The sequence below is a fragment of the Nipponia nippon genome, unplaced genomic scaffold (genome assembly GCF_047370975.1).
Source record: "Nipponia nippon isolate SJK-2023a ecotype South Korea unplaced genomic scaffold, ASM4737097v1 scaffold_8, whole genome shotgun sequence".
Classification (NCBI taxonomy): Eukaryota; Metazoa; Chordata; class Aves; order Pelecaniformes; family Threskiornithidae; genus Nipponia; species Nipponia nippon.
Window position 1 is genome coordinate 17122391 of NW_028262402.1, and position 144179 is coordinate 17266569.

Consider the following 144179-nt stretch of genomic DNA (forward strand, 5'->3'; position numbering starts at 1 on the left):
TCTACTATTTTTCCTAGCTCCTTGTGAATTTTTATTTTTTATTCCCTATGCTAAGAGAAAAATCTCTGCGTAATCTATCTTCCTTTCATAATGGTACTTTGGGGTTACCTATTTTTAGAATTTCTAAAGACTGTTTAAGCATATGCATCAATTAGGGCATACTCTGTTCAACAAGCCATTTAAGTATGTGCTTTCATCACACTCATTTCAACAAAACTCACGCACATGGTTAAAATTGGAATAAAGCTAGATCAAGAAGAAAATATAGAAACCGGTCTGTTAGATGTAAAAAAACCTACTTTTAAAGTCTTGACATTGGAAAATAATTTCTGATTCTCTGAGAGAATCTGTAACCCTGGATCATTTGGGCACTAGGAAAATTAGGTATCTCAGAATAGGATTAAACCAGGAACAAAAAAATCTCAGAGAATATTAGACTTACATGTCAGCTAAAGCTAGCCAATAAGAAATGTCTCTGAAACTTTGTTCCCTTCAGGAGCTTAGAGTCTTTATTCAGGACTCCTGGGTATCCTATCTGTTTGGCATCTAGGGACAAGAAGCTTTACTTTGGCATAGGGAGAGATCAATTCTTAGAAAGAGCTATGTAATTTTTTTTCCTTAAGACTTACTAAGACTTACTACTTCCTGCTTTTGCCTCCTCTCCTTCTTTATGGTACTATACTCTAGTGTATTATAGTATAGTATAGATCTATACAATTGCCTTCTCTGCCTCAAGTAGCTCAGATCCTCATTGTCAGCCTCCTCAAGCACCCTATCCACCAAACTGTATTTGAGGCACTTTGAGGTAAAATGTATTATTTCCTTCCATAAAAGGTGGTGCTATAATTTGTGTGTAACCTGACCTTTCCAGTGCTCTTTAGGAGTTTCCAGAACAAGGCCTCTGTTTCTCAAATGGATTTGGAGTTACTCTGCCAAGTACCCAGACCCCAAACAGGTTGAAAAATTATCAGGGCACTAAAGTGCTCAGAGGGGTAGCTGTGAGCAGAACTCTGACTGCCTTGAGTGCGCTGAGGTTGGATGTCTTTGATTTAGGCAGGAGATGAAAGGAAAAGTCTTAATAACAATTGTGGCTTTGAACATCCCTATTTTGTTTAAGTCCTGCTTTACTGGGCTGCGCTCATCATCCCTCACTCATTGCAACAGAGCTAGGTTACACACAGAGCACCTTACAACTCAAACATATGTATCGTATGGTAAGTGGATATGGACACTGTTCCAGAATCTTTCTTTAACAATGATTATACTCTCTGACTCTATAGTGATGTATTCACTGGTGCAGCACATTCCACAGAAAAATGTTTAAAGCTGTCCTTTAGTTTAGCAAAGAGAGATTAGATAATTACTTCCACAGATTAAATACCTGGTATTTACTCGTAAAAAAAAAAAAAAAAAAAAAGGTGGTAGTGGTTAAATATTGTTCTTTGTGACCAGAACATTATTACTGAAGGAAAACAACCAAAGATAAACAGGTTTGTTTTTTTTTTTTTTTTTTTCCTACAAGTCTTCTTGGGTGTATTAGCATTTACAGAAAAGCACCTTGTCCTACAAGCGTCATTATCATGTACTAAGTCCCCAACTGAGACAACTGGTCAAAAGTTGGTCAGAAAAAAATAAAAAGCAGCAAAACCAAAACTTTAAATTAATGACTGCTTAGGCAGGATTTAGCTAACATCCCTTCACCTGGCCCACTTTAACAGTCACATAATTCTTAACATAACAGCATTCCTGAATGAGGCCTGAATTAGTACTCGGTACATGTGTTCAATTAAGAGTCACAAGCAGTGTTTTTGTTCTCATATATGCTTGAAAAATTCATGCAGGAGGGCAATCATATGTTGTTTCATGAAGACTTATTCTTTCTCTGTGTCTTTCTTCAAGGTTCCCTCTTCCATAATCTGTTTTTTGTGCATGCACAAGCATAATTATTAACCTAAGAGTCACATTTTCCTAAGTGCTATATACCACAAGGATAAGAATTTTAGAATTCTTTTTTTACCTTTAATGTTTTGAAGTACTAAACAACTCATCACTAACATGTAAGTCTCTACATCCTTATTAAATAGATTTCAGTTTTCAGTGGTTCTTAATAAGGATTTATTGGAAGAATGAAAATTTCAGGAAGGAGATTTCAGAGATTTGTTTCTTTGTCAAAGCACTATCAAGGAATTTTCTTTTTAAAGTAGACAGTAGTAGTTACGACTGAAAGTTCAGGCGATAATGGAGAGCCATGAGGAGAGTGTTAAAAGCAGTTCCTGATGAACATTGCAAAACTGAAGTCTGGCATCTATCTCTTATTAATTTCCATTCTGAAAAAAGTCCATAGATTCCAAAGTAATTTAGGCCTTGCAGCATCTAAATACAGTTAAGCAGTAGATTCAGATGGGATAACCAAATTATTTAGGAGGTTAAGTTCAAGTATGTTCAACCATAAACCCAAAGGATAATTCTCAGAAACAAGACTTGGTAAGCTTGTTCTTATGTTGGTTGTTTTCTTTACATGTGTGATAATTGTTGGTTGAGTAAGAACTGTTTGAGGATGAAAAATCTGGATGTACAGGTGCCCAGCTGAGTATCTTCTAACTTGTGGAGCACTAAAGAATACCAATGCTCTTCTGAGCACTTTTTTGTACAAGATCAAGAAGTATTTGGTCAGTCCTTTTTTTGTTTGTTTTTTTGTTCTCAATTTTAAAATTGCTTTTTAAATTTTCTGATATCATTCAGCAGAAAAGATGTAAGATTAGAAGTTTTTCTTATGTTCTTCTGCAGTGGTTAGCACAGCTTTAACTCCTGTATAATTTGAATACTAAATTAAATAAAACTAATTCATGTTAAGAGTAATACTAATAATATTGTGAATGGAGTGCTAGATTTGTGTGGTCCTGTCCTGATACTGAAATATTCTAAGAGATGCTTAACTCATAAGAACCCTGATGTCTTTCATTCTTAACTGCTATGATCCAACTTTAAATACAAAACTTGAATAGTTTAGAGGATTTTCATATTTTTCTGGTATTTTATCAGCTCAAAGGTCTTTAAGGAGCTACAGCCTTTTCCACTGAAAATGTATCATTATTTGCATTGGAAATCCAATCATTTGACACTTTTAATGGAACATGCAGAAATTCAAACATCAGTTTAATTTCTTAGGGGTCTTCTCAACTAAACCATTCCTTTAGTATAAAGAGTTCTATACAAGTTCATCTGCTTTCAGGAACTGGTCCCAAGAGTAACTTTAAGTTCTTAATCTTTTATAGAAATCTACTTTTTGGAAAGATTTGCCAGTTTCCAAAAATATTTCTAGGAACCAAACCCAGAGAACAGGGGGGAAACTGAGGCTGGTTCCCTGATAAAATTTATCATTTTTATTAATTCATGAAAATAGCTTAATTTCCAGTTTCCACAGATGAGTAACATACTAATCCTTTTTTGTTCCCCTTTAGACTGAGAAATATTTATAATTTAAGCCTGATTCAAAAGTTAATTAAGGTTTAACTTCTCTGTGTTGCATTTTATATTGACCAGACACTGTGTAATGCCATAGTCCTGTGATTTGTGGACATCTGTGCTTACTTCAGTTCCCACATCTTTCCAATTGAACATGCCCTATCAGTTGTTTGAGCTGGAATTAAATGAATAAACTAGCTCTGACTGAGAATTACAAGGGGTATTTATACCATCAACTGGCTCATTAATCTAGCATATAGCACAGCTGTATATAGGTGAGACAAGCAATTCAAACAAGATTCATAAGGAAAACAACAGAGTGCAAGCTACACTATCATTATGCAGCTGTGTGAATCGTAGTTCACCTGCACTTTAATTATGGAAAGCAGTTTTGGTGTCTTCATTTCAAAAAGCATAGATAAAGTAGCCTGGAAAGGCTTCATTTTCTAGGCAATAAAATTGATAAAATATAGCACTACTGGTGTTTTGGTAAGTAAAACTTGCAAGTAAGCTAAGAGTCTTCCTTCTGGGGAAAAAAAAAAAAAAAGACTTGAGGAGGTCTAACAACACAGATTTACAAAAATATAAAGAGCACATATAGGTTCAGTGAAGATTCACAATCTTTTCCTCTGTGAGAACTAGCTACCATCAAACAGAACTAAAAAGAGACAAGTTTAAAATAGACAGAAAGGGAGTTATTCATTGAGAGGTACATGACTAGCCACACTCCTTACTAAAGGAAGACATACTATGTATACTTCACTGCTTTTATTTTGCCCTTGGCATGTACTTATGGCTGCTGTTGGAGGCAGTGTACTGGATTGGGTTGACATTTAATGTGACCCTTTATGTACTCATCCTTTCTTATCCATCCCATGATCTTTTTGCACTGAGACAGAGCAAATGAGCAAGGGAAGGAACTCTTAAAAGTTGCATGACCACTTACACTCTTATCTTACAGGAAATTTTGTCAAAATCTGTGTTTCTTCATTAGAATATCCCAACACCCAAATCATTATTTGAACGCTATCAAATGCCAGAAACTTGAACTACTACATGCACTTTCTGTATAAATTTGACTGTGACTACTTTAACAAGTAACAGTTCTGCTATCACTTTTTCTTTTCCTTTCCAGTCCCTTTTCTTTGCAGAGCACTAATGATGCCAACACATAAAATTGTAAATCTACAGTTGCCAGTCCACAAACTGGCACAGATGACTGAGCCACTTACAGAACCTATATAACCATGTCCATGTCATAATGATAAATTAGTCTCTGTGAAACTAAGAATGATAAAGGCATCATATTTGAAAAGTTGTGGCAGACTGATGAAGTTCCCAGTGACTTAAAAGGGGAAACATAACCCCCTATTTTTAAAAAGGGGAAAAAAGAAGACCTGGGGAATTAGGGGCCAGTCAGTCTCACCTCTGTGCCCAGCAGAATCATGGAGCAGATCCTCCTGGAACCTATGTTAAGGCATATGGAAAACAGAGAGGTGATTGCTGACAGTCAACATAGCTTCACTAGGGACAAATTGCCCCTGACTAATCTGGTGGCCTTCTACGACGGACTTACGGCATTGGTGGATAATGGAAGAGTGACTGACATCCTCTACCTGGACTTGTGCAAAGCATTTGATACTGTGCCACATAACATCCTTGTCTCTAAAATGAAGAGACATGGACTTGATGTGTGAACCATTCAATGGATAAAGAATAGGCTGGATGGTCACACTCAAAGAGTTGCAGTCAATGGCTTGAAGTCTGGGTGGAGACCAGTGACAAGTCATGTCCCTCAGGGGTCTGTAATGGGACCAGTATTATTTAACATCTTTGTCAGAGACATGGACAGTGAGATTGAGTGCACCCTCAGCAAGTCTGCGGATCACACCAAGCTTAGTAGTGTAGATGATACTCTAGAGGGAAGGGATGCCAATCAGCAGGACCTTGGCAGGCTAGAGAGGTGGGTCAGTGAAAACCTCATGAAGTTCAACAAGGCCAAGTGCAAGGTCCTGCACCCGGGTCAGGTCAATCCCAAACATGGATACAGGCTGGCCGATGGCTGGATTGAGAGCAGCCCTGCCAAGAAGGAGCTGGGGGTATTGGTGGATGAAAAACTGAATATGAGCTAGCAATGTGTGCTCGCAGCCCAGAAAGCCAGCTGTATCCTGGGCTACATCAAAAGAAACGTAGCCAACAGGTCAAGGGAGGTGATTCTTTTTCTCTATGCTGCTTTGGTGAGACCCCACCTGGAGTACTGTTTTCAACTCTGGGGCCCCCAGCATAAGAAACACATGGACCTGCTCAAGTGAATCCAGAGGAGGACCATAAAAATTATCAGGGGGGGCTGGAGCACCTCCTGTATGAAGAAAAGCTGAGAGAGCTGGGGTGGATCAACCCGGAGAAAAGAAGGCTCTGGGCAGACATTATAGCAGCCTTCTCCTACTTAAAGAGGGCCTACAGAAAGTTGAGGAGGCACTCTTTAGCAGCGGGTGTAATGATAGGACAAGGCCAAACTCAGTTTCACTGAAAGTTTATTGTTAACAAAGCAGTGCATTCAAATCTGTGTATTTATTGTACATATTGGATGTAATTTACACTTACCTCTGCCATTTTGAAGTGTTCCTTTTGTTCATTTAACTTACCTGGTGTATAGTGTAGTTGAACAAGCAGTCAAAGGGTTGTAAAACTATGGATTGGATTTGGAACATGCCGGAAGGCCGGAATTGGCCCATGACTGAGACCAGTATGTCATGGAATTATGCTGAAATACCTATTGATATCTGGGAGGTACAGTAGAGATTCCCAGCTCTCTTTACACATTGTGGAGGGAGCATACATGATGAACTTATATAGGACACAGAACCTAAAGCCTTATGAAGCGTATCCTAACTGCTGTTTGACCGGACCGCAAGCACAAAGTCAAACATAGCAGTATTTAAAGAGCAGGTCTAAGTGGCAGATGGCAGACATCATATCTGTGTTAAGCAAATCACTCAGGCCACCACCTCTAAATGGATATCAAATTCCATCAATATTTCTCAAAGGTATCTTAACTTTAAGCAGGTGACTGAGTCTCATTATTGTTAATTCTATGCCGATATAATGTTCTCTACTGAATCAGAATTTTATCTGTTGTAGAAGTCCTAGACTAATGAACATTTTAAGTAGCCTTTGACATGACCCCCCACAATATCCTTCTCTCTAAATTGGAAGGATATGAATTTGATGGGCGGACTGTTTGGTGGATAGCAAACTGACTGGATGGTCGCATCCAGAGGGTCGTGGTCAATGGCTCAAGGTCCAGATGGAGATCAGTGACGAGCGGTGTCCCTCAGGGGTCCATACTGGGGCCAGTGCAGTTTAATATCTTCATCAATGACATAGACAGCGGGATCAAGTGCGCCCTCAGCAAGTTTGCAGATGACACCAAGCTGAGTGGTGCAGTCGACATGCTTGAGGGACGGGATGCCATCCCGAGGGACCTGGACAAGCTTGAGAAGTGGGCCTGTGTGAACGTCATGAGGTTCAACAAGGCCAAATGCAAGGTCCTGCACCTGGGTCGGGGTAATCCCCAGCATCAATATAGGCTGGGGGATGAAGGGATTGAGAGCAGCCCTGCTGAGAAGGACCTGGGGGTACTGATAGATGAAAAGCTGGACAGGAGCTGGCAATGTGCTCTTGCAGCCCAGAAGGCCAACTGTATCCTGGACTGCATCCAAAGAAGCGTGGCCAGCAAGTCGAGGAAGGTGATTCTGCCCCTCTACTGTGCTCTGGCGAGACCCCACCTGGAGTCCTCAGCACAGGAAGGACATGGACCTGTTGGAGTGGGTCCAGAGGAGGGCCAGAAAAATGATCAGACGGATGGAACACCTCTCCTATGAGGAAAAGCTGAAAGAGCTGGGGTTGTTCAGCCTGGAGAAGAGAAGGCTGCGGGGAGACCTCATTGCAGCCTTTCAGTACTTAAAGGAGGCTTACGAGAAAGATGGGGATAGTCTTTTTAGCAAGGCCTGCTGCAACAGGACAATGGGTAATGGTTTTAAGCTAAAAGAGGGTAGATTTAGACTGAACAGAAAGAAAAAAAACATTCATGATGGAATGGGTTGCCCAGCGAGGTGGTAGGTGCCCCTTCTTTGGAAACATTCAAGGACAGGCTAGATGGGGCTCTGAGCAACCTGATCTGGTTGAAGATGTCCTTGCCCATTGCAGGGAGGTTGGACTATATGACCTTTAAAGGTCCCTTCCATCCCAAAGCATTCTAGGATTCTATGATTCTATGATTCATAACTGTATGTGATGTAATTATAAGAAGTTAATGAAATAAAATCAGATCAGATTAAAATACCGTCAGCAGTATCTCACTTCTAATTTTGGTAAACAAAAAAGTCACTTGAGAGTCATTATACCCTGTAAAGCAAAAGTTAGATTGTCATTTCTATATGATGACTCAGAGATTTTGGGCAGTTGATACTAGGCTTGTTCTTTTCATTTAAATGGAGAATCTGATGATAATACTGCTTATTACACTACAAAAAAAAATCATATATAACAGCACTTAAAAAAAAATCAGCAAATAATGTGATCACAGCATTCAGTGGTGACTTGGAATATATTCTTCTGATTGTCAAGGGGACAACTTGTGGAATATTGAGTCAGAATCTAGGTAAAGCCAATTCTCATGTCATGCAAGAGATCACACCCGCCTTGTTCAGCTGCTGTCCTATGGATCATGTTCTTAGCACTGACTCTGGACAGCCTAAAAGCTTTTAGCATGTGCTAGATTGTTGTTGGCAAAGTCCTAAAAGCAGAGCCAAGAAAAGATATAGAGCAACAATATTCAGCTTTTCTCCTGTTTTGCTAAGGGATTGTTATATTAATAGATAGTGATTTGGGCAATTCACTCTAAGCTGTTTAAAATTGTGTTTCTAGTCTGAAACACTTGTCTAGACAGTTTCTAAAGCAGTTCTTCTACAAGGTAATTCCTTCCCTTTATCTCAGGATGCATTGATGTCCTCTGCTAAACTGCCTCCACTCTAAATATTTAAGTATTAATTTGGGCTAAAGTGATTGCTAGCCTAGAACAAAATCTGCTGACGTCTCACACCTCTCACATAGGTGAGTCAGCAATCAGGCCTAGATACATAGGAGACAGGAGATAAAATTGAAGTGTCAGCAAATTAGTATCTGACAGCTATTCAGGTAGTACTGGAGCAGGAATGAAGGGCAGAAGCAGAAGTGCAAGATCATTCAGTTAATGTAGAAATCTACTTCCTTCAGGGCAGGCTGTCATTATCTGCTGGACACCGTTTTTCTGGCATGTCATGGAAAGGGAAGGAAGGGAACTCCAATTGCTTTCCAAAATCCAGCAGCTCCCATCAAGTGTGCAAGGCAAATCCTGGAACCAGCTGATTGGGGAAGTGGCCAGTAATTGCTTGACTAATCCATTAGCAGGCTTTCCAGGGAAAAGAACTGAATCAGACCTAGGTCTCATCCAGCAAACTTTGACCACCATGCTTCTGTGGGGCAGCAACACTTGCCTGAAAACACCGGTGAGGTAAAGCCCCAGCTTGGTTTTTAATGTAAACTTAAGTTAGCATGGTATTCTGCTTCTGGACATGTTTTCCTCGCCTCTAGGAACTGAAATGATTAGTTTAGACCAGACTCTGACATTTTGGGCAACTACATTTTGTTGAAAAGAATCAGCCCTAAGAGCTGGCAAAAGAGCTTATATATTGCTTCTTTTTACCAAGGGTTTCATTTCTACAGTGGTCTGAAAAAAGTGGCTTTATGATCAGATTGTATTGGCAGCCATTCTGTGACAGACCTGTTATACTCAATTTGTGTTTCTTTTCCTTGCATACTGGAAAACATACCCAAAAGTATCTTTAGAATAAGCTTCATTTTCTGGTATCGGAAGGCTACCTTACTAAACAGAACATTTTGTACAGCCTTCATAATGTCAACAAAGTGCTGCCTTAAGTCCAATAAGCAGTAGATTTATTGAAAGTGACTTGTGCAGTCAATATCTGGAATGAAACAGCTAGTTTCATCTTGTCCAATTTTTACATTACTCTTCATTTTCCCATGGAACTACAAAGCTGAAACACTTTCAGTAAAGCACTTCCTTGTAAAATGATCTGTTTTATCTGTCACTGAGAAGGAATAAATTTTCACTGCTTTAGTATCAGAATATGCATCCTTCATTTTATTTTTATTCATCCACTGGAACCCTAATGATCGAAGCCTTTCATCAGTTATAACAGCCATCTCATTCACAAGTGAAGGATAAGTCTTTTTCTCTACTACTTAGAGATCAGTGATAATTCCCAGACCTCTTGTCTATACACAAATAATGCTGTACCTTTCATGTGCCCCTTCCATTTTTATAACTGCTGCAGTTTTATGACTTTTTGCAGACCTTGGTTATAGTAACTTCATATTTTTGATGCCAGCAACCCCAGGACAGTCACAATCCAATCATTTTGCTTTCATCTACTTTGATTAATTTGATTGTACACAATCATGACTTCTAGGAGGAAATTCTGCAGAATATAGATTGGATCTAAAAGAGTTTATTTGCCTCTATGAAGTGGGTGCAGCACATTATAGATAGCAGCAAACTATGCTTGAAACAATATTTATTTTACATCTTATGAACTGTTTTGATACTGTTCATCAAAACAAGTGGAACTACCCTTGGATATTCTTCATGTGTTTATCTTCTGTGTACGGCATTTAGTCATTTGTAGTTAAATTTGTTGTGTGAAGGAGAAGCAAGTCATTAGCAAATTTAGAGAAAATTGCTGTCCTACATAAGGCAGGCATACTCACAACTAACTTTTGAAAGCTAGACATTTCTATTAAGTCTTGAGCTTCCTAATACTCATATAAGGAAACAGCTGCCTCAAAATGGCAGCCAAAGCTGAGCAAATGCTATGTTAAACAGCAAAGAGGTGAGGAAACACTGGAGACAGGATGTCTGAAATTCTACTCTTTGGGTTTAGAGTGGTAAAAGTGAACAGATAGCCATCTCCAACCCTTTGGGTTCTGCAACACCTTTTTTTTTTTTCCCCCCACGAAAAAATTGTAATCCATCTTTTAAACCTTTCTTTTTTTTAAATATAGCTGCCACAGAGGGAGGCTGTGCTACTACTCCCCCCTAGTGGTAATCTGAGCAATTCAATCCCTCCTTATGTTGCCCGGAACATGGTGAAATGCATATGGACTTTTCTTACTAAGATTATCTTCCGCCTTTCTTGAAATAGTTCTGGTATATTGAAAATATTTTCAAGATTTATAAGGCAGCTGGTTATATTCATCATGGAATATTTTTCTCTATTAATGCCAAGGGTCTCTAAGATCTTTGTGAATAAGTCTTTACAGGCCACAGATGGACATGTAGGGGAGAAGACAATCTAGTTTTCCTCAGCAGAGGTCATGGCCACATAGTATTGCAAGCCTTGTATTGCACCTCCCTAGTCTAAAAAATGTGCTTTATAACTTAACTTCCTTTTTGCACATTAAAGAAGCATGTGACTGTACTCTCGAAGGATGTGTAATGCCAGTACTACTTGATAGAATCATAGAATCATACAATCAGAGAATCGTCAAGGTTGCAAAAGACACTTACGATCATCGAGTCCAACCGTTAACCTATCACTGCCAAGTCCATCACTATACCATGTCCTCGAGCACAACATCTATCCATTCTTTAAATACCTCTAAGGATGGGGACTCAACCACTTCCCTGGGCAGCCTGTTCCAATGCTTGACCACCCTTTCGGTGAAGAAGTTTTTCCTAATATCTAACCCAAACCTCCCCTGGTACAGCTTGAGGCTATTTCCTCTCATCCTATCACTCGTTACTAGGAAGAAGAGACCAACACCCACCTCGCTACAACCTGCTTTCAGGTAGCTATAGAGAGCAATAAGGTCTCCCCTCAGCCTCTTCTTCTCCAGACTAAACAACCCCAGTTCCCTCAGATGTTCCTCATAAGGCTTGTGCCCTAGGCCTTCCTTTGTGCCCTCGTTGCCCTTCTTTGGACATGCTCTAGCACCTCGATGTCCTTCTTGGAGTGAGGGGCCCAAAACTGAACACAGTACTCAAGGTTCAGCCTCACCAACACTGAGTACAGGGGCACAATCACCTCCCTGATCCTTCTGGCCACATTATTCCTGATACAAGCCAGGATGCCATTGGCCTTCTTGGCCACCTGAGCACACTGCTGGCTCATGTTCAGGTGGCTGTCAACCAACACCCCAGGTCCTTTTCCACCGGGCAGCTCTCCAGCCACTCCTCCCCCAGACTCTAGCGTTGCATGGGGTTGTTGTGACCAAAGTGCAGGACCCAGCACAAAGCCTTGTTGAATCTCATGCAGTTGGCCTTGGCCCATTGATCCAGCCTGTCCAGGTCCCTCTGCCTGGCCTTCCTATCCTCCAGCAGGTCAACACTTCCACCCAACTCGGTGTCATCTGCAAACTTACTGAGGGTGCACTCGATCCCCTCATCCAGATCAGCAATGAAAATGTTGAACAGGACCAGCCCCAGTACTGAGCCCTGGGGAACACCACTCATGACCGGCCACCAGCTGGATTTGACTCCATTTACCACCACTCTCTGGGCTCGGCCGTCCAGCCAGTTTTTAACCCAGCACAGAGTGCACCCATCCAAGCTGTGCGCAGCCAGCTTCTCCAGGGGAATATTGTGGGAGACAGTGTCAAAGACCTTACTGAAGTCCAAGTAGGCAACATCCACAACCTTCCCCTCATCCACCAAGCGGGTCACCTTGTCATAGAAGGAGACCAGGTTAGTGAAACAGGATCTCTCTTTCATAAACCCATGCTGGCTGGGCCTGATCCCTTGGTTGTCCCGCACTTGCTGCATAATGGCACTACAAGATGATTTGTTCCATGACCTTCCTCGGCACCGAGGTCAGGCTGACAGGCCTGTAGTTCCCTGGATCCTCCTTCCGACCTTTCTTGTAGAGGGGCATCACATTTGCTAGCTTCCAGTCATCTGGGACCTGCCCAGTTGACCAGGACTGCTGATAAATAATGGAGAGTGGCTTGGCCAGCTCCTCTGCCAGCTCCCTCAGTATCCTTGGGTGGATCCCATCTGGCCCCATGGACTTGTGGGCATCCAGGTGGAGGAGCAGGTCAGTGACTGTCACCTCTTCAACAACTGGGACTTCACTCTGCATCCTATCTTCATCTTCCAGCTTAGGGGCCTGAAAAACCCGAATGTCCTTAAAGAAACTAGTGTCACTAAAAATGTTTCTGTAAGAATAGAATTGGTTGTGCAAATTTGTTGGCAGACAGAGGGATTTTAAATTCTTCGAAAATAAAGCCACTTTTTCCTCACTGTCTAAAGCCTCATATTCAAAACACATACTAACTAGTCCAGATCATTTACTAGCCACCTTGGCAGCCTGTTTCCTTCATAGAATCATAGAATCAGGGAATCGTTAAGATTAGAAAGGACGCTTAAGACCATCGAGTCCAACCATTAACCTATCACTGCCAAGTCCATCTATACCATGTCTTCAAGCATCGTATCTATCCGTTCTTTAAATACCTCCAGGGATGGGGACTCAACGACTTCCCTGGGCAGCCTGTTCCAATGCCTGACTACCCTTTCGGTGAAGAAGTTTTTTCTAATATTCAACTTAAACTTCCCCTGGTGCAGCTTGAGGGCATTTCCTCTCATCCTATCACTCGTTACTAGGGAGAAGAGACCAACACCCACCTCGCTACAACCTCCTTTCAGGCAGTTGTAGAGAGCAATAAGGTCTCCCCTCAGCCTCCTCTTCTCCAGGCTAAACAACCCCAGTTCCCTCAGACACTCCTCATAAGACTTGCTCTCCAGACCCTTCACCAGCTTCGTTGCCCTTCTTTGGACACACTCCAGCACCTCGATGTCCTTCTTGTAAGGACAAAGGGCCCAAAACTGAACACAGTACTGGAGGTGCGGCCTCACCAGTGCCGAATACAGGGGTGCTATCACCTCCCTGATCCTTCTGGCCACATTATTCTTGATACAAGCCAGGATGCCATTGGCCCTCTTTGCCACCTGAGCACACTGCTGGCTCATGTTCAGGTGGCTGTCAACCAGCACCCCCAGGTCCTTTTCTGCCAAGCCACTCTCCAGCCACTCGTCCTCCAGCCTGTAGCATTGCATGGGGTTGTTGTGACCGAAGTGCAGGACCTGGCACTTAACTTTGTTGAAACGCATACAGTTTCCCCCCGCCCAACAATCTCCTCTCCTATAATGAATTTACCTCACTGCAGGTTTAAAAGCTGCATGTGGCAGAACTGAAATAACGCAATTCAGAAATTAAGTCTATTATTGCTGTTTACATACATATTTAGATTGTTCTTATGATAATGACCAAGATGTCCTCTCTTTTCACCATGTTTTCTTATCAGTATGTGTGGCCAAAGACCAGGGAAGCACTGTAAGATTAAGGCTGTTTGTGTGAGCACATCTCTAACACTAATTTTGAATCTAGCTGTTTCCAGTATTTCATTATCTACTGCACCTTTTTGCAAAGCACTCTGCCACACAGCATTTTACATGGAAAAAAAGGTAAAACAGTAAAATTACCTCTATTCAGTCACTTAACTTTAGATAGAAACCTTTTTTTTCTCCTTACCAATTTTAATGAGGTTTTCTTTTATAAGAAATGACACTGGAACTGCTGTGGTCTAAGCTACAACTATGCATTATCTTCATTACCTTTAAAGTGTTTGGCACCAAGGATGATAACAAATCAGAATATTCATAAAACTAACATTTAGAAGCCTAGTAACACAGTTTGAAGTATTTGTTGCATCTAAAACCCCGTGTGTTGTATTTCACCTTTCTCCATTGTTTTTCCTAATCAAATTACATGAGGGAATTCAAGGATAGTTTTTTCCTACCTTCGACTTAGTAGAAGTGTAACAGCAAAAATATTTTCTTAATGATGCCGTAAGTTATTAACTAGTTATCACAATACTGAAAAACAACAGTCGTTTGACCAGTTCAGGTGCAACCTGTGGTAGTGTATTTAAATACAATGACAATATCTGTTTTGTCACTGTTTTTCAACTGAGACACTGTTGGATGAAAATATTATTTTTTTATCCAAGATAAGAGTTCACCACTTAATATTCTTGGTAGAGTGGCATTTTGTCCTTCAGGTAGCAATTATTATGTTGTAAACTACATAAAATCGCTATTGTCAAAGAGTTGCTCAAAGAATGTAGCCATGAATATTGTTAAATACATATTGAAAACAAGTAGTGTGTAGTCTACAAATTGTCTCCTAAGTTTGCCTGAACTGAATTTTGATGTACATCACAGAAGGTATATAATCTTTATTTTTAATTGATATGTACCCTTTCCTATTAAAGTCAGGAAGGAAATATAGCTAATCCAAATTATCACAGGTAAAAAATGTTCTGTTAGTAACCGAATGCTCTCCATAGCCTAGAAAAGGTGTCTAAGAATGTATCTGATGTATAAATGCATTATCATAGATGTATAAGATATATATCTTTCATATGCATATAAATAAGATATATTATATACATAATATGTAGAAAGTGATATATATATAAATACCTGAATACCTCCAAGTGTGCCCTTGGCTGTTTTTATTTTTTTCAGGGAATAAACTGAGTTATTCTCCTCTAGTAAGTTAGCGTCTATGCTGTGTTCACCTGGTGTTAAAGTCATTCCAGATGTCTGGCTTTGTTGCCTGGCAAGTAAGGAGGACAATATAGAGCCTCACTCCTCAAAAATTAAAACTTTCTAGCTCTAAATTGATTTTACCATTTCTCCACACCTCAGCCCTCCAAAAGCACAAGAAAAAAAAAACAAGGAAAAAAAAAAAAGAGCTTTTTCATGCATTTTAAACTGAAACAAACTGTTCCGGGGTGGGGGGGAGGGGGAAGACCTAAAAACCCACTGTTGCCTGGACTGACTGTTGCCAAACCATCAAAAACTTTTACATTTAAAATGTAAGACTAGAAACATGCTGACATGTATCTAAGAGGTTTCAAAGGAAGTAGGAATGGATTTGAAATGCCATATGGGTATATCTATATTTGGTAGTCTACATATGAAGGTAACCCAATCCAAATTTATAAATAAAGTTCATAACAAAAAGAAAGAAGTCACACAGGTTTATTTTTGTTTTCAGCTTCCTGACAGCTGTCTGACTGCTTAGAAACAACTGACAGTACAAGTAGCTTTCTAGGTATTGACCTTGAGAACCTAAAATTGAAAAATGTAGTAGGTCATTCAATTGTCCTGTGACCAACCAGCTTTGAAGATGTTTCCAAGTACGCACTATGGACGAAGGCTCTAAGGAAGTACTAACCAACTATTATGTCAAGAAACTATTATATCAGCCAGCAATTGGATGTTGCATTGTCAGTGTCACACCAGGGCACAGTTCATAGATTGATCTACTAATACTGAAAGTGATCGTAGACAGAGATTGAGATAATATTGCCAAACCTGTCTGCAGTCTTTGACACAGTAGATCACAGAGCAGGAGCATCACTCCTACGTGACCTACCTATCAGCAGCAGACAACCCAGTATCACAAATTCTCAACACAATGTAAAAACTAGAAAGGATACCTCACCCTTAAAGCTCTTCCATGATATTTAAAAAACTATACCACGCCACGCCATGCCACACCATGCCACACCATGCCACGCCATGCCACACCACACTCCCTTCAGCTACAAGAGAGAAGCAGAATATACAGGGGAGATGTCACTTCAACCCACAACTTTATGATGATATTGCTCAGCTGCACACCAGTTATTGGTAGCTTCTAACAAAAAAATCATTAGTAATCAGGTGCCTAAAGCAATTAAAAGTGGTGGCAAGAGAATCAGATTTCAGCCTGGGAAACAAGAAATTAATGGGATTTTAGGACAATTAGCATTTTTTTAGATTTTCTGAGACAAGTAAATTTATTCTATAATGCTTATGAGAGTTTACTAAAACACTGTGAGAACAGCAGTGGTTATCACTAAGGGCTTGTAGAAGATGAGTTGCCAGCTAGAGAAAGCAGAATATAATAATGCCTTTAATGAGGGGACTAGAGTAAGCTGTACATAGCACAACTTTGTACAGAAGAAAAAGTTACTAGGTAGTGAGGTGGGTTGACTGTGGCTGTGCCCACCAAGCTGCTGTTATCACTCCCCCTTCTCACCTGGACAGGGAGAGAAAATATGACAAAAAAACGCATGGGTCACAATAAGGACAGGGAGATCATTCACTAATTAGTCACAGGCAAAACAGACTCAACTTGAAGAAATTAATTTAATTTATTGCCAATCAAATCAGAGTAGGATAATGAGAAATAAAAACAAACCTAAACCCAACTTTCCCTCACCCCTGCCTTCTTCCTGGGCTCAACTTCACTCCCAACTTCTGTACCTCCTCCCCCCAAGCAGTGCAGGGGGACAGGGAATGGGGGTTGCGGTCAGTTCATAGCGTTTTGTCTCTGTTGCTCCTTCCTCTTCATGCTCTTCCCCTGCTCCAGCATGGGGTCCCTCCCATGGGATACAGTCCTGCATGAACTTCTCCAACATGGGTCCTTGCCACAGGCTGCAGTTCTTCACAAACTTCTCCAGCATGGGTCCTTTCCATGGGGTGCAGCCCTTCAGGAACAGACTGCTCCAGCATGGGGCCCTTGTGGTGCCACAGCTCCTGCCAGAAGACTGCTCCAGCATGGGCTCTCCGTGGGGCCACAAACTCCTTCAGGGCACATCCATCTGCTCCAGCGTGGGGTCCTCCATGGGCTGCAGGGTGGATGTCTGCTCCACTGTGGGCCTCCATGGGCTGCAGGGGGACAGCCTGCCTCACCATGATCTTCACCACGGGCTACAGGGGAAGATCTGCTTCAGCGCCTAGAGCACCTCCTCTGCCTCCTTCTTCACTGACCTTGGTGTCTGAAGAGTTGTTTCTCTCACATATTCTCACTCCTTGCTTCCATAAGATGCTGTTGCACAGCAGTTTTTACCCCTTCTTAAATATGTTATCACAGAGGCACTACCAACATCACGAGCTGACTCAGCTTTGGCCAGCAGCGGATCCATCTTGGAGATGTCTGGCACTGGCTCTGTCTAACATGGGGGCAGCTTCCAGCATCTTCTCACAGAAGCCACTCCTGTGGACCCCTGGTACCGAAATCCTTTCCATGTAAACCCAATACAGGCAGGTAGCTAAGAATGTAGATATAAGAATAAGCTTGTCAAGAATTTGAAATTTGAAGATATAATAGAGTAAATCATCAACATAGACCATGTTATTGGGGAATGAAAAAAAGAAAAACAAACAAACCAGCTACAATACTTTGTGTGTAGTAAGGTAAAACATGTCTGCAGCATGAATAACATAATCTTTTTCTATTCAGTGTATTCTTATTAAGTTAAAGTATCTTGCTTAAAAGGCTCTGCCCTTTAGAAAAGATGTGTTAGTGAAGACAATCCAGTGAAGAGAAACAAGAATGATCAGAGCTTCACTAAAAATTATACAAGAAAAAAAAAAAAAATTTGATCTTCAAGACTATATTGAAGATCATATTGTAGCTAAATAACTTCAGATTTCCAGACACTAACAACAAATGATCTTTTAAGATTTTCTTCAATGCAAATTGGTTTGATGTTAAGATATGCCTAATTTCCATTCACTGTTGCTGATAAAGTGTTGAGACCTTTAATAGAATCTAGCTATGAACAAAGAAAATCTGTTTGAAGAATGAAATAATTTTAATTAGAAAAGAAATTGCTTTGAAGAACTAACTATGACATTTCTTTCACTTTCCAGGGCAAGTAAATAGTCCTCACAACATCCAAGTGTCCCAAAGCATTGGATTCTTATTTCAATCCTCTTTAAGCTCAGTTCAATAAGGAGATTCATTTTCATCTAACTTCCAGTGTATTCTTCTGTTTTCAGTTTGCTGGGAAGATTTAATCTTTTTCCTATGCAGAGGATCCTGCCACCCCCAGGTTAGAAGACTGCAGGTCAGTGCCTCTGAATCTGTGTGTCAAAATTATGTACAAATTCCAGCTGGTACAAATGGTATCTGTCACCTTCTCCATATTCTAGCGATCATAAACACATCAGGCTCTATTCCCTTCAATTAAGATCAGGTGTCTTTGCGAATACAAGGCCTAATTTTTAAAGTAATTAATAGATGAATCTAGCTACTTTTAAGACTGACTTCTGACCTTTAAATGACTTCAACAGCTGCTTTTTTTTTTCCTGGGACAATGCAGGTCACTGAGTGAGAATGAAGCATATAACAGAAGAGGGTGAAAAATTTTCTGATGAGAAGTTTATACATGGAAGAGAAACAAAACTTCAAGGGGTGATCAGTAAAGTTCAACTAAGTCTTTTATAGGTAATAGCATGCGTGTCTTCTCTTCTATTTCTTCCTCAAATTCCCTACCATAACCTGGGATACAATTAGCAATAGAGGGAAAGAAGGGTCAGGTGTGACTCTGGAGAGACTTGGTTTCTTAAATGAAATTCTTGTGTAAAGGACTTTCAGCTGGGCAATAGACAGATAGACCTCCCTTTGGCTCTTGAGCATTGCAGCAAATGGAAGCACAGGAACTTTGATGAACTGGAGTATAATCTCCACACATTTGCTGTGCAGTAATTAATCCTCCATTTAGCAGCATGATCCACTGTCCAATGTACATAAGTAACAGGGATAAACAACAGGGACTTTGGTAAACTGAATTCATGCACAGTAAAAGGAAGGCAGGGATAAATAAATTGTGCATTTATGTAACTCACATATTCCATGAATGTCATATCAAATGTAAAGAAAAAAAATAATTAACTCTCAAAATTTCTTTTAACTGCTGACATGCATTGTTCAAAAATAATGCTCTTAGTTTTGTGATTGCAACCATTCATGCTACTTCCTACACCTCCTGCTACAAAGGAGGAACAGCAACTTAGACCTGCTGTGTATATTGTATTTTTTCTGTAGTATTGCCTATAATCTCTGTAAACAAAGTTTTCCTCAGGAATAAAATATGTCCTCACTGTTGTGAAGAAACTGAGTAAAGTTGGAGTTGCTCCACAGTAACTGGGAGCAGAATTTAGTTTGTTGTTTTTGCAGTCCTTAAAAATAGTATTCCAAGGGGGATCAAATTTCCGACAATAGAATGGCAGTCATGACAGTGTGGATGCTTTTCAGCTTGTTTATTGTTCTGAGTCATTGCTCTGTAGACTCCTCAAGTCCAGAGGGAGAAAAAGAATATGCTTTAATGGTTTGTTTCTCTCTGCACCCCAGCATTGTAAGAGAAAGCCTAAAACTAATTTGAAAAAGTTTTCAAGCTAGCTTGAACAGCTGGTCATTGTATTTAATCTTTGCATGTGTAAGCATGTTTGATGAAATGAACTAACCCATTTATTTATAAATATTTCTTGAAAAACATAAATATAAGAAATTGTTTATTGAAAGAAATTCTAGGAACTAGATGCTGTGACTGCTTCAGTGAAGATTGTGTGAGACTAAAGAAGTAGTATTCTGTTTCCACAGTTCACTCAGCATATAGCAGTTATTTTTATTAGGGAAAGGTTCATAGTGAATTTTGCTTAACAGTGCAAGCACTCATCTTAGTGGGACAATATTCAAGTTCCTGGAAATGTGTTAGGGTGATTGGCCTATTTTTCTTAGGTCCTTTTATGACATTTCAGGATAGATCTCGTAGGGGAGCTTTTATGCTGGTATACTACTGACTGAGATTAGATTAGGAATTTGTGTGAGAAGAGGTTTGGGTAGTAGCTTGATCAGAAGAGGACGAAAATGAACAGCTTTTGTAGGAAAAGCCTATGTTGTCCCTTCCTGATACTGAAATATAAGGAGAAGTGTAAATCACTTCTTTACAATTCATAATTTCTGTAGTCAATCCATAGGCAGATAACAGGTTACATTGCCAAGGACACTCATTTTGGGGTATAATGTGGCCCACTGGCAGGATGATACAAATTCACGTTTTTGCCCATAAAGATTAAACGTCTCCAGTGTGGCTGCATCTCTACCACATTCTGTTTGCTCTAAATTTCCTACTGTATTCATATGTTGTCTCCTCACTTTCCCACGTAAGAAACTATGGAGGCCCATCGCACATACTGAAGTGTTGCAATGACAATACTCCCTTGCTACCATTTTGGTCCATTCCAGGCAATACTGAGGACTGCTTTCGAGGACAGTATGGGTCAGATGCCATTCCCAGTACACAATATAGATGACAGCACACTGGTTTGGGTGGAGGAAGGCATTTAATGACCTTCTGACTGTAATACAGTGTGTGTAAGGGGCAGATCAAACCATCCCCATAACCGTTCCTCAGTTTAATCTCAGAGTTAATTATTTAGTTTCATCCAGATATAGCCCTGGGCAAACCAACATACAGGTCATGTAGATAAGTAGGAGACCTGAAAACAAAATGGGAAGCTACCAGGCAGAGTAGATGCACCCCAGAAGAATATTTGTGGTTAGAACAGTGTTCACTGCCCTCACTGGGCACGCTCAGACATAGTAAATGAAGTGGTGTAAGACTGATCTAATGAATGTATGCAAGACCAAACTCATAAGCTAATAGCATTTTTTTTAAGCACCTTAGCACCAAAGTTTATGTCAATGATGTATATTCAGCATATAGCTCTCTAGAACCATTAGGAAATCTGAGAGTTAGGCCAGAATGGAAATCCAACTGGGATTCAGGCAGTAGCCTCCACCCACAATAAAGAACATTCTGAGCACTTATGAATATAGTCATATAGACTATTTCCCTCAAGAAATTAAGTTGTCAGTCCTTTCCTTTAAATTATGACTGTTAAATGAGAAGCTGTTTCCTGCCACACCTCTTCTTTCATTTTAAGTCTACTTACCTGAGAACTGCCTGTAATCCAAAATATTTGTGCAATTTTCTGCATTATTGAAGGGAGTTGAAATTCTGCTTTAAGATAAAACTCCCTAACTACACTGCTATAGGCTATAAATGGGGTCCATACTAATCTTTTCTGTTGGATGCATGTCCCTGTGCAGGAAATCCAGATTGATCAGGACAAGAGAAGGTTTCCCTCTAGCCTAATGATAAACTACTTGTAAAAAAAGAATATTGACTCTTCTCTGTACTTTCAGACTTTTTCTGTATTTTACTCAATGATCATTTAACTTAAAATATGCTACGGTGAACAAAACCACTGTAGTGCATCTGCATGAAGACTGCTCAGAGAATTCTGATAGAAGACAGTCTCATTTCTACATTGTGGACTAGCTTACATGTGAGTGAACTACTGATGTTTACTCTAGCCAGGACAGTAGCAGATCTATAGATGAATGGAAATGCAGGTCTAGGCACCTGATGAACCACACCATGGCGAAAGTACAGCACCTGTGGAGTTAAGGAAATGTTAGGCTTAGATTCACACATCTCTATGACCTGCAGATGCTTTATGGATACATCTCTATTCAACAGATAATCCCATTACTTGTAGCAGATGTGTTAGTGTGATATAAGAAATTATCCTATATGAGAAAGTCCTGACTTGGTATTTACCTTTTCTCATAGATAGTCTTATGTTTTATGTAATATATAATTTATTTGTATTGTCACATCACTTAATAGTACTACTGTATTGTAGAGTAGTTGTTCCTGTTTATATATCTCACAGCTGGAGAAACTCTAATTAAGAATACACCGTACATTCTGGAAAAAAATGTGAGAATTTGTGTGATATACAGACATTTAAATTCTCCACTGAATTTTCTCAATGAACTAATGATATCATCACATACAGAAAAACAGTAACAGAAAGTGAAAGAATGAAGTGAATTATCTGGAGAAGAGAGATTCTACCTAGACAGAAAATTGGAATTCAAACCATGCTTTTCTCCAAATTCATAAGCAACAGTTAGAGACAGCAATTTGTTTTCCTATTTGGAACAATGTCATATCTGCACATACTACCAAAAGCAGAAACAAGAGTATTTTCTGATGACTCTGTTAAGCTGACAACACAGTACCTACTCTCTATTTCATTACTGAATGTGGCTGTGTTCCAAGTAGGTGTTGCACACACATTATTTCAGTCTAAAAATGTGTAAAGCTCAATTATGATTTATTACCAAAAAAAAAAAAAAAAGAGCTAAGTAATGCTTAATACACAAATTTTTAGAATAGAATGGAAAGTTGAATAAGCACATAATATAAATGACATTTTGGAAACAAAACCTGATTGGTTGATAATGGCATAATAATCTGTGGAAATGTTTGTTGGGGAAATGTTTTTGTTAGCCCTTTTTAATTACATTGTTAACACAATTGGTTTCATTTTATAGCAGCTAACTAAAGTCTACTAGATAAAATATTGGAAGCTTTCATAATGCAGATTTCCAGTCGAATGATCTATTGATAATTAACTGTTTCTGATCAGAGGGCCATATTTAAATTCTATGTTTTCTATTACTTATTCTTTAGAGACTTTTCATGTGTCTATATCCTTTTTTATCTTTTTTTTTTTTGTTTTTGTTTTCTCTTTTTTATTATCTCTTTTCTCTTTCTTCAAGAATTTATGTGGTATGTACCAGCTAGACCTGTCAGTAAAATTTGAGGACTATCCCCTAATTTTGTGAATTTCTGCTGTAATAGAATGATCTATTTTCCTTTAAAAAGGTGGGGAGTGATGGCAGGAGTGTTTCAATTTAAGCCTCATGCCATCAATAAATATACAGATTATTCTACTGTTCTTACTGTTATGCTGACAATGCGTGGGTAAGTTGAAATCCACATATCCTGTGAAAAGCCTAGTTTTCTAATTATGCATGTCTGCTTTATACAATGCAGCAGCTAAGATGAAATCTGCAGTGATGACAAACTCTCAGAACTCTCAGATACACCCCAAATTACAGCTGAGAGGGTTCAACCCCTGAGGACTGGGCTGTAAATGAAGGAATAGTTTTTATTCTTCAATACCAGAAATATATAGGACTTGAGGGTATACCTTAGCACCAATGATAAAAATGTTACTCATGCATTTCCAGAATCGCTAGGCTTCCATGTAACTCAGGAATGAAAATAAGAAACACTCAATACAGACATACAGACGTGCAAACTTGAAGGAAGAAAGAACATTTTTGTTTATTTTTACAAGAGCCTTGTATCTGCTACAGAAAATAAAGTACATACTGTTCTTCACTAGCCTTTTTTTTTTTTTTTTTTTTTTTTTTTTTTAATCAAGCTATGATGTACTGGTGAAGAAGTGCTTCATTAGTAGCCCCCATTCTGGTCTTTCAGGCAAAAGGTTTTCAATTCACCTATCTTCAAGTTAAGTAATTTGAACTTTACATAAATTGTAGAAAATTACTCAGAGATGTCCTTGTCTACCATATCAGTGGTATAGTAACAAGTTTAAGATATGTCAATGAGATAGAAAACAGTTGGCATTTTCTATAAATAATTCTGTCCTTCACAGTACTGATTACTCTTGTGCTTCTTTTCTTACTGTCCTTGTTCAGCTGCTGCATTTTTCACCTCTGTACTACATTCATTTTGAGCAACTGCTACATCATTTCTTTTGTGCCAGAATTGTGTTGTATGAAAACTCTCAGGCATGCAAAAATGTTTACAGAAAATCTAAAAAAGATGTAAGAGAAAATGTTTTGCAAGAATGTTCTTTCATTTCACTCTTAATTTTTTATAAATACAACTTTTATAAGTATGTTGATGACTTGCTGCTGTCAGTGGAAGCTGCAGGGTGTGATTTGCTTAGCAACACTGAAAATCAAATTACTCATGTATATATAAAAATGGGACACTAGATGTCAAATTTCAATCTGATGGATCTGTGAATAGATTATCACCTGTATCTGTATAGGAATCCAGGCCAGCCTTCAACCATACCCACCCAAAACCCAAATAAATCTCTTACTTGTATTTTCACAATACTAACCAAATCACCTATTTCTTCATTTAGTCATGCATCAAAAAAAAGAGTTTTGTTCATTTATTTGTGGTGTTGTGTAAAATGTGGAGCTTTTTCTTCCAGGAATCCAACATAAGGCTGAGAATTGTTGTTCAGCAAGTGACAGGCAGTGTGATAGTTTTTCCCTTATTAGCGGCTTTATGGGATTCAGGCTACACTACACCAACTTTAGACACCTCAGAAGAGCTCCACTTGCAGAAGGTGAATGCTAAGCAGAGTTAGAAAATGAAACATTTTGTTTTAGTCAAGTCACCCAAAACTCAGATTCCCCAGCCATTTTAGAAAATACAAGCGTGTTTTGTTTCCATCAGCCTTTCCTCAGTGTTTCTCTTCTGCCTGTGTTATTGTTACCATAGAGACTGAAGGAGCAACAACACATAAGGCTTTAACATACAAGAATCACTGCTTTTATGCCAGGTAAACTTCTGTAATTTTTTATCCCTTCTTAACCCCTAGAGTTGCAGCCCTTCAAGCTTCTGCTTCATTCTTCCAGCCTCTTTACTCATGTGTTTTCAATAGGAAGAACACAAACTTTCTCACAGCAGTTTCTTTTCCTCTTTGTACTGCATTCACCCTCAGCTCTTTCAGCCCAAACCACCATTTTCGGTGGGAACATCCTGAGCCACTTGGCTAAGCAATAACAATAAGGAAAGACAAAAGGGAGAGTGAGGGAGAAGAGGAAGGAAGAAAAACAAAAAGAGAGAGGGTAAAGGATACTGAAAGAGAGAAAAAGAGAAAGGAGAAAAGGAGAGAAAGAGAGAAAAGTCTTGTAATTTTAAGGACATTTTCCCAGCATGAAAATCTCCCATTGAGACAAACAAAAATGCAATCTCCTCGCATACTAGTTAAATTGTTTTGCTTACAGAAAAGTTTCACTTCTTCACTGAGTTGTTGATATAGTTGTTAGTTGCAATTCAGTTATTCAAATTCAGAAGTTTCATTTGGCTTCCAAGACCAATGTTTGTTAACTGCCAAGACTATCTGTTTTTCAAGTAGAGAAGATGGCTTTCTCCAGCCAATTGTTCTTGCAGTAAAAGAACAAATAAAATTATAATATTGTGTTTCTCTTGGTATGAATATATGTTACAAAGTAAAAAATAGAGGAAGATGACTTTGCAGAAGAGAAACTGGTTTGTGAAATAACTACTTGCAAAAAGCCCAACCCATAAGTAGCTTTAATAGTAAAATAAATCCACAAAAATACTGAAAGATTAAGTTTGTAATTATATCTATGTTCCTCTTTCAAATCACTTGTAAATAGAAATATTTTTCTTTTAATTGTCTTTTATCTCATAGTGTGTCTCAGATGTAACAATACACTATACCTCTGCTTCCATTGCTTCCATTTACATAACTCTAAAGTAGCAACAAAACAGAATAATTACCATACTACAGTCTTCGGTGTCCCTGAAAAGTTTTTCTCATCACATTTTTCTGCAGGCCAACGGTGACAGCATGTTCTCACGTAGCCTCTTTCAACGAAGACTGACACAGCTGAGAGTTTCACCCTCCCTATTTCTTGATGCGTTGGGACATTTCAATAACTTTCAGGTCTAACATTTTTCTTTTGTTTCATTCTGCAGAGAAATTCTTATCTATGATTTTGTTCTTTGATCCTATGGATATGCTGATATCAATACTTATAGAGATGATGTTTGAGCTGTTCACATCAAAGATTAACACCAATACCAACCACCTTACCATTAGTGAAGGTAACAGCAGGGAGTCTATTAAGGCTCTATGTCCTGTGTCAAAACTCAATTCTGCAACCAGTTTTGGATGATCAAGTGCATATGATAAATTCCTAATGTTAATATAGGATGTGCTTTCAACAATACCTCTATATGTGTCTATGTGAACTTCAGCATGTACTTTCTCAGCATGACATCTGCATTTATAGTTCACAGAATCTTATGCATGCCAGTGATTTTCATAAGAACAATTCATCTGTGCAAAGTGCACCAGCTTCAAACAATACCTGTTACAGCAAGCAATATATTTTGTATTCACAAAACTCATCATATTGACAGCTGCACGTGATTCTCCAGATTGCTATTTCACTTGAGCCTCTGTTCTCCTCACACACCATTAAAACAGAAACAATTTATTGCCCTCTATTACCCCCTGACTGCCTCTTCTGTCCTACCTTTCTCCTCTCACCCAATCAATCCTGCTCATATCCCTAAGTGCACATACAGCTTCCACATCCTAATGATTTTTCCCATTTTCTCAAGTCACTGCTCTATCACCCCATCTCACCTCCTGATCCATTCAGCTCTCCCTGCTTTGTCAACAAACTTTGCTGTTCTTTTCACCCACAACCATCTTGGTCAAATTGATCAGGTCTGATAGGGACAGATAGAACTAAAATATGGTAATGACAAAATTGGTTTTCTGTCCTTTTTGAATTTTATTGAGTGTAAAACAAAATGTACGGTTTCAGCTTCCAGCTGTGGTTTAAAAGCAATAAACTAGTGAAGTAACTCTCTTGTTAATGAATTCACATTCTGGACCAAATACTCAAATATCCCTACAGAGCTGAAATGTTAATTAAATCCCTTCCACTAAACTATAATCATACAGTAAAAGAAAAGGTGGTTTACATAAGTTGTCTGCTTTACATTATATAGTCTAGCCAGCCTGATCTTAGCTGAACACTTTGGTTTACAGGGTAAACAGATAAGCCAAAAAGTGTTTCTGGGCAGAATGGGATACTTAGTCTCAGAAGTATTGTATTTTTTATCATTCCCCTATGTACTGGACTGTGCTGTTTAAACCAGCACAAAGCCTTATTTGCTATACTTCACTACAACAATAATGGATAGAATTACATAGCATATGTCTTGAGGATGAATTGCTTCAATTATTTTATTCTGAGGAACAATGAGAATCACACTGATGATGCTCAAGCAATGAGAACAACAGCATTGTTTTACTCTTTAGACAATATCAGCTATGATTCAGAAGTCTTTATACATGTAGAGTTTACCTATCCACTTCAGGGATTTAATTTATGCCCTTACACACCAGATTACTATTTGCCTTCTTCACGAAATACATAGCCTTAAAAACCAACATACACAACCCACTTAAATAGATAGCTGTATGTATTGGCACTTTTTGTCAATGCTAGCTTAAGAAAGGCCAGTGAAGACATATTACACTGTCTTTATTCCTCATAAAGTGAAATATCAGAATCAAAGTTTTTACTTTATATATATGTAAAGAGAAAACTTATAAACAAAACAGACATGAAACACAAGAGAATTATCTAGCAGAGTTTACACAGACACACAGAACAGTAAATATGAGTGACACATTGAAACTAAACATTCCTTTCAGTACCCTGGGAACTCGCAAAAGCCTGTGAATATCACAGTGGCCTAGCAAAAGCAAGCCTACCCATCTAACTGGGGAATACATTCCTACAAGTGAAATATAATTCAGAGAGATAAGAAGGCTCTTTGACAATCTCAATGTCCTCAACAGGGAGGAGGGACGTGACAGAATTCCATCTTGGAAAATCTTCTCCGTCTGTGGTTGGAGAGGACCAAATCTTGTTACTGTCAGAAGATGGATCATAAACTGGAGTTACAGTAGCGTATGTGTGTACAGTTGTACTGTGACTAGACCCCTGGATTGCATTATCTGGTCTAACTTCTAGGTTTACCTTTGTTGTACCTCAAGATCAAGAGATTTGAAATTCCTCAGAATGATAGGTATTGGCACATAAAAGGCCCAAGTCAATAGAAGCAGTGGGGACCAGCAAATAAAGCCGAACCTTTGAAATGGAGGCCAAAGGTAAAAAAGAAAGTTGCTAAAAAATACAGTGTAGGTCTACTTTGGTACAAGGTTAGGCACAGATCTTGATCATTCTCATGAAAAAAACCTCAGAAAGCTATATTTATTATTTGACATAGCTATAACTAATGGCAGTTATTTTGCTTACATAATGCTTTCTCAATTACTATTGGAGGCTGATCTATTTCTAAAGCTCTTAGATCAAAGACCCACTTCATGGTCAGTATGTTAGCTTAGCTACAAAAGATATATGGAAACAATATCTTAAGGTGTTTCAGGAATAGGTACGATCTCAAGACAGAAAATGGTTTGACAGCTATAATGTCTCTCTGTGATGAAGACTGGCAAAAAATTCATTCATGACTTCTTTTATTTTTATTTTTATTTATCTAATTTGTGCGGTTATAGAAGCAGAAAGGACAAAGTGAGGATATTATTAGGCTGAAAAACAGAGCAAAATATCATAAAAAAATTAAGAGATAACAGAGAAGTAATGAATACGGGAAAGAAAGAAACATATGTGGCTGAATCTACTTTTGTTGCCCAAAGGGCTCAGATGAAGAAGACGAGACTGAGAAGATTTATGGCTGTCTGTCTGCTCCATCAACTGAGTCTGGCAGTGCAGGACTTTGCATTTATTTCTCCAAAGTTGGCCAGTGGAAGCCCTTTTGATTAAATATCTCTAGCATGAGTCTGGTGTTAAAAAAGTAAAATGAATAGCCTGCCTTTTTTCTCTGTTTTGGCTGCTTGTTCTGCAGTTAGGCAGGAGCAGTAGATAACAGTAATAGACAAATAAATGCATTTGTAAGAGTTTGTCTCCGTTAGTCCTAGCAAGGGAAAGATACATTTTGTCCTGTTGAGATGGCTTCTTGCAAAAGATTAATCTGCTTTAGAAGAATGATATTTAAGGTTCAAATGTTCAGTATTTTTCAGGGTGAGAAAGATTGGGATTTTTTTTCTGTTACCTGTTAGACTAATAAAAAATACTTTTTGCTGCTTTACTAGCTTAGAATTTAAGCAAACTTTTTAGATGTTTTAAGAAGGTACTAATGATCTCCATTTACAATCCCTGAAAAAATGGTAATACAGTTGTAATGTAGATTATACATTTAGTAGAAATTGCAAGAGATATATACATCACAAGGTTAATTTTGCACTTGGAGAATCAGGAGACAGAGGCAGGTGCCTCTGAAGTACATCCAGCACTTTCTCTTTTACATGCTCTTTTGCAACTGCACACTTCACACATCCATATTCTGTGCCAGTGGCTTTTTCTCCTGCATAGGCATAGCTCACCTCACACAGAAATATACAAGAAATAATTAGGAAGTGGATGATCTAAACTGTCACCAGTTTTAAGTAGGATTCATATGATTTCTAGTTGATGTCTGACTATAGTAAAGTATATCTAAGGAAGTGGAAAGTATAAAAATGACCAAGACCTGAGTACTATATATTTGATGAAATTTTTTAAACAACTAAAAAAAAAAATCCCTACTTAGTAATGTCGACCTTATATAAAACCTATATTTAATAAACAGGCAGAGTTTGATTTTTCTTTTCAAGCATGGAAAAATAGTTCACCTCAGAAATTAGGACACATGAAGGACAAGGACAGAATGACCTGTTAATTTTTTTTTTTTTTTAGCATTGTGCAGTATTGACAGTTTTTGGGATTTATTGATTCATTCTTATGTGTCCAACAACCAGAAATGTAATCTTTGTGTCTAATCATGTGATGGGTTATTTCACTCACATAAAGCAAATGGACCGTATGTTTGACTTTACAATTAATTCATTATCATATGAATTAATGCTAGGTTTAGGTTTTGGACATAATATTCAGCAAAAGAGAAAAACATTGACATTGGGTATGTATTCTGTTAGAAAGGAATCATTGCCCAAGTGGTAGGTTATTTTGATTCAATTCCAAAAGAAATTAGTGGTCTGAATTTACTTTACTAAATTCAAGCAACTGTCCAAGAAGATAAATCAGAATCAGACTCGGCTACCTTCAACCATGCTGCTTATGCATAACTCGATACATGAACAGTATCAGTGCTCTTAATGAAACTGTTTCTATAATCAAATACTATTGAATCTGAATTAAGCAATGGCACAGATCTCCTTAACACATTTAAAGTGCAGATCAGCATCTAGCTTCCACTGTTTCTGAAGCAAAACCACTAAACTTCTTGCATACTTGCAATCATTTGTGCATGCTAGTAATTGGTATTACAATCAAAATTATAATAACTGTAATAAACTCTAAAATCTTGAAAACTTAAATTTACTGTTGGAATATTTTATTATATCTTGTGAGAATAAAGTTGTCTCAGGCCAGCAAAGTTGTGAAATCTTCAATGAGTAAGATCATTATTTAACCCGGCTTGAGATCTGGACTCACAGTAGGGTTGCCTCAGATTTTAAGGACTGTATTTTATTTTCAAATTTGGTATATGAAAAGAGAACAGGATTTGCTCAAAGGCGAGTGGATCAAAGCTGAGGAAATGGCTGAGAAACAGTGAGTGACCGGAGCAAGAAAGTGGTGGAAATAAGAAGCAATCATTGGATTTCGAAGACAAACATAATCCTGGTAAAATTTTAGTATTGATTAAAAAAGAATGATGACCTGAAGCTTTCATGACACCTGTCTGTTAGTATAAGTCACCACTCAGTGAATTATTGCCTCAGAAAATACAAACCTTCTGGAACAAATTGCCAGGCATGTCTCCCCTCTCTGCTGAACCTCTATGCCTGAACAAGTTCATAGATCCAAATCATACTCAGCTGAACCAGCTCAATGGAGTAGCTGCTGAAGAAACTTAGAAGAGATGGTGAGATGTAAAGCTGACCAGGAAAGAGACACATTTATTTATTTATTTATTTATTTATTTATTTATTTATTAGTAGAAAATAAGCAAGAAAATTCTCAAGGGAAGAAATCAGTATATTACCAGTGAATATGCCGAAATTCATCAGCTGAGAATCCAGCTGAGACAGACGACATTCGCGTACTGCTCTATTTATATACATTGCTTGAACCGTAAGAATTGACTGTAATTTTTTACTTTCCTTGTGGATCTGCCTCACCTCATTTGCAGCCTTTTAGGAGATCACACAAACTACTTACATTCTTAGTGTTTTAAGAAATTACTGTCACTGAGCTGTGAGTTGCTGCCCTCTCAGCAGAAGTATTGTAATCAACAGCGTGAGCTGGTTACAGTCAGGCAAATGGTTGTGACTGATTTGCTCTACCGCTGTTAGTTTCTGTCCCCTCCACTGGAAGTGACTGCTGATGTGATTTAAACTGACCTGTGTCATGCTGACACAGACCAGTTGTGCTCACGCTGTCATTGCTACACTTCAGGATAGGTGTGGAAAGTAACTTGTGAACAGCTCTGGAGAGGAACCAAATGTACTGGGTAGTGCCTTCCTAGGTATTTTCAAGTATATCACAAAAAAAACTATCAGGCACTGACATCTCACCAGGGGAGGAACCTCAACACTTTTGAAGTCATCAAGAGTTTTGCTTCTGAGTGCAGCAAAGATTTGTCTAGGTATGCTATTTTGCAGCATACTGCAAAACTGAAGTTATTAAACTGAAAAGGTCTCTTCAGAGAGGTGTAATCCAACCATGAGCAAATTTTACTCAAAACTACTCAGTGAGAGAAGGAAGAAAAATTCTAAATCATCAAGTTATAATTTAAAGTTGGAATCCCACTCTAATTATGCATTAATACCTGTAGATTAAAAATATGAAAAAAAATATTGATGTATTATTCTTGGTTAGCTGTTGAAAAAATAGAATTGTTTCACAAAGCCTGCTGAAATGAAATAAGCCTCATAAAATTATGCATAAATAAGACTTTGGATTCCTTCTTCCTATCTTTTCTCTTCTCCCTTCCTTCACTCCCTAATATTTTGTGGTCTTTTCAGATGTTACAGGATAATGTAACATTTCATTATATATTCAACAGAGTGTAATATAATAGAAAAAAAAATCACATTTCAGCATAGTTTTTCTTTCTCTTTTTGAAAAAATCGCAGAACAGTTTGCAAATATTATTGAGACCAATTTGAATTCTAAATCCCCATTTCATTCAAGGAAAGCTGAGCAGACCCCTAACTGTTCATGTGTCCACGAACAGTAAGAACAGTTTTCTTCAGGAAAATTTCTTTCACTTCATGACTGACTTTGTGGTACATATCTACAATGATAATACGTGCAGTCTGATATCATATTTATGTACTAGAAATAAGCTTGAGCTCTCACCTAAATTAAAGAAGCTCTTTTCTGGCTATAACTGGAAGTAGACTGGTGTTGCTAGTAAGAGTTTTCCTACCATTCATCTGGATAGAAAATTGTATTTTTTCTGTCAGCTTCATAACTCTAAGCAGGATAGACCAACTGACAGGAGGTTAAAGAACTTCTGAAATGCTCAAAAGGCTGTATTACATAAAATAAATGTATCTTTTAATGATGCAAAGTCTTCAACAAGCAAAACTCACCACACAGATATGATTTTAATGCAGAAAGACATTTCAAGTCATTGTGACTCATATTTTCTTTCTGTTGTTCCAGTAGAAACAGCTGTTCCATTGTTTTGGCTTTAGCTAAATTTGAAAGCCAATTCTTGGCTTTCAGAATTGAAGTTTATCCAGTCAGTGCCCTTGACATTAGCATTGAATTTTTTCAGAGATCACACCAACAGCAACTAGGGGATGTGAGTGATTAACTGATCACCCTTTAAGTAAGCAAATGTGATCAAAGTCACTTAATGGAAGAGATAATTTGTGGATGTCTGCAATGCAGCTCTAATAACACTACCATTAGTCTTGTGAGACAAAGCACCACTGAATGAGTGGCTGTTGAGAAGCAGTGATTAGCAGGGAGAAAGGAAGATGAGATATTTTCAGCTACAGCTGCATTTCCCACCCCTTAGTCTACCTCGCTGCTCCTGTATCTGCCATAATCCAAAGTTCATACCAATGATGTAGTCCAAATTCCCCACTACTTACACCAGTGCTCCTGAGTTAGCTCCAGTTGACTTCCATCATGGTAACTGAAGCTGTGTAACTAAGAGGAGAATATGGCCCAGTAGTTGGTTAGATCAGATTTTGACTTCCCCCTGCTGCCAGCTGAACAGAGGGGAAAAACAAAGGGAAAAAACTCAAGGATCATTGCTATCAATGTTGCTTTTCCATTGTAGAATGGTATCAACAGAAGCTGCCTTGGTGCTTCAGTTACCTTTTTGAAATGAACAAAGCTATTGTGTGGTTTTATGCTATTATAGAGGGGACATTTTTCTCTGTATCAATTTTCTCTGATGCTACCCCTCTTACTTTTCTCCATTGTTGCTGCTCTTGACTCAGTCACTCAGAGGCCTCCAAGTCTTCTATCTTCTGCTAAACTAAATGGGTAGAAACAACGTTTCCAGTGGACAGGAAAAGTAGACAGCAAAAAAAGCAAGATAGGACCCTGGAGTAGCAGAGGGCATTAAATGGTCCTGTAGTGCTGGAGACAGTGAAACAAAACTGAAATGAACATTTGACAGAAGTATGTTAACTGAGTGGGAAGAAGTGAAAATGTGGGGAGGATCAGAAGGGAGGAAAGAGGGTTACTCAGTAGGTCTGTGACAGTAGACTTCACATCTTATTTTTATACACACGCCATTAAAAACTCTTGTATTGAAAGGCGAATAAAAGTTTGCATATAAATAATGATTAAATAATGAACCAAGGATGCTGGTGGGAAAATAAGAAAACTAACCTGTAATCCAATTAGATATTTTTTAAGTAGATGAAGAAAATTTATAGTTGTTGACTGCTCACAGCCCACAAAAGCTGCTTACATACACATAAGGTGGTGAAAATACAGCAGTCATGAAACCTGAGAATCTATTCATCAGTTCAGTGCATACAACGAATTGTGACTGAAACACATAGAAAATGAAGACTGCCTTTTTTTCTTCTTTTTTTTTTTTTTTTCTTTTGCTATCAACTTTACCTGTGATATAGCAATACTTCACTTACCCAGTTCAGCTGTGGTAAAAGTTAAACGAAATTTCTTTCAAAAAGAACAGCTTTGTAACAAAGAAATGTATTAATTTAGTTCCTGATAAACAATAATCCAGCTGCCCTACACAGTATGACTGAGGATTTTACAGTACCTGGGTAGTCTGTGGTTCTAGTGCTATGAATGTTTTATATCAGCAAAACATTAATCTGAAAAAAAGAGAAAAGGAAAGCATGCAGAGTTTATTTTGGTTTTGCTTTTTTTCCTTCATGCTCTAGGTTTATGGCTTGTGTATACGTACTGTAGTGCAGGGACAATGGTTTAGTGCTATTTTGCAACTGCCTGTTGCCAGCTTCCCTGAAGTGAGAATTTCTAGCTGGTTTGAAAGACAATCATTGCCTCTATGTCTATACATAAATTCTTTTTTTTTCTTCTAAGTTCTTTAGGTATCTCAACATCTCATCAGTCACTGAAATTCCAATACATTTTTGGCAAATTTAATTTTCTGCTATCTTGTTATTCTTACCCAAATGGTTTAATAGTTTTATCACTTCTTAGATGCAAGCAGAAGATTATCTTATTTTGGGATACATCTGGCAAATTAGCTGCTCCATGGATAGCTAAGCCTTTATTATCTCTCACTGAGTCTTTATTTGATTTTGGATATCTATGTAGATTTGTAATTACTTGTCAGAGGCATCAGTTGACTCCTTGAAACTATACCTGAACTAGATGTATTTGTTTTTAAGCCCCTACCTGGCTTTTCCTGATATCTACTGTAATAGAGCTATGATTGAAACCCATCGTAGCTTATGTTTTCCTTACACACAGATAAGCTTTAGAAAGTGTGGCCAAGATTTGTTTGATTTTCAGACCATCTACTACTGTACATAAAAATTATTTCTAGAGTTTGTCTGTTCTTCTGTGAGAAAAGTAAGCTTGGTACACCAAGCACTGCCATCTGGAACCTACCAAAAAGTAATATTTCACTTACTGTTGTTACTTTTTGTGTACTAGATTGGGCTAACAATGTGAAACAACTATTTGTTCCCATCACCAGTGACATGTAATCTTTGAATTTGCATTTTATAGCTTAGACTGAGTGGAGATTTTTGTTCCTTTTGTTTCTTTGTTTTTCTTTTTTTTTCCAGGGATTTCTGCTGCTGTTTCTTGTGCAAGAATGTTGACACTGAACATGAAGAAAAGCTTTTTATGTAGACAACTCCATAAAATCAGTAAAATAAATGGAGTTAATCGATGCTGATTTTGCCAGGTTTATAGTTCTCAAAATGCTTTTATAACTAATAAAAATTTTCACTTTGTGAGCCCTTTTGTGGTTAAATTAACAAAATATATCTTTATTATTAAGAATAATAATGTCTATTCCTATAGTACAAGATTAGCAACATGTTCAGGGCTTGTGCTCTGATTGCAGTGTTTCTGCAGAATATCCCATTACAGCTATCGTCCTGCCAAAGTAAAGATCATTTGAGGTACCCACCTGAAGCTGCAATATTATACAGGAGGAAAGAATCTGTAAACCATTCTCAGATAAGTCTCCATGCTTACTGAAAGAAGAACCAGGTGGCCAGGCTAAAAAGAAATACGGATTTCTGGCTCCCATGCTAAAATCCAGAGCTTTGCATTACATCATTTCTGGGGAGGCTTACACACTTTATAATAGATAAGTACCAGCAAAAATGGAGGAAAGTGTTTTCCATTAAGAGCATAGCTGGAATTGATTGTTGGGAATTTGCTCCTGGGAAGAAGATCAAAGATTTAGTTCCCAGCCAGGACACTAATTTGTCCGACCTAAATGAATGTCCAAACCTCCCACCTCTTTTGAGAGGGAACTTCAAGAGCTATGCTATGTTTTCATTCATATTCATAGATAGATAAATATATACAGATATAGCTGGTATAGATAATAGATAAATATTAAAGCTCTTTTTTTGGTGAATGAGCTGTTTCAATTGGTTAGAGGAAGTTGCTTTCATGGTAGTATAGTCTATAGGCTGACAGTGTAGCTGACACCACAGCTACTGGAGTATTATAAAGGAGTACTATAGTACATTACCTACAACAGGGATGCATCCCTATTATTTTATTATGAACATAAACTAAAACTTTTGGCTCTGAATCTCAAATCCTTACCTAAACTTAATCCTGACGCAGACATCTTTCTTGCATTCTGGTGAATCTTGAACGTACTGCTTAAATCTGCAATTTAAAAAAAAAGGACTTAAACTGAGATCTGAAAATTGGTTTTCCTGAATAATAACTGCATTACTCAAAGGTAATGCTGATTTTGCACTTCACTAAATAGCAAGTTATATTAAGGCAATTATCACTTGAACAGGTGTTACCAGGGATATCAGTGTGCCTTTGTATTTCAAATGTACAACTGCATTTTAATCCAAATAAAATCATATATGCTAATATTTTTGTAAATAATGTTTATAATTTTTTTCCATATATGTTTCTAAATATACTCAAATCTTTCAATTAAAAACCTTAGGATTTTATGGGCTACTTTGCATGCATACATGAGGGAGATGGCATTCCAAAACTGTTCTGAGAATTACAGATTCCTGCACTTACCAAGCAAACAAGGTATCATAGCTTTTCTCTATAATTTTAATTAGAGGATTGTGATGTACAATTTTCTTTTTCGAGGCCCTTGGTTAGGAAATGCACTGTGCAGCACCTCTTAGGCAATGAAGGATTTAATGTATACCCTGGTGCCTCAGCAACTTTAATAATGTTTGGTGATGCAGTACATCTACTATTCAGTAAAACAGAAAGAAGCTGCCCAGTCTAATAAATGTGCAGGCTTTTTTTTTTTTTTTTTCCTTCACTTAGGGCTGAAACAGAGTGAATTGGAATGATTATTTTAATTATACTCAGCCTAGTAAAATGACAGCTAAAGAACCTGAAAAAACTGTTGATGTAGAAAATATCTTTAGGGAACTATTTCCATCTTTGATGTATGTATCTCGAGAATTTCAGAGAAGAAAAAAAATATAAAGCATTTTGTTGAAATAGAAGTGTTATATTGAACCCTTAAACCACTACTGTAAACTGCATTAACAATAACAGTTTAGATTTATTTCTGTATATAGCTAAACTATTTGTAATTTTCAGTTTGCTTCCCATCCACAGTATATTCAATCCTATTATATGCATCCTTCTTTCTGACACACCACTTATAATATACTTGACCTCCTAAAACATGTATATATGTGTGTTGCCATCTATTCTCTAAGCAGTTATAGATATTTTTACCATGAGAATCAATTTGTAGCTTTCTTCCTCCTAGTAGGCAAAATGCATACAAAGGTTAACTTATTATAGAGTAAATGAATGCAGTTAACAGCTTATAAGAATACCTTACATCAGCAAATATGTTTATTGCAAAGTTATTTCTTATCAGAAGTTTAAAGAAATTATATCTTAGGTATAACAGTACTAGGTTTTAATTTTCTGAAGTAAATCTAGAGTTACTAAAGATCAACCAATTATATTGTTACTGTGAATTCCACCTCATGTAAAAGAAATGATACTTATATAGATTATGTATCTGTGCTATATTTTCTTTATTTGAAAAATAAAATTATGCCAAAAAAGATCAATGAAAAACAATATCATTTTATTAGTTACTGGAAAAATCATAACAAAATAAACTAAGCAATTTAAAAGATGTTTTTAAACAATTGCACAAGTAAACATATGTGGGAAATGTAAGCCCAATAGTCTTTTTCTTGAATGTGCTCTTGCCAGTCTGTTTGCAAATTCAAAAAAGGCACTAGATCAATTCAGTGAGAGTGTTTGCTCCATACCCTGTTGTAAATTCACTCCTTGACTGTTGAGACTGATAAGGCAGTGTTAGTGAAAAATGAGTTATTCTATATGAATTTTTTATAGAAGAAAGTAAAACTGAATACAATTACTGGTTAGCATTGGAATTGTGCACTATTCCTGTATAGAAAGACATAAAAAAGAACTTAACCAAACAAAATTCTTAATCTAACTTCTCTTCCTAATGACAGAACAGGTAAATGATACTCTATAAAGTTTCTCTAAGACAGGGAAAACAAAATCAAGAACACTGGCTCATGCAACATCTTTCTTTCCACCCTATGTAGAATTGAAAAGACAATTCATAGCAGATCAAGGTCAGTGGGTCCTATGATATATATGCAAACAGTCTTTGAAATGTAAAGTAATTGTCACACAGTGAATGTTATACTGATAAATAAATACTGAATAAAAACTTTTCTGAATGGTAAAATATTCATGGGGTGACTGCAGTATCTTTTTTATAGCTGAATTAATTAAAGCAGGAGAGGAAGAACACATATATAATACCTAATGTGTAATTCACTCATATACAGAAAAATGCAAGGTGAAAAATGTATTCATCAGGGTCAGTACTTCTTGCCTATATTAGCCCATATAAGTACCAACTGAGTACAAGTGTTTTAAGCATTTCTTATTCCATGGGAACAAATAGATATTTCCTTTCATGGCTACATTTTTTATTACGATCACAGTGTAAAAACATTATGTTTACTTCATTTTTATCCATTTCTTCAGAGCAAAAACAATTATTTTCATTTTTGTTTAGAAAGTTTTCTTGTAAAGTAATAATATTACTCTATCAGCACTCAGTGGGCAGACATATTTTTCAACATTCCTCTTTTAATTAACTTATCTTACAAACAAAGGCTACCAGATGAACACAATATGTCCATAACGTGTATTTTCAGCTAGGAGGCAGATAATTATTGCTTACTGAAGAAATAGTTATTCTACTTGCTCATGTAAAACAAACTTTAAATGTCATTTTACAGCAATAAAGATTATACAGCACAATGGCATCTTAAGATATAGCAATTACACAGAGGAACTTCTCATTAACCTAAAGGTCAGAGGTGAGAGATGATCACCAATTGTTGCTAATACAAACTTAAATTGGTTTAAGCTAAATGTAATGATCTAATAATCATGAAAACAGGGAATGTAAAAACCTAATAGTTATTGTGGTACATTTCCAAACAGGATCATGCAATCTGTAAACATAATGAGAACAATGTCACTTCTAGCTCCTGTTTTCTCTTGCTATTGGGTGTTTCTCTTTGTATATTCCAGGAAGAATCATAGAGCACAAAGGAGCTGCTCCCTGTTACAGGCTAAAATTACCTTTTTTCATAAACTAGTGGCAGCTTTGTAACATTAAAATGTATTGTTTCAATTAAAAGAAACAACCACAAAGTAATCTTTAAACATTAAGAGAAAATTGCATTTTCAAACACAAGTGCTGTAATAGCTCTAAACATATTTACTTCATAACATTTAGCAGTTTATAGAAAAAGAAAGACAGCAGTTTAGTCTTTTTAAACTATAAGCTAAAATATGCTATGCTTGAAGTTCTGAATATCCCTTTCAGTGCAATACAGATAGTTAGATTTCTTAAATCACTAGCTGGTTTCTCTCTTTTTCTATTCCTTTTTTTCTTTTCCAATCAAGGGTTTGACTGATGGGCCTACATTCATTGACAAACAGCTCAGATATGAATGGACATACTGTAAAACAAATATTGACCTATGGCAAAGGCAAAAATAATTGTACTACATTAGACAAAATAGTGTACAAGTTTCCCTTTAATACACTAGACTTCAAAGCATCAGACAAAAGCTTTTGGATCTTTGTGTGTGCTCTGTAACTACTCAAAAGCTAAATACGGAGAAGGAAGTTCCGAGGTAATATTTGTCTCTTAATACAGCTAGAGAGAAAGTAGCCATGCTATGTAGCATGCCCTTTTCTGCATAATTTCAGCGGTGCTATAGCAGTCTTGATAATCAGAAGAGATGAGAAAAGGCTAAAGTAGAGCTTAGAACAAAACTGCTTTCTCAGGTGGTTTTATCCCATTCCAAAAACTATGCCAGCGAGACAACCACTGAGACAAAGAAAGCTAAGCTTTGGTAAAACCTGTTCTGCCAACTCAACCGCTAGTCTGGAATTCCAGGAGCTCTAGACTTTTTCCAGCTTAAGGCACAGGGTAGTGTAGCAAAATTAATAGGCGGCTTCCTTATGAACCCTGAGAAAAGCAATTGCTAGCAATATATTTCTTGAGCAACCATGGAATATGTCCACTGCAAAGCACATTGGACTTTAAGGCCCAACACTTAAAAGGGCATCAAACGGTATGCTAGGGAGACACTTACCACTTGTATTTGAGAGCAGGGTGATACCATTTAAATTTGATATACACCCTGGAGATTGTTTGCACGATCACCCTTTAACAAATGGAAATATGATGGCCCTAGCTCTGAAAGGCTTGCTTCAAAAATCAACAGAAGACATTTGAGCAAAATATTCATGCATAAAATGTTTGCAAGGTTTCTATTGTTTCTAAGAATTATGATCTCTGACAAAAAGAAATAGTACTACTGAGCTTAAGTTGCATCTTTTCTATAAATCCTATGCATGGGCTTGAAAATTATTTCAGTGATAAATTAGACAGTGAATTAAGGAGGCACAATCTACCTAACAAATCTATCCAAAACTACACATCACTGTCCCTCTCTGTAGTACAGCATCCATGTCACAGCAGACGGTACAGGAGGGGCAGGAAAGCAAAACTTAACTTTACCTGGGCATTTTCTATCTTCACAGGTAGTGAGAAAATATGCCCTTATCCCATAGTAAACTATTTCACTATGAATAGCTCAGGATCCTTTGATTAGCTCTAAATCGACTTACACCTAGTAAATCAAATATGCTTGGGATCATCCCCAGGGAACTAGGTCACCAGTCATGCAATGGCTTGCATGTGTATCGACAAACAGCTCTTCCCACATCAGGTGGCAGCCCAGAAAAAGTCACTGCCTTGTTTCCAGGTACAGGCATAGCCTTTGTGTGCTTTGTCGCACATTCATAGCCAGAGTGACAAATTACTTCATACCATGGATCATAATGATAAACACTTGCATTTCAAAGTTTCCTGTGTTGTATTCCCAAATAAAATACAGTACAATGTAACTTGGTTACCTAGTTCCAGGTAAGTGAATTACTCTCACTTGGATTCAGTCATATGATAAAATGATTTTTTGTGTTGAAGAGAAGTTTTAATTTGATGCACTGTATAAGCCCTTTCAAAACTCATAAATAAGTTTGAAAAAGGGGAACCTGACTGTCCTTCTGTTTGTTTAGCCTTGACGAGACATGTTTCTAAGAGCTGAGGTTTTCCTTAATCTTCTATCCTTTATTTCCAGGGATTCCTAGGGGGCCTTTTTTCTCATGGAACTTACTTATTTATTTCAGAATCACGCCTAAGGTTGAAGAAAATTGTACTTTATAATAAACATAGCAAAAATATCATCTTCAAACTCACAGAAGTGATTCTGTTGATATGTGGGTTGTATCTATGCTTCAGAAGTGCTTTTTCTATTTTTTTTCCCCTGCTTCTGTAGGTATCAGTTCTTTGCAGTTATATGCATGAAAAAAATTAGTAAGATGTATCAGTAAATGAAAATCCATAATATTACATAAAGTTGTCAGGTTCATGAGCTGCAGGGGAGGATGACTAACTAATACATTCAAGTCATACTGCCCAAGACTGTACAGATACATATGGTACCTGTACATACTATTATGATTTCACACCAAGACATAAGATTTTGCACAGGCCTTTGTTCACCATTACTTTCTAGAAAAAAATAAAAAGTTCCTTTTTGATCACAATCAGAAAAAAAGCTCTTTGTCCCATGCTTCTGCTAGTACTGTGTACATTACCGTAATTTCTGAAAACATGTTGTAGACATAGCTTACTTTCTGTGTAACTCTTACTACAGTTTTCTACTGTACAGTTGAGGTTCTTCTATTTGAAGTCAAGTCATTCATGTCACAAATGGGACATTATTTTAGGATAGGATCTCCTGTCTCTTTTTTAATATACTTTTAAGTGAGCATCCAAAGTAGTATTACTTCCTTAGAGATATAAGGAGTGTGAATAATATGAATTAGGCCATAGGGGATGAGAAGTGTATGCATTTAGAGAACATGCTCAGAGTTGGAGAGGTTCATTTCTCTTATTGGATATAATGCTGATATGTATGTGTTACAAAGTCAGTAGAAAAACATGTTCTACTTAGCAGCATTCCAATATCTGTATACTTGAAGACTCAGTGTTCACAGTTTGCCCTGATTTATCCTGGAGCCACACATTGTCCTTTTTCTTTGCAGGCTTTGATGTCTAAAGCAGCAAGAGAATGTGTAAACTTCTGTTCTTTCATAGGTCCTTTAATTTAGTGGATGTCCAACATATTCAGGAAAAAAACAGTAAGCAATTAATAAAGAGGTCTGAATTAAAACCCAGAAATTTTAGCAAATATGAAAGTTACTACTCTGAAAGGAGATGAAGAACAGTATTCAAAGTGAACATGAAACCATGGCTATGTATGCACAACTATGGGAGGATATTTTAGATTACAAATGTGTTGCAGGTTTGAAGAGGCATCAGAGTTTCTTCTCCAAAGTGGGAATGCAAACCTAAATGGACATGTGAAACATGTTTAGGAATATTCAAGCCTCTGAGCTGGTTGCATCTTTGGAAAATTTTTTTTTTTTTAAAGAACTGGAGAAGATCCAAGAAAATTATTCAAGTAACCAAGCAATTAATAAAAAATGTTTGAAAAAAACACAGTGAAAAAACCCTTCAATCTCTCAGCAAAGACAATGAGGAAAAGATTTAAAGACCTTAACCTTTTGACAATGAACAAGCTTTTCCCAGAGGTGTTACATCCACAAGTCCAGAACTTATGTAGGAAAACAGCAGAGGCTCTAAATCTGCTGCAGTGAAAAATAAGATTTCTGCTAATTCTGGTAGGTCAGACTCTAAATGCCTGTCTTAAGGGCCTGTCTTAATGTAACAAGTGACAAGTGTAGTCTTGCATTTTTTCTTGGATGATTCTGGTATTCTTTTTAAGATTAAACACGCAGTAATGCGGATCTTGTGTTATTTGTAATTCAGGTTAACCTTCCCTCAAAAAAAGTTGTAAATCTGTCTTTAATATTTTATTTTGTCTTTTTTTATTTTAACAGGAAAAGAAAGAAACCCTTTGTGCTTTGTTTTGACAAAGGCAAGATGATATATATCATTTAATGCTCTGCTCTAGCAGTTATCATGAATTAACAGATTTATATGTAGAATAATAATCCCCTCAGAACACATGGCTTAATTGAATGGGAGACTGCTGCTTAAATTAAGAACTCAGTAGGAACTGCTCATTTGTTAGAAAGTATCTCCTGTGCACTATGAATGGAAGCAATTCATGGGTAATAGTTACTGTTTTATGTTAGGTTATTTTGACGTTTGTAATGTAAAATGTTTTCTCCCTAAAAATCTACATCTATAACACTAACTCATACCAATGCACTAAAAGGCACATAAAAAAAAAAAGGTAAATATGAAACAAAATCAGAATCAGAACTGTAACAGACCTTTAATATATGACTAGATGTCACAGAATCTCGACTATGTGTATACATACCTTTCACTTGAACTATGGTGATAGATTTTCTAAGGGAGAGCACAAATCATACACTCTCAAGTATGTGTGGCTTTTCTTTTAGATGGAGGAAATCAGCAAAAAAAAAGGGACAAATAGTAGTTCTAGAAAAAAAGGGAAAATGTGTTGCTTCCTATTGACTCACACATATAACCCAAAAGACATGTAGATAAGATAACATTTAAATTATGCAGTTCTACTTATAATCAGTAGCCTGTCCAGTGCTTTGTAGTTCAGTGGCATTACCACCACTCAGGGAAATACTCATCACACTCAGGAAAGCAGAGGTACAACCAGCTTTAATTGGTTTGGTGTCCAGTATCTTCTGTGTGGTGAACATGGACCTAAGTCTATCTCTCTAGAGTCCCAAAGATGTTGTACAGAGGACATCAATTATCCAGCTCACTACATTTGCAGTACTATGTACTACAATGTCATCAACAGTCATGATGAGGTTTCCGGAAGAATGCTGGGTTTTATCTCATGGGATGAATGACATGGTTTTGTGTTTGTTTGTTTGTTTTAATATATTGTATATCTATCTGAATTGCTTAAAGATCTAGTGGAATAAGAATAGTGTTTATCAGAAAATTAGTTTATTCAGTACCTACTCTTGTTAAACCTGAGAAGTAACTTCTACTGTTTGCAAGCCTGTTTGTATAGTGATTGTGCAATTATAAAAATTAGACTATAACAATTGCAATGTTTTCTAGTCAAGCTGTGATTATAAAATCCAGAAGAGACAAAAAGAGAAGAAAGAATATTTGTTCAATATATAAACAGGGAAAACAGTATTGTTTAAAGCAAGAATAAAACACGACGAGGTAACACCATCCAGTGGTCAGCCCCTGCAGCTCATACACACAGCATTCTTAAGGAATTACGTATAAGATTTCTCTTCTGTTGATAGCTTTCCCTTTCTGCAGTCAAAAACACATGACAAGAGGATTAAAAATTATTTTTCTTTTTCCATTTTTATAAAGCAGTCAGGTTTTTAGTTACAGAACAGTCTGACATCACTACAGCAAAACATGAAAAGAAATAGGCAGACACATAGACAGCTTAGACAGATGTTTGTAATTACTACAATGAGCTGTGTTTCAACAGTATGTGACTTATGCTGTGGTTTAGTGTATGCTTCTCTCTTCCTTTCAATGGATTAAGTTCATCTTGTTCAAAGGGAACAGCATCCTGAAGTAAACTCCAATTTGAGTTAAAGCTGTCAGCTTCAGTAGTCTTTCTCATGAAGTACTTGTTGGGAGTACGGATGTTTGGGGTAACTTTTTTTCCAAATACTTAAATCATGGAACTGATCAAATATCAGGCACTTATAAGAAAGTGAAGGGCATGTCCTGGTTTCAGCTGAGATAGAGTTAGTTTTCTTCTTAGTAGCTGGTAGAGTGCTGTGTTTTGGATTTAGGATGAGAATAATGTTGATAACGCACTGATGTTTTGGTTCTTGCTGAACAGAGTTTACACTAGTCAAGGACTTTTCAGCTTCTTGTGCTCTGCCAGGTGCATAAGAAGCTGGGAGGGAGCAGAGCCAGGACAGCTGACCCAGACTGGCCAAAGTGTTATTCCATACCATATGATGTCACGCTCAGTATATAAGCTGGGGGAAGAAGAAGGAAGGGGGAGGACATTTGGAGTGATGGCGTTTGTCTTCCCAAGTAACCGTTACGTGTGATGGAGCCCTACTTTCCTGGAGGTGGCTGAACACCTGCCTGCCAATGGGAAGTAGTGAATGAATTCCTTGCTTTTGCTTTGCTTGCACGCGCAGCTTTTGCTTTACCCATTAAACTGTCTTTATCTCAACCCATGAGTTTTCTCACTTTTACTCTTCTGATTCTCTCCCCCATCCCACCAGGGGGGAGTGAGTGAGCGGCTGTGTGGTGCTTAGTTGCTGGCTGGGGTTAAACCACGACAGGGCACCATTCCTGCTCTAACTACTCTTTTCTTAATTCTCTTGACATAAAATATGTATAGCACCTGTCCTGACAAACTTCTTTCATAAAGTCCAGCATATTGTAGATGTACAGACTTAGATATATGCCCTTGGTGCTGCCAAATAGCCTAAATGTACTAAATACTAATTTTCTGTTCTCACAAATATTAACAAAAATTTGTCTTTCCCATTTGTCACATGGTTTATTCACAGTCATCAAGTGTTATATTATCTGACAATAGAAACATGGGTGCTGTATGACATTTTGTAAGTGGTTTTTGTTTTCCTTTAACAATGGCAAAATTATCTACAGTGCATTTAAAATATATCAGTTGCTGTTTAGGACTTCTAAGCTGTAGTCTAAATGTTTTTCAGCAGATATTCTTTAACCATTCCTAGAATATAGTAGCCTGGTTCTGTACTTACTTTGCAGAGTTGTCAGAAGGTGAGTTCATGATACTAACACCTTGAAGTTCAGACCTATACTTTCTGGGCACAAATGGAAATGGATTTCATTTTACTACATGACAAGCTACCAACACAATTGTCTCTTTTCAATTTGTCACACATTTTATTTTTCTATATCTCAGTGAATGTGAGTATCAATTCTTTAACCCAATGCCATAGACTACAGGTCTAGGAAAAAACCAACCAACCAACCAACCAAAACAGGATCAAATAAATTAAAAATGGTTAAAATCACAGAAGACTATGGTAATAGCCACATCTACTAATAAGGGTTCCATATGCTTAAGCTCAATAAACTCTGCTAGTTCTTCTGGCTAAAATTCAGTTTTAACCGCCTGCTACTGGTACAGCTATTTGTTTGTTTATTTTTTCTTTCTCTATTATGGAGAGAGAAGAAAAGAAACAGCCTTTCTATTTACTCTTTTTCAATTTCTGATGATCAGAAGTCATCTGAACAAAGATACCCCTGCTTAGTTACTTGATACAACAGCTCACTAATTATATAAAAATTTCTTCTTTAGCATATAAGAAATAATTTTTTTTCTATTTACCCTTACTTTTCCGCTTGCTAGTGTAATTTAATCATATTTGAAACCTTTTAGTTCACAGATATTATCACAGGCTGTTAAAAAATAGTATTTAAAGCAATACCAGTCCACCAGACAAAAAAAAAAATCTATCCAAATTCTGACCCTCAGACAACACACTCAAACACATATTTATTCAGCAAAGCATTCAGTTTGTCTTCATGACCTGCTCTGCCTTACTCAAGATGAGAAATGGCTAGTCTTCCTTTTACTTACTCAGCATGTATGTAGAGATTGCATTAAGAAAAAAAAAATTAGAAAAATAATAACAATCTATCAATTGCATAAGCAATTTTGGAGGAGTAAGAGTTTCCAGCTTTTACCTGAGTTAATAGAAGGCAGCAAATTTTACAACATATGTGCCTCTGCTTGTCGTTATCTAGTTTGATGGACTTCTAATCAAGCTTTCTTTTCTAATATGTATTATTTATTTTCATGTCTTTATGATGTCTATTAACAGAGATGAAAAAATTGCAGGAAACCACATTCATAAAAATTAAATTACACTTACCCATCCTTGTCATCTTGAAAACTAATATTTAAAGGCTAGCCATCATAAATGTATACTCCCCCACACTTGTATATTTCATCCAGTCTTTCATTGTCTCCTAAGGATACGTCATATTCAGCAGGAAACTCATCCATAGAGAATGTATCAGGACTAACATTAAACTTTAAGTAATCACTTTGTTGATTGTGTACTCCCAAAGCTATAATCATATTTTATGAGCTCGTCACAACAAATATTGTGCTTATACATGTGTGTGTATCTTTTGGTGAATGCTCAGAGAAACACTGCTATCTAATTTCGTCAATACCATAGTAAATAAAGCTAAAAAACATTGTTCCCTACAGATTTCTCTTTTTAAAATTAATTAATTAATTTATTTATTTATTTTAAGGTAGTTTCAGGGGTCATCAATTTTATATTCCCTCATCAGTATTCTTTTTCTAGTTTAATTCCCCATGATGCACATATTTGCTGTGCTTTATATGTGATGGACATATATTATATGTGTGTTTTATTTTGTAAGTCATCATATCTCTTCTGTTATTGTTCCTGATTTCACTGTTCTGCATGATCATTTTTCAATAATGCCTTCAGTTTCTAGAATTTTAACATTTTAGTACCAGTCACACCTTTTTCTGCTATTAACTCTTGCATTAGCCTTGAAATTTACTAGCATTTCTTGCTATTGTGTAAGTTTTCTCATTATTTTTACTTCACTATAAATGAATTCTTCTGATCAGTCATGAATTTCTGTTATTTCTCAGAGACTCCAGGAGCTAGGGGAACAGTTGAAAAAGGAACATTTTATAATATCAGGTTTTAAGCAAACATTTTCTTTCTTGGTAAGACATATTCCAAATAACTGAGCTGTCATTAGTGACCTGCACAATAACTGTCACAGAATCAGCTAACATTTTTTTGTAGCATGCCCTGAGTAATTAAATTTTATTTGGTCTTTCTTAGATATTTTTCCTGTAAACTCTGGTGACACTGTTATGAGTACAAAGTATTGTTTAAAGCAGAGGAATAGTCTTAACAATGTTTTGAAGCTTAATTAATGTTTCCTCCTCGAATATTTGAAGGATATAAACACCAAAGAGAGAGAAGAGTCAATTAGTATATTGCCTAGGGTAGGTAAAGGAGTAATGAGATGGAATTAAGAAAGGAATGTTTAAGTTAAATAACAAGAAAACCTGTCTGACACTCAGAACCAGTAGCCTGTGAAATTGTTTATTAAGGAAAAAGGTTAAGGAATTATTTCTTGAGACAATTAAAGATATGTGGGCACAGCATGAAGAAATACTGTAGAGTAGAGGCAATGTCTTATTGCCTGGAAGAAAAAAAGCCCAGATAAACATTTTCCATCTTCATTTTTACCTGTGCTTTTTCAGTTTCAGTATTGAGTGCCAAAAAGTTTTTGAGGAAAGCAACCTTTCTTCAAGCTGAAATTACACGAAGGAGTCATTCATGGGTTTCTAGTCATCAGGTACTGTCATTAAATCAGTAAGCTCTATAACATTTAAGAGTCTTTAACTCCTCTAGTCAGTCCTTACATGACTGGTAAAGACCAAATACATCATTAATACTTAAATAGCTATCAGTGTTTTAAATTTCATACTGCAAAATTCAAAATGTCACTCATCCATAATTCAGAAGATGTTTAAGGAGAGCAATTAATGGCTTGCAGTAGCCCTCTAATCCATGAGCTGCAGCCCCACATAGGATTAAAGGCCAATGTAATTCAAATGAGATTATGAGTAATGTAAAAATTGTATCTGAAAATATGAGAGGGGTAAAAGACTTTCACCTTGATTCTGAGGGAAAAAAAACTGTTTACGTGAGCACGTAATTGTTTTGTAAGATACTACAGATCACAGTTAATAGGACATCAAGAGGATAAATTTGTCCTTGAGGGTGGAATATAAATTTGCATTTAGGATATGTTTAGTTGCTGTCCGCCAGAGCTTAATTCCATTTAGTCAGCTTTGACAAATTCCTATGAAAAAAAAAGGGTTGTATTCCAAGTTTAATCTATAAACTTTACTGTAGTTAAATATCCTTCTCAGCATGGGTCCTGAACTATTCTATTGACGATGCAGTTGGCTCTCATTCAATGATTAAAGGATACTTAGGATATTCAATTCTTACTGCTCATTTTGTGTCTTTGCTAAGCTACAAGGTATGCTGAACAAAAGGAAAAAGAACTAGTTTCAAGAATCAAATGCTTGTAAGAAACTACAATTATCAGAGGATATGTCTAAAAGAAAAGTAATGTAGTTATTTGTGACTTAAAGAGTATTAGTCAACTGCATCAGATCAGTGAAATACTGTGAATCAGTGAATAAAGTATTGTACTATATTATCTGTAGAGGCAAAGAACACTTTGTCCAGCATATTACTGCTATAACAGATATTTTAAAAAAAACCTAGCTACTCATTTAAAATAATGACCTATAATCCAGAAATCACAGAAAAGAAAGGAAAAAAAATAAAGGGTTGCTCACTTTATAAACAGTGTTAAAAGCATCACTTAAGATGACCTAACACAGGAAACTGGACTCAAAACCAAAAATATTTTTATTTATCCCAAGACTTGTTTGCATTATAGAATATATGGTATGAAGCATTTATGAAAAAAAATAAGAGATTGTAATTTTTTTTATTATGAAACTTTCTCAAATTATCTTTTCATTTGTATTGTAAATACACAGTAATTCCCCTAAAATCAGTAGTTTTATCATGTTATAAGACTGGTTTAACTATTACATTGTCAGGTCACATTGAATTCATACACGTATGTGGACAAGACCTGGCAGGCTCAAGCATGGATAAATTCTTTGGAATGAGCACTTCCTTTGGATGACATACTGTATCATCTGAGAGTCTCTGCATAACTGTCCAGAAAACAGTCATTTTGCACAAGGTTGCTGGAGGAATGTAGCCATTTGCATAAAAGCAATGTCCATAAGATCATCTGGACACTTCCATTTGCTGACTGAAGTCTACTTGTTAAGTACTTCTCTCAGCTCAGAAAAACTATATTTTAGAAGTCTTTTAATCCTTTATTTTATTCGTATACTTTAATAATAATGTATTCTAGCCACTGAAAATAGTACCAATCCAAAGATACATTCATCTATAACATGATGCTGAAATTTCAGGTTGTGGGATTTTAAATCAATTTTACTCTTATTAGAGACGTTAAGGTTAAAATTAATGCAAGGTTTCTATGCCAGAAATTAATTCACCAGTCATGAAATGCATATTATTGATCTCTGATTGCTATATCAGTCTATGACTTTGTCCAATTCAGTTATGACATCTCTCTACTAATTTTGACCAAGCTGTTACTATAATGCTATGCTAGTAATGCTAAGGCTGCAACTGGGGGGGAGGGGGGGGGGGGGGAATCCAACCAACTGTATTGGGTCTGGCTGAGATGGAGTTAATTTTCCCCATAGCAGCCCTCAGAGTGTTGTGTTTTTTATTGGTAGTTAGAAAGGTGTTGCTAATACACCAGTGTTTTGGCTACTGCTGAGTAATGCTTGCACAGCTTTAGGGCTGTCTCTCCAACATTCCCCCCTCACACCCTCAAAGGCCAGTAGGCAGGGGGTGGGCAAGATCTTGGAAGGGGACATAGCCAGGACAGTTGACCAAAACTGACCAAAGAGATATTCCATACCATATGATGTCTATTCAGCAATAAAAGCTAAGAGAAAGGAGGAGGGACAGGGTGGGTATTCATTATTATAATGTTTGTCTTCTGGAGCAACTGCTACATGTACTGAAGCCCTGCTTCCCTGGAAGTCGCTGTACATCACCTGTTTATGGGAAGTAGAGAAGAAATCTTTTGTTTTCCTTTGCTTCCATGTGTGACCTTTGCTTCTGTTTTATTAAACTGCCTTTATTTTGACCCAGGAATTTTTCCATCTTATTTTCTCCCCCTCCTGTCCTGCTGAGGAGGGAAATGATAGAGTGACTTAGTGGGCACGTAGCATCCAGCCAAGGTCAAACCGCCATAGTCCTTTTTGGCACTCAATGTGGGGCATGAGACAATGGCAGTTTTGTATTAAGCATTCTACAGTTATAGTAGTTGCTAAGTGGCAAGCTTCTGTGCGGGTTACAGAGTTTGTAGGCTGCAGTGCTTATCTCTTTATTTTGCTGAGCTTGGGAACATCTTAATACAAACAATGGCTATGCACTTTGCCCTGGCATTGATGGCCTTACCGTGCTGGTGGAGTTATCTTGTGGAGAGGATGAGGGAATACATCTCCCTCTTCCTACCTGGGACTGATGTGGGTGGTTTTATTATGCAGGCTCACGAGGTCCTTGCTCACCCTTACACGAGCTATTTAATACTACTAATCTGGTGTTGTCCTGGTGTAAGAGAAAACAACTTCTGTGTGAGGCAATATTGAAATATGCTCTGAGGTGACTGGTCCCTGGATAGCAGGGTTTGGAAGGATTTTGGGAGGTTCCTAGGATGGTTATCACCTCCATAGCCTGGGACTTTACACCTGAACAGGCAAGTAACCCTAGCAAACTGATGTGCCACCAGATAGAAGTATGCCTTGCCTACCCCAATGAAAACCAGCAGCTTCTAGCACAGTACTGGGGCTTGATCTGCGCTTACCAAGCCATAGTTCAGTACTGTCAGAGGACTGTGGTTAAGGCCAAGACCCAAACCACCTCTGAGAATACCTTGACTGACACTGGGGTGCAAACTACATCTAGAGGACATGATAGTAGAGATAGGGGCCCAAGCTGCATCTGAGGACACCATGGCTGAGATAGGGACTCAGACAACAACAACAACCGAAAAAAAGAAGTCTTAGTCTTTTGTTTTTCAATGGTATAAATTATCGAAGTATAAGGAAGAGTTAGGGTTTTGGAAATTCAGAAATGCCTCATTACTTAAAACATTATGTCAGACAGGTAAATTAACAGTCATATGTCTAAAACATATATAAAAACATTAATAATTTGCATTACCTGTATTATATTACCACTAACCTTCAGATTACTCTCAGTGACTGTAGTAATACATAGTATGAATTTCTGAATACTACCAGAGGCTTGCAGAAGAAGTTGATAATGTTGTAAGAGGACCATCAGGTATGCTTTCCCTACTCATGTTTATAGGTTGATTGAATACTGGTAATTCCTGGGAAAAAAACTGGAAAAATCCTTGACAGAAATTCTGAATGCTTTGAATGGTACGGTCTGCTCTGTTTATGTGTGCCTTTAGCACTGCCCACTGAAGTCAAACACACAGTTGGTCTAAGGAGCATGAAGGACAGATCTGTGTGACATTTTTTCTTTGAAGTCATTAAATTAATAACTGTCCTCCTCCCCTGTGAAACAGTCAGCATCCTTGTCATAATGTACACACGTCCCAGATAGTTTTTGGAACATTTCCACTGTGCTTGGGAAGAGTAATAAATACTAGTAATAAGTAGCACTTTTAATATGCTCTCTCATTTACAGGTTGGTTTTTTTTCAAAATCTCTTAACTTTCTAGAAAGGAGGCAAGAGTTTCTACTGTAATAAGCAAACCACCAGCTGTATCCTTGTTATCTGTCTTGATTGATGGCTACACATTCATCCCTTTTCTGTCTGCTAGGAATCTCCTTTTTTTTTATTTGACTTGAGCTGTCCTCTGAGAGCCACTTTTGCAACATTCTGAAAGTTTCATTTGTTATTTCTCAGATGCTGTGCTGCTGAGGCTAATACTGTCTCTTGAAGACCTTGAAATGTTAATTCTAGCTTTGGTTGCATCAACATATTCTTGCTTGCTGAGACCTCTTGTTTCCTGAGCTGACAGAAGGCTGTTTGCATAATATACAGGTTGCTGAAAATTCAGCAACCACAATGTCATGTTATTGTAAATCTAGTCATTATATGGGTTCGCATTTTCAAAGTCAGAACCTTGGCTTCAGTTGTATTGCTCTTAACTCAGTGTGCACAGTTCCCGAGTTACTCCCTAAACTTCAGAAGGTCACATCACCAAATTGCATAACCCCATTTATGAAAAGAAATGAGAGTAAGATGCAATGTAAGCAGCCATAAAAATAAAGCAACAAAATGTGTGAGTTGCAATATAACACTGAAAAGGCACTGTGAGGTTTCTGGAGTACAGTTACAGACAGTACAATGTGACAAAAACAATACAAGACTTGTGAAGTATTAAGACATGTTCTATCTGTTTGTCATTTTATCCCCCATATAAGTTAATATAGAACAAAATTTTTCTATGTAATTTTGTCTCACTGCTTATGATGATCACCAGCATGGGAAATGCTTTTATATACTTTGGAAAACAGAATCAACATTTGTATGTGAAAAAGGTAGGTAACTATTAAACAGGTGGTTAGGTGATCCCATGTTTGAAATAATGTTTTTTCCCTTTTGATTCTGTCTGAATGTGTGAAGGACTACCCAAAGGAATGAACTGTTAGAGCCAATGGCATGCAAAAAATGTGATTTTTTTTTTCCCCTTATTTTTCATTTTGAGTCTGGGATTCTTTTTCATGCCGAAAATAATAATTCCAGTCATTAAGCTTAAATAAGTACTTTAAATGTTTTATTTCCATTTTGAATACACTTTATTTTTAGCAAGAATGAAAATGAAAACTTGGTATGTATTTTATCTCTTTATTTATTTTTAAATGAGCCATTTCATTCCAAAAATACTTCAAAGTTTTCAATTTCCTTTAATTAAAAAAATTGCTCAGGTGACAAGTTCCTATGCAAAGTTTCCTTTCAACCAGGAGACTTCTTCTTATAAAACCACAAAGTGAATCCTGACCAGCTCTGCTAATCATCATGTTAATTAATGCATTGCTTATGGAAATAAAGGTAGTGGCAGAGTAAGGCTGCCTAACAGAAGTGCCAGGATAATTTTTTATTCTATTTCTGAAAATTCCAGGTGACTGGGTGGTTCACCCTCTGCAGATTTTTCAGATTGTCCAGAACATGGACAGGTTAGCACGAGAATGATGGATCCGTGGGCACCTTAAAGGTTCTAGCATAGGCATTGTTTTGCACCAGGAGGTGTTGGTTCATTACAATCCCAGGAAGAAAGGGACTCAGACTCTGTAAAGTACCGTTTAAAATGTTATAGCTAATACTTTAAAGAAAGAGAGCACAGGTAATCTTAGGTCTCTTCTGGAGGATGTGTGGGTCAGAGACATTGACTGAACCATGGTGGGTGAATGCAATATGCAGTCACACACTCAACTGCAATATCTCTCTAACAGCAAGTCTGGTAAATTTTATGAGATACCTATTTTAACCAACCATATATTTTTCTCACTGCAGGTTGCTTGCATCTCTAGCACGTCATGATTTCCAGCGTAGTACTAGCATCCAAAACCATGGTAAGTGGCACTATAGAAACAGTAATGTTGCAGAATACAATAATGTCCAAGTACTAAAAACCACTTACCAAAGTTCAAAAATCCTTAGGAAGAGGAGAAGGAAAAGAAATTGAACTTTAATTATACTGGCCTGGTCACTTCCACTTTGAAAAAAATTCCTGTTTTAACAGATTACTCTGTAAAATTTGAAAAGAATATCATTAAATATTTTGTGTTTCATTTCTCCATTTAAATATTCAGACTATGCTACTTTACCTAACCCTGTAACTATTGTGAGGATTAAAGAGTTCATTTTGTCCAAATAGTTCAAAGTACTTGAGAAATACAAAAAAGTATTGATACAAGTCTATTCTTGCTAATGTGTGTCCTACCATTAAAACAGAAGAACATAGATTCTTTGTTTTAAAACTGCAACAAAAAATAAGTATTTGTGTAATACAAACTTCCCACTCAAATGGAACATTTAGTCACTTGCATAATGCAACGTGAATCACTCTGTTACATGAAAGACTTTCCAGAAACAACAAAAGCTCATTTCTAAGGTAATTTTTAAAAAGCCAGCAGTGAAATCTCTGATTTCTGGCCAAAATTTAGTGAATAAAAACTTTCTACCTGGGAGATCTGTCCACATAAGAAACCTTAAATCTTTAGTAGGGATTGGAAGAAAAGTGCCATTTCCAGCTGACTGCAGCAACCAGCTAAGAGTTAGATGTGCAGCTAGAAAACCTACAAAGTAAAATGCTCAGGAAGCATAAGCAGTTAATGAACATTCTGTACATAGCTGCCTTCATTTCTCACTGAAGTTTTAAATAACTATAAATGTCTTCTAATTTGATGAACAAAATGTGCTTATTTTTGTAATACATTGTTAGGTGAAAACAAACGTTTTAAAAGAGTATTTTTCCATATGTTTTCTTTCACAAATGAACTTAAAATTAAGGCTAACAATGAAGTTTAATAATACATGACAATTGTCAGATACTTTCTAAATGCAAAACATTTAATGTTGAAAATGTATTTTTTCCTATAACATTCTAACCAGGAAAGACACAAGAAAGAGCTTTAGCCAACTGATGGATCTTCGTAAAGGCAGCTTTGCACAGAGATTGTTAAAATTCAGGGACAGACACTTCAGCAAGCTCTCTCAAATCACAATTTTCAAATCACAGTCTGGAGCAAAGCACATTTTATGAGACCCCATTTAGTGTTGCATCACTAAATCCTTGTAAATGAACTCAGATGCATTTTTAATGAATTTTCAAAGAATTATAAAATTTGACTATTTGAATAAGAATTTTACTTATGAGCTTATTATGTTATTTAAGAAGCTCAGCTTTTAAATTTTTCAAATTTAATAAGTAAATCTTACACCAGAAATGTCCTTCTAGATCATATTTAGAATCTGATTCCTGCTAGGCTTTATACCTCCATAATCCCTTCTTTTTAATTCTAATTGTTTTGCTAGGAATTGAGGAGCTTACCAGATCAAAATATATATCCCATAGAGATCAAAGTAATAGAGGAAAAGGTTAAGCCAGTTTAAGGGAGTATAATGCCAAATGGTGGGTCCTAAACCAGACATGTTGACATATGAGGAAGGGTAATTTATCACATTAGGAAGTGATGCTTCCTGTATCTTTTTGAAATACTACATATAAAAAAGAAATCCTTTTTCATGGTGCTTGCTATTCATCTCTTCATATCTCTTCATGCAATACTGTTCAAATAGGCAGATCTGGAGGATACCTGATCTTATCTACAAAAGGCAAGTATACGTGCTGTTTACCCAGCTGAATAAAGTGGTGTACCTACGTACATATGCTTGATGATTTCAACCTGTCTTTGCAAACTGAGCTACTGAAATACTTTCTATGCAAAGCAATGTACATCAGTTAGCCTTCACAGAGAACAGAAAAGATGTTCTTTGTCTCATTGTAGTTGGATTCACCAATTCAAACCAGTAGCAACAGTACCATGTTTTCATAATTTGACGTGTCTTCAACACATCTAACTGACTTTGTTACCACAGGTTAAACGAGAAAAGTATATGTACTGAAAGCAATTTTAAGGGGTCACAAAGATGTGATGAGATTTCTTGGATTTTCCAACACAATCCAATGTTAGCTTCTTCCCTCTGCAATATGAGGAAGTGACAGGACCAGGCAAACTCCAACTGGACTGAAGCCACAGGAGGTGGAGTGACACAGCAGTTCACTATTTTACAGGAAATATGGCCACTTTTTTTTTTTGGGGGGGGGGGGGGGGGAAAGGAGGATCAGAGAATTCAGTAAAAAACAGTAACTTAGCAACCGTGTTAATTTACAGGTAAGTGTTTTGTTTTTTTTTTTTTTTCACATGGCTATTGTCAGAAGTGCCTGTAATCTCATGCAGATGCCATATTGATCTGTTGGTGATGTTCACTGAGCAGCCAAAGGGGAAGCACATTGCCAGCTACAAACTCCATCAATCATAGTCTCCTTAATAACAGCACTTAAACGATCTTTCTTGGTATTAACTTATATTGTATCTCTGGCTAGAATCTGGGATTGAACAGAAAAGGGTCCTTTGGAAGGAGTAGTTCTGTGGCCACTGTGATCATTTAAATAAAAAAATTCCTGCTTTCTTTAGTGCTTTGTCTACACTAATTAGTCTGTATTAAGCTTATTAGCTTGATTTAATCCAATTAGTTCTACTGGAACAGAAAGAGAAACAATGCCTTTATTTACTTACATATATCAAAGAAACTTAAGTTGATAACAGAATACTATATGGCTTTAATGCAGGAATATAAAATCCAGTTTGCTAAGAGCTCATATTAAAAGTCAGCATGGCCTCTGGGACTTGAGACATTTTGTGCATTATTTATTACACCAATGATTTCCCCATAATGGTTTATTTTTACTTTGTAGGATAACACTTTTAAGCACAATTGGCCAAACTGTAGCTTGATGTATACGTCTTGATGTGGCCATGTGTAGAACTTCTCTGAAGGACATGATGTTTGCATATATACCAGAGAACAAATACACTTCTTCTGTTTAAAGACTTATTTTTAGACTATGTAGGCCATCACATTTTTCTCAATAGATGAATGTGACATGATTTAAATATCGTATTACCATTGTTGGAGTATTCCATGTGAATCTTATGAAGTCAGTATCTTGGCATCTCCAAAAAAAATGCTAGGTCCATCAGAATAAAGACTGAACAAGCAACTAATTCCTTTAGCTGTTATTTTAAAATCAGTTGTGTAGACTTTAAGATTCAACTTTATTAAATAGCTAGAATACATATTGTAGCCCATTTTCCCTTCATTTACACATGATTTTTTTTCTGAGTCACATTTCTCTGTTGAAGAGTTTGGAACATCTGATGTTGTGTAAACCTCAAAAGCAGTTGACAAGAATAACACTGTCAGTGTCAAAACAATGTAGTACAAGACGTTGGACTGCACAGTACTGCGTTACAATACCACAACACATACTGAGCTTCTCTTTAAATCTTGCAAAGGAAAATACTCTTTTTCAGTAGAGCTCAATTATGAGAAAATCTAGTCATTGCATTTAGTTTTAAACTGTGTGCTATGAAATAGTATTTGCTGTGTCTTCATTTCAAAAAACCTGTACAATTTTAAGCCTGGAATTACTTGTCTTAATCTAAGATGTAAATAGACCTAGATTAGTGGTCTATCAATGAAGCTCAATGAAGCTGACTCCTTTCAACCCTAATTTAACTTCATTAGTTATACAAAAGCTTTACCTCTATTATAATGTTACTTTGTTACTCAATTCAGTAAAAAGAATGAAAGTGAAATTAACTGCGGTTTTAAGCCCAGGAAAAGCACATACCTTTTCAGTAAATACAAACTATAAATAGATGGGATTTCTTTTCAGTATTTTGTTGTTTTAAATTTGTCAGAGCCTTGCTAGTCTCTGAATTGTGTTATGGGTCAGAGCTGAAGGCAACAGAAACATATATAAGTACTCTTTCTCCTTGATACTGTTTTTTTCTTGTTTTGGTATTGTGTTTATTCTTAAATGAATCATTCACATCCAGCGTGTGGAGTGAGTATGAAACTACGATTTACCCTAGACCCCAAAGAAGTAGGAGACTACAATTAGTCATTGCCCCTAAGTAATCTGCTTACAATCTCAGCCTAACTCTCTGGGAAACATAAATTGCAACAAGAAATCAAGTTACGTATAATCATTCCTGTGGGACTTCAGTGGCACTATGCCAAATTATACTACACACCTTCCTTATATTTCAACAAGATGTTTGTCTCCTGTTAGCAACATTTGGACATGAAAGTATGCAAGATCATTAATATTGATATTAGCTTAACTAGTAATTTCTGTTAATTTTCCCTTTCTAATATGTTGTTTGTATAATTATTTTTTTATTTTTAATGCAGATTTTAAAATGTTCAAAAGCCAGAATGTAATTTTGTAAAATCCCACCAAACATCTTTATGCAAAATGAAAGAGTGAATACAACAAAATTAATCCTGAAATATAACTCTCTTTAGGACCTGATTCAAATAACTCTGTACAAAGTGAGTGATTCTGCTTGATTCAGTGTCCTTTGGTTCAAATCTGAAAAGAATTTTTTGTGTTTGCTATTTGACACTGTTTTGTATAGTCATGGTTTTCAATGTGGTAAAATTAAGCAATAATAGATACATACATTCTAGCATATATAGAAAAAAACACACATGCTTGTATAGTCTCTGACCCAAAATTATACCTTACAAGTAATTAATGAATTTTTCTTTCAGGCTGTATTATTTTAGTTAGTAAGTGAGAGAAACATATTTTAATATTGAAATTCATAGTATACATTTCTCTGTTCAATTCATTTGCAGACTGGCACAAAATCTATGCTGTGTTGATATAGAAGATGAGACTTTTCAAGGTTCCTGAGAGCCTCTGGCTAAAATTCAGCCCTGATATTAAAGAGAATATTAATATGATTTACCTCCTGATGAGGTTCACTTTACTCCTGTGTAGTCTCTTGATGTTCATTTGCATGGCTGAGAAAAAAAAAATCTGAATTAGGATTACAGTAAATGAATCCACATGATAAATGGCTGCATGCAATGGAAGTCAGTATTTGGCCCACAGTTAATAAATTCTGAGCTCAGAGCAGTATATGCGTGAGGGACACAGACAGAGAGAAGACTGCAGAAAACAACTAGACACAGAAATCATCTGGCATGACCATAGGACAAAAGTATGGAGCTTGGATATTCAACAAACCCGTAGCATTTAGTGAAGGCTTTTTTTCCATCACATATTTATCGCAGTTTGTTCAACCCTTTCCTGAGCAGCAAAAATTGGACTGTGGAGATCCATAAACCAGTGTTTTTTTAAACTTGTCCTATCCATCTTTACTGTTTCCTCAGGCCTTTCTGTGTTACCTTTTAAGACCCCTGCCCTCAGATCCTCCCTAGACCATTGTTCTGGGTTCACATGTAATTAACAGGTTGTGGGCCAAACTCACTATTTATAAACAGTTTCCACTCTGATTTACTCCCTGGCCTGCTACTTGCTCCTTCTCTTGTTGCCATTCTCTTTTCTTTTTATGTATTTCTTCCTCACTGATTCCATTTAGGTTCTCACTCCAAACTGATTCTCACCCCAGACACACACAGAGAAAATCTTTCTAACCATTTTTCACTACTATTGGTTGTGCACTGTAATTATCCCCTCATTCATGGTTGTTTTCCATGCTCAGAGTGCAAACTCTTCCAGATGGTGACCTAGACACTGATATGTGCTCATACAGTACCCAGACAGCAGCTGTCAAATTTTATTTTTTTAATTAAAAAATAAAAAAGAGAGTATTTGATTCTTTCATTTTTATTCTAAAAAAATACTGAATATTTATGGCAAATTCCCAAGTCTTAGGAATTTCCAAAAAGAAATAGTAGTGCCAACAGTATCTAACAGAAGTCTTCCTCAGCACACATAAGGCATCTTTACTGAAACACTGGCATCTTTACACAGTCATACATCCTGCCGGTACTGTTCTTTTATGCAGTTTGAAACAATCTGGACCACAGGAAATCACGTGGGATTTGAGACAGCATTTTTTTTAAAACTTGACTCCAATTAAAAAAAATATAAAATCTATTACTGGTCAAATGTTACAAAACAACTCAATTTCAGAAGACTGAAGAGGTGTCTGGTAACTGTTATGTGTATTCTCTATCTAAAACATCTTAAGGTAATGAAGTAGTAATAGTCAAGCCAAATATTATTTGAATTTATGTTATCCTTCTACCTTTGCTGCTGAATATTTTGAGTAATGTCTTATAGAGCAGATCTACAGCAAGAAGCTTAATAGGGATGCTGTTTCCATAACAACAAATAGGATTTGAACAAAACCACAATACTCAATGGTTACTGTTCTTCACAGTACATAAAAGCAGTTATTCAAAATTACAAGCAGCATGACATTGAAAAAATAAATTAAGGCAAAGGGTGCTAACAATTCTGTTCCATATTTAGTAAATGTTTAACTCGTAAATACTTGAGGGGCAGCTATAAGAACCCAGAAATTTACTGTATTTTGTATGTCAAGCTAAATCATGACCTGAGAGAGGACAGGTTTTTTCTAACATACAATTAAATGAAAAGACAGTAACAGCCAGGCAAGCCACAGAAACAAGCTACCTAGTTAAGTATAAATTGGCTCACACAATGAATAAATGAAAGGTCTAATTCTGCCTTCAGTGAGAGTCTTTATTTTTAACTTTTTAATTTGCAGTCATGGAACAGGGTGTTCAGATTTTTTTGTATCTTTTTTTTCTATTTTATGGTACTCATCAACCACATTATACTTTGTACACTTGGTACACATATTTTGAAAATGCCAGGATATCCTACATGTTATTTACCTCTAGGTTATATATTTTTATTTTCTTTCTGAAATTTAAATTAATGTTCAAGTTTTTATATAATAATACTGGGTATTGATTAGTGATGATGGGAAATTAAAATAAGAATATTTCAGCACCACAGGCAGTCCTTCTGCTTCTTTGGTTTTTTTTTTTTTCAGGGATTAATATTTATGTTGAATTGGTAAATAAAATGTCACAGACTACAACTCTGTAGTATAACCTTTATTTTCTATCTTATGTATTATGAAATGCACACATCAGATGGAAACTGAGTTTAAAAGTGTAATAAGATCTGACTCGTTAGACTTTTCCCAGTGCAGATTTTGGAAATGCAGCCTACTTGGATGATTCTAATGTCATAATGATACATCAGAACTAAAGTAGCCATATCCTTAGTGACATTTGAGGGCAGTTTGATATGAAAAAGAGAATATTCAGTATCTCTTCAATTAAGAAAAATGCCAGCTACTAGTGTCGCTTCATTAGAACATCAAATTTCAAGTGTGTATTTTTGGCTCTCATTTCACCTGGTCATGATGGGTAAGATGAAACTGACCATTTTACGCAAGGGACTTGTTTACACTCAGCTTGGGGACAAATGTTGGGAAGTTCTCATAAAGTTGTCAAATTCTTAAAAACAAAAAAGAAATGGAAGCTCTTATAAAAGGGATTGCAATGAAATCTTTATAATAATAACCATGACCGGTCTATTCCTACTGGGTTTCTACCTTCTAAACTATACTTTGCAATGAAAAGTGAGAACCGCTATTGACTTCTGCCTTGTTTTCTGCATTCACAGTATCACATGCTTCACATAAAAAACTTCTTGATATTCATGCAGTATGTTAGTTATAGATGTTCCTGTCAACACAGCATGGAGGCCTCATAATTACACAAGAGCATATAATCAGGGAATGAGAACTATGAAAAGCTGACAAAGTACCATGCCCAGATTAATTACGTTCCCAGATCCTAAAGGAAATAATGAGAAGAAATAAAAGAGCATCTGATTTTGAATGGTGGAGTTGTTTTAAACAGAGGCAGTGAATTGTATCCACAGGATATGAATGCTGTAAGACACATCATGAGAACGTCTCCATTTAAGAAATAGATCGAGGCATTTATGAGACTTTTGTCAGTGGTATGAATGACCATGAGAAAGGCCTGAAACATTTAGAGGTGTGTTATTTAATATAGGTAGCCCAAGATTCAGATGCTTATCATAATTCTCTGATTTTAGCAAGGCAATTTGCAAATAAACACATGACACAATGACCACAAAAGGCAAAAGTCTGGCATTAAGAATATTGACAGTGATCAATTTAAATTCAGTTTGAAGTAAATGATTGCTCTGTTAATGAGTGGATTGTGATGTGGACTAAAGTACTGGCAAGACACATTTCTGTCATATATCTGTCACTTCAAGACTATGTGAAATTTCAAACAATTGTGAGAATTAATTTAGTATTAAGAAAAGGTTGTGGTTTGACATGCAGAGCAATTTAAAACAGGAAACAAGAGAAAGGCAGTTAGTAAAGGCTTTTAAAACTGCTGAAGATTATTTAACAAATACAGAAGAGTACGCATAGTATTAGGCAGAAAAAAACCCGAAGCAATCTCTCGAGTTATAACAAAGCTGAATTAGTAGTAGTCAATTTTAAAAACCAGTGAAATCACATTTAAAGTATTGAACCCTGCTCATGTTATTATGAATGAAAATATACCATCAAGAACTGCAATTAACTACATTTGGCACATAATATGTATCCCAAGCAAAAAAACAAACAACTAAATTTAGCCTTAGTTTCCATTTGGGTTTGTTTGTTTGTTTCATTCCTGGAACAACAGTAATATTTTTTAAAAAAACAAAACAACCGCCAAAATTCACAGATCTGAAAGGAATAATTAATTCATGCAGTTTTATTTATTTTATGAAAAACAGGAAAAGCAGCCACAAAATTTGAATTATGTGAAAAATATCTCCATCAAAATAAAATTATTTTATAATGTGCTACTTATGGATTAAGCTAATCATTCAACTACAAAGTTCTGAGAACACTTTTTTTTCCATACATCTTCCTGAAGGAATACGCGTAGAAAATGGGATGCTCTGATAAAGAGCTTACCAAAATTCAACAGGTGAAAAAAACCAACACCTAAAAATACCCCCAAAACCTGAGAAAACTGCAGTTCCACTATCCTCTGAATTTCTCATCTAAATTTCTAAACAGCACAGAATGGTTGTTTCATAAAACACGGATTTGATGTGTATCCACTTTGTGGGAAACTAAGCAGGAATAAGAGTAAGATACTTACTTTTCCATTAGGTATATAATGGTTAAGACTAAATGTCTCAGTGAAATTCATGCAAGATGGGTAACATCATCATAAAGTTTCATGAAAGATTTTCACTCAGCTTTAATGCAGTCACTTGACATTGTCTGATATTTCTGTTAATGTCAAGAATATATACTAGTTTGAGTCAATGTGGAATTGGATAAGACAAGATTCCTGTTTTCACTTAACAATTTTAAACAGCAAATTTTAACACCTGAACCTGTACCAATTAATTTTGATGAAATAAAACAAAATCTCTCAACCGAATCTCAACAGATCAAATAAAATTACTAATCACGGTTAGAAAAAAGAGAAAAAAATATTCTGAATAACATGATTTTACATAATTAATTGTTAATACAATATGTACTTCCATTTCCCCCCAACAAAACAAGAACAACCTGAGAAATAAGTTAAATTGCTCAAAAGGTAAAAAACGAAATTGTAGCACTTGTCATTCAGATGTAGATGTAGCTTCAAAAAGAACCTGAAAAAGTAACTTGTTATCAATAAAAAATAGGTGACTATTGTACATGAGAAAGATTAAAAAAAATAGGTGGAAGAAACTGATACTAAAAACATGATACTTAAAATTTAGATCTCAGATAAAAACCTGAGTTTTTGCTGTTCCTAAAGTGGTGACTATTGCAGAGTTAAAACAGAATCCAAGTTTTGGCTCAGATATGTATACATAAGTCACACATGTTTTACCAGGTAACAAAACACTCTGGGTCTGAAGAAATAAAAAGCAACAAAGCAGTTTATTCATTGTTAGAAAAGGAGGGAGGGGTATGGGAGGAAAAAAAAAGATAAAACATGATGGCAAGTATTCAAACTGCTAAATCCTGAAACGGAAATCTTCTCACATACCAAGAGAATATTGCAGAGAGCTGGAAAGCACATTGTCTTTGGGGAATATATTAGTCCTGGAATTGCAAAAGAATAAAAAGCAGTGGTCAAAAAACATTTAACAGATGGCAAAAGAAGGGAATAGCCTTAAAAAAAAAAAATAGAACAATCAAAAGATAAGCAACACATTTGAAAAAGAGAACCAAAAGCGCACCTGGTAAGAGACATACAGTTTCAATGATTTACTTGTTTATAATGAGTTTGTGGAAAACCAAAACAGAACAAAAAACAACCGTATTTTGACAGCTCCACAATTAAGAAGATAGGGATATTATGAAAAACACATCTTAAGGATTGAAAATTGTACTCCTATCCTGCTGCACAACAGAAACTTCAAAACAAAGCTATATTGATACGTTGGCCTCTACAACTATAAAGGTAGATGAAGCATAATGAATACATAAAAATTCCAGAAAACAAAAGTCACATCAAAAATTTTGCCTACTGATATAGCTCATCTAGAATACTGCATGAAACTCCTTCCAGAAAGACAGGAATTTTTTCCCTTTTCTTATTCAGAAAGATAAAATAAACTGAAAGAAAAAAGGGCTTCTTGAAACAAAAATGGGCACTCAAGACCAGATATATCAATTTAATTATAAATATAGTGTTTCATAGGAGAAACAGAGACAATGCCAAGGTTATTTAAAGGCAATTTTTGACAAAATAATGGTGAAAAGAACTGTCATAATATAAAAAGTTATGGTAACAAGTCTATATTAAAATATGTAGGGTGTATCCTACCATCCAGTTCTTGTCCCTAACATTTTGGCTAAACGGCTTTGCAGATTATTGCCTAACCTCACAATTTCCCAACTGTTATCTGCCTGTTGCTGAGGTGATGTCTGTTTTTAGGAAAGAGAAGCAGCAGACCCTGGCAGGTGATTCTCTGCCTCTGTTTGGTTTATAGCTTTCACAGAGTTGCTGGTTATAGGTGACACAAATGTACAACCAGCCTTTTATCCCCCCTCAGTAGCAGGTGACACATCATCTTATTACCTAGAATTTAGGGGTTTATAGAGTTACTGCTTGAGAGGGGGTGTATTAAAAGACTGAATGAAAAATTGAAACTGGTTCACATCTCTGCATACTGATTCAGTAGCTAATCACAAAATGTACTGTACATTTTTGGAAATAATATTACAGAATTATTTATTTTTATGTGCTTATGGAGTAAATGACAGCAAAAAAAAATTCTCCACTTTTAATTCAAAAGGTCAAACCTCAAGGCGTAATATAAATGAAGGAGTCTGACCATCAGGACTAGATCATCTTTTGCAGAGAATATGGGGGTTTGTTTTCAGATCCAAAATTGAACTTTATTATGGAGAAAATAGAATTCAGTGATCCAATTTGGCCTCACTTCCTACTGTGACTTTTCCCACCCCTGGGGAAAAAAAAAAACCAAATAAATTAAGCAGTTTGTTAATAGTGCAAATATTGTACAGGTGACAGCTATAAGGATCCATCAAATTGTTTTTTTGGTATCCTTTAAGGAACAGTTAACAAGTATTTTTGCAATAAGTATTTGATTCACTTTTTTTTCAGAAATAATCTTTAAAAAAGGTCAGAGTTTTGTTTGTTTACCTTTTAAAAATTATTTTCTAGGGAGAAGAACACCTATTTCTTTCTAAACAGCTTTAGGTAGCTGGGGATTTTTACACATCCATTTCTAGTATTTCTGATTATTTTCTTTAGTTCTATTTTATATCTATTAATTTAAGGTAGGAGGAGAAGAAAAATTAATACAAATAATATTATACAGGCATTTTATGGTAAAGTCAAATAGGTAATACCTTTGTTACTAAAGTACAGGATTTCTTTTTTCCTGAAAGAATGTAATCTATTATACTTCTCTTTACCACTTTTAACACAGTTCGAGCAGCTTCTATATTCACTATTTGAAAACTGTGATTTTACAATACCATATTGAATGGTATGCAGTTAACGCCACTAGATTTGTCAGTAGCTCTTGCAGCCTGAAATCTGTCTTCAAACATGACAAACAAAAAATAAATATTGTTTAGTAGTATGGAGATAAAAATACTGGTATTTTTTTTAATTTCCTTGTCCATATCTTGGCAGGCAGACTTGTCTACTTCACAGAGTCAAAATGAAGAGCCTCTCTTTCTGCTCAGAGTCAAATCTGAAAGAATACTTCTAAGGGGTATATTGGGCAAGATTTTCAAAGGTGAAAGATGAGAAAGATTCTGTAAATCCATCTGGGATCAAAGTACATGGTTTATTGCTAGCTAGGAAAATGCTTACATTACAATATGCATTTATAAATAACTGATTGAGCCAGCTGTCATAAAACAGAGAAAGCTTTACATGTTGACTAATTCACTCTGCATCTTCAAATGAAAATTAAAAGTGTGAGTGTCCTCAAATTTGATGCAATAGGGATAGTGAAAGTTTATCTTTCAGATATTGCTGCTAAATTGAAAGTATAGCTTAAATGTATTTTCCAGTCTGTGATGAAATTTTTTAGCTTTAGGAATAATGGTTTCTTAGCTCTTTCCTGAGGCTTCTCAGAAGAAAATAAGTTTAAAATTTTGAATTGCATTAGACAGCTGAAAATAAATGCACGGTGTTTTGGTTACAGCTGTGAAATAAATTTTGGTTGACTTGGAAGCAAAGGTTAGATTCCTCCCATCTTACATTTTGTAAATGATTCCACCCTACTTCTAAGTACCAGACTTTTAGGGCAAACTTTTAAAAATGTGTTAACCAACTGCTATAAATATTATGTTTTTTCTCAGCAGTTTTGTGGGATGTGAATCATCAAACCATCTTCAGACACGAAAGTGACATGAATACAATCATAGAAGATGCCACCCAGCCTGCCCTGCTGTCTGGCTGGGGAGGTGCTGCCCTGCCCTGCCCAGCCTGCCCAAGGGGAGCTCCACCTCTCCCAGGTCCCCAGCACTGCACCTTAGCATCACCTTTGCTGGTGGTTAAAACTCAGTCCAGGGACACTTCTTTATTTGGGCTGCTGATGTAGAAACCTGATACACAGAGCAAGTCTGGGTCTGATGCAGATAGAATGATAGAATCGTTTAAGTTGGAAAAGACCTTTAAGATCATCAAGTCCAGCCATTAACGTAGCACTGCCAAGTCCACCACTAAACTATGTCCCTAAGAATGACGCCTATATGCCTTTTAAATTCCTCCAGGGATGGGGACTCAACCACTTCCCTGGACAGCCTGTTCCAATGCCTGACTACCCTTTCGGTGAAGAAGTTTTTCATAATATCCAACCTAAACCTGCCCTGGAGCAACTTGAGGCCATTTCTTCTTGTCCTATTGCTTGTTATTTGGGAGAAGAGACTGACTCCCACCTCGCTACAGTCTCCTTTCAGGTAGTTATGGAGATAAGATCTCCCCTGAGCCTTCTTTTCTCCAGGTTAAACAACCCCAGTTCCTTCAGCCCCTCCTTATAAGATTTGTTCTCTAGACCCTTCAGCAGCTTCGTTGCCCTTCTTTGGACACACTCCAGCACCTTGATGTCTTTCTTGTAGTGAGGGGCCCAAAACTGAACACTATTCAAGGTGCGGCCTCACCTTGGGGGTGACAAAATGAAAATAAATGTTGCAGATGGCCTTGTAAGCAGCACTCCTATGGATCTGCTTTATTTCTTTTAGCTTTAGATTAGACAACCCCAATGAATAAAGGAATTTTTTTTTAGTAGCAATTGAGGTCATTTGATTACAGAATTTATGAAACTACCAGAGCAATTTGTTTAGTCAGTCATATCAATCTCTGCAAGGACTGAGACAAGAGAAGCAAAATTAATCAAGCTTAAGCCTTATTATTCATATTCCTCTCTCTAATAGTTTCCAAAGGTCTTTTGCAGTACCACAAGAATATTAACTATATAAGTTATAAAATAAATAAGTAAAGGAGGTAATGTCAAAAGGGCAGGGACCACAAGCAGAATCAAAGCATAGTTTTATATTTAAAGAAAGACTGGAGACAGATAGGAACATGTTTTTGTCTCAAGCTGGAGTTGCCCAGAGATGCACATCAATTTAACCAGCAGTTATACACATCTCTTTATGGGCACCGATACCTTCTTTAATAATTCATCACTATGTCTCAAAATGAGTGCACCCCATACTCTCCATGTGATTATTTGGATTGTATTTCAATTTACTGCTTAGTAATAACCTCTTAATCACTGAAGTCATTCTTTTCTTTATTTGCACCTTATCTTCAGTTCAAGTCTTCTCATTTTCAGTGTTTTCTGCCCAAAAGAGCTTACTGGTAACAATCTTCCTTTTACAGATCATTGTTCATCATCCAGAATTATACCTAGCCTAATAATTTCTTCAGGTCCCTAGAACAATCTGGACACTCTTCAACATACAGTTTGAATAAAAGTTACTTCTGATTTCTCTCCCTTTGTCATGATCCTTTACCCTAACCTTCCTTCTGATCAATGCATATAAAAAGGGAGCTCTCTCTACAGTGAGGATTTGCCCGTCATGCTGCATATCAAGGTACCATGCATGCAGCTGTATGTCACAGCTTCACAATAACTCTTATGGCTCTGGAAGAAAAACTTATATCAAACAATGTGCAGATGATGACAGTCTTTGATTTATAACCACCTTAATTTTTCCTGTTCATCAGTTTCAGTTTTTTGTTTTGTTTTGTTTTGTTTTTTTTCTGATGTGATGGAAGAAAAAAACCCACAGGAATTGTGTCTTTGAAAAATGTTCATTTAACACAGGAGTAGTATTTAGAGGTTTAGAGCTTTGCCACTATTTTTTTCTACAGAAGTGACTAATTCAGTAGATCCATTTAACTCTTCACCTATGGTTTTCCTTTCAAAACATGAAAGCAGTTTGAATGTTCTTGTTTTGTCTGTATTGTTTTTTGGTTTGTTTTTTTTTTTCGGATTGCACAGCCATATTTTCATTCTAATACACTTTGAAGCTGATGGTAATGAACTGTATCCCTGACGTCCCTAACAGCCTTACAGTTATTCTCATTTTTTTTCTCTCATTTCAAAGGCAAAAACCTTACTTTTTAAGCACCGCAGTGTTTGAAACTTACCATTCTCTTGACAATTTAGATATATTGAGAAATGCAATGTTTGTTTCTCTTATTGTCACATTTCTTGATAAATGTAATGTGGATAAATCTCAGATGAGAATTTGAATTTTGGACATTTTGTATAAACTTTGTACAAAAAATTTTCTGAGATTCTACCCTGAATCAAAACTTTCATGTTTCTGGAAGATGCATTGTTTTGGGGCAATTGGTGGATTTGTTTTGTTTTGTGTTTTGTTTGTTTTTACTTTGGGGTATTGTCTTTTAATTTTCTTTTGTTTTGAATTATCTTTTTTCAGGACAATACTATTCTACTTTTCCACATTTGTAAAAGCTCTTTTGTCTGGAAGAAAAAATTCATCATCTCCCTGTCTTCCTACTGGAATCTTAAAGTCCAATCTTTGCCAGTTTTGTCCTGTCAATTTTTTAACTTCAAATTAATAAGAATAGATCAAGCCTACAGGACAGAGAATAAATACCTTGCTCTTTCTTATTCTATAGTCGTATTAGTCTAAGAAAAACAGTGTTGCCAAAGGGACAGTTTAGAGGTTTCAGTGATCATTCTTTACCTTCAGGTTTGATTTATGAAGGGTAAGTAAATAAGAGGCATCAGTAGTACGTATTGAAGCTGATAGAGAGACCATCATTAAAACATCTTCTAAGTCGTTATTTGCTGTAGCAAGATCTAACCTGTTGTACTCTGGCAAGACATAAAAATTTACCACCTCTTAAAACATCCAATCATTTTTAAAACCACATGTAAACACAAGCTTAATATAATGTGAGGTTCTTGCAGGACAAGTGATTCCTTTACAAAGGGTCAGACAATATCACCCTATAATACCATTCTAATTATAGAATATATTCCAGCTTGAGAAGAAGAAGGGAGAATATGCCTAAAACCTTCACCTTTTCTTTGCTACTTACATGGTCTTTCCAGCTGTCTTTCAAACAAGAGTACCTTACTCCAATTATTTTCTTAAAGCTCGTAGGAACCAAATAGACCTCGAAAGGTTGATAGAGGACCCGGGGACATCTGTACAGATCAATATATGTGCACTTACAGTCTCCTCTAGTGAATAAGCTTATAGTCAAAGACTTGATCATGAGGAAGAGACCTCATAACAATGGTTTCTGGTAAAGGAACATGGATTAACATGTGGTCTCATTGCTGTAATTCTTCCTGCTGTTTCTTCCTGCGTGGACTGAAATTTAATTCCTCCTCCAGTGCAGCTCTGACTATAAAAGCCTAAGAAGCTCCAAGATTTGTAATTGTTCTAAGGAATTTTATAGCTAATAAATCTCAGATATTAATTACTGTTATTTATTTCTAAAATATGATAACAAATTCAGTAGGAATTGATGGGAAAGAAACAGTTCATTTTCTTTCCAATGTAGAATTAGTGTTTCTCCTTTGAATACCATTTCAAAGAAGCACACTCACAATGCAAAGAAATGCTGTCATGACCCCTTTCTAGCAAATTCATGCTAAATCTCCTTTACGAAATTAACATTGAATTGCAAGAGCTGAGGATGTATCAATTTCAGACACTTATTTTTAAGGTTGAGTTAATTATTTTAGGGAGCTGTCATTAATTAAATCTGTGGACTTAGTTTTAAGAACAAAATTTAGGACTATAGCAGCTTGTAAATGATTCTGTTGAGTTTCATTATGAAAAAGATCCACCACTTCCTAATTGACTGGGTATTAGTAAAACAACCTAAGAGAATTAATTTTTTTTTAAAGTACCCCCAGATTTTTTCACTGGTCAATGCCCTGTTTTCACTAGAAAATCAGGCATTCCAAACTGCTCACAGATGAGAAACAAATGAGAATGAAGAACTCTAATTGTCTAATTGTCTAGTCAGATAGGTTCCTGAGACATATAATTGTAAATTATTGGAATAGTTTTTAACAAATAACATATTGACTATGCACAGGGATGTTTGCACAAGCTGTGTGTGACAATTTGAGATAAGCTTGTTGTTATTTGAAAATCCCAAATACCAGAATGAATCTGAGAAACTTTTGAGTCAACCACTCAAGGTAAGTTTTTCTTTCAGTTATAGTATAAAGAATTCTAGAGAAAAATAGGGCTATTTCAAGGAGGAAGATGGAAGGCCTAAAGCAGCCTTTCAGAACTCAGATAACCCAACTGATGAAGGCAGAGTAACTAGTTGAGGTGATTAAATGGGACTCTGCAACTGAGGAGGAATACAAAGAATCTATTTGGTATTTGCAGAAGGTGATTTATGTTTCCACACCTGTCATGTGGGACATGAGGAGGCCTACCCAAAGGTACTGCATCATGATAAGAAACAATATATTTTTAGTTAGCTCCAAGGGGATCATCTTATAACATCCATATGGATTAACAGCCTTCAGTGGCTAAAGAACACCCTAACATTTTACACATGCTTTTATAGCAACCAGTTAGAGATGCTGGATGCAAATATGGTCTGGTCATGAGTAGATATTTGGTGGAAATTTCAACAAATCTAATATGATTTATTTTATGACCAGCTGCAGAAACATTTTTTTTTCCCTCTTTTTTTTTTAAACACTATGTATTGAAAATTATTTGCAAAGGGATATTAGGGAAGACTCAGACAATAATGTTTCTTACCTAGGTTCCAATGGCAGAATTCCATTCATGTGCCTTAGGGTTATTATATTAATTTAAAAGTGTGATAGATATAGCTGACACAGTAGGTATTCAATATCAGAGTTTATATTTTGCGCCTATTGTGGTTTAACAAATGATCTCCTTTCTACTTGTTTGGACAACTAGTGTTTTGCATGCAGATAATTAAGTCTTGTATATGAGATCCACAGCTGAGTTCAAAACAAGCTTGAATTAAATGCCAAGATAGCTAACATGTTTTGGTGGGTTCACTGTTACACACAGCTCTGTGATGAGGAGTTCTGATGAATTCACACTGAATTCCTTACATTAGTTTGAAGTACACAGCAGGACTTAAGAGTTAAGTTTTATCTGTGAAATGCCAAGGTCAAAAATGGTTATTTTGCTTCTTCTATCTGATCTACTTCTGTGAAGATTATATTCTGAACAACAGCAGTAAATACTTCCGTAGAAGTGCCATATTTCACTGTTTATGAACGGCAAATCTGGCCCATCAGGAGCAAGATACTAGATCTATGGTGGAACTAAGTATGTTTTGAATAAATTAACATGAAGAAACTGAAAAAGTTTGGTTCTAGAATGATGATGCTTCAAGATTAGATAAAGTAAGTATGCTAAGTAAGTAAGTAGTAAAGTAAGATCTGGCTAGTACTCAAATCACTTCACTGTAAAAAAAAAAACATGAATGCAATGTAAACTTCTAAAATACTATTAACATGTTTATGTGTAAAGAAGCTCAATTTATTCAGATGATAAAACATTTTCTATAGCTGCTTCATTTTGCTTTTAACTGCAGATCCCAGCAATATGGGGTGTGGTGACAAAAGGGTAAAGATTCCAAAGACAAAAGGGGTGCTAGCAAGGGCCCTCAGCCTGTTGATCTGAGGCATCCTGGAGACACTTCAGCATGGTTGAAGTCCTACGGGGATGAGCAGGGGGCTCTTGAGGTAATAGGAGCCAACAGGGAAATATCAGAGAAATTCCTCAAGGGAAGCAAGGGGTGTTCCACCAAGAAGGTGACACGGCCGACAGCCCAGCTGGAGTGCCTCTACACCAATGCACGCAGCATGGACAACAAACAGGAGGAGCTAGAAGCCACTGTGCTGCTAGAAAGATATGACCTAGTTGCTGTTACCGAAACTTGGTGGGATGAATCCCATGACTTGAGTCCAGCTGTCAAAGGCTACAGGCAGTTCAGAAGGAACAGGCAAGGTAGGAGGGGTGGAGGCATTGCCCTCTGTGTCAAGAAATGGGTAGAATGTGAAGGACTGTCCCTGAAGAACAGCCATGAGCAGGCTGAAAGCTTATGGCTAAGAATTAGAGACTGAGGCAAGAAAGGGAACCTTGTGGTTGGGGTCTACTACAGGCTGCCTGATCAAGGGAAGCCTATTGATGAAGCCTTTTTTCTCCAGCTACAGGAAGCTTCGCACTCACAGGCGCTTGTCCTGCTGCAGGATTTCAACCACCCTGACATCTGCTGGGAAAGTAACACGGCAGGCGGTAGGCAATCTAGGAGACTCCTGGAGTGCACGGAGGACAATTTCCTAAGCCAGGTAACAGATAGACCTACTAGACGGGATGTAATACTGGCCCTGTTGGTCACCACTGCAAGTGAGCTCAATGCTGATGTCAGGATTGCAGGCTGCCTCAGCTGTAGTGATCACACACTGGTGGAGTTCACAGTCCGGAGAGACAAGGGTCAGGTGAAGAGTATAGTCAGGACCCTGCATTTTAGGAAAGCAAACTTCCAGCTCTTCAAGGAGTTAATGAACAGGACCCCCCCAGGAAATGGCCCTCAGGGACAAGGGAGCAGAAGAGAGCTGGCAGGTCTTCAAGGATGCTTTCCATAGAGTGTAAGAGCTCTCAATCCCCAAGTGCAAGAAATCAGGCAAGGAATGGAAGAGGCCAGCATGGCTGAGCCATGACCTGTTGGTCAAACTAAAGGGCAAGAAGAGAATGCACAGGCAGTGGAAGAAGGGACTGGTATCTTGGGAAGAGTACAGGGATGCTGCCCAGTTGTGTAAGGATGGGATCAGGAAGGCCAAGGCTCGGCTGGAGCTCAGCCTGGCAAGGGATGCGTAGAATAATAAGAATGCCTTCTATGGGTACATCAACCAGAAAAGGAAGGCTAAGGAAAGCGTACCCCCTCTGATGAGCAGTAGTGGTGAGCTGATAACAACAGACGAGGAAAAGGCTGAGGTACTCAACAACTTTTTTGCCTCAGTCTTCACTGGCAACCTCTCTCCTCACACCTCCTGAGGCAATGGGCCATTTGACGGGGATCAGGGGGGCAGAGGTCTTCCCACTGTAAGAGAAGATCAGGTTTGCGACCACCTGAGGAACCTGAATGTACATAAGTCTATGGGCCCCAATGAGATGCATCCCAGACTCCTGAGGGAATTAGCTGATGCAGTTGCCAAGCCACTCTCCATGATATTCAAAAAGTCATGGCAGTCAGGTGAAGTCCCTGGGGACTGGAAAAAGGGAAATATTACAGCCATTTTTAAAAAGGGTAAAAAGGAGGACGCTGGGAACTATCGACCTGTTAGCCTCACCTCTGTGCCTGGGAAGATCATGGAACAGATCCTCTTAGAAGCTATGCTAAGGCACATGGAGGACAGGGAGGTGATTTGATACAGCCAGTATGGCTTCACCAAGGGCAAGTCCTGCCTCACCAACCTAGTGGCCTTCTATGATGGAGTGACTAAATCAGTGGACAAGGGAAGAGCTATGGATGTCATCTCTCTGGCCTTCTGTAAGGCCTTTGACATGGTCTCCCACAATATCCTTCTCTCTAAATTGGAAGGATATGGATTTGATGGGCGGACTGTTCGGTGGATAAAGAATTGGCTGGATGGTCGCATCCAGAGGATAGTGGTCAATGGCTCAAGGTCCAGATGGAGATCAGTGACAAGTGGTGTCCCTCAGGGGTCTGTACTGGGGCCAGTGCTGTTCAATATCTTCATCAATGACATAGGGTGATCGAGTGCACCCTCAACAAGATGACACCAAGCTGAGTGGTGCAGTCGACATGCCTGAGGGACGGGATCCCATCCCGAGGGACCTGGACAAGCTTGAGAAGTGGGCCCGTGTGAACGTCACGAGGTTCAACAAGGCCAAATGCAAGGTCCTGCACCTGGGTCGGGGTAATCCCGACCAAATCAATCAATTTGGTAATCCCCCAAATCAATATAGGCTGGGGGATGAAGGGATTGAGAGCAGCCCTGCTGAGAAGGACCTGGGGGTACTGATAGATGAAAAGCTGGACAGGAGCTGGCAATGTGCTCTTGCAGCCCAGAAGGCCAACTGTATCCTGGACTGCATCCAAAGAAGCGTGGCAAGCAGGTTGAGGAAGGTGATTCTGCCCCTCTACTCTGCCCTGGTGAGACCCCACCCAGAGTACTGAGTCCAGCTCTGCAGTCCTCAGTACAAAAAGGACATGGACTTGTTGGATCGGGTCCAGAGGAGGGCCACAAAAATGACCAGAGGGATGGAGCACCTCTCCTATGAGGAAAGGCTGAAAGAGCTGGGGTTGTCCAGCCTGGAGAAAAGAAGGGTGAGGGAAGACCTCATTGCAGCCTTTCAGTACTTAAAGGGGGCTTATGAGAAAGATGGGGATAGTCTTTTTAGCAAGGCCTGCTGCAACAGGACAAAGGGTAATGGTTTTAAGCTAAAGGAGGGTAGATTTAGACTGAACAGAAAGAAAAAAACATTCATGATGGAATGGGTTGCCCAGCGAGGTGGTAGATGCCCCTTCTTTGGAAACATTCAAGGACAGGCTAGATGGGGCTCTGAGCAACCTGATCTAGTTGTAGATGTTTCTGCCCATTGCAGGGGGGTTGGACTAGATGACTTTTAAAAGTCCCTTCCATCCCAAAGCATTCTATGATTCTATGATTCTCTGTTTTTAATGTGGTACTGAGTCTGAGCCTTTTTTGCAGGAGTGCTGAAAAGTTGGTCACTGTCTGGCCTACTGCAAGCATGTTCATCTGGGCTAAGAACTCCAGGGCATCTGGATGTGGTACTAACTGCATAGGCATGCCATGTATTGCTGGCTACAAGAAATTGGCACTCTTTAATTGTGCTAACCATGTTCTGAAACTAAAGTTTTCTGCATATGAAAGAGGGAATATCAACCTATAAAGAGCAGATACTGTTAGGGAGTTGAAATCTCATGATGCTTAATGTCAGATAATCCAAATTCAGTGAGACTCCTTCCTTGCTAATGAAAATGCTGAGGATGTCAACTATGTACAATGAATCCTACGGGGGCAGATTGAGGAACATGATGTACATAAATAAGAATTCATTAACTTTGTATATATACTAGTTATTGGGTTACTGTAAAATTATATTGGAGTACTTGGGCATTTACTCTTGCATGATTTATTTATCTTACTGGCAAGGTTGTTAGAAAATTAACAAGTGAATCCATACAATAGATCCAGATAAAGCTTCTGGTAAAGCGGGACAACACCCAAGCTAATAGCTGTGACAAAGCTAATTTCAGGCTTTGGATAAAGTTACCCAGCCACTTTGCCACGGCTGAAAGCTTGAAGAGCAAAAGAATTCTAACAGTTAGGAAGTGATACTATGGAAAAAAAGCAGGATTCAGTAGTTGCCATGAATCATTATTAAGGAGAAATAGTTAAGCTTTGAATAAATTATACTGTAGATAAACTGGTGGTTGTTGATTTCTGAAGCTTTGCTGCTCCTTTTAGAAATAAAAATATTTTGTTTAAGGAGATTATCTAATCTCCTTATCCATAAGTCAGAGTTCATTACAGGAAATCTGTCAGTAGCCAGTGAGGTTTGATGAGTTATTCTGATTGGAAGCAGCTCACGTTGGAGAGAAAGATGTGATTCCAAGTAGAAGTGACTAAGAAAAGGGTCTTGTACGTGGAGAATATAGCAGTGTCCTGAAAGACTTCAAAATATTTTCCTTGGATCAGGTTGCAAGCTATAGCCACAGCCCTAGTGTGCAGAATTCCTTCCTCTCTGCTCATCAGTTTCCAAGAGAAGGAAAAGTTTACATGAGACCCAGAGAATAGATATTTTAAACAGATCCCTGATCAGAACTATTAGTGGACAAGGACTGTGGTTCTCACTATGGTTGTGTGGTGTAGACATAGCTTCACATGCTAGAGTGATCGATAGAAAAAAGGTCCCTGTATCTTGTACAGAACAATTATACAAATCAGCATGTTTTTTCTCTTCAAATGAAAATATTTGCTTTGTTCTGAAGGTTTTCTGTGACATGAATTTTAAACAAAACATAAATTCTGAATTTCATTTAGATTTAGTTTCAATTTAATTTTCTGGTTTTACCTGCAATGCTCTCATGCCCCAGAGTACCTGCAGATGAGAGTTTCTAGAAATAAAGCCTGTTAATCTCTACATTACCTGTGTGAGTTTTAGCTGGTCATTCTTTCTGTTTTCCTTTCTAGCTAATCCGCTGTTCATTTAAACACACAAATACGTAGTTAACTTTAACGTAGGAACCAGTTTACCAAATCTGTATGATGTTACTTACAATATTATTTATTTGGATTTAAGCACTAAAGGGGCTAGGTGCTTTATTCTCAGCAGTAAATAATACACACAGCTGTGTAGCTCTTTAGAGTGTCATTGTATATATATTCAGATCATTGTATTGTTTAAAAACTAGGTTGAGCTGTAAATAAGGAACTAAATATTCTGATGTCTCATATTCTCAAGACAAAGCCTGTGATGAGAAGTGGGAATAACACAGCTTGAGTCCATTCGTGTGACAGTTACAAGGAGAGTAGGAAATGTCAGGAATGAAAACTTACTGCTTTAGGTTTGTAATCATGACCGATGGAGGTCAGGTGCTGCAATGAAATGTGTCCTCACTATCACAGAAATGCATTTCAAAACAAATTTGAGATGTAACCCCAAAGCAGAATGAAGCTGAATAAGTTTCAGGAAAATTATTACAGACAACATAGTTAACATTGCAGTTCTTAATTCATGGAGAGAGACAGTGTAATCAAATCAAGACACTGTTATGTACTCGTATGTACTTCTGACCAGAGCTGAAGGCCAAGCATAAGATAAACAGAAGAAAATAAGATAGATGAAAAAGCCATGGAGTGAAATACATTTTCTGGATTAAACACAGGGTTTCTTTATTTTGTGAAATCTATTCACTATCATATGCTTTGCTAATAATTCTGCCTAAAACACATAAGTAAATTTGTAGGACAATTAAAATTAAATTGATTTAATTTCTTCGTTTTCAAATAACTGTCATTGTTTTTATTACTAGGTTTAATTTCCTGAAATCAGTGTTCTCTTAATTCTTTTCCATATTAATAGGTGAAGATTTTTAATGTTACAATAAATCATTTCTCCCTAACTGCTGAAGTGACGACAGATCAGAAATAAGAATGATTTAAAAAAAACCAACCAACTTTTTCTACTTATAACTTCAAAAAGTTTGTGGATAATTTCTTTATTCACTTTCACTTCTCTGTTCCGTACAAAGTAAAAGGAAACTTCTTTGGCAGAGTACCAGCAATGTTCCAAAGCTTTAAAATATAATAGTGAAATAGGCCTGTTAAGCCATTTGTCACAAAGAAGACTAATAAACAGGAACTAGAGATACTGTGATATCCTAGAAAACTACAGATTTCCTAAGCATTACTGCAAAGGTGTTAGCAGTGATGTGTCAGTTTGAAAAAAATAGATGTCTTGGTTAAAGCATGATTATAATTTATTAGACAGAAAAAGAAGCAGTCATTCTTTCAAATTTCAACTGCAGTGCTCTGGGTAGCTGTCTGGAGGTAGCAACTGGCGCCTATATACAGAGTTAAGTAAAGGGAGTGGCTTTATGCATGATCCCTTCATTGTGAGCGGCTTCAAAGCTGCCACTTCTTTAGTTGCTAACACAACTGTTTTAGGGCTCTGTTGTATTAGGTCTGCTAAAAGCAACCCATGAAGAAATCCTCATGTGATTTATTGCATAAGGAGTGGGGAAGAGCTGCTTAAATTGTAATTGTGCATGCAACAATGTAGATGGTGCTCTGAAATTCACCATGGTGAGCTTCCTAATATACCTTCAACTATGAAGTATCTACCCTGCCTCCATTGCTCTGCCTGATCCTGATGATAGTTTGGAATATAGGTATTGGGACAAATGCCATGACAGCTTCAGAAAGGAAATCCTAGCTGTTGTTTTCTCCAGGAAAACTGTGACAAAATGCCCACTCTCTACAGATGGCCCACTGGGTTTTTATCCCAGGGGTGCCTCATATTTCCTATGACCAATTTGCCCTCTAGCAGAAGCAACCTGCCAGAAAACAAGTGCGCACAGGAATGTAAATGCACTGCAAGCTGCATTTAGATGAAATGAAGAGTTCCTTTCCTTTCCCACCTCCCCTCTCCCGTGCCCCTCTCCCCTGTCCATGTTGTGTGTGTGTGCGTGTCCCCTCCCCCGAATTCTTCAGAAGGAAGACCAGGAGTCAAGAGTGAGAAAGCACACTGAAAGAGACAGGAGAAGCAAGCTGGTTAAGAGTATATGTCAGTAACTGCCATTTCCTGTTAAGATCTTTTCCAATAAAAAAAACTCTTACTTGCTTCCAATAAACTATCTGATAAGCTAGTTTCTGATGAACTGCTCTGCTGGCATTTTGCTTGGTGAAGAGTTGAAAACTGTCAGCCATTACTTCCTGTCTTTTCTGAGAAACAGTGTTGCACTGTCCCCCATTAAGCCATTTCTTTCATAAAGTTGTATCTCCATATCATTACTCTGATTTTTAAACCGTCTAGATGACTGCTTTAATTTATGTTGACAAATATTTTTCTATATCTCCATATAAGAGTACAATTCAATCGGGGCTTGCAGAATCTTCCATATCTTCTGTGAGCCGTACTCCCTATCAATGTCATGACAGATGGATTTGTGATCACTTCAAATAAACAAGAATTATAAGTAAGATTCCCTACTTTGGAGAACAACTGTTTTCCTTTTCTGTGATTAAGTATGAATGCCTTTTAGGCAGAAAGGTTAGAGTAAAATGAACATGAATGCGATTGTCTTGTTCGAACACATGCTTAAGTTTTTACTAAAAGACAAAGTTTCCTCAAGATATTAGATTGATGCACATTTACATTTTAGACTTTTTGTTACCCAGGCAATTCTGTACTTTCTAAGCATCAGCATCTTTCTTCAATATTTTTTTATGTTCATTATGTGTTTAAGTTTCAATCCTTAGCATAATTACAATAGTTTCCAGTTTTATTTTTTCTGAATGCTCTGCCTGTTTTTAGGTAGCTCGCATACATATATTTCCCTGCTGTGTTACTGGTCAACTGGACCATTCCTCTCATCCTCCAGCCATAGAACAAGGTGCTCTATACCTGAAGGTAAGTCTAGATTTGATCCATTTAATAGTTATTCTGTGACATTCTGTTTTAGTCTTGAAATCAAACTTATTGCTAGAAATTTGAGGTTCATGATTTCCAATCTTCCCTCACCTCAGTAATATATATATATATATTATATATATATAATTACAAGTAAAGCTGTTCTTCTGCCACTGAAAGCAGCAAACTCATCCTGTCAAATCTCCCATAAGCCAAATCAATGAAGTGACCAGCTCTCAATTTAGGACAATTGCTTGTATTTAAGCTGAAAGAGAGCTCTCTTCTTGCAGCTTACCCAAGCTGATGGTAAATCAAATCACTTAATAGTCATTTTTTTAATTACCTCTTCGAAATAAACTTATAGGCAACTATTAAAAGGGTTTTCTTGCACTCTTCTGGCTTTCCTACTATAGCTCACCACTGACATTATCTGTGTGGCAAATGTTATGAGAAAAGTCAAGATCTTTTAACCTGGCAGTATCTGATAGCTAGACTGATTGTTGCTTGGACAGAATACAACTTTGTTTTACTCTAGACAGGAGGCTGAACCACCTAGTGTTATTTTTGTTCTCTTAGACTCCAACATAATTTTCTCTTCCTTTGTACAAGCCACACATTTCTTATCAGGCAAGCAGACAAGAAATAAGGGTATCTTCCTGAATTCTGTAAAAAGAAATTACATTTTTTGACAATCAAAACTAAATCCATCAATATGACAGAAAGAAAACAGAAGAGGTAGTTTAAAAATCTCTAGCAAATCCTTATCATTCTTTAAGATCCCTAAAACTTTCTTATAAAATGAGGAAGTTGCTGAGATTACATTCTCACAACATAAATTCCACTGGGCTTTTTTTCAGTTTAGTTTCAGGTAATTTTAAGTCATACGTTATAATTAAGTTATATGTCTAGGAGATGGTCATAGTAAAGACATGCTGTGTGTTGACTTCTGCACAGTGTCTTGTTAATATTCAACCATGGCCAATCACTAACTTTCCCTTCTGGTAGACTTCCTCTGGGGTATTTAATAAATAATGTCAAACCATACTAAGATATCTGATATACTCTCCTTGCATTTTTTTTAACTTCTTTTCAGCTTTGGCAAAGCTACATCTCTATTCTGAAAACCAGAATACTTGAGAGGACCTCAAACTATCTGAAAGATCAGAGCACTGTAATCTGCAGATTCTCTCACAGAATATATTTAGAATTTGCTAATATCTTTTAATTTCCCTTGTAAAAACTATTTAGAATTCCCTTATTGTTGTGTTACCTATTTCAATCCAGTATTTTCTTGTTGTCTAAGTACTTTCGTTCCCTTCTTATCAACCTAACCAAATTTTTTCTTGAGTGGTTTACTTTGTCCCAGTGACTAACTGCATCCAATTTTGTTGAAACTATACATATTTTGGCACTTTTTTCCATAGTCTTCTAATACTTAGTGTGTAATGCTCAAACTAGCAGCATAAAGATGATGAACCAATTGGGCTGTTCATGAGTAATTTCAGTTTTTTGACTTTAAATGTCCATACTACGTCATTGGCCTCGTTAGGTATGTGTAGGGAGATTAAAATACAGAGTGAGCAATGTAGATTGCTTGTAGTACCTCAGGAAGTTTAGACAAGGAATGGAAGCCTGAAATTGAGCCTTACAGCTCTTTACATGGCACTAAGAATCTAGACAAAAAGCAATTCAGTGGTTTACCAGCAAGATATACTGAATGTTGCAATCTTCTCACTGTATAGAAAAACAGAATACTTTTCTGAATCCAGCGCTTCTAGTTCAGCCAGGCAGGAAATACAGGGCTGAAATTCTGGTCGTCCATCAAGCTGCTTCCTACAGAACTAGGAAAAATAAAATACAGCAAGAAATGCAGGATGTTCTCCAGAATAAGGGAAATATTACACATGTGGGAACTTGGTCAGATCAATGAAGAAATTGTTCGTACTCAAAATTAGCATTCATATGTGTACAGCACAATACAGATATAAACCTTGCTATTTCAGAAATATGGTATCAGCAGTTGAGGGTAGTAACAGTCCTTAGGGATGCACCCAGAAGAAAAAAATATGCTAATTAATACAGTTGTATAACTTATTTCTGCCTTGCATCACGTAAATGGTAATGTTAAATATAATCAGGAAATGTTTTCACATTTTCTGTAGTTGTGGTTTTCAGTGCTGAAAAGTTTTCATCTTCCTTATGATGAAGTGATATATGGAGATGGGCCACACAGGCACAGTGCAAAATCAGAGGCAAGCCAGACCTCTGCTTACAATTTCTATATGCCTTTTAGACTGCGCTCTAGCCAGGCACTACTTGAGCAGGGTGTCAGGCTTGGGAGATCTGTACCTCTGGTACATCTCGACAGAGACATTTCAAAGCAGGGAGGCAGAGCAGAGCCATGGAGCACCATCACACTAGCTCCCTGAAAGCAGAGAAGATATTAATGATTCTATGTTAGTGCCACAAACAGCAGCAGCTATGGCAAAGGCTGATATTTGCACATTTTCTGTACAACTGTTTGCAGTAACAGAGATGCTCATCCCTGGGGTCCCAGGTGCTGAAGCCTCCCGTGTCCAAAAGTTCAGTTTGGTATCTGGCTGTTTTGTGTAAAGATTTGTTTTTCTTACATATTTAATCAGCCATAACTTGTTATATTTTATGATGCTAGACCATAGTTCTATTAGCTATTGAAGGCTTGTGCCAGAACAAACAATATCAGGTTTATCATTGTGCTTGGAGAACAAAAATAGCTGCACATACTGAAACTGCCAACAACTGATCAAGAGCAGCACTGAGGTCAGGATAACTAACTCAACAGCTGTTGAAACACTCTCCACATGTGTACTAGCAGTATGCCAAAATACCAAACATCGTGCAGGAATGCCAATAAACAGGGTTACCTGTCAACTTTTCAGTTTTCATGTATATTTTGGCCTTTCTCCTCTTTTTCATACTAAAAGATTCTAGCCAGGTGTTTACTCTCAAATGGAACATACATGAGACCTGACTGAAAAAATAATTTCTAAATATTCTATGTTTGCTACAACAGGCTAACCATGTGGTATAACTTCAGATTATTTCACATTAAATTACAGAACAAGTAGTTGGGTACTATGGTGATGAATTAGTTATAATGTGTGAATTTTATCAACTGCTTTTTTTCCACCATTGGAAAAAAGCCAAAGTTTCTGAGAAGTTTAAAGCTATTTCACAAGGACAAATCCTGTCTGTCTTGACAAGATTTCATATTTGAGTAATATGAACATATGCATATACATCACTTGAAGTTGGCAGGACATGGCTGGCTTCTGAGCATCCAGAAAATTTCCATAACAGTTATATTAATACAAGTGACTCTTTCATAGCTTATTGTGAAGGCTGATACATACTCCAGGTCAATTTATAAAGGCATTAATGGAAAAATACATGTTGTTTTTAAGGCCAAAAAATAAACAGCACATTGTGAAACATAATTTAAGAAAGTACTTAAATCTTCTGAAGTTCTTGGTCTTCTTTTTCTTCTTTAGAAATTTTAAAAGGTTCCTGGCAATAAAGTGAATTGTTTAACAAGAATATATTCAAGTTCATTTTGGTCAGTATAGAAAAGCAGTATGACTTTAGAAGACAATGTGTAAATGAGAAAAGAGATAATTGCAGAGTTATGGAGAGCAAAACAACATCATTTTGCTGCCAGAGAACAGAAAAGCTGAGAACTAAGAGAAATTAGAGAAAGAAGAATATCCTTTGGTTTTTTAATCCAAACCAATGTGATTGGAAAGAGAACATTTAAAAAGCACATTGATTTCCATGTAGGCAGAATAAATAATGACTGATAATTATGCTAGAACAGTCCTGGGTACAACTGACAGATTTCTTCCCCCTGGAAAATTCTTCCATAAAATAAATAAGAAAGAGTTTGAAGAAAAATCTAGTGTATATATAACGCTATATATTACACTACATTTACAACTGTGTTATTAACCACTGCAATCTTATTCATTAGTATGATACAAAAATGAATTAAAAAAGGAACTTGTGTTGCAGAGGAAAACAGAAAAAAAGAACAATAGATACTGCAATACTTCAGGCCAGGTTATATATGATTGTTACATTTTCAAAGGGAACATTATTACTATCTAAATTGGCCTGTCTGGTCTTCTAAGAAAAAAAAGAAGCATTATAAAATATTGTAGCAACAACTTTGCAGCAGAACCTTAAAAATGAAATATACTCGATCATTTCATACATGACTTGCAGCCCTTCCTATCTGTGGCAAAAAAAGAAAAATAGCATTCAGAAATGTGTTTTCCTCTTCTAAAGATCCTAAGGAGGTTTTTGTGTTTAGGCAGCCTTGAAAGTTAACTCTTTCCCCTTCCTATTCTCTACACTCATTTTCTCTTAACTTATTTCTTGCCTTTGTCCTCTAAATTTCCTTTATTCCTTTACTGTCTCTCTTATTCACTGCACTCTATGTTGCAGGCTGTCATAACTCTTAGAACTAGATCATGCGGTAACAAAAAATACCTTCCTCTCAATCCTGTTTCTCTTATTGTGTGTCTCTTCTGTGGCATCCTATCTGAACTATTTTTGTTAGATTTTTTAGTGACGTTTGTTTTCTGAGGTTGACAACTGTTGAGGCACAAACCTTGCATGCTTGAGACGAAGTCTGTCTTCTAGTTGAAAATCATTCTGGAATGCCAAAAGGACAGACTTTGCTATTCTAGACTGTTTGTGGATAGTGTTCTGTAAGGTTTTGGGCAAAATATAGAGATTTTTTTATCTTATTAAATATAGTTTTATTACATAAAGCAGAGGTGTGACATCTTAGCATGAATATGCAGCAGAAGTATTTCAAAAAACCCACCTTGAATCTGGGCATAGAATAGACATGCCAGGAACAAATTTCTCCACTCATTCAATTTCTGAGACAGATGAGTGTAGTTATTACTTAATGATACATAATATTTGGTAAGTCTTTAAGACATCCACAAGCATTTGAGTCTTCATGCTCTTACTGCATCCTGACCTTTAAAGCCACCAAACCTTAGCTGCACTGGAACAGAGAAGACAGAAGACAGGCACTGTCTGCAGGGAATCAGTGACAAACAAATTATCAGGGTTTAATTATATTTTCCTCTTTGCATGTGAGGATTCAAAACACCTTTCATATCACACTGTATTGAAAGACTTGGTTTACACAAGCTCAAGAGACTTCTGTGGGGCAATACGTCGCCCAGTGGCAGGAGGAAATCAGAGAAAAGCATCTGAAATGTAGTAATATAAAGAGGATATTTTAAACAAGCAATTAAACATTTGGTATATGGATTTCCACTGTTATTCTTCAGGTTGTGATACTGACACCAGAGCTAACCTTACTTCTCAATTAGTATATCTCACATGACTGTTGAAAGTTATGTCAGCAGTGTGGGAAAAGATAAAGCAGAATAATGTTAAGAACTATATCTTTTCTGACCACTACAGGGCCACATCACTACAATCAAACAAAGTCAGTACCATCAACATATCTATGCAGTAAAAGAAATTATACCACCACAGGAAGATCTGTGCAGAAAAAATATATTATTTTTTGCCTATGGGTGGATATTCTATTTGGCCTGCTTTTTCCTTAAGAACAGTGACAGATTGGAGATATACTGGAGCCAATTCAAAGATAGATATTTTTCAGATATCCCTTTCTTACACAAACAGTACACTGTTAAGAACCCCAGGTGTCTTTACAACTTTACGGTTATGCACAAAATACGTATCAATAAGATCTACTGTAGTCTGACATTAAAGCTCTAAATGCCCTTACTAAGATAAAGCCTTAAAGTCTTGCCAGTAGACCACAGTCACAGGTACTCTAGATATACGTACCTTGTGCTCTATGTACTCCATATATACTCCAACCCTTGCCACTGATGTAGTTTCTCCACTCCTGTCTTATTTATAAATGGAGTCTTGGTACTATATTATCACGGCTCTGTTCTTTTCTCACAGTCTGGCAACTGCCTTGTTGAGTCAAAGTTCGACTAAAGGTGGATGAGTCACCAGAAAAATTGAAATCCAGGCATTATCATACAGACATAGAGAACTACACTGAGAATCAATTAAAGTAAATGGGAAAACTCCCAAAGAGCTTTAGCTGTATTCAATTAAAACTTAATTATAACTAAATGAGTACCCCCAAAGAGGTTTTAGTTCACTAAGGATCTAGGGAGTGAACAAATATGTCTGGTGATGAAGTCTGTCTTTATTAGTGCAATGATCTGTTTCTAGTGCAGTGGTCCTCAGCAGGCTGTGGTGAGTCTGCTTCTTCATCCATTAGTCATTTAAATTAATCATTCCTTAGAAATAATAAAATTCTGATGTCTCACAGGACACTGCCACAAAATATTACACCTTGTCTTGGCTTTTACAATACATATATCAAATGAAGCTAGTGGAACCAGGAGAGAAACCAGGCTAAACACAAATGAAATCATCTTTGCATGGCAGGAAGCACAGTACCAAATAATTCCTGCCAAAGGATGCTGTGAACAAAGTGTCCAGGAAAGCCTAGGCAAGTTCAAGGAACAGAAATCCAGTGGGGGTACTAAGGACAGAGAAGTCATGTTAGGCTCAGATATCCTCTGAGATGAAAGCAGCTATAGATAGGGAGAGCACTAGAGGGTGGGGAGAGTACCAGCTCCTGTTTTTTTTCCACTGGTAGCTGGTTATGGCCATTTAGGAGACCTTGCAGACCTTTGCTTCTGTATGCAACATAAGGAATAAATTATGATGTTTTTTCACCTAAATGGAACTATCAGGCAGATACTTTGGCAATATTAACATCAACTATGTTTAAGGTTGAGAAATCATGAGTACTTTGCAGATGAAAGATTTCTTCAAAATATATTATAATTTAAAGGGGGAAAATCCAGTCTGGACTCCTATACAGCAATGAGATTCAACTGACAGTAAAATCTACTATGATTAAGACTCTATAATGTAACTCAGAGCTTGTGTACAATAATCAGAATTTAGAAATTGCTGTTACCACTTAGGGGAAGAAACACATTTTGGGAAGCTCTGAATCAGACTAATAGCAATGTTATCTAATGATTTACGACAGTGTAGGGAAACAATATCAATGAAGATTGTCATTTAGTATGATCCACAGCTTCCCATGCAAAATACATATCAATTAGAGACTTGAAACCTTATTGATATTCTTTTTTCTGTTACTATTTTTTACAATCTTTTCTTTCTGATGTTGTTTAATGCAGAGAGTTAGATGTCTTTGTGTCCTTATTTATAAAGTTAAATCAATAAGCAAAGATAACTTCCCTGATGTTTGTTTACTTCATAAGTTGTACTCAGTTACTAGTTATTTTTTCCTTAAAATAGCCTATAAAATTGACACTTGGGTCTTCCAGTTCTTTAGCCATAGAAATAAATTTAAAAATAATTTAAAACCCAAATACAACTGTTAAATTAAGCTACATGTCAACTCCATAGGAACAATTACATATTTATAGAGGAAGGAAGAAGGAAGGGGAGGAAATATGCTTTGAGGAGAGCATTAGAAAAAACCTAAACTTTAGCTTTCTAAAACAGACTATTATTAATAAACTTTTATCTGGTAGTTGTCACTAATTTGTTTTATGATCCTGGCATGCTGAGACCTTTATAGAAGTAAAAAAAAGAGTATTCCCAAAGAATGCTGCTTCAGCCTTACAAAAAGAGGTAGCATACAAGTCACAGTACAGCTTCTTCAAATAGTACACAAAGAAACATTGACTAGACAGGCACTGAAAACTGGCGAAAGATAAAGCTCAATGTGGTGTTCTGATAATTTCCAAGGAAATTTCATCTTAAAATACCTAAAAAGATTCAAACTATAACAGGAAAAGACACCTCACATATGTCAAAAAAACCCAAAATTTATTTAGTTGTTCTCTCTGACTTTCTGATTTATGCTTTTTCAATCTGTTACAAGAACCTTTGCTACAACACAGATTCCACTCTCCCATGTACTTTCAGTTCTGTAATTCAGACCTGTTCTAATAGCCATAAATGTTATAGAGTAACACTAGGTTTAGATGTTTGCACTGCGATCTATTAGGTATCTATAGGTGTGCAAATTCTTGTGTTCAAATAACTATGCAGAATTATGTGCAAATAGCTATGCAGAATAACGTTGGGATTAATTTCACTGCATTTTTTAAAATTGTCCCCATTTCATTTGACCCTTAATTTTATGGGTATTTTCATTCACCTGTTTAATAATTTTTGCATTATTTTATAATCAGTGAATACCAGTGAGTATCAGTTCAGCATGTGTATTAATATGGGTAACTAAGGTTATTACAGCAGCATCTGGTTTTGATATCTTTTCTACTAGCCTGCAATCGCTTTGGTAAAATATTGAAAGCAGGTTTTCTAATTAGTTTAGCAAGAGCTTAATTTCCTCCTCAAACTTTTAAACCATTGAAACTTTTACAATATTACTTGCTGTTGCTATCAAGCTACAAATCAGTACTAAAATAATTGAAGCAATGTAGTAAAAACTAAAATTTTGAAATAAAATTTAATTTTAACATGATGGAAAATATTTCTGAACTGAAGCTTCCAAAGTCATCCACCTATGTATCTATCTGTATTTTTATACTGGGAGTTCCATTAAATCCATATGACTTTATGAAGGAAAACCACTGTTACCCAGATGCATTTTTCGTTTGCATAACTAGAACTTGTTTTTATTCATTTCGATTGGCTTAAAAGAAGAATCAAGTTAAGGTCTTCATATTGGAAAGAACTTCACCTTCTGCTAGACAGCTCATACTAACAGTAACTTCCAAAGAATTTTGGATCAGCAGAGCTAATTCTCTGGATCCACCCATTTTGGGATATTTTTTATTTGCAGCATTTTTCCCCAGCAGACAGAGGATCAGATCTGAGATAGTCTTCATTTTTATGTAATACATTATGGCTTTGAAAAACTTTTGAAGTAAAAAATTAAAATTAACTTTTTCTCATTTTTTAATTTATTCTCTCCTAGTTTACAAGTACCTCAGCTGTAATGTCCTACTTCTCAATGAGCTTACACTTCCAAACCAAGTCATGTACCAACATGAAAGTGGATCTAATCTAAAAGCATACATTTGTTATTAATGATCATACTCTTTCCTGACCTTGAAATGTATTCATGTTGTTTGAAGTGCACAGGGTCTTTAACCTCTTAATTATCTAAGAAGTAATGTTCCCATTCTTCTTGTAGGTAAATGAATTTGAAATTATTAACTTGTCAGAGGATCAACTGGCACAGTAAACATTTTCTGTTATTTACACTGGGTAAGATTGCTTTTTAATTAAAACAACAGTTATGGTGCTACTCGTTAGAAAGTGAAGTGAAATACAGTCATCTCTGAGGTTTTCTTGTGATGTTGACAGTTTAATAATCATTTGTTGCTAAATGTTTTCTACTACTCTGACATTTCTGGGCAGCTCTATTATTTTAAGGCACTCATTCTGTCACTGCTATGTAAGGATACGATAAAGAATTCATCTGTCTAATTGTAATTATGGTGGCAAAGTGCTAATACGTGGATTAGGTTTAAATTGTGTAAAAGGAGGATGGGAAAGGAAGGATTTATGTTTGCTTATTCATTATATTATTTAGAAGCATTTTTGTAGCACTCATCTCCATAGAGTCTGAGTGACAAAGTTGCTATGTTTTTATGCATATAAAGTTCATGTGCACTTAAAGTAAGAAAGTGCTTTCACAGAGTTTTAAAAAGTGTTTCCAAGAAGAGAAGCAACTAAAGAGAAGCAAATTGCTTATGTATTCCTTTCAGCTCACTACAAAAATGGCAATGCTTTATGAGCTGCTGTTTTCAGTGGACTTTTCATTAGTTTTGTAATTTGTAGTCATGGTCATCTGCATTACAATAATATAAAAGAAGGAAATTATTTCTGCTCAATTCATGTTTTTCCTATAGAAATTAATATATGTTACTTTGTTATTACTGCCTTTTTTACTTATCTTTCTTGTTCCCTACACTGGTCATTTCTGCATGGACAGCACAGAAAAGAAGAAATGCTTAAGGCTTAAGGCTTTAGAGACAAAACTAGTCACTTAGTTTTGTGTCATTAATTAATAATTATCTTGAAAAAAATTAATTTGTATACATTTATGACAGTAAATAAACTATTCCACTTGTCCATTCATAAAAACAAAATGTTTTTGGAGAATTGGTTAATAAAATATTGTGTATCTCATCTGAACTTGCCATAAACTGAGCTTTCCTCTTGTGTTCTAGGAAAATGTGAATCCATTAACATTAGTTCGTATAACTGCTGAAATTTTTCAGTCTAAATTTTTTTTTCTGTTCTTTTAAGGGCTTTCAGCTGTGTCTTTCTATCTTGGACATGTTTGTGAAAAACAAGAAGTGGAATGCACTATTAAATAATTCTGTTACATTACTAAACAGGTGCTTACGCTGTTCGTAACTGTTACAAGGAAACCTTATTGAAATCTGTTGAAATCTATTTGTATGTGTGAACAGAATTTACCCTACTAAGTTTTCCAAATAGCTCAGTCACTGCATGGTCTTTTTTTTCATTGTTTGCTGTTTGCACAACAAATAGTTGGTACTTATCTTCACAAGTTCCAGTAGCATATTTTTAGGCCTGCCAGAAGAGGAAGTACTTATATTCTTACAATAGACACTCTTCACTTTCTCAGAACATACCAAAAACGTTGGTCTTCTAATACCCCAGTAAATGTAATGTTCCTATTAATTTGAATAAGAAAAAGGTATTATTCTGTATTTTCAACATACAAGCCTAGTCTTACCTTTCCCTATTTGCAGCAAAGGTGAAAAGAAATAGTATGGCATCTACAAACATGTCACAGTAATGACAGTTGGTGAGCTAGTCTTAGACAAGCAAGCAATATCAAAGATTAACCAAATAATTTTATAAAACTGCTTGAGACTTATGAGCTGGCCTTCATATATAGAAAAGAGTAAACGTGCTGAAGTCTGAAGAACACCACAAATATTAGGTTCTTAACATGCTGAAAACAAATATGCACAAGAGATTTCAGTTCCCATGTGTAAGAAATAAGGCAAGGATGGTAGAAGACCAGTAGGGCTGCCTAAGGACAGAGGTCAAGCTAAAGTGTAAGAAGGAAATGCATAGGCAATGGAATCAGGGACACGTATCCTGGGAAGAATATAGGGACACTGCACGGATGTGTAGGGCTGGGATCAGAAAGTTAGGGCACAGTTGGTGCTGAATTTGGCAAGGAATGTGAAGAATAATACGAAGGGCTTCTACAAGTACATGGGTCACAAAAGGAAGATTAAAGAATATATAGTCCCCCAATAAATAAAGTGACAACTGGCATGGAGAAGGCTGAGGTACTCAACAATGTTTTTGCTTCAGTTTTCACTGTCAATCACTCTTCCCACATTTCTCAAGTCCCTGAACCTCAAGGCAGGGACTGAAAGAATGAAGTCCCTCCCATCATAAGAGAATATCAGGTCTGAGACCAGCTGAGTCACCTGAACATACACAAGTCCATGGGACCCAAAGAGATGCATCTCAGGGTCCTGAGGGAACTGGCTGACATATTTGCTAAGCTGATCTCCATCACACTTGAAAGGTATGGCAGTCAGGCAAAGCCCCCAGAAGAAAGGCAATATCACACTCATTTTTAAAAAGGATAGTAAGGAGGACCCTGGGAGCTATCAACCCTCACCTCAGTGCCCAGTAAGATCATGGAACAGATCATGGAACATGACTTCAACAAGGGCAAAACATGCTGGACTAATCTAGTGGCCTTCTATGATGGAGCGACTGCCTCAGTGGACAAGGAAAGAGCTACCTGGACTTCTGTAAGACCTTTAATACAATTCCCCCCAACATTCTTGCCTCTAAATTGGAGAAATACAGGTTTGATGGACAGACTGTTAGACAGATCGGGAATTGGCTGGATGGCCATGTCCATAGAGTTACAGTCAATGGCTCAATGTTCAAGTGGAAACCAGTAAAAAGTCGTGTCCCTCAAGGGTCTGTCCTGCGACCAATATTATTTAATATCTTCAGCAATGACATACACAGTGGGATTGAGTGCACCCTCAGAAAGTTTGCAGATGACACTAAGCTGAGCAGTGCAGTTGCCATAGCTGAGGAATGGGATGACATCCAGAGGGACCTTGACAAGCTTGAGGAGTGAGTCCATGTGAACATCATGATGTTCAGCAAGGCCAAGTGCAAAGTCCTGCAGCTGGGTGACGGCAATCCCCAGTATCAGTACAGATGGGAGGATGAACTGATTGAGAGAAGCCCTGCAGAGAAGAACTTGGAGATACTGCTGTATGTAAAATTGGACATGAGCCAGCAATGTGTGCTTGCAGCCCAGAAAGCCAAGCATATCCTGGTCTGCATAAAAAGAAGCATGGCCAGCAGACCAAGGGAGGTAATTTTCCCCCTCTACTCCACTCTCATGAGACCCCACCTGGAGTACTGCATCCAGCTCTAGAGCCCTCAGTACAGGAAAGACATGGACCTATTGGAGTGGGTCCAGAGAAGGGCCACAAAAATGATCAGAGGGCTGGAACCCCTCTCCTGTGAAGAAAGGCTGAGAGAGTTGGGGTTGTTCAGCCTGAAGAAGAGAAGGCTCCAGCAAGACCTCTCTGCAGCCTTTCAATATATGGAGGGGGCTTATAAGAAAGATGGAGACATTTTACCAAGGCCTGTAGTGACAGAACATGGGTCAATGGTTTTAAACTAAAAGAGGGTAGATTTAGATTGGATATAAGGGAGAAATTTTTTTACAATGAGGGTGGTAAGACACTGGAACAGGTTGCCCGGAGAAGCTGTGGATGCCTCATCATCGGAAGTGTTCAAGGTCAGGTTGGCTGGTCAACCTGATCTAGTGAAATATGTCCCTGCCCATGGCCGGAAGGTTGCACTAGATGATCTTTAAAGGTCCCTTCCAACCCAAACCATTCTATGATTCTATGTTTCTAAGAAAAACATCTGTTTTTATGAAATTTTAAGAAATGGGGAATTGGTAGATAGCAACATTGGATGTCTTTAGGTTACCAGGGTTTTTAAACTTATATAATCAAATGAAAGCAGTTTTCAGCTGAAGTTGTGTGATAGTCCATGAATTGAGCTGATAATGTCACTCTCACTTTTAATGGAGAAGCGTCCACTTCACAAGCACAATATAGCAGACAGCTTTCTTGTCAGCCTCATTAAAAATGTGAAAGATTGAATGGACTTGAAAGTGATTCAAAAGTTAGTTCCTCCAAGTCTTGATTTATACTTGTTGCTAGAGGAATTCCATATGCTTGCGTTCCACCAACAAATCAATATCCTTAGTCTCTTCTTCTATCTATCCAGCATCTTTCGTAAATGTTTGATTTTTATTTTTGGAAAAAGAAAATAATTTTTTCCTGCACCAAACTTTACATATTCACTGTCTTATTATTAGGCATATGCAAGAGGCAATAGTGGTGTCATACAACAAAAAATCTAAACATACAAAATTAGTTCACTATCCACTCACAAAGTTACATGTAAGCTGTCCTAAGCATTGGTTCCAGACAGTTTTATCTGCAGTTATCCATTTGATTGTCTGTTTTCTACTTCTGTCTAGAAGATATTACTATTTACTTCTATCTATCAGGTTTAAAATAAATATTTCTCTACCTAAAGCAGTCCTATCCAGCTTCACAAAGTTAATATTCCTCCTTCCATATTTTTAGGTTGGAGTAGGAAGTGATTATATTTTCTCTCTCTTTCATATTAGTTTTGAAGAGTGAATACTGGGCTTATCAAACCCTGACCTCATGACCACTTCTCTACTGTTTTATAATATGTATGCATCTGAACTTCTATGAAGTTTCTCATCTCCATGCAGCTGCAGTCTGGAATTTCATCTCCAAATGGCTGCTGCAGCTCCCTCCCTCTGCTTTGTCATTAGCAAGTAGCTCTGCTTTTGTTCTAAAGAGGAAAAGTGTAAGGCAAGCGGTGTGGTATATGGTGCTCCTCAAGTCTTGAGAGTTGTCTAAACTACAGAGATATTCAGTCATGAAAGAAATTTTAAAAGCAGAAAAGGTTCCATTTTTTGTCTGTAGACATAATATGCAGTATACTTAATCAAAATCATATGTTGTTGTATCTACGTCTTCATTCAGTAGCACAATATTCAGGAAAACAAGACTTATCAGACTTGGCACAGTTGAGAACTAGGCAGGTATAATTCCTCTTCTCTCTCTCCACCCTTTTCCCCTTGTTAATCTCTTTTTGAATTCATATTGCAATCCTGGGAAGAAAGCAGAAGCACAGCATACTTGCCAGTTACAAAGCCGTGAATGTCACGAGGAACCCTGGTTTTATTATTTCATCCCTTCTCAATATGCAGCATGGTTGAACGTATACTGACAGACTGCCTAATAAAAAGAAGTATTTTCTTCCCCACAAAGTAAAATTAGGAGAATAAAAATAATTATGTCTCCCAAGCAAGATGATTCTCTAGTTTGTTTTTGATTAAAAGTGCTGCGATCTTGACTGTAAATCTACCATACCAGTGACTGAGTACTACAAAATGATGGTATTTGCATGTTGTAGCTTTGTATAGCACTTCAATATCTGAATGTAATAATTTTGCTCTACAAGACAATACTATGTATTCTAACAGAAAACCTTAAAGAGTCTGCAGGCTAGAAGAAACAATGATGGGCAAAAATAGGCTGAGGCTGTAAACAAGGAAGTGACATAGTGATTTTTTTTCAGGAAATGGAAGACTAAAAAAAACCCAACATTGCTAACAGATTTAAATCAAACATAAGCTGCAGTTTTTATTTGAGATTGTAGTCTTAATGCTTTTTGAAGTGTCTAAATCTAATCTCCAATTTTGCCAAGATATTGAAGTGAATGTATTTGCCACTTGATGGTATCATTTAAAAGCTGTGAATAATCCTTAAGATTATTTCCTGTTTCTGTATCAAAGAAAGAGAGGGAATGATCAAATTTCAAGACTTTGCCAGAATTGTCTTCTCCAATATGATTAACAACAGTATTCTGATAGGAAAATAGAAATTTTTAACAGGTACAAAATAATGAATAATAAAGAATCCAGATATTTAAACTCTGAGGAAACTTGAAGTCAAAGCAGAGATTAGCAAGGAAGACTAGTGATCACATATAATGTAAGTGAAGCAAACAAACAAGAAACAGATTTTGCTTTCATTTTGGTACTGAAATGCAGCATTTCATTTTCCATCTAACTTTCTGTACATTTATTTATTTAATAAATAGTGTTTTTCATAGAGAAGCAATAAAATACTCCATAGATCTATTAGTATGCAGACCATAATCAAATCATATAAATCCAGCTCTCTAGGCTATATATCAGCATACTGTCATCAATAAATGTGGTAGAGTACATATAGCAAGGGGAAGAGAGGGCAAATTCTTTGGAGATTTATTGAGCAGGTAAACCTGGGATATTTGAAGAATAGACTATGAAAAGCAAATCTAAGGAGGATAAATTTTGCAAATATATGTATGCAGGCACAAACTCGAGTACAAATTGTCTGTCTGTCTAAATCATGAACCACTGAGTCATTTTAGACAGGGGAGGATAACAAATGCAAATACATTGTAGGAACGCTGCTTGAATGTTGACTCCCTGCTTGCATTGTTTGGTGTTTTAATTGATCTGAAAAGCTTGATTATAACCTCAAGTATTGAAGAAATGATGATGCACTATTCTTATTTTATAAGAATTATATTCGTAGTAAGACCATTTCAAGCTTTCAGGTCTCTGCACCGAATGTTTAGGAATTCAGTGACGATATGTTCTGATTTAAGGGGCAAAAGTACAAAATCAAGCTTCAATAAATTCTCTGAAAATGTATTATATTTAAGCTTAAGCAATTTGAAACAAATGTTACCTGAGATGACTGATTAGTACCTGGATCCCAAATCATTCTCTCCCTGTTGTGGATTTAACACTGAGGGACTATTGCCTGACTTTAAAATGTGAACTGCAAAGCAATTATTTAAAAGACAGAATAACAAATGTAAAAACATTACCAGAATACTACTGGAATGTTGCCTCCCTGCTTGCATTGTTCAACATTTTAATTGATCTGAAAATACTGATTATACCCTCAAGTCCCGAACAAATGGCAAAACATGCTACTGATATTTTCTCAAATTCAGCCATTGACAGTAGCATTATCAAAAGATCACTTTTGTTCTAGGTTTTAGAATTTGGGATAAGACTCATACTGCCCGCTTTAGGTGGCCAGCCCATTTTGCTAGTCTCTGCAAGGAGCTGCTCCCAGTAGACTGATCAGCATTCCTTGACGCCCTACCCAGTCAATGGAAACATTTAAGTCCTTCAGAAAATTAACTCCACATTTCTGCTGAGAATATTTTAGGCACAGGACTATATCTACTATATTATCTTGTATGATGTTTCTTTCCAACTTTTATGTCTAAGTATAATACACTTTTTAAGGTTTACTAGAGTTACTTTCATAGAATAGAATCATAGAATCATTTAGGTTGGAAAAGACCTTTAACATCATTGAGTCGAACCGCAAATGTAACACTGCCAAATCCACTATTAAACCATGTCCTTGAGCCCTACATCTACGTGTCTTTTAAATACCTCCAGGGATGGAGAATCAACCACTTCCATGGGCAGCCTGTTCCAATGCTTGACAATCCTTTTGGTGAAGAAATTTTTCCTAATATCCAGTCTAAACTTTCCCTGGCGCAACTTGAGGCCGTTTCCTCTCATCCTATCACTTGTTACTTGGGAGAAGAGATCGACACCCACCTCACTACAACCTCCTTTCAGGCAGTTGTAGAGAGCAATAAGATCTCCCCTCAGCCTCCTTTTCTCCAGACTAAACAACCCCAGCTCCCTCAGCCGCTCCTCATAAGACTTGTGCTCTTCACCAGCTTCGCTGCCCTTCTTTGGACATGCTCCAGCACCTCAATGTCTTTCTTGTAGTACACATATGTCTGGGCACAAGGATGAAATTCTTGAAAGATGATATGTGGGCACTTAAGCCTAGGCCAGGGAGACCTAGAATAACACTTTGTTCTCTCTAGAGCATAACTGAACTACTGCAGTATGTCAGGTCCCTCAGGGTTCCAAACTCTGAGTCCTCTTCTCAGTGACATCATTGTAATCTCGAAACAGAGCCTCTTAAAAGGCAGCATTCCACAGGTACTTCCACCTATGGCATAACGTGAGAAAGCTCATCTGCATGGTTGGGAACCTAAGGGTAAGTATGGTAGGAAACCTAACTCTTGAGGTGTTCAACTCACAGCCTAAGAAAAAGCACCCTCGAACAGATAAAATGAAGGAGAGGAGAATAATTTGCAGTCATTCTGCACCATAAAACCAAAACCAATGGACTCAGAAACAATGGACTGCCTACTGCATCTGAAACCTTAAAGGGAGGCAAGAGCTCTGGGATCCAGTTTCTGCTCCAAGGACATTTAGTTTTTTTGGGTTTGTTGCTGAAGTTTTACTTTTTTTCATATTCTATACGTCGAACTGGAATAAAACAAAATAGAAAAAAAAAAAAAAAACAAACACAAACAGACAAAACCAAGGACCAAAGTTAAAGAGAAGAACATAACAAAATTTGCACAGGTACATAGTTGGTAATGGCTGAGATCACTGGTGAAAGGGGTAAAGGGTAAAAGGGAGAGAGGAAAGTAGGTATAGACTGACCAAGGAAAGGAGAGTTGTGAGCACATTAACACCATTAAAACTTTTTAATCCACAGTAATACAGCAACAGGTTCAGAGGACGAAAGAGTAAGACGAAGGAAACAAACCAAGGTACAAAAGTAAATTTCCTAAAAACACAGACTGCAGAAGAAGCAAGACAGAAAAAATGTAAAATATATTTCAAAAAAGAAACTAAGAAAATTACCTCAATACCAAAGCTCAATTGTATATGTGTCTTAAACGTGTATACAATTGTTTAATTATAGCACAGAAAAATACTGATACAGGGCTAAAACTACTGTAGGAACAGAAGAGGTAAGTAGTTCACCTTTCTATTTTGGGGGAGAGAAAGAGATATTTTCATAATATCTGCTTTCATTTTCCTAACTCTTTCCCAGACTTCCTTTCATACCTGTGATAGGATATGAGATCCTAAGAGACAGTATAAATATTTTTTCAAATAGAGGGAGAGAAGGAAATGATGGATGAGGCTATAGGAAATATTAACAGAATTTAGTTTTATAATCTAAAAATGCAGTCAGGTGACTTTAAGTTCATCTGCTGATACATTATTCATAATTCTTTTTTTGGTTTATAATTATGACACCAACATCTCCACAATTTCTGAGAAGCAGTTTATGCATTTATACTCTATGGGTCAATAAAAATGAAAGGGAATTTCCTCATTATTGCTTTCACTTTATTTGATTTAATTACTTCAGCAACACCTTATAATTTTAGGACTCAACAGGCCAAGCAATTAAGTATGATACAACAAGTGACACCATAGCATACTTTCATTTGCAGTTGCAGGTTTGAATGAGCTCCTTCTGCATGCTTTTTCAGTTTTTCCTATCAATAAAACAGAAAATGTAAAATGAATGACTAATCAAGGATATATACAATATTTGAAACATAATTTTAGGATTTTTTAGAATTATATTAAAAAAATCTTTACAAAGAATGAAGATTTACATTCTTTACACATTTTACAGAAATACAAAGAATGCTTATGTAAAGAAATCTGGACAACACCAGCCTGCTCTAAAGTGCTGTGAGTGCCAACACTGTTTTCTTATTCTTGACTATTCATTTGTACATGTGAGGTCATTTACTTTGTTCATTCAGCAACTTTCAGAACAGCAAATAATTCCCATAAGTCCATGACTGAAGCCATGAAATGCAAGCTGGCCAGCCAAATGATAACACTTTAAATTTGTACAGTTTCTTGCATCTCCAACATAGTCAGTATACAATTCTGTCATTTACATGTCATATTCCTGCAGGCTTCAAAGTAGTTATAAGCCGAAAAGTGATCTTATAAAAAATGTCCACATATTTGTGGTTGTAGAAGGCCTTCCCACTTATTCCTGTTGTCTTTACTACATCACTTATCATCAGCAAAATACATGTTAAATTCTATTCCAGATTCTATACTTTGAAAAAGTTGATGGGGGGAGAGAGGTGTGAAGGAAAACATACTTGGATCTAAGGGGTCATTTTATGCTTGGGTGGTGGATAAAGGCATTCCAGATTGGAGGGGAGTGGGTTGGTTGCTACTGAGCCACATAATTTAATGTTTAGTATAATTTGACAATCTTCATGGAGAGCAATGAGCTATAAAATTACCAAAGCTACGCCACAATTAGCTTTTCATACTGCTGGTCTGCTTGATAGTTAAGGAAGCGTATTTCCTTTTGATAGTTTTATTCAAACTCACAGACTCATACAACACAAAAATTTATCAGACCATCTAGTCCTTCACTCTCCCAAGGTGAAATTGTTTCCTACTGTGTCTTTACCAATGCACTGCCCCAATAGACATATAGTTTAGTCTCATTTTAAATATCCTGAGGGAAGTTATTCCATGGCCTAATAGATCTCACTGTCAAGAAGCTTTTACGTGAAATTCAGCTTGAGTTTTGCCTTTCTTAATCTCATCCCATTACTCAAGAGTGATGCACCCTAAAGTAATGTAAATATGTCTTCTCTTACCCAGCAGTTAAACCGCTCCAGGAGTTGCAGGCTGTCATCATGTTTCTTTATTAGTTATTACTCACACACACTATAGAGGTAGCCTCAAAGTCTGACATTTTATCATAGGAGAAGATATTAAAAGTACTAGCCATTCCATTCCAAAAGTACTATTCCATTCCAACAGCAGACAGTAACTACTGTTATCCATACTGGTAATAAGTGCTCTGATTTTATACAACCAGTTTTCATCTCTTACTGTACTTACAATCCTGCAGAATACATTCCTTCAATTTTCCTTTCATACTTTATTATTGTTACATTTTTTTCATTTTTTTTTTACGTTATGCACAGTGAAACACAAGCTAAAAAGACAAATGGCACAGTTATTGCTTCAAAGATATTATAAACTAAAAAGATAAGTGACATATGAAAGAAGTTACAGCCTAAAAGACCATTTACTGTACAATTTATGTGCTAAAGTCATGTAATATAAACTGACAAATAACTCCCAGCTTCACCTCTTAATACATTAACTCCTTCTCAGTTTCATGAGTGAAGTGGAAATGAAACAGTTGGGCAAGAAGAGCCCTACAGTAGGTCATGGAAGAATTGCAATGTGCTTAGGAATGACCGTAGAACTGGTTACCATGGCCAGTAATACTGATCTTGACTTTTGTAGTGTGGACCAGGTGTTAAAACACATCAGCAGATTATTAAAGCAGAGTTGGGACTGGCTTTGGAGGCGAGTAGGAGATTACTGACTTTAAGGTGATAAAAATGCAGAAGAGATTGGAAAGGGTGACAGGCTCAGGAAATGGAGCCTTATCTTTCTTACACATTGAAGGAAAGTTTACATTTGGGAGTATCAAAGAAGGGGTATACACAATAATCAGAGAGGAGGTGATGAGGTCTGATGTAAAGGTTTTTGGTTAAAATAAAAATTTGCGCAGGACAAACTCCAATTCAGAAAAAGAACAACCCCACTGAGGATGACAAAGCCATCCTTGAGAAAGTGAACCAGGGTCTCTGAAGGCAACTTACTTAAATGTTAGTTGACAATACACATGGCAAATAGAGAAAAATGTTTCCCCTTTCTACCAAATAAAGTGACAGCCTGGTTTTGCTTATGTGGCCCAAATCTTCGATTACCTTTTTCTCTGTGATAAGCCTTTACGGACTCTTATCTAGTTCCAGTACATACCTGTTTTCCAGTATTACCATTATGTGCATTCAAAACAGCTGCTTCCCCTTCCTATGAGTACTTTTAGACTGATTTCCCCAGGAGTCTTAAAAAACTTTTTTTTTTTTTCTGAGCTAAATCTCTTTCACTGCGTGTTTCTAATCATTCTGTAGCGTTAGGTTTCCAATGGATACTACTAATCTAACATAATTTGTGATTGTCATTAAGATGTTGTTTACTCTCTCGTTGAGACCATAAATCAAAATGTTGGAGAATAAATGTTACATCATTCCCATAGGCTCCTCTTAAGTTGTGGCTATTTATCGAGGGTTTCTTTTGTTTACAGCTTTTTAGTATGCCTGTAGTCTACACCAGCTTCAATTTGATTCACAATGGATGTATGTACCTATGTATCACGGGTATGCATGGGTGTGCACTGTTGGAGTTTTCTGTGTTTTTTTAATGTTTTCCTTCTCTATTCTTGTGGCTTTTTTTTTTCTTAACTGATGACTGTTTTGTGTGCAAGAGCCTTCAGTTCCCTTTACTCATTGTAAACAGTTACAGGAGTGTAAAGCATCATCTCAGATTAAGAGAAATATTTCATTTACTCAATATGGAGCAGTTTGTGACCAATATACTTATAGCTTCTGCTGTAGGAAGAAAACCTGCATTTGAGCAAAAGATGTAGATGAGCTTTTAGACCACATGGCATTGCTGTGCTCATTCTTCTTTTCTTCCTGCATGCTTCAATCCTCTTTTAATTTATCAGAAAACAGCACTGATATCTTTAGCTTAAAACGGAAGGAATACACTTTATTTGAACTCCTTGACCTAAATCTTAGGAGCAACTGGTTTCCTCTCTCTGTCTATTGTTGAGCTTAACTGGTATATACTTCCTACCCAGAATGCTAGTGACACTTTGCAAATCATCATTGTCTGTATCCAAACTCAGCACTACTTAGCTGATGGAAATGAACTAAAAAGAGACAGAGAGGTCTCCAGTGACTTTTGTCTGGAATATTATGCAAAGTTCAAGAGTAAAGCTGAATGAATTTTCATAAAACTATTCCTTCTTTTCTGCAGTAGAAATAGCTACTGCCCACATCTCGGTTAGGTACTGGAACTTACAGGCAGCTCCTTGTTAGGATTTATTAATTCACAGTTATAATTTTGCAGCTATACTTAAAACCACCAGTTCTGATGGATGAAAGAAAATGAAGGAAAAAGAAAATACTCATCACATGTCCAAATTCTCCTTTGTGACTTGATCAGAGGTGCAAAGATTAAACCTATGGTGATCTCAAGAGACCATGAAACCTGTACAGAAACACAATACATCTAGTGTTTCTGTGTACCAGCTCCTTTCCAGTCTTATATCTTGTGTTCAAGACTTCTCTCCCTTTTATTTTCTAATAGAGAAAAAATAATTAAAGGGGAGAAGCACAAAAATTAATACTAAGCTGAGTCATACTGTCCCTACAGTCTCTAGGTGTTCAAATACACATCTTCTTAATGGCCAAACATTGCTATTCAGAACACACAGCCTTCCACTGCAAAGTAAATGCAATTTCTTCAGTGAGAAAATATAATATTTCTGTTCTGTCCTTAGTATACATTGTGTTGTGGTCTCTCTCTATGACTGACCTCCAGTTATAGCTTATGCATTAATGAAAAAAACACTTCTGAAATGAAAGAAAACATCCTTTGTGCTCAAAGCAGAGTACACTGTAGGACTGTCTAAAGCCTTCACTGGTCCTGGAACCTTCCCAGGCTGCTTCACGGTTTACACATTCTATCTCCAGTCTAAACTACAAAGCCCAGTAAGGCATTTTTGCAAATATTTTGATGACTTATTTAGTCTAAGAAATGCAAAGAACAATTTAAAACATCTATATGTGAGATCTAAAGTAAATTGCTATTTATTGTGTAAGAACTGGATTTTCAAGAGTTAGTGATATTGTTGTTAACAAGGGTAACCTCTTAAAAAAAACATGAAAAATGACCCAAATAAATTGATGTGACATATATAGTACAGGTGAAGTATGATTATTTACACAGAGTTTTCCTTTTCTGGCCCTGAAAAACAGTGAAAATTGTTTACCACGGAACTGCCAGTTAAACTGGGAAATTCCACTCTTTCAGTGGGATAACCAGAATTACACAGTTAACGCATAGGACCCCTTGCAATCATCTATCATGTCACTCAATAATAGGTCACTTCAGAAAGTAGCATGTTAACTGATAGACTGTAACAACCTTAAATATGTCCTTATCAACTGTATTTTAAATCTTCCTTAGTTCAGAGTTTATGGGCTTCGCAGATTATCATTACTATTTTTTTTTTCTAACCTTCAATATCAGAGTTCAGAGGTTATTGCCTTAAGAAATAATCATAACTTTTTTCATTTTAACCTAAGAGACTGTCTGCCACCTAATAAGCAGCCAATCAATCCATACAAAATCAGAATCTAAAGAAAATGGCTGTGCATGTGTAATAATGGCATAACAACAGTAATAACAAGATATAAAAATGCTTTCAGTAAGACAGCAATAACATGATCTCTTAGAGTGAGTGCCCGCAAAGAGTTCAGAAGAGCATTACAATAAATAATGTTTGGAAAACAATCTTTAATAACAAGTGGATACTACAGAAAATAGTGAATTAATTTCCTACCAAATGCTATTACTGACAGACCACTAGATAAAACCAACATGTTTGCTCCGCATTAATTCAGATTAATAGATAAGGAATAACCCTTCATCCCATGGGGAAAAAGCTGCAGTACAATTTAGGCAACATAATATTTCTTTTGTAGGTAACTATATTTCTCTTTTCTGACTACAAATACATGTGTACTTGCAGGTACGTTGATACAAGCCTAATGTAAACTTGATATCTGTTTCTTAATTGTGTTGACAATTTTGCAGTTGATATCAAGCCCAATTCTTTTAATCTTAACTCTTTCTGCCTCTCCATCTATTAATCATAGTTCGATTTACCCATTATTTCACTGAACACTAAGCCTTTTTTCAAACCACTCTCTAATTTTTCCCATAGCTGTGCCTTTTACATTCTCCATTTGCACCTTTTACATTCTGAAGTCCAGCTTTTGCTCCTTAGTTTTCACATGAGCTAGACCCACTGACCCTTCAACCTCAAAACAGCCATCGTCTGTCCTGTTTTCATCTACTGGGGCTTCCTTTCATGAAAGATCTCTGTCATTTCCAATTTCTTTCTATCCTAAAGAGAGCTATTCTCCTGCAGCTGTGTCCCATATGCTGGCCCTAACTACAGACTCCCCAGCTACGGACATAGTTATACTTTCCTTTGTCCTTTTTCTCCTGTTACCATTTATGTATGAAGAGAGATAGACATATTTACACTTTTAGTTTGCTGTCACAATACTTAGAACTATGGACAAAGCAGCCGCTGTAATGTGACCACTCCTTATCAAGCTGATAACAATGATCTCACTGTTACCTTGTGGTGTCTCTGCTGTTTCACTCACTTATGTCACTGGTCTTAAACTTTTCATTGTAAGCTCTAGGCTTCTTAATTGTCAATGGACAACTGGCTTTTCCAGTTCACTTCACAACTTAGGATAGGTGAGATGCATTAATTTTTAGAATCATCTCATTCCTGTTACTATAAATTAGCTTGGATAACTAGCTGGCCAAACGTCTATAATATGTAGACAGCTAAATTATGTGCAGTGAATTCCGTCTTAATGAATACAGTGATGTATCTTTGAAAAAACTCTCAAATTGTAGTAGAATCACAAAATGGTTTGGTTTGGAAGAGATGTTTAAAGATCCTCTAGTTCAACCCCTTGTCATGGGCAGGGACATTTTTCACTAAATCAGGTTTCACTAGTAGAATTTCCCTTGTGAAAATTTAATGTTCCCTGACAGTATACTGCATTTAATATTTTTATGGCCCAACTTTTCAACTGAACACAGAAGATTTAACTTTGTTGTGTCTAACCTATTCTTGATGCTTAGAAACTGGCAATGAAAACTGATTGTTGTCCAAGAAATACTGAGCCACCCTATTGTGTAGTATGTGTATGGAGTCTTAGGTAATAAGGTAAAAAGCAATAATTTCCATCATGCTGTTGTAAGATGTATTCTTGCACTCCCCAAAAAGTTACTGAAACTGAAACTACTGCCATGCCTAATGATTTCCGCATCACAAAGTATCATGCTAGTTAGCCCACACCACGATTACAGTCATACAGATTTAAACTATAATTATAAATTTAGAAGTTGAGAAAGGACATTTCTTTAAAAACCTTAGTTTTTGTTTAATCAGCTATATTATATCAATTTAGCCAAAGACATTTTGTACATAAGCACTAAAATCTTCAAAAATACATATGTAGAACTTCAGTCAGAGTAATATGTACCCATAAGTTCACTTTGTAACCTAAATTTTTATGTATTGAGGTGAAGATTAATTTCATATTCAGTTTTTAACTAGTGTATAAGAGAACTCTTTGGATCCTGGAACATGGACTTAGATGGACATGAAGTCACATTGCCAGGAACCACAACTAACTTCTCAGCACTCTAATTTCACTCTTACCACCCTACCAAGAGCACAAAAACAAGGGGATTTTGTTTCAGTCTGTGCCAGCCACTGATGTCATGGAGACATGTGAGATACTGTGCAATTTCTGTTCTCTCCAGCAGTGAGAGTATAAATATGACTGTAATTTGTCAGACCAGACCAAGAGCCTGACTTTAACGTTCCTCTCAAAAGAATGCCTGAGGAAAGGTAAAAAACAGGACAAGCATATGCATTACTTTCCCCTCGTACTCCTGAGCCAAATCTAGCTTTTATCTATATGGCAACACTGAGTGGATGCGTCTTCCACGAATCTCTCCAGTATCCCCTTAAATTTGTTAAAACTTTTAGCATCCACAACCTTCTTCAGCAGGGAGCTCCACAATTGCAGCACCCACTGCACATGAGACAGTACCTTCTAGCATTTATGTGTGTTGTTTGATACCACTTAATTCTTCTACTGCAAGAGACAGTGGGTGTCTCTTAATCTGACGTCCATGCTGGTCTAAAATTGGAATATGGATTTGGATTATTATTAAGGGAATATAGTCATGTTTGAATTTAAAACACATTATTTGTTGTCAGTCATACCACAATACTGGAAGAAAGAAAAATTAACTGACCCGATCATATTGAAACACCATGTTTTGAATGTTTCATTTTTGAAAACCATTTCCTTTTGCTTTTTTTCAGGGCAAAACTAAAGTGCAAAATTCACATTCCCGTGTGTCAGAAACTGTTCAACATACAAGGCAGCTTAAGGGAAACTATCTCACAAGAGAAATATTAATTAAATGGAAGTACTGCTGCATTAAGACAAGATGCTATTCAAATCAAGGAAATAGACAAGCAGGCAAGAAAGGAAATATTTTGGAATTTTGCCATTAATTTCAATGACAACAAAAGAGAATACTAAAAATGCCCATCAGATATAATTATTGGTCTTGATCTCTAAAACTGTGTTTAGGAAGTGTAGGCAGCTGACTGTATGACTAAAAATGTCAATTTGGCATAGACTCCATGTTCTCTGGTCCTACTCATGGCTAGAAGGCAGCACATAAATTATTTTAATTCCAGACCATCTCTCCTATGAATACAAAGATGAAAATGAAATTCCACAGCTATGAGAATCTTTAACATTTCCCAGTAAACTGCTCCAGTATAACTCACCTAGTGTGTAGACCACAGTGTTTACTGTTTTCCTTCAAAGTTTTACTGTTTACACCGGTTCCGTCTCTTCCAAATAAGCACGCAGTTGGGATCCATTTTTTTCACTCGAATAACTAAGTCTGCTTCTGAAAATAACAGAACCCAAGTAAGATATGCCTGCTTATGAGGCCTACCTTGTAACTTGATCAGGTTGTGCAGTCCAGAGCAGACTCTTCAGTACTTAAAAAAATAAACGGGAATTATGTAGAGAGACTGTTATGTAGAGAGATATGGTATGTATGTATGTATAATAGCATTATATGCATATATATATATTATGCAAAGATAAGCTTAATAGCATAAATATATAAATATGTTTTCTTATAAAGAATAAATAATGTGTATATATAGAACAAACCAATATATAATTCAGCAGTTTGTTTTGAATGGTAGACTGTCAAAATTATATTCAATATATTGTCCAAGAACGGAATGTGATTAATAACATCAAACACAAACTGGATTTCCTTCATTTTCATGCTTGGAACAGATTTCTTTCTACTTTCATATGCAAAACTGAAACAGTGAAATCTTACCCCTAGTTATTTATGTCTAGGCTGTATACTGAATTATACTGACCGAAAGTTCTTGTCCTTATCTTCTTCCATTAATTTCACACATTCCCACTGTTCACTCCTGAATTACAGTGATAATGAGGAATGCCAAATTCTGCTGTTTCATCTTCAGTTTGTTGGTTATTTTGATTACTTTTTGCGTGAAATGTGCATGTGTATACTAAAACACTATGATGTACATCATATTAAGAACTTACAAACATTTTCATTGTGAACGCATAAAAAATAATTGACATAAAAAAATATTCTCTGATTTAAAGCTACTTGAAACATTTTAAGTCTTTAAGACCTAAGAGGCAGGGAGAAAATTTTTCTGAAATCAAGGTGTGATTTTTCTCTTGCAACACAATGAATCAAGAAAATCTCTGCTAATTGTGCCACCAAGGTTATAATCAATGTGAAATGAGATCGACATTGCAGTCTAGCCAGAAGAGGGCTTTGGCACACAATCAGAGAGTAGGTTGTGCGAAGCCAAGAGTCTCTTTTTCTCCTGATCGTTACATAGGCCTTTAGCAAACAGTACTGTCAGCCCTAAACTATTCCCCTAACTAGTTCACTTCAAAATAGTATTTTTTTGTTGTAGAAATGTAGATGGAAAAGTATGGAGCAGTTATTAAAAGCAGTTCTTAATTAAAAAAAATTCGGGGATGCAACTTCAGAAGTAGTTTTAAGCCCAGACATAGGCTTCCACCACAGGATCCAACCCAGTGTTTGTAACACGTGAAGAAAATTAAATAATTAGCATCCTAAATATTTCATTGTTCATCTCCAATAAAAACTACAACATGAAGCCCAAAACTTGCTAAGTGATGCTTTTCTGTACAATACTAAGGGTGGGGGGTTTGCCTCTATCTTTCTAAGATACATAGCTGACACATAAATATATTTTGAATTAAATTATTTGCATGTTTCAGAGCAGCAGAAGTACCAACGTTTCATATTTGGGATGTAGTCATTTGTGGTTCACCATTGTCACTATATAATGACACTGATAGAGTTTTAATTAATCCGCTTGGATTTTTTTCCATTTGTTTCAGTCATCTTTTTCCCACCCCTGTTTTTCCAATATTTTTCTTGGTCTTTCTTACTTCTTTTCTTAGTTGATTTTTTGTCCCCTCAAGAGCTTTATTGCTATTTTTTATAATTTTTAGTTCTTCTTTCTCGTAACTGTGTCATTTCTTATACTGTCCTTCTTTTTGCTTTTCTGTGTAACAGACCCTGCTTTTCAGCTTTTCTCTCTCATTTATGCCATCTTTTTGTCAGACTTCATCCCTTTCCCCTCCTTCTATTTGCCTGCTAGTTCCTTCCACTGATAATTAATCTTTTGCTCACATTCCCTTGCTTTCCACTTTCTTAGTTGTCCTACATGGACAACTTCAGCCAGAAAAAAGTCTGTTGGTAGAGGATCTGGCAGCAAAAGAAATCTGGGTGAAGAACAATGATATTTTGCCTAGCTGTGCCCTCTCTTCTTTTTGTATCCCTGTGGAATCTGGGAGAGACAAGAAGGAAGCCATGAAATTGCTGTTCCTCATTTTCCCTGTAATTCCGGATTGATGTTAAAACTGTATTCCTTGTTGGAATACAATTAGTTAAACCCTTCTCGGAAACTAGAACATCTGTTTGGGAGAGGCTCCCCTCTTACTTCATCCTGTGCTTAATGCAGTTCTGAAAACCATGCTCTCTTCTTCATCCAATGTTTTGCACAGGGAAAGACCAATGAAACTCAACCAGAAGGGAATAAGTAAGAGGAATCCTCAGGCCTGGCAGTATGTTGCTTTTTGTGGGATCCTTTTCCTCTCCCTCATGAATATTGATACTGTGTAATTACTCTTTCTGTTGAAGTGAAGCATAGCAATGCTGTGTTACATTTTCTTATTTGCATTAATACACATTTCCTCAGAAGTTGTTTGTATTATAATTTGATATAAAGACATACAATTTACGGTATCACTGGAGAAAAGAAAGAAATGTCTTGTTTTGGAAATATTTCTAAACAGAGCAAAACACATACAAATCTTTTGATCTGTGTGTTGACATTGTAAGGACGAAAATGTCGACTGTGAGAGAATCTGTAATTAGTGGAAATTATGAAGCTATAAAATAAGACAAACAAGCAAAAAATGTGTTAAACCTAACAAATTCATGGATTGAAACATCTTCTTTTCTGTAAGGCAATCTCTCATTCCTTCAATCTTCCATAACCCTGAATGAGTGCAGTTCATTTTTCCTGCTATCATCATGTTCATTCCTCATCCTTAGAACTTGTAAGAATTTAAAAGTAATCTAAGACATAGTTCTAAAGTCAGTTAAAAAAAAATGGTGTGTTATGAAACATTTCAATTTCACTTACCCAACCTTGTTCAGCTCCCTTCTCTAGCACACCTTAAATCTGTCACCGTTTGCTGCTATCACCACAATATATCCTGTGCCTTCTAAAACATTATCACCACCTGTCAAAGCTGGCATGAAATAACTTGCAAGGCTTTTATGTTGATTTTAAGGAATTAGAAGCATTGGCCATGTTATTTATTCAGAGCTTATCTGCAGCAAAATATACAGTTTCTAGCAGCTCCAGAATGCTTCCTGAGTAGTTTTGAGGATGGGCAGCTGGGATACTACAGTGCCATCAGGATTAAAGTTGTCTGTATTATCCATCACAAAGACCCTTAGTTAACTAAGCCTACAGTGGAGTATGCTAAATTCAGTCAATTAAGAGAGACTGAATCATTGTGATTATTGGTAATGGCAAGTCTAATTCAATAACAGTATATTTGCCAGCTTCTCATTTCTTTGAAATATAAAATTTGTGATTTACTTGGAATTTTGTTTTGGCAGTGACCAATCTGAATATGTGTCTTCTCCCGCTTTGAATATGGGAGGAAAGATCAAAATTTTGCATTGCCTAAGGTTCCAGGAGCAAAATTCTTCAATGGGTACATTATTATAATGTATTGCAATTTCATTACAGTTGCATTGCATTGCATTTTCTCAGTATTTGACCACTGCAAAGCATAATGACATAATAATTCACTAAAGAGCCTGAGGAAGACAGGACTACATAACAGCAAATTATCTTCACCACAGACGCAGAGTTGTCACTTTGAGCACTCCAATAGAAAAGATGAGGTTCGGACAAGTCCAGAACTGAATTGTTCCTCCACGAAAATTTTACAGTTTGTTTCTTCTTAATTTACGTCTCATGTTGAATTTGCTGGTATTATTTTCAAAGCCAGAAGCAAGGGAAGATGATAAAGAAGAATAGCTACATTCTACTTTTTGCAAGCTCTCTGTGTAAGGAATCTTACAAAGTTGCTGTCTGATACACAGTTAACAGTCCAAAAGACACATGAAGTCTCAAAAAACACTTAAGTTTAATTTAGGACAATTAACAACGTAAAATGATTCCCACCAAACATGACTACGTGGTACTTTCTATTGTTTCTGATGAAATTTATTCTTTAGCCACAGTTTTCTTTTGTTGTTCCTGGCTTCCACAAATCAGACAAACCCACTTTCTCTTTATAGTGTCAATAGTTTCATTCGCCTTACCAAACAGCTGCAGAGTGGAGGGTTACTGGAAGTTGGTCCCAGTTCTGTTCCACTGTAGTGCACCCATGTAATCAGGAACCATCAATTCTGTTGATTTTATTGGGTAATTTGTGGTCTTCTTGTAGTAAGATTTTATTTGCCTCCAACTAATTGAAGAAAGAGATGGTACCTCACAGCTGATTCTTACTGTGGTAGGGATAAGTAACTTTACGTTCACAGGACAGGTAGGGGAATTACCTTCTGCATCTGTTGATTCTCTTCAAACGCAAGAGAAAGTGCAGTGCTAACAACAGTTGCCACTACTGCTGATGCATTTGCTGCCACAGTTGCTCTGATCCCTGTTACTCCTTCAGCTCCATCCATTGCCCGAACCGAAAACTTATTAAAATCAGTGAAGTCTTTGTACATCAGCTACCAAAGGCTTTGAAGTATACACTATTTCTGCAGTAACACCAGCAACGTGTCTGTATTTTCCCTCTCTGGTTTACAGTACTTACTTGACAGAATATTTTGAGTTATTTTCTTTCTTTCTGAATATACCAGGTTTTTTTGCCATCTTTATTTTGTTTCATTACATCTGTTTCTCTTTTATCTCTGAATTTCTTGTTTCAGGGAAATTAATACGCTTCTTCATGATTCCGCCTCCAAACAAATTTATATAAGTGCTCATAATAGTGTTTATATTTTCATCTAAAGGCCAAAAACAAGGAAGAAAATGAACAGCCATGGCAAATATTGTTAATTAATAATGGTATTCTGCAGTATTTTTCCAACTCAGTATTTTTCCAGAGACCTTTTTCTACTTAATGTATGTCAGATTAATGTTAATTGTTCAGATGCATTTCTGTCTAAGCCATGTTGTATCTACTAGCCTTCTTCCACTTCCTTACTGTATCCAAAACCTGCCTACATGAGTCAAAAAGTAGTTATTTAAAACACTGGCAGATCACCTGGTGACTGCAGAAGAGTAGCTCACAGACTAGCTCATATCCTGCCCATAACTTAATCATTTCTTGTTTATGAGCCCACCATGATCCCACCAACGTTCTCCCATATTGATCTGGGGTGACCACGGTGATCGTTTGGTGTTCATTTTTATTAATTCTCTGAAGGACTGCTCACTAGCTGAACTGATGAACTGGCTGATGGCCAGCTGCCCTCAGTCCTGCCCTGAGATAAGCGCATCATATCTATATAAAACAGCGAAAAGAGGTTTTTGTAAAAGAACTCCCTTTTATGTATCGCAAAAGCTAGCTTTCTGTGTTGTCAAAGAACAAGAAAGAAGTTGTTTTCCTAAAAGTATCCTAAAATAGAAATGTCACCTCTCTCCTATATCTCTTGTATATCCCAAAATTCTGTGTCTTTCCTTTAATGAAAGATCCCCTGATGGTTGCAGGAGCCTTCACTGCATATTTACAGCTCTTTCTCATAATAATTCCTCACACTGTAAGTTTATATTCATCGTCTCTCAAAAGCATATGAGGTTTCACTCTGTTTTGAATGCCACGGTGTCAGATACATCAATCAAAAATGATAGCATCGATCATGCAGCTGAAAAGCAGTTGGATGGCATCTGCCATAATGCCTTACAATGCTACAGTAATGTATCAGAATTTTGATGAATAAGGATGCTGGTTTGCTCAATAGCAATTAATCATGACATCTTGTAATGCATCATGTTTTTAAAGGCATAATAAAAAGTTAATAAATAGGTTAGCTTCTATTCTTTATTCAACTGAAGTTAATGAAGATATTCTGAATGCAAAATGCCATAAGGGAGAAGATAAATCAGATTACTCCAAATCTGTTTTACAAATGCAATGGATTTCATAAGGATTTTTAACATACTGCTGTTAGCCATGCCAATATCAGTATTAATCATTATTATCAGATTCCATAAAAAGTACAACTAGTAGTGGAAAAAAGAAGATTATTTTTTTTTTTTTTTAGCTAAACTTGCATCTGAGGACAGAATTTGTCCCAGTAGATGTAAAAGCAGGATCTATTTGTTTCTGTAATTAGAAAGATATATGCAAAGATTGAGGCTCCATCCTAGCATAAACTTGGCTACTGGCTCACTTATATCAGTCAATAGGTTCTATATTTCACTGAGCATATAATAAACTTATGAAATTCATTGCTACAAAATATAATTAAGGCCCAGGATTCTAGTGTTTCCTTATAAAATTAAGTACTTTAATGGATAAATAACAGCTGCTTTATTTACACATCTTGTTAAAAAATTAGGCATTACAGAAATCTATGAAGGATATAAAACTTGCAACGCTGCTTGCCACATCACAGATATGCCTATGATATCTGTATGACATGGAATTGCAATGATATAGGCAAATGTGGTGTTCCCAATACAAGCGAATTTGCATACACACTTTGCAGTATTGTGCTGACTTTTTTCTTTTCATATTCAAGCTAGTTTGTTCTGTTGATACCTAATAAATTTTCTTTGTACCTATGCCAGGCATCTTCTTTACTCATCTAACTATATCTTAAATGACTTTTGCACACTATTCATCACATTTCTGATCATTATCAGAGACAAAATACTACATTAAATTAATTGTTCTGAAGAAGAATTTCAATGTAAATCTATTTTACTATGAAATTCAACTAATAGAAAACAATTTTAAATATTCAGAAAGAACAGCAACTTCAAAAGCAGTAATAATAATTAAAAATAATAACAATGTCACATTGAAAGAAACCTATACAAACAAAAATGGTAGATAGTGGCTAGCAATCTTTTTCAGGTCTTGCCAGCAAACTCAGAGCCCAGATGATAAGAAGCACTGGAAAACATTTGTTCCAACAGCAGCATCTGATATTTTGCCAGACTCCATAAGCAATTTTTTTTTACGGTTCTAAAGCTGCTTCCGGGTCTATTACATGGTTAATCTGGTGGGCTGACTTGTTCTACTGGATGCCATATGCCAGGAGCTAGAGATGCAGTGAACTGTTTGCCCATTATACTTGTATTAAAAAGCCAGACTGAAAAATCTGCTGAAAGTAGTGCACTTTACTGCAGCTCACCAATTAGGCTTTTGATGATGAGTGACTTGCCTTATAATAGTGCCAAAGAGCTGCCAGGAAACAGCAAAGATCATCTAGCACCAAGGCTGGCAGAGGCAATACCAACTAGGTAATATTTCAAATGATGTCACTGGATACTTAGTAGATTCTGAAAGTGTTGGTTGGTTTGTTGTTTTGGTTTTTTTTCCTTCTCTATGCATGGAGGTAGCTTCAGATAGACAAAGAAGTGTATCAAAGGGAACAGGAAAAAATAAGATATCTGTATTTCTTACTTTTTAGAATAATTCTAGGGGCTAAGGGTGGACATACCAAAGAATTGTGTGCTGAGTTCTTTAAAGTCAGAACATAAGCTGTAAAAGTTAAGCAACAGAAAGGTGTGCAAAAATATTGCTCCGGATTTTCAGCATTATGAAACAGAATGCCATCTGCCGGCAGTGAATTTGTGAGTACTCAGGCTTCCAGTAAAAATGGCCTATTAGCTTATCAGATTTTGAAAAAGTGAAAAGCAAAATAAGATCATAAAGGCTGCATATCCACCTTTAGGAATAAAGTTGTTCAACAAACTGGGATATCAGATAGATGTACAGTGGAAACTACAGTGGAAATAAGTAGTGTGCTGTAGTAAGAAGGAATGTTAGATGAGGTGGTGTGGAGGTTTTTCATTTGAATGTGTGTGTTTTCACAAGGAGAAATTATGTTTCTTTTGCCCTATCACTAGTTTTCATAAATACAATTTATTGAAAAGAAGGACCTCATACAGTGCTGTCGAGGACTGTTATGGAACGAGAATTGTCTCGACATCGCCATTCTACCGCCATCTTCTGGCTTAGACATCCAGTCCCCGACAAAACCGTCACCGGCATGAAAGGCGGGACCATGAACTGCATGTACGCCTGCGCAGAGACCAGGGCGTGAAAAGCAGAGGCCAAGACGTGAAAGGCGGGGCCATGGAGTGCACGTACGCCTGCGCAGACACCAGGGTACGAAAAGCAGAAGCGCAAACTGCGTGTACGCAGACCTGTTCTGCGCATGTACATGGCCCTGTAAAAGGACCTTGTCCGCCTTTTGAGGTCCTCTTTTTGTTCTCGTCCTACCCCGTGCACTCCTTGGAAGCTGCTCCTGTGGACACAGAGGCTGGACCAACTGGACCTTTGATTGACGGGATAGCGCCGGACTCGGAGTGGCGGTAGCTAGTTGCGCTACGTGGCTCTCTTCTCACCCGCCTGAGCACGCTCTTTCTCTCTTTTTTCTCTCACCCACTCTTTTGCTCGTTATTTTTTTTCCTCTTTCTCTTATTCCCCCTGTCTCCCTACCCAGTCCTCACCCCTTTGTTCACCAAAATAAAGTCAAAAGGTTGTACGGCATTTGACCTCTTTTGCATCTTAATCTTGTCCGTGGGATCGTATCAAAACCTCCCCCGACATTGGATCAGGACAAGTGCAAATTACCTATGGATTCGTAGCAATAATACTCCCTGTGCAACTAAAACCTTCCAAGAGTAAATAAAAGTGGAAAGTGAAATCCCCAAGTACAAAGAACTATAATAGAAGTCATTACTACTTTATTCTGTGTCTAAATATTGTAAGCTTTGAAGCACTTTGTGCCATTACAAGAAAACTAGATATTAGATTAAGTCAGTTAATATTTTCAGAACTGTGCTTGAAAATGTCTGAATAGGTCTGGAATTTATTTAAAAAAAAAAAAGAGAGAGATGTTTAGACCTTGAAAAAACAGTTATTCTGCAAAGCTGTGGAACTAGTTTCATCACTATTAACACCAAAAAGGAGCTGACATCTCTATATTGGGCCAGTAATAGATCAAATTCTATATTCCATGCAGTCTTAATTCAGAATTTGTTTTAGATCAGGAAAGGAAACATTTTCCCTTAATCAGTTACAGCCAGTGGTTCTGATCTCACTAGTCTCAAAATGATCTTTCACAACAAATTAAGATTTTTATCCAGCAGTGTCTTGTATAAGATTTCTGAAAAGAAACTGTAGTGCTGGCTGCCTGTTCCTTAGAGATGTAAACTACTAAAGGTCTACCTATTCCTAACTGAGCGTAAGGCATTGCAGTGTGACACTGAAATTGTTCTCAGCTGTATTCAAATTATCAGACCATTTACCACCACATGTTCATTACACTGGGCATTTCCCACTGCAAAGCTTTACAGTTATATTAACGTCAAACATTTCAGCTAGTCATTTTAGACTACGAGCCAAGCCATAGTAATCAGCAGCAAAGTTGAAAGTTAACCATCATTCTTTTAGAATAAAAATTGCACAAGACTTAAAATTAATTAAAAAAAAATCCCAATCAAAAAACAAGGAGTTTTTTGTGACTAACAAGTTATGAAAAATGTTTTCCTCCACCTTCATGTCTCACAGTTGCACTAACCCCACGTCTGAAAAAGTACAAGCTCTGGCCAAAGCTCTTCCTCTGGTTGGACTCTGGGATCTTTTTCTGCTAGGGGTTCCCTAGTGCTGAATAATACAGCTGAGTTTATGTTTCAGTTTTTTCCTCAGTGAAAGCACTAATTTAAGTCCTTCTACCACCTAAATTCCTGTTTTCACAAACTTTATAGCATCATGCTACTTTTGAGGATCTCTGTGGCAAATTTGGCTGAAATTAACGAACAAAGTCAAGAGCAGAAAGTCTCAAGCATATAGGCAAAATGACTTGATGATACACTTTTATTCTTAACAGATATGGGTTAAATATAAGGGATGTGCAATTTTTTGGGGATGTGTGGAGGACAGAGTGAGGTATTTTCAGTGATGTTTTGGGTTGGATGATTGAATACTTCATATACGACATATGTAGACCTTCCTAAAGAGGTGTGTTAAATAATCTGAAAAAAAGCCAGTCTCCTCTCAGCTCTCCAAAATTACCATAATCAGATTTATAAAACAATGAATTAGAAATCAAAAGGTCTTATTAATAATCCTAGTTTTGTATATTTATGCATGCTGCTGCATATCCTATTGTGTATCCTTGGGCGGGTCATTTCTTCCTCTGTACCACATCTCATCCACCTTGTCTTTTGCTTAGACTGTAGGGTGGTTGCATAATGGCAGTCCTCAGTATGCTTTTTGTTCAATATCTCATGCATTAGGATAGAACTGAATCTAAATTAGAAACTTGATGCATTTGGAATCTTTTTCAAACTTGCAATTCAGAGAAAATACTCAAAATGGATAAATAAGATGCTTGGATAAATGCTTCAGCAGCTGCAGGAGCTTTGTGGAATTGGAGGGTAAAGGAAGCAAGGGTTACAGTGAAGGAAATTTCTATGACATGTCTCAGAGCATGTATCACAACAGATGTTGCTAATGGAGAAAAGTTGTAGGTAGAGAGGTACAACAAGCCTCTTGGCTGCCCCATGCTAAACCCAGGTCGTACATTGTCTTTTTTTATAGTTTCTTCAAGTCCATGTTTTGCCAGAAACAGAATGTTTGCATTCACATAGCCCCAGCATGCATATAATTTTCAACTCAAGACTATTTATGAAATAAGATCATAAACTTAATTTTGCCCAGATGAAATGCATGAGGTATGTATCACCTTTCACTGTTCCAGGGCTGCACATTTATAAGACATCAGTGACTTTGCACAGGAAATTTACCATATTCTAAATGGTTTTACAAATATAAAAAGTTCAAAAGTCATGTAAATTACAGACTTCATGACACCCCTGTCTTAATCCTGTTAAAGACTTTCATTATTATACTGCAGTAGTTCTGGAGATGAGATTTTCTCCTTTTGTCTTTATTTTATGCCAAGAGGATTTTGAAGAGTGAGCACAGTGGCATATATAGCTCTTTGGAATTGCTCCTTGTGGAGTTTACCATTCAAGTGAGTGAGTAAATACACTGCCTCTGAAGATTATAGAGTTTTGTTAAATCCTGGTTGGTGTGTGGATTCCATTTTTTCTCACACGTTTGATTTATAATTTATAAAAGCATCAGGCAGTTGAATTGTTTCCTTCCTGAGAAATTGCACTGATACAAGAAAATCTAACTCATGAAAGCTCTGGTGTGCTAAGCATGAAATAATTGAATAAAATGTTAAATCACGACTGCAAAAGAAATTCAGTACAGTGCAGAGGGCCAATGTTGGAATTATGCATTAGTTGACTCTAACACAAGCACCATTTTGAGGGCCTGTGTAGGATGATGGCTTTACCAAAGTTCCACTCACACTGGAGGAAAGGCACCCCATACACACCAGGCTCAAGTGAGTCTGTCCTTCCTCAGTCTTACCTGCTAGACATCTATAAATTGGATGTGTGATCTAATCTAATTATCTGGGGTGTTTTTTGTAGTCAGTAAGAGTAAGATGGAGAACCACAGAGCACAGACCAACACATACATATTAAAAACTGTGGTAACAACTTCCTGGGAATTTTATTTCTTGATTAAGTATAAAGAGAGCCTGAAAGAGGAATATATGCCTAACTTGTCCCTAAGTGGTTAGGGGAGTCAAATCACACTTTTAGGTCAGACAGATTTTGCTTGCCCCTTGAACAAATAGAAGTTTTACAATATACTTTAAAAATAAGCAAAGAGTTCACAAGAAATGAACTAGTTAATAATAGTTACATGTTAAAATAGATATTTATGCATGTGTTTTTTTGTGCATGCTTGGATTAACAAAATAATACTTGCAGGTTTCACTTATTGATTTATATTTTAAATGACGTAGTTTTGTTCTGTATTGGTAGCATGACTATCACATGATCAATCAATAAGCAGAACTCCAGAGCTTTTTGTTTTGAGGAAACCCAGAAGTGACATCATACAGGAGTTATCCTTTTCCTTGACTTGACTGCAATAATTTTGCAAAAAAAATGACTTTTGAATGCAACTTTGCATAATTTATATTATTCACTCTTCATTAATAGTACTGTGAAAACTCATCCTCAGTATTAACCTGCAGGAAGTCATCTAATCTTGTCACAAGTGTCCAAAATATCTGGAGAATACTAATATTACTGCAAGGAAACATGAGGGGGAACAAGTGTAGTACAAAACACACCATCTCCTCTCCAGTCCTATAGATTTCCAACACAAAAATTGTGTAGAGTTCCTTGTTTTTATGTTGAAGACCATTCCTCAAAATAACAAACAGTAACTGAAGACATAAGGGATCTCATGTTACTCTGGAGTTAGTCAGGCAGTGACTGAACATCTGTGGAGTCAGAGACCTTATAGAAGTTGTCTAGCCACTAGAAATCTGCTAACAGTCTGATCAGGAACTAATATAAACTCTATTCTGAATGAATCATAGCAGTGGAGAGTATTCTAAAAACTAATACACAATTTTACATGTCAGAAAAAATAATATTTGAATGATGTTTTGATGAAAACTTGGGCATCTTTGGACTTGACCTCACTTATCTAAATTTTAGTCACAGTGGGAAAGGTTTAATAACCATAACAGCAAATTAAGAACTTCAAAAAAATGAAATACATTTTTTAAATATTTAAAATATTTTTAAATACTAAATTTTTAATTTTAAATATTTTAATACTAAAATATTAGTCCCCTCAAAAACAGAGAAAAAAAAATCTGATTTTGTGGTGGGAGGAGAGACTTACTAGTTGGTGTGGCAGAAAAGAATATCATCATTAGGTTATGCAGCTCTTTACATAAACTCTGTGCATCATGGACCACAGATGCTTGCCTAGCAACTAGGACTGTGGGTCTTGATCATGATATCACACTTTACCATAAAGCAATAATAAGAGTAATTAAGGTGATGCATGTATAAGATGTTTTCAAGCAGTGCATGCCATAGTGAAGGGAAAACCTTGTCTTTGTACTGCATCTGATGTTATCTTTCCAAGTTTCTCATAATGTATTTTGAGCTTTAGTTAAAAAAATTTTGTGGCATATCAATGTGAAAAAGAAAAAAAATAAAATCAGGTTTCTTCTGCAAGGGAGATGTTTTAATAAACGGCAGTGCATTAGTAGTATTACTTTTTGTCTGTGCATCGTAACCACATGGCTATTCTCCATTGGAAACAAGCCACTGGAAATGAAAACTCATGCCGTTCAGTCTCAAATAAATCAGAAAAAGTGAGCGCAATTGGAGAATAGAACAGCCTACCAAGGAAGGTAATCAGAGAAATCACCATGGCTGAAGACAATCAGGACATTAGTGGTAATGATGCTGTTGAGTGACACTGTCAAACACAAGGAGATGCCATTGACAGAGCTGAAACATTTCTCCACTTTGGATTTTTCAAATCAATATGAAATTATTTAATCTACATTTCTACTTTGAATAAGCTTCTAAAACTTATAAGTGGGCTTTAGTCCTGATACATCTCAGCTGAGAGGGGATGAGAAGGAGGGGAAGGCTTACTTCCAGTTTTCCTTCCAAACAACTTTTTACAGTTATTACTTGTTTGATCCATATCCAAATATGGAAATATTTTTGCTAGCATCCAGACACCTGATAGTAAAATAGTCTCCCTCACTTAGGTTAAAATGAATCTAGAAAACTGGTTCTGATGTAAATATCTATATTTTAAATGTCTGGAGGTAATATAAATCTCATCCACTGACGTTGTACTTCCCAGTCCTTTTACATCCTCTAACATCACCTGAGTGATCCTGAGATCCAGCAGTGGAGTCAAGAGGGACGTCATCTCCTAAAGGCTGGAGATTGCCAGGATTTTTCTGGAGAAATGCTTCCTCAAAGCTTCGCACTGTCTCTAAATGTAAAATCCATGTAAAGTTGTCAACAGAAAGTCCTATTTTTTCTGAGAGTCCATAAACCATTCAATATTTTCCTTATATCTTCCCATTCTGTTTACATAAAACCCACAAGTTTGGAGGAGTGTGTTTTTTAATTCCTAGATGAATAAAATATACTTACTGTTATTGCACATCATTCTCCCCTCTGCTTTTTGATTCCACCAAAGACTTCAGCACATGTGTTCACATGTCTTTACCAGCTATCCAGGGAGACTGTCATCATTAGGAAATGGGTCTTTCTGTCACAACTCAAAATCACCATGAATAAGTAAACAGCTGAGTGAAATTCAAAGAAAACACACCATACATTAATATTCCACGCACAATGACATTTTCCAGCAACAATCATTTTTCAAGCTCAACCTTTCATTTATCTACTCATCTGAATATACAAGTATATGCACACAAATATTAACATATAACTATATTCTGAATCTTTTCCTCTAATTCCTGAAATGATCTACAAGAACATAAATAAAGATGCTAAAAGATATTTTATTTTTCAAAACAGTTACAGTGCTGCAGTATTTTTATAGCACCAATTTTAATGAAATTTCATTTTCAATTCCTTTCGAGTTCAAGTTTTTTGATTTACATTCAACTATATCATAGTTTAAGCATAGCTTTGATGATTTACCCTTCTAAAATTACACAGGGGGTGGAGGGAAGACATCTGTAAGTCTTAGCTAAACTTGTAAGTGTATTAGAAATATCATGACGGACATTTATTTTCCATAATGGAATTCTAAGGTCAACTGAAGGACAAGCAGAAAGAAATAGTAACTAGGTTTGACAGAAACTTGTAAAGATATATACTACACACAAGCCTGCAGACTATAAGGTATATATCATGCAGGTTTGGTTTTTTTTTTTTCTTTTGTCCCAAAACCTGTCACTAAGAACTAATTTTTTGCTTTAAATTGCTAATACAATGAATACGACATATTCCATATTCACCTCTGTTAGTGACTATCTCTTGAGTCACTGCATCTTGTGGTATGTCTTAAAAATAGTCAATACCTGTTTTTCTTTAATGTTTCAGTCCCAGATGAAAAACCTGAGAGAGAAAGCTGGAGCTGCTAAACAAAAATTTCATACTCACCAGTAAGTGTCCATAAGGCTGGACCATATTATTTTAAAATTATAAATAAGGAAGAGCCAGGCTTGGAGAAATGAGCAGAAAGTGACTGTTGGAAGATACTGTTTCCTTTATCTGATGATGATTTGCTAGGAAGTCCTCAGCAAGTAATTTCATTTTTTTCTGCTTTTGTCTCTCTATCTGGAGAGCCGTAATAATAATCTTTGCCCATCCTCAGGGATGTCCAATATATTTGTCATATTATAGTTCTATGACGTTTACACTGAATGCATAAAGACATAGTGAAAAAGCAAAATGTGTTTGACTTGTTTTGTGCTTTCAAAGCAAAGAAAAACATGCCTCTGTTTCTTGCTCACATAATACCTGTTGCCTATTTGCTTTCAGAACCAGGCGTGATCTGGGGACTTAATGGTGTTGTACAGATCCATACATTTTTTGAATGATATTCTCAGCACCGAAGTTCCTCAGCCTGCATGAGAGAGTACAGCACTAGATAATCAGCTGTACTTTTCCCAAAAAGTATGTGGAGATTAAGCAGCATGAATCCCATTGACATGAGTAGGATTTGGACAGCTAAATCATAGTGCACTGCTTCAAATACCTGTTCCTTACACACTCCAAAGTCACAACACTATTTATTATGTCGACAATAGAAAATGGATGGTAAATAACATTTTGTGCAAGAAAGATTCATTCTTGGTTCAATAAACATATTGTTCACCTTTAGAGAATTTAGGACAGCTTGTAAAGCTAGGTTTTCAGCTGCAGTAGGAAAGCACTTAGCACACCTAAAGAACAAGCAAAGGCATAACAGTGTAACAGAACATTGTCTTGGGGGTGCTTTGCACAGTGAGATTTTGAGGTTTTGTGACACATCAGCTCCAGAAAACTCGGAGTGACATTTGTATGATCTAATGTTATCCATCTCAAAGCTGAATTTCTGGATGAAGTCAGCAACAAAAAACATTTTATGATCTGATAGCAGGACAGCTATGTCCAAAGTAGATTCATTTCACAAGTTTTAGTGGGATAATGCATTTTCTTGATGCACATGTACATCCATCAGAAATAGAGACTAGAAGAAGATTGTAGTGCATACCGTACACCTTTTTCATAATGACTAACCTGAAATGAGTCTCTTCCTTCTTGTACACATGACATAGCAAGACTGAGGACATCCTTTGAGTTTTCTACCAACTATGTAGTTGCCCAAAACTTGGTATTTATGTATGTCTTTGACTAAAGCTTGTAAAACAGTTCTAAAATCAAGGCTAGGAATAAGTTTATTCTTTGCTAAGAAAATGTGTAGAGACAAGGGAGTACATGGTGCCTCCTGGTTGTCAGAAAAGAAGGATGCAGCAACCATCTCACTTTTCTGAAGGAAGTGAATGTTCATGCATCCACATATTCCTGCATTTATTACCTTTTACTTACTCTCTTTTGGAAGACACTGATTTTTGTGGAAGTTAAAAGAGCAAATTCTCTCAGAAAATATCCCAGTGAAATCAACAGAATTACTATAAATGCTCCTACTCTTGGTTGCCTGTTCAAATCTGAGCACATCTGAAGTTAAGCATCTACAGTCCATACTTAAAGACACATAAATAACCTGATTTTTCCTGTTGATGTGGATTCAGTGAAAAAACAAGTCATTCTGGTATCTAATTACAGAACTTTTAGCTGTAGAAATTTGAATTTGACAGATATGGTCTTGTGTTTTTTTCTTAATGCTCTATATAGCAACAAGAAATGCAACAGCAGACCACAGAGCACAAACAAACATACTTTCAGAGCATCAGAAAAGAAACAGCTCTTCTCAGACCTTTCAACATGCACAATCTGTCCCTCACTCTTCCGCATACCTGTGTGCTATAAATCCTTCCCAGACTTGTAAAAGCCCTTCTGTAAGAACTTGTTCTGGAGCTGTCAGCGAAGACACTGCTCTCCACTTCTACTGGGAGTCATATTTTGTGAGGTTTCCTCTACAAAAGGACACTTTCAAACCTACCATTGTTGAAAATTGTAGTTGAAACAAGAGCAGATCTATTGTGATCCATTCATATGTACTATGCAAAGATCAAATGCGCTAGGCTGCATATTAGTCCAAACATAGGGAGATTTTTTAAAAAAAAACTTTCACACTCTTGCCGCAGTACGTTGGGAGATTTTAATTTAATTCTGTACTACGATAGCTTTGTTGATAGTTGTGCCACAGGGACTCAGTAATAAACCTCCAAAATATCTTGCCTTTTACTCTTTCATGTTGTATTACAAGGTCTTTATGATGTGGGTAAATTCTTCTGCTGGTTTGAGCAGGAGAGCTACAATATCTATCAGTTCACTGTGAATTTTATGAATTATTACTACAAAAATAGTCTAACTGTATGGAGAACCTACAATTAGACACTGATGTACTAAAAATTAAAACACAGTTATTTGCACAAATAGTTTTTAATATGAAAAATAATAGAAAAAATAGTTTTCAAAATTAGCTCCTTTGTAGTCTTTATTTTAAGGTCAACAAAAGCATATGAAGTCACTACAAATGTCTGAAAACATGACACATGCTTCAGTACTGCAGTGCCAGTGAGCATGAATTCTGAACATATTTGACTGATTTATGGACTGTAATTTTGCTTCCACGAAAGGAAGAACATTGCTTAGCCCACCAGAAGACAAAGACATTTCTTAGTGTCATTGCCAAAGAAATTTTTCAGCAGGTTGTATGTGAAGAGACTAGTGTATATCAAAATACTCCCACAGGCTGTTGAAACTGTAAGACCTTAATGTCCTTGGCCTGCTTATGACTTACAGGAAGCATAAATATGGCTTGGGGATTAGGTACAGAGGCATAGCATGTGCAAATCTTAAATTGTCAATTAGATAGCATCATTGAATCAGCAGCAGAAACTCCAAGGGCATATTTGTCTGCAAAAGAAAGGATTAAAATAGACAGTCCCTACTGACTGTCCCCTAAGATACACAGTATATTCGTGATTCATGACACTTGAGTAACCACATCTAAAAACTTTGATCATATCAAGTTCGGACTTTACTTTATGTTTAAGTGACTGAGACAAATACTGCCCAGAAAGCACCTTGTTAACAAACTGATATTTGTAATGACATTTACTTCCTCGTCTTTGATGGAGTTGAACTGTATATCACTAACCACAGGGAGAAGGGCAAGCTTCCATAATCTGCCTGTCTATCAATCATTGTAGGCCTTCTTTAAGGTATCTTTTGCAGTCTCCATGCATAACACAGATTTTGCATGCAAGTAGAACTTTTATCAAGGAAAAAAAGTTTAAAACTGCTCCTGAAGTCAATAAATACTTCTCAGCTCACGTATAGCTTGTAGTCTATGATGCAAGTCAGTGGGATTTTTCCCTAGCACTGTCAAGTGAAAGATTTTTGCAAAGAAAAATAACAAAGATTTCCAGCTGATGTAGCATTTTTGGTATCAGAAAGTAGCTTAGCTCCATCGCTGCATTTTGGGTCTATGAACAGTACTTTGAATAGTAAAGATGTTGATCAACAAATTTATTTGCCAAAATAAACTAAAGGATGGTTTTCTGTGATACGAAGGAATTGCTGTGTTATGAAGTACCACTTCTCTAATTTGAGTTAAAGGTGGCATATGGTAGTCCTTTAACATCATTGTAATTAATCTAGCATTGTTTTTTACTTGATTTTCTCTTTTTGTTTAAGGTATTGAATTACTTTGGTCTAGGAGAGACAGTTATGCATGAACAAACATTCTATGACGAATTATATACATTAAAGTAAAGCATCTTTCTTGAATAGCAGCAATACAATACAATGATTTATAGTCCTTCTCAGGGAAATAAAGGTGCAAAGATTAATGAAGGGGTTTTGAGTTCAACAAAATTTAAAACATATTTGAATGGTTCCTCTCATAAATTCAACCTCAGTAAGTTACATAAGGTTTTCCACAGGAACAAAAGCCAATGTCAGCTAGCCTATGGTGATACATTTTTTTTAAAGTTACCTCGTATCCAATTGCCACTTTGTTCTTACTAAGATTAGAAATGGCAATATTAAAAAAAACAAAAAAAACAACAAAAAACCCAAACAACAATGAACCAAAAAAACACCCAACCAAAAGACCCAACAAACCACAAAGAGATGGTAGGAACATATTTTAGGGCAATACTTTCTTTTAACTAGCTTTAATACTGTTAATTTAAAAATGCATTAAGAATGACACACAGCTTCTCTGATGGGCAAACATATGGACACATTCAGTACTCCCAGTGAGTCCATCTAATCTAAATCAAAGACTGCATGATAAAGGCAGAAAAAAACAGCAATGTATGGTCTTCAGTATACACTTCTGTAAAGCCTCTGTCAAGATGACAAGCACACTGATTTAGATAGACTAGCATATCACAATGAACATAAGAACAAGCAAAAGTTGGGGCAAACAAAAAAAACACCTGGAAATACCTGAGAGTGGAGAAGAGGAAGGTAGCTTAAAATTAAGATGTTCATCAAATGCTCAGTACATATGTAGTCGTGGATTAGGATTCAAAGTAATTTTGCTTTCAAATGTCATATCATATTTACACAATTCCACAATCTCCCATTCTGGGTTTTTACTTTGTTTTGGTTTTGGGGAGCTTTAGCTTCTTTTTGCCTATGCCTCTATGACTGCACTGTAGCATAAGTGTACACAAGCTAAATTTAAACAAGCTAGCTTAAGTTGGTAATTGTCTAATCTGAGTGTAGCTACTGCTCCATGGACACCACACAATTCTGCCAGGAACCTCTTTAGGAAGGTATGATTCCAGGATATGATCTGATGGCTTCTCCTGAGTATGTGAAAAAATCTTAAAAAGGAAATACATTCCAGTTCTTGTGCAAAGCACTGCCCCAGGCCACCTACTTGTTGAGAAAGACCTTAACCTGTAGTGCAGATGCAACCTTCTGCTTTCACATTCTTTCTTGTTTTATGAAATCCATGTATAAAAACTTCATTATTTGTTTCGGTTTTGTACAGTGACTATCAGAATAGGTAAGGTATGTAGGTTTTTTTCACAAATAAATAATGCCAAAGAAAATATGGAAAGAATGGGAGGGGAGAAAAAGAAAGTAGGAAAAACAGTACACCAACAGACCAACAAAAATAGTCAAAAAATTGGAACTCACCTATCAAAGAGATTAGAAATGCCATATGTTTTCAGGTTTAAATGAAAAGCTCATTTTTTCTTGATGTTTAATATTTTTTCAAAAAATCATAGAATCATAAAATTGTTTGGATTTGAAGGGACTTTTAAAGATCACCTAGTCCAAGTGCCTTGCCATGGACAGGGACATATTTCACTAAACCAAATTGCTCAAGGCCCCATCTAACCTGACTTTGGACACTGCCAGCGATGGGGCATCCACAGCTTCTCTGGGCAACCTGTTCCAGTGTCTCACCACCCTCATCATAAAAACTCTTTTAATTTAAAACCATTCCCCCTTTTCTTGTTACTAAAGACCTTGGTAAAAAGTCTCTCTCCACCTTTCTTATAAGCCCCCTTTATATACTGAAAGGCTGCTGAAAGGCTGCAGAGCCTTCTCTTCTCCAGGCTGAACAAAACCGACTTTCTCAGCTTTTCTTCATAGGAGAGGTGTTCCAGCCCTCTAATCATTTTGAAGACCCTCCTCTGGACCCACTCAAACAGCTCCATGTTGTTCTTGTGCTGGCGACCCCAGAGGTGGACAAGTACTCCACGTGGGGTCTCACCAGAGCAGAATAGAGGGGGAGAATCACCTCCCTCGACCTGCTCACCACACATCTTTCTGGGCTGCAAGTGCACATTGCCACCTCATACCCAGTTTTTCATCTCCAAATATCCCAAATATCTGCAGGGCTGCTCTCAATCTATTCATCCTCCAGTCTGTACTGGGGATTGCCCCGACCCACGTGCAGGATCTTGCACTTGGCATTGTTGAACTTCACGATGTTAAGGCTGATCCAGAGTCATAAAGAAAGTAAAAATGATTTCTCTTAAAATTTACAGTCTTTAAGCAAGTACAATGTCTGTGGATAGTAAATTCTAACTCGGTGCCAATGAGGTCTGCACAAGTATCATCAGAGGGCAAAAAATTCCAAAAATGAACAGACTTCAAAATGACTAGAAGAATGATGGTCCTTGAAATAATGAAGTAGTACACCAGCAATAAGCAAGAAATGTGTTTGTGTGCGTGTATCTATATATGTACATGAGTACATATATTAACGTATAACTCTCGTATATGAATATGTTTTATATGTGCCTTTCTGCAGATATATGCAGTCATATGTGTTTTTACATTGGGTGGGATGTACTATCTTCATTCACAGACTAATACTGGGCCTATTTTATAGGTCCACAGGTAGAAATCCCATGGTCTGGATTTAAGACCTGGAACTTTACAGCAAGACACAATAGTGATCCTTCCTTTTGTTTAATATACATCATCTCAGTCCTAAAGCAGCACTCTTCATTTCTCATTTGACTCTAAAGGTAAGCAAAACCTATATTATGTTCTCTATCTTTCTGACAACAATCCATCCTTGTCCAAAGCTAGGAGAAGGCCTGTAGATGTGTTTTAATTCTATGGGCTCTGACAGCTTCCAGATTGCCCAAGAATGAGCAACTTGTCTTTCAATCACTTGTGGCAGGACTATGCCCCAAATGAACTTGCTCCAGTAATCAGAGGTCACCTATATGCAAAAAATTTTTACCTGTGGACCCTAACTAATCAAACCTTGTACAGTTAGATGGATTTGCTTGTCTGTAAAGCTTTCCTCGGATTTGGTAATCTCCTAGTGGAGCAGACAGTCCTTAGACTGATGTGATGATGTGTAGACTGGCTTGTCAGTCTTAATCATAACCAAGTGCCTGTTTCCTTGCACTGCACACCTTAAATGTTTTATAGTGAGTAGCAGTAAAATTCTTTTGGCATGTTAAAAAAAAGTGCGTGCTTTCTGTAAGAAGGAGCCAGCTCTAATACGTCTACCTCTGGGTACAGAAGCCATGTATATATGAATGCTGCTCCTGGTTGAAGGGGATAACTGCTTCATCTACAGATAGGCATCTCTCGCCTTCCCCAGGAAAGGAGCAGTCTCAGGCTAAGGACCCAGTAGAAAAGAGATGTCAGGCAGAAGCAGTGATACTCATTCCTGGAGAGAGCCTTAGATAGGTCTGAGGAAGTGTCAAGGTCAGGGCCACAGACAGTAAATCATGAGCATAAGGCAGAATGAAAACTGTGCCCCATTGATATACGTGTGATTAGTGGAGTGGGGAGATTAGGGGGCACGGAGTGTAGGAAAAAAGCATGGAGAACTGAAGCAGCCCTCTAGGAAAGACTGTCAGGTGAATTCTTGCTTTTACATATTATGAGTTTTCTGAAGCAGCGCTTTGAGCATGTTTTGGAGGAAGTTGGTAAGCTGATACATCTCTGCACAGCAGGAGCTTTCCTGAAGCAGGGCACTGAGAGGATACTGTATACAGAGGGATTTTTGCACATAGGGAAGGTTACTGACTTGGGAAAGAATTTTAGCATCAGATAAACACACTGGACAGCTATGTGGCTGCATGGTGTTCTGGAAGCAGCAGATAGAGTGGTTTTGTGGAGAGAAAATAAAGGGAAATGACCAAAAGGAGGAGGAGGAGAAATAAAAAGGAAAGGTGAAGCCATAGTACCTGGCTTCATAGATAAAGTGTTTTGGAAAGGGGGACTTCACTGCTATGTGTGGATGGCTTTGTCTTTGATCCTTTTTTCCCAGGAACCTTCCCAGGCTGCTGAATTTCTCATCTTGTGGCCAATCTGGTGTTATCAGTGAGTTTAAAAACAGACCCCAAGGAACAGCAAATAAATGTTTGGTATGAAATCAACAACGATGTTGTCATGATCTCTGCTTGTCACTAAGCAGCTTACACAGGACCTACACCTTACCTGAGCTGTCTTACCTTCTGGGATAAACTAGACACTGGAAAAAAAAAAATTAATGGCCAATGTCTCACCCTACTTGCTTCTCTTTGAGGTCTAGAGTTTCTAAATCTTACAGGCACAAACCAGTAAGAATACTCAAGCAAGGTGAAGAATTTAGATGCTGATGGGACAGGTCTCCTGCCTCAGGTAGTTTTACATGATGCAGACAAGAGAGGTTACCACTTAGAGTTAAAAAAGTCTGCTTTGTTATTCTGCAGAGTTTGTTGGTATTGCAGGCTTGCTTCAGGTTACTCCATTTTTGATACTGTGTGGGCAGGCACGGTGAACTCTGGGGCACTTTAAAATGTGTGCAAGAAGCCAATTCTGGGTCACTCACAGTGCAGGAATCTTCAAGAATGAACTAACCAGGTAGTGAAGACAAGCACTGACCACAAGTCTGTTTGCTATTCTGCAGCTTCTCTCTCAATCTGCTTTTTTTCCGTTTGACCGGGATGCTATTGCATACCTGAAATAATTTTCCTAACAAATGTTATCTCTCTTTTTCCTATGAAAGAATTCCCAGTGACTTGAATTCAAGAAGGTTCAGACAATTTGTGGTCAAGAAAGTAGCATTAATTTCTACACCTGAATCAAAGGTTTTCTGAAAATATGTAAATCAGAAGTTGGGTATTGCTGATGGAGAAAGAACGAAAACAATAGACAAATCACTGGGAAACAGTGAGCCAACTGTCCTGAATATATGCAATATGTTGTTTTGTTCAAGACTTTTCTTTCTGCTTGAAAACATATTTTATTTATTACATTTTCAGTCTGACTTCATCAACGCTTCAACATAGGTTGTTGTTTAAATATCAGGTGATTAAAAATTTGACATTTGAAAAATCCCATTTACATAAAATGACAGCTCTTCACCAACCTAGTGAGACTTTATCAGCAGGCAAGATACACTAAAGTGGGCAGTGTTGGTAGCAGATGAGGAAAATCCATCAGTATTCAGGAATTAAATATGTGTAACTATATACGTTCTACAGTGGTTGGTTGTGTAGTTTTGAATGGCATTAGAAGATGGTGCTTGAGTGATTAGGTATGTTAAAGGCCTTACATTTAGATGTCTTTTTTTTCCAAAATTCGAGTTAAAATTACAGATACAAAAATGAAAGGGGCACAAATGAATGTTGCAATTGTCATCTGAGTCCTACCAGCCATTTACATGCAGAATTATATGGTTTCACGATTTATGCATGGCATCACAGTTCTGGTGTATGTATATTAGCTGTTCACAGACTGACATGCAAAGAATTATTTCTACATGCTTATTCTAATGGGAGTTGTAAAATCTTAAAACTTTAATACACCTTCTTAAAAGACAGACATTCACATTTTAAGATTACATTTTCTTCACACGGAAAGACAGCTTAGAATTCAGGCATAACACATGCTAAATAGTATGTTAATTTAAGCTCAGATTTCCAGAGTCAGATGTTTAGGATCATGCATCCAAATGAATGATGTAGTTTTCGCACATCAGTAAGAGCCAAAAACGTTCAAAGTCTCTTAAAATCATGCTCTGTTTCCAATCATATCCGGTTTTACATACCTACATTTTAAAAAAATGGAATCAAATTAATAGAGGGCATTTGCTAAAAAAAAAAAAAAAAAAAAAGAAAAAGGTGCAGTATATAACTCTATGACTGCTTTGCACCACTTGAACCACTTGACCTAGACAAAGTCTTCCTGAGCAATGTCACCAGCTGCACCAAGATTATCTTCATCCTGTGAGTTATGAAGTGCAAGTAGGAAAGACAGATAATGGGAGAAAAAGGACTGAAGACTCCTTTCAGTAATATAAAAGATGTCATCTCTGGTACATATTTTCAGACATGTAATTCAGTACAATACTTTCTCGCAACCTATAACATCATGCATAAAATGACAGTCTTTCCCAATGATGGGCTAGTGTTTGCCCTGTTCCAAGTCTGTTATGTAAATGATGCCACTATTTCAAATCGTACTGAGTGATGAGGTCACATTATTTAGGTTCCTGGGTGAATATATCCTCTAAACAGGAAATTCTTTTTCTAAAAATATGTCTAGTCTCTGTAATTGCATGTATGCATGCAAAGACTCAGTTTTTGAATGTGTTTGTGTACTTTTTTACATTATTATGTATGTATATATTGGAAACCCATAGGTTGAAATGATTCCTAGAGGGCCTTTTAAGCATACAGGGGTCTGATTTGTATGTGGAAATATTAAAGAGCCACAAGTGCACCAACAAGCCAAAAAAAGCAAAAAGAAAAAAAATATGTTTGGGCATATTTCTCAGGTCTTGTTATTTTTCTTTTTTTATTAATGTCTTATGTCTTGCACTGTCTTTTGCTAAGTATTTTTCTGTATATTCATTTCCATGCTCTGAATCTTCCACACCTTTGGCTTTCTCTACTGAAGAATTTGAAAAGTATGTCATCATGAGTATGTTGCCTTGTCTCTGTAAAATTCCAGTAAGTCAGCATGTCATGTTTTACAGAGGGTAGTTAAACTGAATAATCCCTTAAAGCCTTCCTAAGGCAACATTTGTTAATATTGCTAATATAAAGATACTTCACTGTAATTGCTTCAAATTAATTGAACAGTTTTGAACCACACTTTGCCAAATCATTAATACCATATAAATTTGATCAAAAGTATGTCTTATATACAGGTCAACAAGATTGGAGCCTAATCACACCTCAAGATTTTATAGCAAAGATCTCTTCATATGTAGTCTCTTTTTAATGATAAATTCACATGACCCAGATAAGAATACAGTAACTGGAACCTACATGCAGCTACTGTTCCATATTCAGACCTCTGGGAGAAAATTTCCTTAAACTGCCCAGTTTCATACTTCATTTAGTATTTATATTTTCATGTCCTTACATAGTATTGACTTTCAAGTTGAAAACAGTGCAAGACAATATTTGTGTTAAGGGATTTTATATATTTATATATGTAAAATATTTTTAATAACATTATATTTCAGATTTTTATTAAACTTAAACTCATGGGTAAGTTAGACCTGACAAAATCCCTGTGAGTACTTAGCTATCATAATCTGTAGAGTAACAGATTTTCTTTAGACCTGTGACCCTTTAGTCTCAGCAGTAGTGCTCACACACTGTCTTGATAGTAATTAATTAATAGACTATGTCATCTAAATTCCTTCAACTTGAGCTTCTTAGTTACTGGTAAGTAGTTTTACCTAATTAGTCTTTAAAATAATTTTCCTTTTTTTCATTGCTAGACAGGCAAATACAAAAAATAGCACCTTTCAAAAATATTAATTAGTCTAATACCATCAAATATAACTAAATTTACAATTTTTTTTTTCTGGATATCTCATCACCAAACCATCCTTTTATCAACAGATCTACCTATCTCAAATTCTACTTATTTCAATTTCTGTTTACTACTAAGTTACAGCATTCATGAGTCAGCATCATTTATATGTAATCTGACACATTATTTTAATTAATTTTTGTTCTCATTATCATTCTCATCATTATTTTGAAGGAAAAGTACTTCAGTTTTTTGCTTGGTATAAGTAACTTTTGTTCAGTGTAATTAACTTTAAAAAGTCATTTCACTGAGAACATCAAAACTGTCCTATTAAAATTCTAGGCTATGCAAAACAGTAGTCTGTATTTCACAAGGTCAAAAAGACACTACATGATATTTGTACAATACAATTTTGGACAATATCAAATATTCCAGTTTAAAATAGCCAAAAATCTTGCCTCTTTCCTTTTCCTTTTCTTAGTGCTTATTTTATTTTCCATCAAGTTCAATGAGATTCAAATCAGTTTCAGCAGCACTTTATAGGGAGTTAAAAAAAAGAAATTCATTTTTGTGCTTTAATTTGTTTTTCAAACAAAAGTAGTTTATCAAAGTGCATTACAAAACTTACATCTTACACTTCTCTGATCCTGGCAATATCTTATTGTGTTGAGGTCAAGAAAAAATCCACAGGACAGTGAAAATGGCTGAGCTGGAACAGTTCTTATAGGACTTTGTTTCTACATTCTGAAGGTTTCCCAGCACCACTGGGATAGACTGTGCAGCCATATCTACTGATGTATTCTATTTTCTGCAACATTTTGATTTCCATTCTTGCCTATGCCAGTCACACCAATCCCTCACACTAACTTGCAATAAATAAAATGAATTAATTCTTTCTGTATTACAAATTTAACTACCTCTCCTTTCCAAGATAAGAAGATAGAGATTTATACCACTTATGTGGGGGATACACACTACACAATAAAATGGAATTGTTCCCTCAGAATGTAAGAGTAATACGGATGTCTAAAATTGTAGCAGAAACTTCACTGAGCTCAATAGAAAAAGAAAAAAATCTCAAGTAATACATCTTCTTCCATAATGAATTTAGCTGTAACTCTTTCTTATTCTTAATGATTCAGGATCAATTACCATATCACACTCAGGATCACACATATCACACCTTGTCATGATGATTTTCATTTCTCCTTGACCCATACCTAGCCTCCCTACTATTCTGTCCATAAATTGGTAAGCACATTGAGCCTTTGATCTGGCAATGTTCTTCATCTCGTGCACAATTTTAAGCACCTGAATAATTCTGTTGATTACTGGATCCAGATCGCCTATGACTCACCAGAAGATTGTATAGTGACCAAGACACTGAATAATGACCAGGTTGTAGGGGCATAGCACCCCTTTGACACAGTTCTCCTACATGACTTTTAGTGAATTACTTAAACTATGCCTAAAATTTGTCCTCAAAACATTAAAACTTTTGTCAAATACGTATTGTGAGAATATAGTCTTTGAAGTTTGTGAGGCAGTGAAACACTAATTTAATAGCGTCTACAGAGAAACTAGTAATAAAACTGAACTTTTCAATCAGGGTTAACTGAAATAGACCTTACATCGTAGAAAACGGATGCTTAAAACCTGTAGAATGCTTGAAAGAAATGAGTTAAGATATTAGCCTGTCTCCAGCGAGAAGGTATTTATGCTTAAAAATGATGCAGAGAACGAAATGTTCCTACTTAGAATGGCCCTAGGGTAAGAATGGCCATGCAACATGAGCCGCTATTGAAGCATGCCACTGCAGCGGCAATGTAGGGGTACTTCCAAAAGCACATCACTTCATTTTCATGGCAGTAGTTTTACTGTGACAGCACTGAAGGACTAAAACCAGTGAACGTAGTGGCAAGGTATTAAAAACAATCAACAAATAGCTCTCCTTTCTCTCTCTTGATATGTAGAGATATACAAGTAGATACAGGTATGCAAATACAAATATATTTATGTGGATATATGTATGTTTGTATATGTAGATATTTATACACATGCATACACAGATATATGTATGCATCCGTTTAGCTAATTAGCTACCAATTCCTTTTCCTAAGTCAAAATAATTATCAAATAAAACTGTATGATTTTAATTCTTGCATTTTTTAAATGTTCTTAATTACAGAGTGATTCTTAAATTTCTACTATCCATGGAAAATGTGTGTGGCATATTTTTACAGGGTAGAACAAAAGAAAGAGTTTGCTGAACACACATATGGATGAAAAATAAAATCTTTCCACCCAAATACATCACAAAAGCCCCTTGTAGGAATGCATCTTCTCTGATGCAAAGCAGTTGGGAGAGCACTCATCCTCTGTATCCACTTTTCATCATGAAACCACATCACAATACCTAATGGAAAATTTAATCTGATCTGGAAGATTGAGGATATTAGCATGAAGACTAAAAGCCCTAACTCAGAGGCACTATCATAATTTTTCCTTATTGTTTGACCTTGGTTTACTTGCTGCACATACATGCACACATATGTGCATGCTTGCACACAGGCATTAATTGGAATAGGTATGATTTTTGATAAACAGCTCTTTGTTCCTTTTTTTTTAATGTTTTCAGAAATTCTAGTTCTAGTTCAGAGAGATCTTAAATGTGTGTTCTTCCTTCTGGTTTTACTCCTGAAAATGGAAAATTCTTATAATCAATTCACTACAAGAACATATATTGCTTTTTTCTAGAATGTAATTCTGTATAATAAGTATTAATCTTACTTTTGAAACTGTAGACACCAAAGCTGATAAAAATGTGGACACCAGTGCTAATAAAAAGATATCATTTATATCACTAGGTTTTTTAAAAAATAGTATATGCAAAATTTTTTATAATGGCCAGTTTTAATTTTGTGCAGCAAATTCTAAAATATAACAGCACAGCTTTGCTGTAAAGCATTTATATAAGTTTTGGTCCCTGAGTCCTTGAAATTTTAACCTCTTCTTGACTTAAACACCACAGTTTGGCCCACTGAACAACCAACTCAGTTAAAAAACAGAGACAGCTGTCCCTTGCTGTAACAGCTCTTTTCCTTTCTGTCTGACTGGTGAAGAAGCATTCATGTGTGGTGGGGCAGGGACTGGTGGAGGCATGGAGGGGACCTCAGAATATCAGCAAGGGCCCCTGAGAGGGACAGGAGCTGAGGGGCCAAGATCTGCAGACCCACCACCTTGTGCATCAGGCTGTGCCTGTGATTTCAGGATCACAGGCAAGAAGGAAAGTGGTCTCAGGCCTGGCTGCCTGCTGTCAGCATCAAAGGTTTGGACAGAATAATTCATCCTGTTTTTTTTTTTTTTAATTTGGGGTGGATGAGGAGCTTAAAGAGTTGACAAGGTGATTCTTGACTCATCACACAAAAGTTGGGCACAAACCCACTTGCTGCTCCAGGGATGGGACGGGACTGAACTGAGTAGAGCCAGGTAGCAGGATGCATGTCTCAGACTTACAGACAGCTCCCAGAGAGATTTCAGTCTTGTCAGTAACTGTAAAGTAAAGGACAGAAGTGAAGGGTTGTATCTTTTTTTTTTTCCCCTTTGAGTGATGTCAGTCTTTCCATTTCCACTGCACCCATTAAGCTGTCATGTGTAATGCGGACTTTAATTTTTTTCCTTGTAATTCATTCACTCTAAAGAGTAAGTTTTCCTTTTGGAGAACTGATGTCTATCAGCAGAAGGAAGTTGTTGATGAGGGGTGGGAAACAAAGTCCTAAATAACTATTTGCAAGTGTTATTGGTCACAAAAGTGACTGGTTTCCTGTAACAACTCCAAAACTCTTTTCAGTAGTTTTTCACAAACTGTAAATTGCAAAATATAACAGTGATTTTTGTTCTCCAGGCAAGTTCACACATAATGAGAGTTTCTAAGTTTTTTTCGTGCTGTTTTCATATAGCATTTCTTAACAGAAATGGTCTCAGTCAGTCCTCTAGAAATGGCTTTAATTTTCTTTTTCCTCTTTAACAGATTTCTCATTGTGATAAAAATGTGATTTAGATGACTGATCACATGGGCCAGCAATGTACCTTTGCAGCAAAGATGGCTAATGGTGTCCCGGGTTGAATTAGGAGGAGTGTTGCCAGCAGGTCAAGGGAGGGGATCCTTCCCCTCTACTCAGCCCTGGTGAGGCCCCAGCTGGAGCATTGTGTCCAGTTCTGGGCTCCCCAGTACAAGAGAGACATGGACATACTGGAGACACTCCAAGGAAGGGTTACATGAAGGGACTAGAGCGTTTCTCCTGCGAGGAAAGGCTGAGAGAGCTGGGACTGTTCAGCCTGGAGAAGAGGATGCTCAGGGGGAATTTATCAATGTATATAAATACCTGAAGAGAGGGTGCAATAAAGATGGAGCCAGGACTTTTTCAGAGGTGCTCAGTGACAGGATCAGAGGCAATGGGCACAAATTGAAACACAGGAGGTTTCCTCCAGAAATATTTTTTCACTGTGAGGGTGACAGAGCACTGGTATGGGTTGCCCAGAGAGGTGGTGAAGTCTTCATCCTTGGAGATACTGAAAAGTTGTCTGGACATGGTCCTGGGAACCTGGCTGTAGGAGGCCCTGCTTGAGCAGGGGGGGTTGAGACTAGATGAACTCCAGAGGTCCCTTCCAGCCTCAACCATTCTGTGATCACATCATAAATAAACAAAGGTACGCATGGCATGAATATTTTTAAAATGCAGTATAACAATGAAACATAACTGCATGAAATTTTAGTAGATTTTTTCTGAATAACAAAGTCTCCTAAAAGTTGAAGCCTACTTATGGAAAGCATACAGAGAGAATAAGTGCCAACTTAAGATCTTATCTTTCTTGCTTTAAAAAATTTCGCCGCCTGTATGTTTGGCAGAAGTATAAGGCATGACCAAAGAGATCTTCCTCCAACTTATGGAAGGTTTTAAAACCTCACTAAAGACTTCAGGAGATGAGGGCACTGAACTGCTTGTAGGATCAATTTGAAATCAGTGTAACTCTATTCTGTGAGAATGACTCAAAATCCTTCTGTCAAGTATATTAAGTCAGTAATTATGTATCTCAAATAAGCAGCAAAGTATGTATCTGAATGTAGAACTTCCTTACAAAATATTCTTGGGAATTGTCTATATTCAACTGAGCTAGCCATTGTTTGGGACATCCTGTAGGAAACCATCATGCCTAACATTAGTATTGTAGGTGGAATGGGTTTCTTAACATCTTAGTTTCCACTTTGCATTAATTTTATGTTGTGCTTATGTTTCCCACAAATTTAAGCATGGTTTGGTTTTCTGCCTGTTCTTTTCTAGACACAGTTAAAACACCTGGATGAAGACACTGTTTCTTGAAAAGCAAAAATAGTAAAAATGCTGCTGAATGATTGATTTTCAGCTTCCCTCCCAGAAAAAAATGTGGTCCAGCAAAGCAAAACTTGCAGATCTTTAAAGTATTGTTTAAAAATAAGGTTTCTTTATGCTGTCAATAACATGAGATATTTTATTTTGAAAAAACAGTTGTAGAAAAATAATTTGAAACTTTTTGGCAATGGAAGTACCATGTTGCCTTTATCTCTTCAGTGAACTGATGGTCTTGATGAGCAGAGAAAAAAATCCAAATATAAATATGTCCCATTTCAGGCATACCTTTTTGATAGGGATTTCCCATTAATCATTATAAAGAGTACAAACGGAGAATGAGATTAATCAAAAAAACAGTGGCAGGAGCAAGTTATGGCCCTGTAAGTATTCCAACAAATGGCAAAGCAATTCTGAATTCAAAGTTGCAGCTCCTGCAATATTAACAAGCAACAGGAGTGATAGTAGTACTGATACTCTCTTGTATTCTACAAGTTTTACATCTGTGCCATCTACCTGAAAGAATTTATCTCCTGGTTACATGGTAAAAATTTGGAGAATCTCCTCTTACTTCAGTTAAGATTTGCATTGGTGTAACTGAAATAATAAAATTAGCTTTTAGGAATTAATACGAGTTGACAGAAAGGTGGGAAAAGCAAGTTTCTGTTCTCTAGTTCATAGGAGTAAAGCACTGCTTTTTGTAATTTTTCCAAAATATAAATAAACTTTCCAATCAATAAAATATGTCAAATGCATATTTTCCTTTGGCTCAGTATCTTTATCAGTCACATAAGATAAAACCATGACTGAGAAAGCACTGATCACCAGTGACTATTTAAATCAAATTGTTCTGAAATTGGCTATACCAAGCCATACAAATGAATATCTGGATCAGTCAGGCGACAAGTTATTATTTATAACCTCATTTATTTGTTTACTGTCCTGAATAAAAAACCAGTTACCTCCAGAGTGTGAAAACTCAGAGGTATTTCCAGATCAGACTGGAAAAGTGATCTTGAATCTAATGGACTTAACCCTTTAAAGAAAGTTTGTTTCATTATGAACCAAAAAAAAAACCAACCCTCTTGATGTACTTCTTTAATTAACCTCCAGATAATCCTGAGTGACACTTAGTTTAATAGATTTATGGGTCAATCAAATATCACTATCTGGTTAGCGTATGGACTTGTTTTCAGCGGAAAAGCATTTTACTAAAGGACGAAGAATTTGCATAATCAACTTGACAGAGGATGGAGGTCAAAGACATTTTGTACTTCTTACTGCCACTCTTACAGGCATGGATATTCTTCATAGTGAAGAAGGAGCAATCTTTCTCAATCCAGCCCTTGATTTAATTGACTGGTGGACCTTGAATTTTTGGTTCAGGGAATTAACTAGAGTTCATCTAGTCTGCACAAGAAATTCTAATTTCAAGTTGACCTGGTTGTCACATGTGTTAGCGGAGAGGAGCTGACAAAAGCCAAGCAAGCTGCACAGGTGGTATGGTAGTTCCTGATATCAAGCTTGAATGTAGTAAAAGTCTGTGCAGAGTTTTTCGAGCTGGGTCACGTTTCTGAGGTTACCAAACTGTTGCTTCGCACAACCATAGGGCAAAATTGTACAGACAGAGGGAGAGGGAAAGCAAAAGTGTTTTTAGCTTGTCTAAGTTTTCAGTGATCCCTGACACTGAAATTTTGTGGTTACCTCCAGGACTTCTCCCACTGCCAGTGGTGGGCACTTGCTCTTTAAATCCACAAATAACATGTTATAAAATGGGAAGAGCATAGGAGGATTTTTGAATTGCAATTTTCCAAGTACATTGCAGAGTACAGTTTTGCCATCCAAAGAAACTGAAAATAACCATTTTAGATTTGGTCATGGTGGACAATAGATGGCAGTTGTTGCAGAAACAGTAATAACACCCTTGTGTAAATACACAACAATATAATCTTTAATTTCATAATTGCATACTATTTTTCCTTGCCTCATTCAATGTTCAATGCTCACCTAATGAACCCCCATTGCACTTATTATCATCTTCATTCAGTATGGCCGTGGACATATTTACTGCACTACTGTATTATATATTGAATTATTGATTTCCTAACAAGTTTTTCTATAAAATTCATTGCTAACGTGTGTGAACACAGGTATTATTAATTAGAAAATATAGGAAATATTAACTAATTTATCTTCACAACTCCTGGCATACTTCCTGTTTTACATGCAGATTACATTTACATTGTTTAGCCTAGGAGCAATCACAATCTCAAATATGACATTGTTACACTGCCTAATCTAGGAAGCCTGCAGCTGGGATATATACATATCCCATCGTGTTTTGCCTTGTTAAGTCTTTCTGTAAAGAAGTCTCCACCTATTTGCCTGCCTTCCATGAAATATTGCTGCAAGACATCCTGGGATATACAGGAGCAGCTTTCATGGTGAGTAGACATATCTATGATCACAGTGCTGCATTTACACAGCTGTTAGTGGCATATTTGGACATAGCATAAAGGGTAGCCTTTGGTCACTTCATATTATATAGTATCTTACATCATCAGAGCATTGTACTGACATCAGCTGCTGCAAGCACTCAGACCCTCTTGCAAATTACAAACCTTGGGCTTAAATGAGAAGCCCACAAAATGAAAAATGTACAAGTTGTGGCCACCTGTGAAAAGGCTGAGCTTAAATGAAATGCCAACTATCACAAAGAAAACTCTAGACAAAGGAAAAAGTCTCCAGAGCAATGTTCACATGTCTAGGTGTAGCTCTTTGTTTCCTATAATTCCTACCACTTTGAATGCCTTCAAGTTTTGGTAAGGGGGTGAATTAAAACGTTTTGAGGTGAGGCCAGTTATTGTTTTTGGAAGATAGATTGCTGATCAGAAATACGCACCCAGGAACATTCCAATAAGCAACAAACTTACCAGTCTAAATGAGAGTGACTTAACTAAGTAACTCATCATTTCCTTAACAGTATATTAGCCATGGCTGAATATGCACCCTTTAGCAGTGATAACTGTGTACATATTGTTGCAGTAGTATCTGTAAGCTTCAGAAAGCTGCAGAAACAATGCAGAGAGTAGTGTAAATGATGTTAAGCATGCAAATGGAATTAACTTTTGCCATTTGAAGTCAAGATATCTACTTTACTATTGGCTATGAGAGTGTAAGAGAGAAAAAGAGAGATAGATGTGAGGGGGCCAGATGATGAACTACGAAAAGATTTCTTATTTCTCGTACTCCTCATATAAGGTGTCTGCACACACTTTTTGTAAAGGGTTGTTTTCTTTTGCTTTGTTTTTCCAAATGGAAATATTTGCACTTGCAGTAAGTAGTACAAGTGAAGTGAGTTTGGGAAGTTGTGGGTCTGTTGGGAGGACTTATATGGTGGATCTGTATCTCATAAACAGACGGTCTGTATCATAAGCTCCATTGGTTCAAAGTTTCTTGGAAGTACCACACATCTAACACAGACTCTGCAGAATTATTTCTGCACATGCACAGTAGTTTACAGCATCCCAAATAGATCAACTCTGTTAAATCACCTGTGAAGCACATGGACAACAGATTTGATGCTTGTCCTGAGACAATGGATCTGATAGCCATAGCTCCATTATGAAAGACCTTATTTTTAGAGTATGTAATCTCCTGACCTCGTACCTCCAGCAAAATACTTTTGATAATGAACTATTTAAGCACACTTTTTTTCTTACTATGGTAACAAACCTAAACTAATAGATACTTGGTTTACTTTGTAATAGATACACAATCTCCCTCAAGAATTCTGCAACTAGGGATGCAATTTTTTGTAATCTATGAAACAGCTTTCCAAAACACAAAACTTTTATCAAAACTTTTGTTTTCATCTTAATGTTTTATTTTGTATAAGACACATCATCTGAACACCTAATGTGAGTTTACCTAATTGAAGTTCTTCTGGTTCCCACATAAGTGATATCCTTCCTTTTCTGTTATCCCATGCACAGCTTTATGAAGAAAATGTCCTTTTAAATTGTAAATAGTAGCTTTATCTTGAATTACACCCATTATATGCAGCATATTACCAAAATTACTGTCAGTAGGAAAAAATATTGCAATGAATGAAATTGAATTATTGGATCATTAAATCAGTATTCCTCAAACAGCCACTGAGTTACCTGATGGGCCAGATGCTGAGCTGTGCTCTCTCTCCCTGTCTGATGATTTTTTTTTGGAGCTTACAGGCAAAAATTACAGTAAATTTTTCCTCATTTGTGAATTGGAAGATAATCCATTTATGTCCTAGAGAACACTCTCTCTGTTGTTAGTATAACATGAATGTCCTGTCAGAGTTGCATAGTGCCTTTTCACACTTTCTGAGATGGTAGGGAGGAAAACAGAAGTTCGCTTCCCTCCCAGCATGCATAATTTTGCTTCCTTCTGATTAAAAAGCCAAAAAAAAAAAAGTAGGCTTGTCTGTCTGTTGAATTCTAATGATTTGTGTTGCTCTGTTTTTGGAGCTCTGCATTTTGCTTTCCTTTTCAGTACTCTTCTTCTGTCATGGAAAAACATGAACAGAGGAATAACTACTAATTTCAAGAAGTATCTTCCTAACATACCAAAAATCATTAGTGAAACAGCAATTGCCAAACTTTTTGACCCTCTGAGATTTATGTCAATGTTTTCATAGAGTCATAGAATCATTAAGGTTGGAAAAGACCTCTGAGATCATCGAGTCCAACTGTTAACCTAACTGCCAGGCCCACTTCTAAATCATGTCCTTTAGCACCACATCCA